General features: G+C 39.4%; 4 protein-coding genes across 6 annotated transcripts; 2 read left to right on the top strand and 2 right to left on the bottom strand.

Moving 5' to 3' along the window:
* Nucleotides 1-83,680: 83,680 nt before the first annotated feature.
* On the top strand, nt 83,681-93,064 carry cbx1a (chromobox homolog 1a (HP1 beta homolog Drosophila)). The gene is made up of 5 exons (XM_085403069.1): nt 83,681-83,926; nt 85,957-86,191; nt 86,544-86,715; nt 88,465-88,559; nt 90,305-93,064. The coding sequence occupies exons 3-5, from the start codon at nt 86,605-86,607 to the stop codon at nt 90,453-90,455; spliced, it is 357 nt and encodes a 118-aa protein (XP_085259195.1). The 5' UTR covers nt 83,681-83,926; nt 85,957-86,191; nt 86,544-86,604; the 3' UTR covers nt 90,456-93,064.
* Nucleotides 92,899-107,301, bottom strand: nfe2l1a (nfe2 like bZIP transcription factor 1a). Of its 2 annotated transcripts, none has more exons than XM_085403067.1 (8): nt 107,209-107,301; nt 105,155-105,524; nt 104,457-104,639; nt 100,031-100,093; nt 99,795-99,932; nt 99,530-99,674; nt 98,498-99,130; nt 92,899-98,349 (listed from the first exon to the last, which is right to left on the bottom strand). In XM_085403067.1, the coding sequence occupies exons 2-8, from the start codon at nt 105,428-105,430 to the stop codon at nt 97,406-97,408; spliced, it is 2,382 nt and encodes a 793-aa protein (XP_085259193.1). In that variant the 5' UTR covers nt 105,431-105,524; nt 107,209-107,301; the 3' UTR covers nt 92,899-97,405. The 2 variants fall into 2 exon arrangements, with proteins under 2 accessions (XP_085259193.1, XP_085259194.1); XM_085403068.1 differs by having other exon boundaries at nt 98,498-98,818.
* A 1,098-nt stretch (nt 107,302-108,399) lies between these two features.
* On the bottom strand, nt 108,400-114,222 carry praf2 (PRA1 domain family, member 2). Its single transcript, XM_085403066.1, has 3 exons — nt 114,009-114,222; nt 112,175-112,392; nt 108,400-110,897 (listed from the first exon to the last, which is right to left on the bottom strand). Exons 1-3 carry the CDS (start codon nt 114,185-114,187, stop codon nt 110,758-110,760), a joined length of 537 nt encoding a protein of 178 aa, XP_085259192.1. The 5' UTR covers nt 114,188-114,222; the 3' UTR covers nt 108,400-110,757.
* Nucleotides 114,223-117,750: 3,528 nt separating this feature from the next.
* Nucleotides 117,751-133,387, top strand: copz2 (COPI coat complex subunit zeta 2). 2 transcript variants are annotated; one of them, XR_014911389.1, is made up of 10 exons: nt 117,751-117,883; nt 125,149-125,217; nt 126,171-126,255; nt 126,974-127,065; nt 128,817-128,872; nt 129,484-129,561; nt 129,771-129,822; nt 130,071-130,179; nt 130,740-130,778; nt 132,439-133,387. XR_014911389.1 is itself a non-coding variant. In XM_085403065.1 (9 exons), the coding sequence occupies exons 1-9, from the start codon at nt 117,866-117,868 to the stop codon at nt 132,484-132,486; spliced, it is 537 nt and encodes a 178-aa protein (XP_085259191.1). In that variant the 5' UTR covers nt 117,751-117,865; the 3' UTR covers nt 132,487-133,387. The 2 variants fall into 2 exon arrangements, 1 of the variants encoding a protein (XP_085259191.1); XM_085403065.1 differs by lacking the exon at nt 130,071-130,179.
* Nucleotides 133,388-144,179: the final 10,792 nt, after the last annotated feature.

The raw sequence follows: 144,179 nt of genomic DNA, 5'->3' as shown, positions 1-144,179 counted from the left end.
TCAATGCGAGAGGTCTATTAACACACAGTGAGTGAGAAAGGTGACTGGAAAGGAAAAACTCAATGCATCATGGGAATCCCTGGCAGCCAACGTCAGGGACCCTAACCCCTAACCCTAACCCTAACCCCTAAGCAGAAGAAAAAAAAAGAGCAACATAATAAACAACATCACGATGATCTATGGGAATATAACAGTAAATACTAAATATTAAACATTATTGTGCAGCACGTAAGATCGACAGCGCACAGTGTGCTTTGAGGTAGCAGCCAAAAAGGGTGTAGTTTGTGTGTGTGAGCATGAGCGCTTGTATTAAAAGGTTCCTTCATGTAATGATCTGCTAGAGGGTGTGGGGAGCCACAGCCCCATCCTCCAGGGCATGAAGCAGGTATGGAGGAGATCAAAACTCCAGACATCCAGAGGCCCTCAGAACACAAGAGACCAAGGAAGACCAACAGAGGGGCAGCCGTGCCACCATCCCAGAAAGAGCTGAGGAGAGTCCCAGATGAGGGGTCACTCAGCAGCCGCGGAGCAGAAGCCGGGGGGGTTGCAGTGACGTGCCTGTGAGCTCCGCCGGCAGCCAGCTGTGCCAGAGTGACCGAGCCCCAGGCCAAGAGGCTGAGGGCATCCCACCCCCGAAGTGGCCCGAGAGAGCCCCATGCTCCAGGCCCTGACAAGCAGCCACCAAGGAGTGAGCCAGTGTGTGCCTGGACGCCCATCCCCGGACACAAAGAACCACCAACGCACCGATGTCTGAGGGCGTCTGCCACTGGCAGGGGAAGTGGTGGGGGAGATAGGCCTCCATACCTGAGGTAGGCCTGAGATGTCCCTAGAGAGGTGACGTCTGATACCCAACCTGGCATATAGACACAGACAAACAGGCACACACAGATACAGACATCCATTCCCACCCTCATGCTTTCATATGAAAGCATGAATTATTTATTTTGTATTATTTATAACTTAATTTATTTGTAGTATTCTTCCTAGATTATGCATTGCGTTCTGCACAAACAACCTTTGTGATAATTTGTCAAATGCAGCATTTCATCTTTATGCAGATGATACAATTATTTATTGTTCATCCCCTTCAGTAGCACAAACCCTGCAATTTCTGCAGTCTGCCTTTGATGTCGTTCAGTCCCATTTAACTCAACTTAAGTTGGTGTTAAATCCAGAGAAATCCAAGTTCATGTTATTCTCAAATGGCAAAGAGTTGTTACGTCTCCTAAGATTAAAACAATTCAAGGATCTGAAATTGAAACGGTCACATCTTACAAGTATCTAGGGATCATTATATAGATCAGAATTTGTCATTTAAGACTCACATTCAAAGGCTTGTGTCGAAGTTAAAACTAAAACTAGGTTACTTTTTAGAAACCAATCCTGTTTCTCCCTCCAAGTGAGAAAACATTTGATTCGTGCAACCTTTTTACCTTTATTGGATTATGGTGACCTGCTTTTTATGAATGCACCTGCCCACTACCTAAAGAGGTTGGATACTGTGTACCATTGTGCTTTACGTTTTATTACTGGCTATGGAAATCATGTACATCATTGTTCTTTGTATGCTGCTGCTAAATGTCCATCTTTGCATATTCGCAGACTCTCCCATTGGTTGATCTTTATCTATAAATCTCTCCTTGGGCTGGTTCCATCTTATTTATGTGTTTATATGTGTAAAAACCACAACCAATACAACCTTCGTTCGAACAAAATCATACAATTGATTGTCCCAAAAATCAGAACAGAATTGGGGAAAAGCACTTTTAAATACGCTGCCCCTGCTTCCTGGAATAATCTGCAGAAGGAACTGAAATTATTAGAATTGGTTACCTTGGGAGAGTTTAGGTCTGTCTTAAAGGAACAAGAGAACAGCTCTTTTATTCAGTGTGATTGTTTTTAATGTACTCTTAATTTGATCTGTTATTGTATATTTTACACGTTTGTATGGGATATTGTATTTGTTTTAAATGTTATATACCTATGTGGTATGTGACTTTTGTTGCCATGATGCCAGGTCTCTGTTGGAAATGAGATTTTTAATCTCAATGAGATTTTTTACCTGGATAAATAAAGGATTAATAATAAAAATATGCAATTACTCAACACTCACCCAACGCCGAGACAGACATAAAGAGACACTGTACACACAATCACACTCCCTAAGTTTACTCTATACCCCAGGTCTAGGTACCCTTGCCCCTGGAGGGGGAAACTGCACCCAGACCCACGTAGTGTTACCCTTTTCCCTGGGGTGGAGAGAAGCAGGCTGGCCCGACTTGGCAGCAGCAGGGAGGCCACACATTCCAGACCCCAATCGGACGGCCAACTCCTCCTCCCAGCCCCCCCCCCCCCCCCCCCCCAACAGAGAATGGGGGTGTGTGAAGACTCCAAACCTCCCTCCGCCCACTCATATGTAGTGTTGATGCATGTGTGTTCTAAGGTGCAGGAGGGCATGGAGCTACCTGCCAGAGAGCAGCAGGTAAGCGCATAGCCCCTCCTAATAGCTGTCAATGTCTACGTGTATTTAAAATTGAGAGGTGGGCAACGACGCCAGGGGTGAGGTGTACACCCTGATGGTCTTTTGAATTCCGTGTAGCGTGCCCACCCCCAAGGTTATGTGTTATGAGAGTGTGAGTAATGTGAATGTCTAAGTTGTGGGATAAAATTGAGGCACAAGAAGCCAGAAGGGGACAGAGGGGGGGATGCCTCCCCTGCACCCTGGTGACACAATTTTACCCGAAGGCCCTGCATGTGTGGGTGATTGTGGTGGAGCGGGAAGAGGGAGGCAGCTGGAGATGGGGAGGGAAGGAAGGGAAGGGCAAGTGACCCCTCCCTGGGGCCAGCTCCCCCGCTGACCCCAGTAGGCACCCCCATACTCTGCAACCTGCCAGGGAAAGGGGGCCCAGGCCCATCTGGACCAGGGCCCAGTTCGGCAGCCCCGCCTGGTGATGGTGGTGGTAGTGACATTATCTAAGCTGCCCAACAAACACACTAAAGGGGAAGTTGGAATGTTACATTTTAGACACTTCGATAAGTCTTCACATATCTCACGCCAAACGCCAGAACCAAAGAGCGTGGATATATTTGTCCGGTGAATTGGTTTGGCAGTGTGAGCAGTTGTTGGTAGATGTAAAGCTCATCTTGAACATCCGATGACCTGTATAGTGCACTCTATGTAGTATTTTGTATTGAATTAATTGAAGACTGGGATTTCTAATTAAATGAAAGGTTTTTAAGCATATCTGAGACCAGAAGTTTTGGTCTAAGTTAACTGATAAATCCGCTTCCCATTTTGCAATAGGAAGTGATATTGATTCATCTGTTTTAGAAAGCATTCTGTATATTTTGGAAAGTAATTTTGGGGTTTTAAGAGTAAGAAATTGAACCACACTTGGTGGTGTTTGTAGTTCAACTTGACCCGGTTTAAATTTCTTTTTTACTATGGATTTAATTTGTTGATATTCTAAAAATCTTTTCTTGTTGATCCTTTATTGTGTAACTAGTCTGTCAAATGGAATATATTCTGTTCCTTCTAATATATGTTCTAAGTATATGATTCCTTTACCACTCCAATCTGGAAAGTTTATCATATTATTGTTTTGTAATATGTCAGGGTTGTTCCAGATAGGTGTACGTTTGCATGGGATTAATGAAGACTCCGTCAATTTTAGAAACTCCCACCATGCTGTCAGAGAAGAGCTGATGTTGATGCTTTGGAAATTATGGAAGGAGCAATTAATCGGGAGGACTGTAGATTTTGACCAGTTAATTGAGTAATCTGATATTCTGGCAAAAGAGTTTATCAATTCAATCACCCCAGAGATATTGGTTTGTGAGTTTTGGAGAAAAAGTAGCACATCATCCGCATAGAGGCTGATTTTATGTTCCACATTCTTGCATTTTATGCCCTTAGCTACTGAATTCTGTCTAATTGCTGCTGCTAGTGGTTCAATAAAAATTGCAAACAGTGAAGGGGAGAGTGGGCATCCCTGCCTGGTGCACCTCAGGAGAGAGAAGCTGGAGGATGTTTGGTCATTTGTTTTGACACAAGCTGTTGGGGAATTATATAATATTTTTAACCAGTTAATGAAAGAGGTTCCAAAACCAAATTTGTGTAAAGTTGGAGACAGAAATTTCCACTTAACTCTGTCAAATGCTTTTTCTGCGTCTAAAGAAAATATTGTAGTTTTCAAGGTTTGTACTGTATGAGTAGTCTATCAAATTAAGTAATCTACGTGTATTTGTTGATGAGTGCCTACCTTTTATGAAACCAGTTTGGTCAGGATGAATTAAGAGGAGGGTTATTTTCTCTAATCTCTTTGAAAGAGCTTTGCAGATATTTTAAGGTCTACATTTATAAGGGATATTGGATGATAGCTTGAGGGATATACAGGGTCTTTGCCTGGTTTTAGCAGGAGATTAATGTTTGCAGAATTCATATTTGATGGAAGTCTGCCCTTTTATTTGATTTTCAACAACGTTCTGTAAAAAACTGGTGCTAGAATCGTCCAGAATTCTTTGTAGAATTCTGCAGGAAAGCCGTCTGGACCTGGAGCCTTATTATTGGGCATGCTTATCAGGGCTTCCTGGAACTCACCTGGTGTCAGTGGGGAATCCAGTGCCATTGCTTGAGTGTCTGATAATTTTGGAAGAGTAATGTTGTCCAAAAACTGATCAATTTCGTTTTTAGATGGGTTTATTTGTGGTGAATACAACGTTTTATAGAAATCCCTGAAAATGTTGTTTATTTGTTTTGGGTCATATATTGTGTTCCCAGATGAATCTTGAACAGCACATATAGTTGTTTTTTTCTTTATTTATTTTTAGCTGGTTTGCTAGAAATTGACCGGATTTATTACCATGTTCATAATTTCGTAAGCGTAGTCTTTATACTAAGAATTCTGTTTTTTTTTTTATCAATTATCTAGTTTTGTTTTGCGTATTTTGTTCAATGTTTCCTGATCTTGGTGGGACACATAGGCTTCTTCTAGGGATTTGATGTTTTTTTCTAATTCCTGAATATTTTTGTTTTCTTCTTTCTTTTTATGTGATGAGAAAGAAATTATTTTACCTCTCATCACAGCTCTCCCTGCTTCCCGTAGAACAGAAGCTGATGTTCCGGGAGCATCATTATAGTCTAAATATAGACTTCATCTTTAGGCAGTGATGTATTAAATCTCCAGTTTTTACTTGGCATAGTATTATTCTTGTGCATTAGTGTTAGAGATACAGGAGCATGATCGCTGACATCTATAGGGTGAATCTCAGTGTCTGAAATGTCGCTCAGCAGTGAGCTGCTGACCAAAAAATAATCCAGACGAGAGTAGGAGTGATGAACATGTGAGAAAAAAGTATATTCCTGACTGTTGGGGTGAAGGGAGCGCCATGCATCGCAAAGACCAAAGTCGCTCATATACTGTTTGATTATATTTGTGGACTGCCAATTACGCTGAGTTCCTGCTGTATTGAGCCTATCCATGTCTTCATTTAGTCCAAGGTTGAGGTCGCCTCCAAGAACAAGTGTGCCATCTAAGTGTTCAGAGAGTGCACTGAAAAAACCGTGAAAGAATGAGGGATCACCAACATTTGGACCATATACACTTACAATACATAGCTTTTTATCAAGTATAGATAGTTTAATGATTAAGAATCTGCCCTCTGGATCTATAACTGTATCGAGTACTGTGGAATTAATATTTTTACGTATTAAAATTGCTACTCCCCTTTGTCTAGAATTCTAACAGGCTGAGAACACATTAGGAAACTCAGGTGTTTTAAGTTCATTCAAACCTCTAAGAGGTCTGTGGGTCTCTTGTAAAAGGACAACATCTGCCTGTAGTTTTTTGAGTTGGTTAAATATTTTTAACCTCTTTTTTCTGGAGCCAGCTCCATTTATATTCCATGTAACAAACCTTAGTGCGCCCATAGATGTCTGTGTATAACTAGGGATGTATGCTGTGTGTGTCGCTTAGACAGGTGGAGAGAATACATCACTTGTTCGTAAATAAAGAGAAGGAGAGAGAGAAAAAAAATGTGTGGCGAGATGCTCCCTGAGTTTGACTATGTGTGTGCATATTTACTAATATGAGTATGCTTGGCTTAAGTGTGTGTATCCTGTACGTCTGTGTGCGTTGTCTGACTGATGTAAAGTGCTGCCGTTGAGTGCATGATTGTGCATGATCGTGCTGTGCATATAATGTCGAAATAAAGGATGTTGTTTGTGGATGAGTCTGGAAGCAGGTGATCGAAGCAGTGAAAGAAAGTAAAAAAGAAAGAAACCAAGGACAAGGGTGTGTCAGGGCTCGTGTGCGGAGGCGAGGAAGGGATGACCCACATGCAGGACTCGTGGTGCAGAACGAGGTTTATTGAATATGTAGACAACAGATGATAGGATGGATGGCTGGCTGGCTGGACTTAGCGGACTGGTAGACTGGTAGACTGGCTGGCTAACTGACTGACTGACTGGACTGAACACACGACAGAAACAACATCATCAATGACCCGACACTGAATGGGTAGAACAGAGGGCTTAAATACACAGACTGGTGATAATGATGATAATGAGAGACCGGTGAGTACACAGCTGAACATAATGAACTAATGATAATGGGAAGAGGACTGAACATAATACACACAGACCAAGGCTAACACAATAAAACAGGAAGTGGAACAGGCAGTAGGTAAACAGTGAATGTGAACTGAAAACACTGGGTCACCGACCCAGGAACCCTTACAGGGTGAGCAGCATAAAAACAAGAGGGGGGCGAGAAGAAAAAAAAACAGAAACATTCCAATTAAATCACTGACGGAGAGTGACGGTGTTAATTCTGCTATGAAATCACACTTAAGATGCGATTTGATACTGGTAAGTTAAACAGATGTGAATGCAAGTTAGTGTGAGTGGATAGTGAAAGGGTGTAGCGGATTCTTATCTGGTCTGAAGTTAATACAGCCATGGAGTGATGTCGGGGTCGTGGTGAAGCTGTCCATCCACGTACAGCCGGTCCACAGAGGACCGGGAAGAGGACCCTGCATCGTTCCAGGATCTCTTTGGGGAACTGGTCGTTTACGTTGAAGTCCGTTCCTTTTAATTCCCTGCCGCGACTTTTCACCTGTTCCTTTTGTTTGAAGTGGCCGAATTTGGCCACAATAGGACGTGGTCTCCCGGTCGCAGCCCGCATGGGGCTGATGCGATGCACTGTATCAACGGCGATGTTCTTCACCGTGTCCTCCAGCAGCTTCAGGTGGGTTTTGATGAAGCTTTTCACCGTCTCCGCGTCTTCTCCAGCGGCTTCTGGAATACCAGAAAATACAAGATTATCACGCATGCCACGAGCTTGTAGATCAATAACTGTCTTTTATTTTTTTTATTTTCTCTATTTAGCTGGGTAACATTGTCTGTGAGACATTTCACTGACTCCCTTAGCGTGGCATTTTCAGCAGCGAGCGTTTCCACCTGCTGCTGGGTGAACTCCAGGGATTCTCGGAAGGATTTAAATTCCCGGTGAAGAATCTCCACCAAGGACAGCCTTGCATCGAAACTGGACAATCGTTTGTCGATTGACTCCAGTATGTTGGCAATATCTTTGCCGGCTGCCGATGTTGTGCCGGGGGAATCTGCCTGGTGACATCTTTTCGACGACGGCGTCTCAGATTTGGCCGGGGAAGATGCACTCTGAGCCTTTTTCATTACGAGATCCTGGAAGCACTGATCAATGCAATCTTGGAGAGCCTCTAAACCAGGGGTCGGCAGCCCTAGGAACGCGTGCCACAGTTGGCACGCGAAGGGTTAACTGATGGCACGGCCATATAGCTGGACTGGCCATCGGGCATACCAGGCATTTGCTCGGTGGCCCGATGATTTTTATTTTTTTTGTAATGGTATAAACAATGAAAGGTGTTGGATTGGCCAGATGCTGGCCGGTGTGTAAAAATAACTCAGTTGTTTGGTGGTGGCATCGCGGAGCTTCCACAGATTCAGTAAAATTAACAATTGGTGGAGGCCAGCACGTTGATGAGGGAGATCGGAGGCAGGACGAAGAGAGACCCGAGGCGGCCGCCGGTCTGAGCATCAGGTGAACTGAACTTCAGGTAAGAAGTTATAACCTGCAGTCTTTCTGGGTCAGATATAAACCAAGTTTAGGTGGAGTTTATTTTCGTTGTGCTGACTTTTTACAGTCAGTTACAATAACTCGTACTGCTACTAGCTAGCATGAGGGAGTTTCTATACAGCTGGGTGGGTGCTTTGATGTTACTGATGTTGAACTTTATTTAATTCATAAGGTTAGTTAGTAGAGTTGCCAACCGTCCTGTAAAAAGACGGAATCCTCCCGCATTCAGAGAAATTATTACACGTTTTGTGTTGAGCTGAGAGGGGACACAGTTTGTCCCGGACTTCAGCTAGAATGAAAAAGACACAAAGGTGGAGTTATTCTTTTTCTTTGCGGCACAGCTGCCTCTTCTTCTCTCATTCTCTCCCCTCCCTCTCCTGTTGCTACTTTAATCGTAAAACTGATCAATGATCAGCTGATCGGCTTTTCTCTCTTGTTTGTTTATCGCCCACTTTTTTGCGCGAGAAAGAGGAAACCGCACTAAACAACAGCAGCATGTTTAAGTTTGATCAGCTGTTGTTAGAATTTATTTAATATTAATTTCTAGTATCAGCTGAGGTTTGCTGGAGCCACAGCTGTAAAAGCTGCTGGTCATGATGTCGGTTTGGATATGTGGTGAGAAGGAAACATGAAGATGAAACCAGGAGATGTCCTTACTGAATCATCAGAGCTGAACAGGTGATGGTGAAACAGGTTTACCCTTTAGGTGACATGAATGAGTTGAAGGGAAGTTATGAACTGTTTCTGAGAGACTAATATCACCAATATCATTTTCTGGTGGATCTAGCAAAGTTTTGCCAGGGGGGCCAGGTGGGGCATTAACAGGGAAAGGGGGGCACAAAGAAATACTTTCTTATTTGCATTTAAAATGTCTTGTTATTATTAAATAATTATCTGAAGCTTGCAACCAAAGTTTTTATGTGATGTAAAATGTATAGAAATCATACATATACCAACAAGACTGTACATCACTGTCACAACAGCGTTTGTTTTCATTCAAAGGCTTTATGGCTTTAATACCTGGTCGGCCAGTCTTATGCCCAGGCTGTTTTTTTGTCCCAGTCCAGCCCTGGGCACAACACACAGTGAATTAATCTGAGAAGGTGCATCAAAAAATAAATGGCCACGCCAGCGGTGCGCATCGCAAATCAGCTCGCATAGACACATTAGTTGTGCCTCTTCTTAATGATGGTATCTTAACTAACAACCCCAACTACCAGATTCAACTTGTAATTGGCTAAAAATAACTTAGCCTACTGGTGAGAGGGACGTTGTTAGCTTTCCACATTCCGACACTTCAAAAGCTTCAGTCCGCTCAGCACAGCATCAGCACCACGGAGATACATGGATACATCCGTAGACTCGAGACACAATGCATTTTTGGACTTTCAGGTGTATGGAACAATGTTTTATTTTCTGATCAAACCAGAAATCTTTAATGAGCAGCTAGATTTGTCTGGCATTAACTGGCTGAGTTAATGCCAGTTAATGCAACATCGAAGCAGCTGGAATCCACAGCTGTGCGTTTTCATGGAGCTTGCATTTTCACCTGCTGGACATCACTACCTGACAAGTTTAACTGTCTTCAGAACATTGCAGAGGCCTTATTGACAGTATTTGACTCTACATATCTGTGTGAGCAGATTTTCTCTCACATGAGTGTCCTCATTTTCTGTTGTACAGTCCATTTGCCGTTATGGAGTTCTTGTTATGGATAAAAAGTGTATTTTTTTGTTTCAAAATAGCTGATAACTATTCGCTGATAGCTGCCAACATCTGCGAACAAATATAATTCTAGAAAGTGGTTCTATATAGTGTGTAACTGTTAATATAGAGCGTTATAAAATTTATTGCTAATGCAATCATATGGCACACTGACCTCTGAGGAAATTTTAATTGGCACTCGCCATCAGAAAGGTTGCCTACCCCTGCTCTAAACTCTCCCCGTTGTTCTCCAGGGTGTTGGAGATGATTTAAACAAATATTGTTAGTTATAAGACAATTGATAAGTGTATTTGGTAATACTGAAGCTTAAAGGAATTTGTTCAATTCTAAACTACCATTCGCTTTAATTTTCCGCCAAAATCTCCGGGGTCTGACATCAGTTACAACATGAGTCACTTACCTTGTCCGTCACTTCCCATTTTACAGCTTTTCCTAATGATAAAGGCAGTCACAATGGCCATTACCACACCAAAGTAATTAAGTAATAGATAAAAAATTGAATGACAGAAAAGTTTCCTCTATTTACTATAGAAATGTTTGTTTTTACAATGGGTCCACAATTTAAAAAAAAAACTATTATTTTCTTTGAATTATTTAAAGTCTTCTACTTTATAATTACAGAAGAGCCTGGCATTGAGCTACCAGAATCTTTCACGTTATTAAGCACATTTATTTGTTAGAATTTACGCCAAAAGAGTTGTGCTGACAGATATCTTTTTTTTTTTAATATAGCTGCATTTCTTTATCAGATAGAAAAACAATGTAAAATAAATTTGACATCTCTGCACTAAGACATCTGCTCTTCAGTTTCTCTGGTAATTATATTTATTTTAAACCCATTTTTTGTTTAACTAAAATAAAAACCCATTTTTGTCTAACTGAAATAACTAAAATTACCATCTCACTTAGCAAAGTGGTGCAGGATTGCTTGGGAAATATAAGGTGCCTTACCCATTACTATGAACGTTCATTCCCTGTACAACCATGGCAATTTCTTGCCAATATGAAGCTTAGAATTAGCTTAGGAGAAGTTGCTGCTCCAAGTGGAGGAATTTAAGTATCTCGGGGTCTTGTTCATGAGAGATGGAAGCGGGGAACAGAATGACTGATGGATTAGTACCAGGACTGCAGTGATGTGGACACTGCACCAGTCTGTTGTTGTGAAGAGCTCTGGGTAGTTACTGAGATTGCAGATACAACCAAATTGAGTTTTCACTGAAAGGTTGTTGGCCTCTACTTTAGAGATGAGGATGAAGAGTTCAGTCATTTCAAAGGAGCTCAGAGTGAAAGGCATCTGACAAAGATGAATCCTGGGTGCCTCTTGGGTTCCAGGTGGGCATGGATGACTGTAGCTCAGGAGGTAGAGTAGGTCATCTGATAATTAGAAGGTTAGTGGTTTGATCCCAGGCTGCATGCCAAATATCCTTGGGCAAATATCCTCACTTAGTTGCTCTGACACATTCATTCCAGTTTGAATGAGTGTGAATCTTCGGCTACGTCTACACTAGCCCGGATAGATTTGAAAACGGCGTTTTCGTCTAAAAATGCTCCGCATCCACACAAGCGTTTTGAAAGAGTTGCGCGTCCACACTAAAACGGCCAAAAACACTGACGTTGCAGTTCCGCATATGCGTGAAACGCAAAACGACTCGACCTGTGTCATTTCCCTCTGTCGTTTATTTACATTATGAATCTTTGAAACGTGGCAGCGAAATGGCAAGACCAAGCACCGAATTCTTGGTTTAAGTGGTCACATGACTGCATCATATGACCAATACGCGTCATAGTTTTTGAGTGTCCACACTGCGACGGGACAGCTCCGTTTTGAAATGTATGCGTTTTCGAGAGCGTCTTCAAAACGCTGCGTTTTTCCTTGAGGAAAACGCCGTCTCAGTGTGGACGGGAGGCCAAAACGGAGAGAAAACGATGCGTTTTCAAACGAAAATTACAGTGGGGCAAAAAAGTATTTAGTCAGCCACCGATTGTGCAAGTTCCCCCACCTAAAATGATGACAGAGGTCAGTAATTTGCACCAGAGGTACACTTCAACTGTGAGAGACAGAATGTGAAAAAAAAATCCATGAATTCACATGGTAGGATTTGTAAAGAATTTATTCGTAAATTAGGGTGGAAAATAAGTATTTGGTTAATAACAAAAATACAACTCAATACTTTGTAACATAACCTTTGTTGGCAATAACAGAGGTCAAACGTTTACTATAGGTCTTTACCAGGTTTGCACACACAGTAGCTGGTATTTTGGCCCATTCCTCCATGCAGATCTTCTCGAGAGCAGTGATGTTTTGGGGCTGTCGCCGAGCAACACGGACTTTCAACTCCCACCACAGATTTTCTATGGGGTTGAGGTCTGGAGACTGGCTAGGCCACTCCAGGACTTTCAAATGCTTCTTACGGAGCCACTCCTTTGTTGCCCGGGCGGTGTGTTTTGGATCATTGTCATGTTGGAAGACCCAGCCTCGTTTCATCTTCAAAGTTCTCACTGATGGAAGGAGGTTTTGGCTCAAAATCTCACGATACATGGCCCCATTCATTCTGTCCTTAACACAGATCAGTCGTCCTGTCCCTTTGGCAGAAAAACAGCCCCATAGCATGATGTTTCCACCCCCATGCTTCACAGTAGGTATGGTGTTCTTGGAATGCAACTCAGTATTCGTCTTCCTCCAAACACGACGAGTTGAGTTTATACCAAAAAGTTCTACTTTGGTTTCATCTGACCATATGACATTCTCCCAATCCTCTGCTGTATCATCCATGTGCTCTCTGGCAAATTTCAGACGGGCCTGGACATGCACTGGCTTCAGCAGCGGAACACATCTGGCACTGCGGGATTTGATTCCCTGCCGTTGTAGTGTGTTACTGATGGTGACCTTTGTTACTTTGGTCCCAGCTCTCTGCAGGTCATTCACCAGGTCCCCCCGTGTGGTTCTGGGATCTTTGCTCACCGTTCTCATGATCATTTTGACCCCACGGGATGAGATCTTGCGTGGAGCCCCAGATCGAGGGAGATTATCAGTGGTCTTGTATGTCTTCCATTTTCTGATGATTGCTCCCACAGTTGATTTTTTCACACCAAGCTGCTTGCCTATTGTAGATTCACTCTTCCCAGTCTGGTGCAGGTCTACAATACTTTTCCTGGTGTCCTTCGAAAGCTCTTTGGTCTTGGCCATGGCGGAGTTTGGAGTCTGACTGTTTGAGGCTGTGGACAGGTGTCTTTTGTACAGATGACAGGTGCCATTCATACAGGTAACGAGTGGGGGACAGAAAAGCTTCTTACGGAAGACGTTACAGGTCTGTGAGAGCCAGAGATTTTCCTTGTTTGAGGTGACCAAATACTTATTTTCCACCCTGATTTACGAATAAATTCTTTACAAATCCTACCATGTGAATTCATGGATTTTTTTTTCACATTCTGTCTCTCACAGTTGAAGTGTACCTCTGGTGCAAATTACTGACCTCTGTCATCATTTTAAGTGGGGGAACTTGCACAATCGGTGGCTGACTAAATACTTTTATGCCCCACTGTAGTGTGGATGCAGCCTTAGAAAAATATTTAAAAAGTGCTAGTATGAACAGGTGAATGAGCCATGTTTTTTAAAGGCTTTGAGTGCTCATGTAGTGTTGAAAACTGTTATATAGGAACCAGTTCATTAACCATTTAAAGTGTCATGGAGGAGGAGGCCCCATAACAAACACAAGACTTGTTGGAGAGAGGTAGGTCTGTGCTTCTCTGGTTAGCCTGCTGCACTTGCGACCAGATGAGTAGAAGAAAATGGATGGATAGAGTTACAAATCTAACAAATGTTTAAATTTAACAAAGCTAACAAAGTTAGCTAGCCAGTGTTTACTCATAACAGGGCCACCCAATTGTCTAAATATGGTTAGGTTTGTTTAAAAAAGATTACCAAACATCTACAAACCAATCAGTGACAATCTATGTGGTTGACATGAAAACGGTTTGGCTGTTTCCCTTAAGTTAAAAACATCTATACATGTTTATATGTATCTGCTAGTTTTAAGATTGCACTTATACTTCACCATTACTTATTCAGCTGTTTTACCTGCATTAATTATTCAACTCAACTTCATTAATTATTGGATTGTTAAATGTCGTGTTTTTTAATGTCTCCTATTCCCAAGTTATTCCAGGGTCATCACATCAATTTAAAACAGTGTTATAAACCTCTTTGTCTCAAATTGTTAAGCTTTAATTACATAAAAACATCCTAAAACATTTTTAAAATTGATTATTATGACTGATTAGTTTGAAAATGAATAATTGATCTTGTTCACATTAACAGAGGTTGACCTTGCAAAATAACTGTAATATAGGTAGCATACTTTATAATGAGGTAAAACTTCAAAGAACACAAAATAGTACAATAGAACTGCACATTTCACTGCAATTAAAGACGTTGTGCAGGTGACCTCATTGTGAACTTAAGCTGCACACTGATGGAGTGATAGAAGGAGTAAAAGAGAGGGAAACCGACTTAGACTGCAGGACGCCAGTGTCTCCATTCTTCTCACACACTCTGTCTACTGTGTGTGCATCTGTGAGAGTGTGTAGCCGGGTAGATTAAGAGGGTCAGAGGTCAGACATTATCAGACACACTCCTCCTATGTACAGTATATAACTCCTCACCTCCTGAGATTTTTACTTGTCCTCTTTTCCCTTATAACTTTGAATGGCTTCTTTCCATATCTGTATCATCGCCCTTTTATCCAAAGGTAATCATCTGCAGAGAAATGGTTTATTTGAAGAGTTTCAGTCAGGTATCAGAGCTCATCACAGTACAGAAGCAGTTTTAGTGAAGGATACAAATTATCTTCTTATGGCCTCTGACATGGGACTCATCTCTGCACTTGTCTTCCTAGACCTCAGTGCAGTGTTTTATACTGTTGACCATAATATTTTATTACAGCAATTAGAGCATTCTGCAGGTATTAAAGGTCCTACATGGCAGTGGTTTGAATCATATCTTCCAATAGACTCCAGTTTGCTCATATAAATAGAGAGTCCTCTTAATGCACTGAGGTTATTTATGGAGTTCCACAGGGTTCTGTACTAGGACCAGTTCTGTTATACATGCTTCCCTTAGACAGTATCAGTATCCCTTAGACCCTCGAGCTGTGGGTGGACAATAAACTGGACTGGTCATGCAACACAGAGCACCTGTATAAAAAAGCCCTGAGCCGACTGTACTTCCTCAGGAGGCTGAGGTCTTTTAACATCTGCAGGAAGCTCCTGAGGATGTTTTACCAGTCAGTGGTTGCTGGAGTACTTTTCTATGCTGTGGTGTGCTGGGGGAGCAGCATAGCAAAGAAGGACTCATCCAGGCTGGAGAAACTGATCAGGAAGGCTAGCTCTGTGGTCGGCATGAAGCTGGACACTCTGGTGACAGTGGCAGAGAAAAGGACACTAAAAAATCTGCTGGACATTATGAACAATGCTGGGCATCCTCTGCACACGGCCATTAACAACCAGAAGAGTCTGTTCAGTGACAGGTTGCTTCTCCCCAAGACAAGAACCAACAGACTTAAAAACTCCTTTGTCCCACACGCCATCAAACTGTTTAACTCCTCTCTGGAGGAGAGGGAGGGGAAACAGGTGGACAAAGGAGGGGGGAACAACTAAGCTGTAGTGCCTCTTCACTTCACTGTGCAATACCTTTTGTGCAATACTTTTGTTAATAGTCAACGGTGCAATAGACTCCATACTTGAAATGTGCAATTCACTTGTATTTTTATTTTTATTCCTATTTATTCTATTTATCCCCTTCGTATATTTTATTTATATATGTCTCTGCATTTATGTGTGTGTGTGTGTGTGTGTGTGTGTGTGTGTGTGTGTGTGTGTGTGTGTGTGTGTGTGTGTGTGTGTGTGTATAATATTCTGTAACTGTAACTTCTGTCGGTGCTGTGCTTTTGGAAACCGAATTTCCCAGAGGAACCCACCTGAGGGATTAATAAAGTTTTATCTTATCTTATCTTATCTTATCATTAGAAGGTTTAGCATACATTGTCAGCTGATTTCCAACTTTATCTATACATGAAGCCAAATGACACAAACCCATTTGGGTTTTCTTTTGTGCTTTTCTGCTTCTAAGGTTCATATAAAACTGAGGTTTTTGTTCTCGGCACTAAAAATCATGGAAATGTGGAGTCTAACCAGACGCTTACTTTGGATGTTGTGAGGGGCCTGACAGCAGTGACAGGAGAACTGTGTCATCAGCATATTTAACCAGGTGACAGTTGGGCTGTGTGGATCTGCAGTCATCAGTGTAGAGGATGAAGAGCAGGGGGGAGAGCACACAGCCCTGGGGGTAGCCAGTGGAGGTGGAACGGAGACCGGAAAGAGTATACTTATAGTACTTATAGTACTGTATCGCCCAATTAGAGCCAACATGTTCTCATCCCAAAACGTAACATACCCACCCTATGTGACAAATCGTCAGTATGTTAAGCTTTCAAAAACATGAAAACCATTTGGAATGAATCTAGTCATCTACATTTATTTTATTTTCTCATCTCATCATCATTGCTTTGGAAAACACTATCTAAATACGGCTGTGGTTAAGGTTAAGGTTATGGTTATGGTTAGCATTAAGGTTAGGGTTAGGACTGGAATACACAGCTGGAATGTGTGTTACCGCCAGGAGTGTCATTCTATTGGATTATATCCACAATCCAGCGAGTATCATAGGGACATGGAAGGCTACCTTTTGCTTTACTATGAGACACCTCAGGACGTGACAAATCTTTGGTATGTTACGTGTTGGGAATTAGAATGGTCTGATTAGAGCACTTCACTCTGAGATTGCAGGCTTACATTTGGTTACAGCTTCAAGGGCCCTCTTCTGTGGAACCAGCTCCCAGTTTGGATTTGGAAGACAGACACTATCTCTACTTTTAAGATTATTCTCAAAACCTTCTTTGTTGATAAAACATATAGTTGGGGCTGGATCAGGTTTCCCTGAATCCTCCCTTAGTTACTCTGCACTAGGTCTAGGCTGATGGTACTTCCTAAGATGCACGATTGTCTCTTTTTCACTCACTGTGTTTATATGCAACTCCGCAATTAATCATTATTTATTATTCATCTCTGGCTCTCTCATCGCAAGCAACCAGCATATGTCACAAATCAGCTAATGTGATTGTGTTCGTCACGGGGTATGGCACTAATAAGCTGATGCCACAAGTTTTCAATGGGGTTGAGGTCAGAACTACAGTCAGCCCATTTCATCCTCTCCACTGACAAATTCTGAAGGTAGTCTCTGATAAACACTACTCTGTGGGGGTGAGCGTTGTCGTCTTGGAAGATACAGTTCGGTCCCAGAATATGCAGATATAGGATTGCCACTGGTTGCAGAATCATATCGATATTTCTCCATTGAGATTGCCTCCAACGATGGCAACCATTGGCTGTGTGAAGTCTGTTTCGGATTGCCTGGGTAGAGAGCCATCAGCCATGTTGTCTTGCAAACCTTGACTTCAAATCTGTAAATGATAGTTTTTTCTGGTGTTGTCTTCTTGGGATGCCCACTTTGCAGCCCCTTTATATTTGGGGTGGCTGTAGCTCAGGTGGCAGAGCAGGTCAGCCACTAATCAGAAGGTCGGTGGTTCGATCCCAGGCTGCCTCCTGGCTGCATGCCAAATATCCTTGGGCAAGATACTAACCCCATGTTTGCCTACTGGTGGTGGTCAGAGGGCCCGGTGGCGCCAGTGTCCGGCAGCCTCGCCTCTGTCAGTGCGCCCCAGGGCAGCTGTGGCTACAATGTAGCTTGCCATTGCCAGTGTGTGAATGTGTGTGTGAATGGGTGAATGACTGAATGTAGTGTAAAGCGCTTTGGGGTCCTTAGGGACTAGAAAAGCGCTATAAAAATGCAGGCCATTTACCATTTATATGGAACTTGGCCTTCAGTTTAGAGGTGATACCTGGGCATAATGCTGCAACATGGTTTTACAAAACACCTGCTTGAAGTTGTCCTGTGAAACTTTTCTTCACTCAAAATAATTTTCTCCTCAAAATGCAACATTTGCACTTGCAATTTTTTTATTTGTGCTCAGAATAGAGACACAAAAATAATGCCATATGAAACAGGCTCAGATCAGTCAAATGTGGCATGCTTAGAACAGACACCAACTGACCACTGTAACAGGCTTCATGCTCACAGGTGCTGCTAATCAGGCACCAGTCAGGCACCTGATTGTGAGCAGCGAGGATACAAGAATTAGCTGAAAAAGAGTTTACCATTGGCAGAGAAGATTTTCATTTTTCACTGAAGTGCCAACATGCAGAGTTAGGTTTTTCATTATGTATGTGGGCACAACTCTCATACTCCACTCTGCTGCTCAACCCCAAAATCTGTGACCATTTAAGAGGTAATAAATAGGCTTTTAAACTGCATGACATTTACTGACAACAAAGAAATAATCAACACAAAAAATGCCTTAATTTTTTGTGCTAAGTTTACATAACATAATGGGTACTAAGTATTTGCCAACCCAAGACATCCTGTTTAGTAAGCGTCTTGTATAACTGTACATGTGTAATGTACAGACCTACCTATGTGCTAATAAGTAGCAGACAAATCAAATGCTATAATTTTACTCATCATTTGTTAACGCCAGTATTGGGCAAGTTACTTTGAAAAAGTAATTAATTATAGTTCCTGGTTACTTCTTCAAAAAAGTAACTGAGTTAGTAACTGAGTTACCAGATTCTAAAAGTAATTACTTTGCATTAAATAAAATGATTAACCCTCTGGGGTCCAGAGTATAATTGGCCATTTTTAACTACTTTTGATTTTACCTCTACGTTTCACCTTTAAAAACTATTTAATTTGCCTTGTATCATCCTTTCCTGCACAACCTCACCAGTCTGAATTTACAGTTATGTTTTCATTTTGACATACTGTATTAACACAATTGATTTAAAATCAGACAAAAAACATAAAATCAGAGTAGAAAAAGTTATATTTTTTACTGTAACAACCACAAACATGTTTATTGAATCATATTTCATAACTTTAAATGCAAATATAAATTGTCAATTTTAAAATCATATGCACAAGTTTTGCAAACAACAGAGTTATTTGGAGCCATTTACCTTTTACCCTTTTACCAGATCCCTCAGGTCATCTGGATCCGGTCTTTTATCAGTTCCCAGAGTCAGAACCAGACACGGAGAAGCTGCATTCAGCTTTTATGCTCCTTATATCTGGAACAAACTCCCAGAAAGCCTCAGATCAGCTGAAACGCTCAGTTTATTTAGATCCAGGTTGAAGACTCACCTGTTCTCAGCTGCATTTGAATAAAGCACCAAATCCACACTTTTAAGCTTAAATTTCAAAACTTACATTTAACTACTGATTTTATCTATTGTTCTGATTTTATCTGTTTTGATTTTATATACTGTTTTGTTTGTTTGTTTGTTTGTTAATTAGTTAGTTTGTTTGTTTGCTTGTTTTAAATCGGGCTTTTTATTTGTTTTTGTTTCTAATGTCTCTGTAAAGCACTTTGAATCACCTTGTTGTTGAATTGTGCTATACAAATAAACTTGCCTTGCCTTGCCTTGCCTTTAAAAAAAAAAACAACATTTCAAACTATTTACATAACAATCCGGTGTTCTGCATTGAACACTCAAAAAGTAATTTCTGTCCGGTATAAAGGAGAACATCACAAGCCTGATACCTGCAGGTCTGACAGCAGGAGGTGTATCATTTTTCCACCAACACGAAAGGGGTGTTTTTTGTTTTGTTTTTTCATTTCTTGGTCATAAGCAGAGAGTGCTTGCTAGCGCTATCCTTAGACAATAAACGTGACGAAACTATTCAGGAAAAAAAAACGCCTGTTTGCTGAAAAATAGTAACGCGACCGCACTGCATTTTATTGTTAGTAACGGTAACGGCGTTGTAACGATAGAAATAGTAATTAGTTAGATTACTCGTTACTGAAAAAAGTAACGCCATTAGTAACGCCGTTATTCCCATCACTGGTTAGCACAAACATTGTCACAATGTAAAGCTACCAAAGGTACGAAATATTATGTTCCAAATGCATAAACACGGTCATGAAATCCAAATAAGAGAGAGACCCATCAGACAGGTGTCCAAAACTGCCAGTCAGCAAACCTTTTGACAACAGTGGCCACATCCCACTAACACTATGCAAACAGATTATTTTGTTTGTTTGTGTGTTTGTTATTTAGTTGTTATAATAAATTGAAACGGTCAATATAAATCTTTCCTCTTCTCTCTTTAAACTTGTTCTAAAATATCTTAGCTTTTTTCATCTTGAAACAGGTAAAATTCTGACATAAATATTACAACAAAATGCTTAAAACTATTACAGTTTCTACAGCATATGATTTCTAAATTAAAAATATAAGTCAAAGTCCTCAGTCCTGCAAATGAAGACAGGATCTAACACTGGAGCACCTCAAATATTTACAAAAATATCTACAAGAATCAAGTGTCAATTGCAAGACAATAAACTGCTTTAATCCAGGATTTAAAAAAGGAAAGGACCAGTGAGCTTTTAAAATGAACTACAAAAAAAGTATCAGGAATTTACTGTTATGAGCCCATATCAGTGAATTCCTTCTAGCTGTTATTTATTTAATCACATTCTATAATAGCTTGTTATTGTAAAAGAATGCATTTGTGTGCCTGTGCATGTGCATGTGTGTGTGTGTGTGCATGTGTGTGTGTGCTAATGCTCAGCCATATTCACATTATAAACACATACAATTTTACATCTCTTCAAATATTTTGGGATCCCTTAAAGGTCCCTAAGATGCAGGCTGCCAGGGACATCCAGAAATACACCCGCTTGAAACACCCTAAAATATTGAGGCTTAGTTTTTAATGGAGCGTACAGCACTGTATATGATAGAGAGAGAGTGGAGGGATGAATCTGGTGATTTTACGATGGAGGACTATAAATGTGTCAGCTGTAAATTGTTTTGGAGATGCTCCCGATCTCAAAGGCAGCTACAGAAGAGATAAATCTACACACACACACACACACACACACACACACACACACACACACACACACACACACACCACACACACACATACACACACACACAAATGTACACCCAAATACAAACAGAAACTATTATGACCTTTTACCTTCCTTGGAAATACTGATATTTTTCCATGACTTTTTCAAGAGCATGCTTCTCTCAAGCACTTTCTTTCTAGTTTACATGAACATTTCCTCTGTTGTTAAATAACTGGCTTGTCAGTCAGAGTGAGATCAGTTTCTCCTCTGCCCTGCTTACGGTTGTAGGTATCTATCTTTACTTACCACCCATTCTTAATTTTGATTAGGTAACTAGAGATAAGTGACATATACTGTATGAAGGCAGTGAAAAAAAATAGTGAAAAAAAAATAGTTTTTACTTTTAGAGGTGGAATGCTATATCCATGTACAAAGCACGTGTACCTTTGTAGTTTGTACCTTACAGAAACGTAAGCCCCTCATGACGAATTTGCACCTTAGTTTTATAGTATTAAAGTTCATATTTTATCTCACTTCTTTTTGTATTCTTCTGAACATAGTGTACTGAGTTTTGTTGCTTAAACTCTAGACGAAACAGTCTGGATATGAACCATTCACTCATTAGTAAGATATTAAGCTTTTTAATCTTTTCAAGGGCGCACTATCTTGAGATCCAATAATTAGCCCTAAGAGACAGATTTGTGTCGACTGTAGCTGGTACAGGTATGGACCTTTAGTGTACGCCTGTGTGTGTGATATTGAATATCCACAGAAATAATCTGAAGCAATTACCTGATTTTAACTGACTGCTGTTGAATAAGACATTCTAAAAATTCCCGCAGACATTATTTCTTATATTTATATCGTGGTATATGCAGACATGGATGCTCCAAAATTAGCAGTACTTTCCTTTTCTCCACTGCTATTCATCAGTGCAAGCAATATAATGGTGGTTGGCTGGTGTAATTGTCCCTGGGTAAAAAGTGACAAGTATACATTTATTCAAAATTGCTCAAATGTCTGTCAACTCTCATCAACCTTGAAAAGAAATGCCAAGAACTGAATAGATTCGCTTTTATGCTGAAATTTAAAGCTGTGTTACTGGAACTTTGGCTGTAGCTGGGACTTAAAACAAAATGCATACATCATTTATAAAGATAAAAAATATACACATTCTTTTTATACCACATGGCTCAGATTATTCAAACTATGTTTGAATAACAAATTAAAGTTTAAAATTTAAAAATACTATGAAAGGAGATATTTTTTTCTGTTATTTTCCTGCACAAGTAACAAAATGCTAATTGTTTTTGTTTACAACTGGGGTCTTCTACAGTTGAAGACCCCAGTTGTAGAGAATGTCTCTTACTTGGGTAAACCTCAGTTTCCTCTCTTAGGAGCTGAAAATAGTGATCAACCTCACACATGTCAACGTGTAGATGAATATGCAGGATGATTAGGTCAGGTTTCAAGTTAATCCACCTTAAGTGCCATTCCAGGTGGTTATTGTGCTTGTCTTCAGCAAACATATAATGTGCAATCGTCACCAGGTTTGCAACAAGCCTGTCATGCTACAAAAAATGGCCTATACAGCTAGATTTTTAAAGTTAAGCGACATCTAGTGGTCATATAAATGTGTGTGTACAAAAGTGTGACGAAATCTGTTCTGTCATAATGGAAAAATACCGTCTCATGGTAGTTAGTGAAATACAACATTTTAGGAAGAAAGGGAATATCTTTTGGAAGAAAGGTGTTTATCCCTTCAAAATTTAGAACTGGAGAAATGAAACAAAGGACAATGGAAGCTGTTGTTTTGGCCGGACATATTAATTTCACTCTTCATGATGGTAAATTAGACTGACAGACACTCTGTAATGACAGAGACTGAGTTTCATTACATGAAGGTATAACAAGAATACAGCTCACGTGTAACAAATGAGATTCAAGCTGGTGGGTGTAGACCCAAAGTCGGTAAGGTTTGATGACCACGGGAAAAATATAAAATTAAATTAAGCTAATTGAAAATGAGGTTTCATGGAAACTTAACAATAGTTTACTGATCCTTCTGTGCTGATCTTTCTTAAACAGAAGTTCAGCTTTGATAAATTTGGTTATGACTGTGGGGTGTGGGACATGAATTTCTTATGGCTTCCGAAGTGAGGCATAGCAAAAAAGACTGAGAAAGAATCACTAATGGCAGTTTTAAGGGATTGATAGTAGTTAATTTGGTAAATACGACTGCTTTGAAAGTTGCTTGTGTTCTCCATATGCTATTGTACCAGATCAGGTGTTTGTTGTTCATTTGCCTATACTGAATGCCAATTATAGTTGTTTCTTTTCTGATCCTATATTTGCAACCTAAATTAGATCCTATTCTCCTAAAATTAAAATGATGCTAAGCATTTCTAATGTATTATAGGTTCAAAAAACCCCTACCAATTTTACCCAATTGGTAGGGGGTTGCTAGGCGATATGATGATGCCATAATATCTGAAATAGATAAAAACCTATAAGGACCTAATGTGCACCTATGTGCCCGCTTTTTGTTTTTGTTTTTTTGTTGTTGTTTTTTTTTTTTTGGGGGGGGGGGGGGGTGCTTGTGTTTTGTTGACAGAAATTTCCATTATAGCCACATTACAAATGCTCTACAATATACTTGTAAATGATATGAGATACAAATAATTTTATAAAAATTACTGAATATTACTGCAGATGCAGAAGACAGTATTTCACTACTGGTAGCTATATTTACAACTAGAATTTGAAAATGAATTTGTTCTGAAAGCACACATTAGTTTTGATGTATTTACTGCACTGTTTGCTGCACAAGGCAACAAATTGCCCATAGAAAAACATATTTTTTCTCCTGTATGGAGTCAAATGTAGGAAATGGAGTCAAATTTTGGAGATTGTTGTACTGTAAGTGTGACCGAAAAGCTCTTAGAGTGCTTCAGCTGATCTACAATAATCCCAAGAACTCATTGCTGCACTGCTGATTTAATCACCGCTATTGTCACCATAGAATTAGCAGTGGACAACAACATGGGATGGTAGGATGACATAATGCTTCTCCTGACCTGTTCTGTAACATATCTAGCACTCCTGAATTTGTTTTGTCTCTTTGGATAAACGAGTATAATAGATAGATAGATAGATAGATAGATAGATAGATAGATAGATAGATAGATAGATAGATAGATAGATAGATAGATAGATAGATAGATAGATAGATAGATATTGCAGGTAAAAGGGGTAGGATCGTGTGTGAGTGAAAGCAACCATGATGGCCATAGTGTACATGGGTGATGTCAGAGTGCCTCCAAGTGGCCATACAGGAGGCTGTATGAGTGTTGGCCTTCTACCCTTTACATCACAGGATGTTTGTCTTTTTTTGTTTTTGTCCCTAATAGTTTTCTTTACTATATTACTACCACTTCTAATACTTTTATACTGCACTAATAATAATAATAATATCAAGAATCATAATAATAGTGAATCTGTATGATATTTAATGAATTTACTAGACACACTGATCATTTTGTCTTTTTTGTCTTGATGAGAAATATTTTATCCAGATTTATGTTACATTAACTTTTTATCTGGTTAATGTTATTGATATAACAATTTTAGGGAAAAATTTTACTGTTGCTATTATAAGTTATCCAACTCAGTTTTCTGTGTGTAACATGCATTTCTATTGTGCACATTTGTTTACATTTGATAGTGGTATTACACATTATGATCTACACACATATTATCATATATATAGCTTTACATTTTGTGCTAATATGTAGCGATCTATATTTATTATAAAATGAGAAAAAAATTTGTTACATGGTAATATTCAGTGATATAAGGGGTTTTTTCACAGGTTCATTAAAGGTAATATGTGTAGTGGAGTGGCAAATTATTATTATTTCTGAAAGAGTAGAGGAGGAAAAAGTAAAGCATAAGAAAAAAAAAGTCAAATTACCTACATAAATATATTATTTCATATTATTTAGAGTAATGGCAATTGCTAATGGTACTTTTAATTGTTTTTAACATTTTTATTTCCTTAACGCACTTAATTGCAATACAGTTCCACTTTTTATCACATTTCTGTAAAATTATTATGCATTTCAAGCATGAAATAATGCAAAATTACAAAAATGCTTTATAATAATTACCAATTGAAATAGCAAGGTACCTACTGTTATTTTAGCTTCATTTATTTGGATATTTAAACATTAAACTTTTAGGAATATAATTACAACACTATTAATATATGTAATATTTCTGTAATTACAATATTGAGTCCCTTGAGATTATGAATTTAGGCCCCTATGATTTGTTTTAATATATAAATGGTACTTTTTCATTTTAGATTATATATATTTTATATTATATGTTTATTCTATAATGTATTAGTATGAATCAGTGTAAATCATGAAAAAAAGAAAAAAGTCCTGTCCTAAAAAGAAATACTTCTTATGAAGAACTCATGTTGGAAAAAACTATATGTGACATACAGAAATATAATGTCACAAAAAATGTATAAATATAATAAGTAATACTGTCATGATCCTGGGTCCTTTTGACCCAGCGTTTTGTGTTTTCTCTTCGCGATTTTGGTTCTGTTCTTCCTCTGGTTAGTGTTTACTCTGTTCTGCCCGTGTGTTCCTGTATCTAGTCCGCGTTTCTTAGTTTGTGTCCTTTCATGTGTAAGTTCCTGTTTTATTGTGAAGGTCGGTGTCTTATGTGAGTGTTTTCAGTTTGCCTCCCTAGTCTCGTCATGTTAATTACTCCCAGCTGTGTTCCCACCTGTATGTAATCCCCCTGTGTTCTCTGAGTGTATTTAAGTTGTGTCTTCTGTCATAGTAGTTGCTGGTTCGTCTGTGTTGTTTCCCCTCGGTCTCCCTGTATGTATTTCCCCGGACCTCCCTGCACCGTCATTCCTGGTTTGTGTTGTTAGTTTACCCAGTTTAGGTTTCGGTTTCATGTTCACACCCCGTTGCTGTTTGTACCCACTGCTGTAAATAAACACTCACCTGCACCAGAGCTGCCGCCTTTTGGGTCCTTACTACAAATCCACACGGCTTGCCCCGCAGACCGTGACAGAACGAACCAGCCACCATGGACCCAGCGGCAGTCAATCCGTCCGAGGAGCTCCAGGATGACATCGGCTACAATGTGGAGATGCTCCTCGGGCTGTGGCTGGAGAATCCTCCGTACGAGCTTCGCCGCGCCGTGGAAGGTCGGCTACAACGTCTCTTTTCCGGCCTGCCATGGCTACTGAATTCACTTCCTCCGACCATACAGGCTTTTCTCCGGCACACACCTCACCTTCTCTCAGCCACTCCTGCCTCGCTGCCCGACTCGCCGGATGTGATCTTGCCCGGCCCGTCGGAGCCGTCTGCGGGGAGGAAACGCCGATCGCGCCGCAAGCGCGCCACCCCACAGCCGGACGTTCGGGCTTCTAAATCGCCGGCTGTGGTGAGTGAGGACTCTTTTTCATTTTCAGACTGCATGACTGTTCATTCAGGGGCTGCGTTTTGTGTGGCGGATGTCAACGCGAGCTGCTTATCGCCTGTGCAGCTACCGGCAGCCCGGTTAGCTCCCCCGCAGCCATTCTCAGCTCAGTTAGCTCCCCCGCAGCCAGTGCTCCTCTCAGCTCAGTCTCCTGTGCCTCCTTCAGCTCAGTCTCCTGTGCCTCCTTCAGCTCAGTCTCCTGTGCCTCCTTCAGCTCAGTCTCCTGTGCCTCCTTCAGCTCAGTCTCCTGTGCCTCCTTCAGCTCAGTCTCCTGTGCCTCCTTCAGCTCAGTCTCCTGTGCCTCCTTCAGCTCAGTCTCCTGTGCCTCCTTCAGCTCAGTCTCCTGTGCCTCCTTCAGCTCAGTCTCCTGTGCCTCCTTCAGCTCAGTCTCCTGTGCCTCCTTCAGTTCAGTCTCCTGTGCCGCCTTCAGTTCAGTCTCCAGTGCCGCCTGTAGCGCAGGCCCCAGTAGCTCCAGTGCCGCCTGTAGCGCAGGCCCCAGTAGCTCCAGTGCCGCCTGTAGCGCAGGCCCCAGTAGCTCCAGTGCCGCCTGTAGCGCAGGCCCCAGTAGCTCCAGTGCCCCCGCTACCCGTAGCTCTGGCTCCAGCAGTACCGGTTCCACTCATTCACTCCATGCAGGGAGAAAATTTAAGGTCCAGTCAGGGAGTTTCTCGCGCTTTAGCTGCTTCAGGCACCGTTCTGCACTCCAGGGCTTCCCCAGAGGCTAGGTCTCAGTCCCCAGCTGATTCTGGACCCCTGAAGATTAAGCAGCCCTCAGAGAACAACTCCGTGTCAGTGCTGTCTGAGCAGGGCCAGTGCTCAGCACAGCACCCATTGCCTTCATGTCTGCCAGAGGACTCCATGCCTGTTGGCTTTGTGATGGCTTCTGCTGGAGGGTCCAAGGGGCCCGTCCAGCCTTCGTCTCGTGTCTCCGCTGGAGGGTCCGAGGGACCGCTCCGGCCTTCGTCCCGTGTCTCTGCTGGAGGGTCCGAGGGACCGCTCCGGCCTTTGTTTCCTGTTTCCGCTGGAGGGTCCGAGGGACCGCTCCGGCCTTTGTTTCCTGTTTCCGCTGGAGAGTCCGAGGGACCGCTCCGGCCGTTGTCTCCAGTCTCCGCTGGGGGGCCCGAGGAGCCCGTTCAGCCACCTGTCTCAGCTGGAGGGCCCGAGGAGCCCGTCCAGCCACCTGCTGCAGCTTCATCATCATCCTCGCCAGCTGCAGCATCATCATCATCCTCACCGGCTGCAGCAGCATCATCATCCTCGCCGGCTGCAGCATCATCATCAGCCTCGTCTGGTCCAGCCTCAGAGCCTTCAGCCTCGTCTGGTCCAGCCTCAGAGCCTTCAGCCTCGTCTGGTCCAGCCTCAGAGCCTTCATCCTCGCCTGGTCCAGCTTCATCCGAGTCTTCATCCTCGCCTGGTCCAGCCTCATCCGAGTCTTCATCCTCGCCTGGTCCAGCCTCATCCGAGTCTTCATCCTCGCCTGGTCCAGCCTCATCCGAGTCTTCATCCTCGCCTGGTCCAGCCTCATCCGAGTCTTCATCCTCGCCTGGTCCAGCCTCATCCGAGTCTTCATCCTCGCCTGGTCCAGCCTCATCCGAGTCTTCATCCTCGCCTGGTCCAGCCTCATCCGAGTCTTCATCCTCGCCTGGTCCAGCCTCTGCAACCTCGCCTGGTCCGGATCACCATCGCCTGAGTGGCCGCCGTTGCCTTCCGCACGGCCGGCCCCCGGACCGCCATCGCCTGAGTGGCCGCCGTTGCCTTCCGCACGGCCGGCCCCCCGGACCGCCATCGCCTGAGTGGCCGCCGTTGCCTTCCGCACGGCCGGCCCCCCGGACCGCCATCGCCTGAGTGGCCGCCGTTGCCTTCCGCACGGCCGGCCCCCCGAACTGTGTCCACGTCGCCGCCGTTGCCGTCCGCACGGTCGGCCCCCTGAACTGTTTGGACTCCTGTGCTGTCGGCCCCCTGGCCGGCCCCCTGAACTGTTTTGGACTCCTGTGCTGTCGGCCCCCTGAACTCTTCTGTTTTGGACTCTGTTTTTTCCTGTGTTCTGGTGTGCTTCGTTTCTTTTGGTTTTGGGCTCGTTTTTTGTTTTTGTCTTTTGGCCTTCTGGTGCTCCGGTTTTGTTTTGCTTCGTGCCCTCCTTCCTGGGCCCCCGCCGCCCGCCCTGGTCGGGTTGTTTTCTGTTTTTTCTGGCTGTTTTGTTTCTTGTTGGGCTGTCTGGGGCCAGCCTTTGAGGGGGGGGTACTGTCATGATCCTGGGTCCTTTTGACCCAGCGTTTTGTATTTTCTCTTCGCGATTTTGGTTCTGTTCTTCCTCTGGTTAGTGTTTACTCTGTTCTGCCCGTGTGTTCCTGTATCTAGTCCGCGTTTCTTAGTTTGTGTCCTTTCATGTGTAAGTTCCTGTTTTATTGTGAAGGTCGGTGTCTTATGTGAGTGTTTTCAGTTTGCCTCCCTAGTCTCGTCATGTTAATTACTCCCAGCTGTGTTCCCACCTGTATGTAATCCCCCTGTGTTCTCTGAGTGTATTTAAGTTGTGTCTTCTGTCATAGTAGTTGCTGGTTCGTCTGTGTTGTTTCCCCTCGGTCTCCCTGTATGTATTTCCCTGGACCTCCCTGCACCGTCATTCCTGGTTTGTGTTGTTAGTTTACCCAGTTTCGGTTTCATGTTCACACCCCGTTGCTGTTTGTACCCACTGCTGTAAATAAACACTCACCTGCACCAGAGCTGCCGCCTTTTGGGTCCTTACTACAAATCCACACGGCTTGCCCCGCAGACCGTGACAAATACAATGACACAGTCAAAGAGAAACTGCATTGAAAGCGCATGCTAAGGTGGTTTTCCACACTGGAATCTCCACGGTGCTGCTGGAACTCAGCTTTATCTTGTCTCTTTTTTTTAAAGATTTTGAACCTTGCCTTATTTTTCATTCTTGTATTTATTCACCTACATCTACTAACACCATTTTGAAAGCCTACAGTCAGAGGTTCTTCTCTTCAGTACAGCATATTAGTAATAAGACCTGGACGTAATATTGCACTGACAGCGGTGGCAAGCAGTATGAATAAGAGATTCTTGTGAATTTAATATGCACACCATATTATTATTGATGTTGTTCTTGTCTGCACTATATTTCTTCCTTTCTGTATTTTAACTGGTGGAGGTTACAAGCATTACTTTGACTTTAGCTCCATACAAAACATGTGTTTGACATGTGTATATTTGTAAGATTTTTTTGTGTGTTGTCATACTTCTACTGTGGTTTCTTGTATGTTTTACATAACTTTTCAGCTCCTGATTTGGTCAAATGACAAACATAACAAGCAACAAAATAACTCGTAAGTTGAGGCTGTAGTTCAGTGGTTTGAGATGTTACAAACCTCACACATTAAAATACTGCAATCAGTAGATACCTTGAGTCTTTGGTAAGAACCCACAAGATGGACGCAAATTTGGTACATGTAAAAACGTTTTGAGACCTTTTGATCACATATAGAACCCAAAACCTATATATAGGCCCCGATAGATTTGACACATTTCTCATATAATGAACTGATATAATAAATATATTTATATTTTGTACTGAAGCTCAATTAATGTCATATTTATAACTTGTCTCAAAACTAAAGATAGTCAGATAGTCAATAACAAAGACAGTCAGTTATTTAAAGAACAGGGATTCTCAGACAAGTTCCAGACACTCAGTCAGTGTAAGTCACTCAGCCTTAATACAGGTTAAACTCTTTGTCAAACATTTCCTCTGTAGAACATCTCTGCAAAGGCTTAAAGCTTTCATTTTCTCACCACATAGTGTTTCCTTTTTTCACATTTCCATATCTATCCCATCAGAAAAGAGGAGGAAAGCCATCCATTAGTGGACAAGTTGTAATTGTCATGAGGCTTACTGTACAGAGAGATGGGCCTTTTGGAAATAAAATAAAATCCTGCTTAATTAATGGTGACATTAATCATGGTTTAGCCCAACTGGCTAAGAGGTGCTTCATTCCCTGTCTGATTTATGGGCAGGACATGAGAGAGGGACGGAAGTTAAAGTGATGACACAGTAAGAGAAGGAGACTAAGAGAAAGTAATAAGAGATATTAATAGGAATTACAGTTGTTGCCTTTAGAAGGTTATATTTTGCTATGCCTTGTTTTTGTTTTGGGGCTTTTGAATCAATAAAAACAAAAAATTATGTCATGGTTTATCAAATAGATTTGCCAATTTTTAAACATCCCTTGGCTGTCAAGTTACCATGTAATAATTTATGTTTAGGGAGGCTTTATCACACTGGGGCTTGTGTTTTTAATATGAAGACCTAAAAATGGCTTATTGCTGCATAACTAAGGGAGGATTCAGGGTCACCAGATCCAGTCCTAACTATATGCTTTATTGAAAAGGAAAGTTTGAGGTCTAATCTTAAAAGTAGAGAACGTGTCTGTCTTCCAATTCCAAACTTGACTTAGAAGCCAGTATGGGAGAAATATGCTCTTTCTTATTAGTCCCTGTTAGCACTCTTACTGTAGCATTTTTCAAGGAGTTTTGAGGAAATCCTGATAGTAATGAATTACAAAAGTCCAGCCTAGAAGTAAGGCAAGGCAAGGCAAGGCAAGGCAAATTTATTTGTATAGCACAATTCAACAACAAGGTGATTCAAAGTGCTTTACAGAGACATTAGAAACAAAAACATATAAAAAGCATGATTTAAAATTGATTAATTCAAGCAAACAAACAAACTAACTAAACACACACATTTCACACCTGTTCGCGCGATCTGAACCCTTATCGTAAGGGGAGCTACCAGTCCTTCTGTGGACGAGCTACTTTCTATTTTAAATTCCCTGAATTTAAAATAGAGTAATAAAGTATACTCTATTTAACTCTATAATAATAAGTAATAAATACATGAACTAGTTCTTCAGCATCACTCTGAGACAGGAGGTTTCTAATTATAGAAAAAAATGGAAGAAAGCAATACAACATTTTTTTTGCACATTGAAGGATATATCCTTTTCAAAAACAACTCCAAAATTCCTCACAGTGTTACTAGCAGCCAAGGTATGCCATTCAGAGTAAGCATCTGGTTAGACACCATAATTCTAAGAATTTTAAGACTGCAAGATTTTGAAGTTTTATTTGAATTTAGAAGCAGAAAATTAGTGGTCATCCAGGTCTTTTCACTTTAAGAGATTCCTGCAACTAAAGTGTGTTATCTGGCTTCATGGATATATAAAGTTGGGTATCATCCGTATAGCAGTGAAAATGTGCTCAGGCCTTCTAATGATACTACCAAAGGAAAGCATGTATAATGTAAACAGAATTGGTCCTAGCACGCAACCCTGTGGAACTCCATAATTAACCTTAGTGCTCCATTAGTCTCCTTAAACTCTCTATTTACATAAAAAAGTTGGAGTCTATTGGACAAATATGATTCAAGCTGCTGCACAGCAGTACCTTTAAGACTTATTGCATGCTCTAATTGCTGTAATAAAATATTATGGTCAACAGTATAAAATGCTGCACTGAGGTCTAGGAGGACAAGCACAGAGATGAGTCCACTGTCAGAGGCCATAAGAAGATCATTTGTAACCTTCACTAAAGCTGTACTAGTGTAGTGAGTTCTGAAACCTGACTCTTCAAATAAAGCATCCTATAATTAATTGATTCATAACCACAACATAATTCATCTCATCTCTTTTATTGGTGAAGAAATTCATGAAGTCATTATTGGTTAAGGTTAAGGGAAGGCTTGTTTTTTTTTGTCAGCTTGGAGTGCTGTTCAGCAACTTAGAGTTGTTTTTATTTTCTACAGTCAGTGGTGAATATTAAGATGTTCTATGTTTTGGGGGCGGGGGGGGGTTCAAGCAACAAACTGTTTTTCCAGGCTAAGTGAAGATCTTCTAAATTAGTGAGACACCATTTCCTCTCCAGCTTACGAGTTACCTGCTTTAGAGTGCGTGTTTGAGAATTTTACCAGTGAGTCAAGTACATCTGATTTAAGGCTTTCTTTTTCAAAGGAGCCACAGTAACCACGTAGTCATACGCAGTGAAGATGTAATAATATTAACAAGATAATTGATGTATGTGGGAGTAGAGTTAAGGCAGCTGCTCTGCTCTGCAGTGGACCAGTGCCAATGTCAGTTCAATTTTGACTTTGTTAAAAACAAAATGTTGCCATCACACAGCAGCAGTAATTCTCAACTTGTCATTTTGATCTTACATCAGCTTAGACCCATCAATGCTTAGTGTGTCTGTGTCTCCCCAACAAGTTCAAATGGCAATCATGTGTGTGTGTGTGTGTGTGTGTGTGTGTGTGTGTGTGTGTGTGTGTGTGTGTGTGTGTGTGTGTGTTGTTTTTGTATAAAAGCTTTACTGCATAGACACTGTGATCACAATATGCAGTAGTGGCATTGGGAAAACATACGAAAAACATACGATTGCACATAGCCAATTAAATAGAAATAAAGCAACAGAGGCAAAAAAAAATGAAATAGAATTTACTAAATTTAGCACACAAGTTATTAGACACAATAAAATCGGTAACGCAGATTTATGAAAGATAATTTTCTTGTCACTGCAATGTGTTTTGATATAGGTCAACATCTTCTGGACCAGAACTTCAGAGTCTTTTTTTTTATTTATTTATTTAGGACAGTGCATGTTAATGAACATAAATGTAAAAAAAAAAATGACATGAATGTAAACATGCCAGATTATAGCCAAAGGCTAATTTCCATCTGTTGTCCTTAAACATAACGTCTTCTGTATTGTTTTACTTTACACTGAGAGAGAAAGAGCAGGACAGAGCCAAGTCTGGACATGACATTCCCATTCCTCATGTACATATTGTGTAATATCTAATTTTTAAAATTCCACAGCACACAGGAGAATTGGTTAAGTGTATTTATCTCATTAGTAAACTCATTAAACTCATTAAAACTTTTTTAAACACTTTTTTAAGACTTCAAGACTTCTTTTCTGTACAAACTTTTCTGTGTATTGCGAAAACACAGTAGCCTTGATCAAGTTAATTTGAAGCTATAAATGTTATCTGTTGTTTCTTTAATAATATTGAAACATGAAATATAACTTTGTGTTTACAATTGTAAAGAAATAGCAGCAGCCACAGCTGCATGTCCTTTGAAGCCAGAGTGTCTATGATTGTCCTTTTCTGGAAGACAGCAAAGGTCAGAGGTTACACGTCTATAAGGAAAGACTAGGTTTTTTTTTTCACTTTAAGAGACTAAAAGACTTAATGTAACTTAAAATGCTGCTTAACATGATTTAATCTGCTGGGATGCTCTGTAAATACTAAATAAAAACAGAAAAAAATGATGAACAAATCTCATAAACCTACATATTATACACAATAGACCATGATTATGTTATTGGCAGCATAATGTGACAAATAATGAGCCTGCCAACCACAAAAAAAATGACATGATGCATTTTTGGCGATTGTGTCTCAAGAGTTGGCAGTTTGTCTTGTAATCAGAAGGTTGCTGGTTCGAGCCCCGGCTCGGACAGTCTCGGTCACTGTGTCCTTGGGCAAGACACTTCACCCGTTGCCTACTGGTGGTGGTCAGAGGGCCTGGTGGCGCCAGTGTCCGGCAGCCTCGCTTCTGTCAGTGCGCCCCAGGGTGGCTGTGGCTACAATGTAGCTTGCCATCACCAGTGTGTGAATGTGTGTGTGAATTGGTGGATGACTGAATGCAGTGTAAAGCGCTTTGGGGTCCTTAGGGACTAAGTAAAGCGCTATACAAATACAGGCCATTTTTACCATTTTGTAAGTACATGGATTTTAACATCAAATGAAACACTGCTCCATCAAAATCAAAGTGTTATTATTATTATTATTATTATTATTATTATTATTATATTAAAATAAACGTTTTGATGTATGCTCAATCATCCAGGTAAGTAAATCCCCAAAGTTTGATTATGTTCTGCGTTTTCAGTGGGAGAAACGTTTCGTCACTCATCCAAGTGACTTCTTCAGTCTCAGCTGACTGCAGGTTTCCCCAATCTTATAAACAGTACATTTGCATAATGACTGAAACTAGCACCACTGAAGGAACAATGGGCTGGGAGGTCAGTTCCTTGATCATTAATATGCAAATTCTCATGACCATTGATCAACAACCACTGATCAAAGCTCACTGGTTTCACTTTACAGGTGTGCCTGTCAGGGTTCATTTGTGGAACTTCTTGCCTTCTTAATGGGGTTGAGACCATCAGTTGTGTTGTGCAGAAGTCAGGTTAGTGCACAGCTAACAGACCTATTTGACAACTGTTAGAATTCATATTATGGCAAAAACCATTAGCTAAAGAGAAACAACAGTCCATCACTACGACTGAAGGTCAGTCAGTCCGGAACATCGCTAACTTTGATTGTGTCCCCAAAAACCATGAAGCGCTACGATGAAAATGGCTCACATGAGGACCGCCCCAGGAAAGTAAGACCAGGAGTCAACTCTGTTGCTGAGGATAAATTCATCCGAGTCACCAGCCTCAGAAATCTCAAGTTAACAGATTAGAGCCCAGATAAATGGCACACAGAGTTCCAGCAGCAGTTACATCTCTACATCAACTGATCAGAGGACACTGTGTGAATCAGGCCTTTATGGTTGAATAGCTGCTAAGAAACCACGACTAAGGAAAAGCAACAAGCAGAAGAGATTTGTTTAGGCTGAGAAACACAAGGAATGGACATTAGACCAGTGGAAATCTGTGCTTTGGTCTGATGAGTCCAAATTTGAGATTTTTGGTTCTACCCACCATTGTCTTCATGTCATGCCTTAAGGAAACATTGCAGACACTGAGGACAGCTAAAAGTACCTGGGAATTCCACAGGCAAATGAAGAGGCTACCCACTATCAGCAAATATGGGAAAAACAAGATCCGGGAAATCAGTATCTTCACCCTGCTGGTGATCAGGTACCTTGCTTGGATAATAAGCTGGCAAAAGGAGAAGATAGAAGCCATAGACATCAAGAAATAAAAGCTCCTTACCATGCATGGGGGGTTTCACCAGTCAAGCACCCTGAGAATGTACATTAAGCAGAAGGAAGAAGGCCAAAGACTAATGAGTGTCAGAACCACTATCCAGGAATAAACAATAAATATCCACGAATAAGATTGCCATCAGGTAGATAGCTACAACTGGTCATTTGCTCAGTGAATACCTCAGGCAGCACAAACCTAAGAAAGAAGAGTAGCAAGAAAAGGAACCATTATCGAAGGACAGGCCACTGCATGGCGTCTGCCACCAGAAAAGAGAAGTGGCTGACACTGAGAAATCCTGCCAGTGGTTGGACAAAGCTGGACTGAAATACAGCACAAAAGTGCTAATCATGGCAGCACAGGAATAAGTGGCTCCAGCAGATCCCAGGACAATATCAGAGATCTCTGTCCAGAAGAACGTAATCCAAGGAACAGGACCTCAAATCTCACTACCATTTTGGGGTAGAGAGTTTAGAGATTTAGAGATTTAAAAGGTGACATCATCAAAATTTGAATTAAGTTATATAGTATCTTGTACTATTGTATTTTATACTCAGATTTGGCCTGGAAGTACTTAAAAGACTCATTAAGTCATATGAAGATGAAAGCAAAGACTTGTGATCTTCTTCTAATAAAATTCATTATATGACCTTTTTATATGTGAGTGGTTCAGGTGCAGTCTGTAGTCTGAACTGATGTGTATTTGAAAGAGAGGTACACAGAGACAGACATGTTTGTGGTAGGAAGAAAATCAAATTACATAAAGACGTTTACACACATACACACACACACACACACACACACACACACACACACACACACATGCAGACTTAGCAGATGTCAGTTGTATCTCCCATCCCGCAGGCAGAGATGAAGTGCTGTTTCTGTGGATGCATGAATGTGTATGATCATTTGTCTCCCTCCAGCTAGTGAGCAAGCCGTCCAAAACACAACCTGCTGTTTGGACAATACACCCTGATGGCTGGCTGTAAAAGTGTGTGTGTGTGTGTGTGTGCGTGCGTGCGTGCGTGCGTGCGTGCGTGCGTGCGTGCGTGCGTGCGTGCGTGTGTGTGTGTGTGTGTGTGTGTGTTTAATTGTCTCTGAGTTTGAGGTTTACAAAACCATAGCTCTTCTTGTTTCATCTGTCCAAACAGTCATTTTTGCCATAGATTGCTGATAGTGTGTTTTCTTGAATTTCAGAGTTTCTGATTCACATAAATTCATGTTTGTATGAGGAGAGAGGTTTGAATATTGTGTTAGATGTGTTGTGTACATGAAAAAAATGCACTTTTTGGTGAATTCTGGGCTGGCACACAACAGCAAACACACCACAGTTCCAACTGTTTCTGCTGAACAGAAGAACAGACCAGAACCGGTCGCAGTGCAGAACTGTATTAACAGTTTTGCACTGAGGAATTAACTTTTTGGTACATAACCCTCTGATTGTTGAAAAATGGTTAGCATGTTCCTGGTCTTGGTCCTCACCTGACCTGCTACCTTTGGGTCACCGAAAAAGAAGACAAGCATTTTTGTTTTCTGCAATTTTGAGGTTTATGGAGAAATCATAGAGCACACAATTGGATTAGTGTATGATATCAAAGACATATCATACACTTTATACTTTAAACAGTTCAGACTACTTCATACTAAAAAGCATGCATAAGGTATTAAATAATATTTCATATCTCAAGCATTTTTTTATTTGATTGACTTTTTCCAACTAACTTATGGCATCAAGCACAAAACCAAAGTTAAGAAATTTAGAAGCTGCTGATGATTAATTGCATCATTTACAAAGTCTAAGTAAATGATTAACATGTCTTTAGATACATATTTATGCATATACAGAATAAGAGATTATTTTTGTGAGTGTGTTAACAGGTCTTATAATTCATGTTTAATTCTGGCAGTGACTAGTTTTTAATTAAGTACTTCATCTATACCTTAAAAAGTATTTATAATTGACAGATGTGTAGACATGATTCAGCTTAGACCTTGGCAGATTAGTGTCTTTGTGGTGCAGGTTCTCTTCAGGTACTCTTTCTTCCTCCCACATTTAAAAGATATGCCGTTAGTGGGCTAACAGGTTAATTGGTGATTCTAAATTCTCCATAGGTATAAAAGTGAGTGTGAATGGTTGTTTGTCTCTGTGTTAAGCTGTCAATATACCAGTCATTTAAACCTCAGCTTTAGCTGCTGCAGTATTCTCCTGAGCAATAGATGTCGCCATTCAGACAATAACACATGAAACACGCTGAGGAGAATGAGGAGAAGAAGCCAAACCAGAAGCCAAAACTTTGTCAAGGGTTTTTTGTTTTTGTTTTGTTTTTTTGCAAAATTCTTTCCACAAACTTGAATTTTCAAAAATAAAAGAAACTGGTGTTTAGGGACTGGTGTCTTTAACCCAGCCACGGTGGCCACAGACTCTAAGGAGCCACTAATCGAAATCTGAATCTCTGATGATTTTAAAAATAAGCTTAAGCTTTAACAAATACACAGTTATGAGGAGAAAAAACTGAGAAAAAAGTATTGCTATGTAATTGAGTTAAAAAGAGATCATGATGGAATCATAAATAGTCACATTTATGTGATTGAGCTAATGATAAATCCTGTAGAAGTAAAATAGCACAAACTGAATGAAACATGAAGGAAAATATACTGATATTTAACTGAATATTCATATGTGATGGAGTTTGTGATAAATCCTATTAAAATACAAAATAGAAAAGAAGTTTGAATTTAGTTTTAAATCATGTTGAAATAAGGGAGAGAGAGAAATGATGAGAACCTGGGTGACTGGGTGTCAAAATAGGTGAGGCCAAATGTCATCTCAAAAGATGTGAAATCAAGAAAGATAAAAAGAGGAACCAGATGTAAAGATTTTGTGCAAACGAGATAAGTTGTTCATGCCTTTTTCGCCTGCGAGTACAGAGAATTGGATCTAAGCTGGGCTGCAGCAATCTATTATTTTAGTAATAGAGTAATCTAATCTATCTAACTCAAAGAATACCATCCCTGCAGTCAAGCACGGAGGAAGAAACATTATTCTATGTGTTGTTTTTCTGCTAAAGGTACAGGATGACCTGACTGCATTGAGAGGTCAATTGACAGGGCCATGTATGTTAAAATCTTGTGTGAGAACCCTCTTCACTGAGCCAGAGCTCTGAAGATGGGTTCTCTATGGGTGTTTCATCATGACTATAATCAAAAACATACAGACAAGGCATTATAGGAGTGGCTAAAGAAGAGTCAGACTAAGGTCATGGAGAATCCTAGCCACTATCAAGACCTCAATACTATTTTTCTAAAGAGCTTTCTTTCTAATGCTGATATTCCAATAAATGGATCAGAGAGCAACTTGGGGTTCAGTATGTTGCCCAAAGATACTGTAGCAGCCAGTAACTGAGCCACAAACCCAAACAAAAGCATAAATGAGTACAAGTATGTAAAATTAGTATGTTTATGTAAAATAAGTATGTAAAAACAAAGATACAGTAAATAAACAATCTTTCATAACTTTATATTGGATTATATATTGTAATTTCTGCTGTCACACAGTCTCCCAAAACACATGGCACTGACTCAAGGCATAGCATTTGAGATCCACTGTTCTAGTCACATTTACAGGATTACAAAATCTAACTTTCCTTGAGCACCATATATATTCTATATTGAGTTTACTCGCAAACTGATAAAATGGCAATTTTATCTATTTAGAAAGGCATTTATGACAGGTGGAATGATGAATCACTTATGAAGTAACTGTATTTTTTTCTAACAATTGTTAATTATTGCACACTCATCTTTCAGCGCTACCTGGATATACTTAATATTCCTCTACCATTGCTACTGTTTAACATACATTTTAATTCTTTTATTAATTTCTGATTGGACAAAACAGAACCAGCCGATGTTTTGGATGACAACTTTTCTTTTTTTTACATTTGTCCTTGTTTTTTTCTGCCTCTCCTTCTTTCTGGTAATAAATAGTCTCTGCTGGTACCTTTGTCACTGTTATCTCTCCACTTCATCCACTACTCAGTGGGACCTCAGTCACTCGTTGCTCTCTCTCTCTCACTTTGTTTCCCTTCCGTGTAGTTTTGTTTGTTCATGCAGTCCTCCTCAGACTTAACCTCAGTTTTAACCTTTTGCTATCATCTGTATTATTTTTTTGGCATTCTTTTAGTTTTTTCTTTTGCTTCCATGTTTTAATCTCCTTTAAACTTACAATTTTTGACCACTGATTTTTTATTTGTATGTGTGCCTTACTTTCCTATTACCCTTTCTGTATTTCTTACTCATTTGTCAATTCTCTGCTTTTCTACCCATCCTTTCCCTGCCCATGTTAATGTCAGCTCAGAGGCGCAGTCTGGAACAGATAGCATCTCTATTGAATCTCCCTCCAAAGTGGCCTTGTCACACTTTTCTCTTTTATTCTCTCCTTTAATTGCATTTTTGTGTGTTTTCTTTGGCTTATGTTCTGTCTCCTGTACCCCCATCTTGTCTGAGTTCCACACCCTGTCACTATAAAACTGTCATGATGCTCATAGGGTGGCAGGGTGGGCCTCTCTTATTTCCTTTACCCCCTAAAAAACACACACTCAAATGACTAGAAAAATACTTTAGCCAACAGAAAACTAAACCAAGCATCAGGCCACCCAGAAAAGTTCAGCTTCACATTTAAATGTTTCTGTAATGTTCACAAGCAGCAAAACGGACTGCCTGTAGCGTAGTGTAACAGCAGCTTCGTGGAAAGTTCGAAGAAGCATTTTTCAAGGTATTAATATAAAATGGATATTACAAGCAAAGCAGTAGTCAAGACTGTTGCCTCACACCATGAAGTTCCTGGGGCCATCTGGCCAGGGCCTTTCTGTGGAGAGTTTACATTTCCAAGCTTTAAAGGTTTTTAATGGCATCCTCCAGGCTACAGATTCAGAGGCCTATTTGATCCTTTTTTTCTTAGACTTAACTGGTGTCTTTTCACACAGAGGACCATAATATTTTCTGTACATGGCTACACATGAAATGGTTCAGATCCTACTTGGCTTAGAGAACTATTTATGTTGGTGTCAATGATTTCAGATCTTTCTCAGCTCCAGTTTTTATTGTGGAGTTCTGCAGAGCTCAATACTTGGGCCTCTGCTATTTTTGTTGTATATGCTGCCCCTCAGTTCCATTCTTAGAAATCACAAACTTGCTTTTCATTGTTATGCAGATAATACTCACGTTTATGTGCCACTAAAACAGAAGAGGCTCAGGCTCATTTATTTTTATTCCTATATTCCACTGGTCAGTGGTTGCCGTTTTTAGAGTACTTTATAAATAAAGTTGGCACCCTTGGCTTGGCTTCTTATTTAAATCATAAGTCTTATTTAGATCTGCACACACACAGATAAGTGTTCTTTTCTATGCCATAGCATTTGTAACATAATATTCATACACATTGTTTTGTTTTGGGTTTTTGTTGTTGTTGATGTTTGTCATACAGTCACTCAATGAATCCCATCCCATGCAAAGAATCTACATAATGTGATCTATAGGGAATATCATTTTTGTGCTCTATATTCTACAAATATATGAAGTTAATAATAAGTTTTGTGGTCTGTTGAGACACTACGTAAATGATATTGTTAAATGTCTGTCTTTCTATATCTTTCTTTGCTACTGTGCTCAAAACCTCCATTTTCCCTAATCCCTTTGAGATTAAATCAGTCTGTCAATAAAGCAGATTTGAACAGAGCAGTTTAAAAAAGAGCAAAGAAAAAAAGCAATACTCAATCACTCAATGACCTAAGGTACCTGAAAGAGTCTCTTCCATTTCCTGCACACACATTGCATTGCACAGTTCCCAGAAAAGAGGTCACTCCTCAGTTAACACACTTCTTGACACATACAAACACAGACAACCTTTTGTGGCATCTTAACAAAACAGTTGTTGACTTTGTCTCACCTATTCTGAAAACACACATGAAAACAGATACACACACGCACACTGTTGAAGGAAATATAGCGAGCCCATGACAGAGAGAAAGAGAAAGATTTTTTTTCTTCCAGGAAATATAGATGTGTTTTCAATCTGATTGCTCATTCCTCCTGTCTCCTTTTCTCCCACCTTCACTCTACTTATCTCCTTGTCTCCTGCTCTCTGACAATATTTACTGATTTACTGCTTGTTTGCTCGGGTGTGTGCGTTTGTCGACCTGTGTGCATACCTCAATGAATTTGCAGTGTTGTGCACAATGAATAAAAATGTTTGGCAACAGAATGTAATAACTATGCACAAACACACTTCTGGACATGTTTGTGCGTGTGTGAATGTTCACTAGAGCAGTGCTGTTGCCCAGAGGTGCACCGTCACCTCTTAGATAGCCAACCAAGAAATTCATTTGCGTTTGTGTGTTAGCTTTGGGGTTAGTCATTAGCATTACATTGCCAAAGAGGAGGCACTGAAGCAAAGTAGCACACCTATATACGCATACACAAACACACACTTACACAAAGGTTTGCCCCCACCCTGCTTGATTTTCAACCCTGTCTTATTCCATTGTTGGTAAGACATTATGTAGCACAGACACCAAAACACAGATTAACCAAGGAGAGGCAGGTAGATATGGGTTTGGTTTAAGTTTATGTTACTATAATGATCACTCTATATTAAATACATAGTTGATATATTTTTATTTTACATTTTGATCGTACATTGTTAAAAGTGCATGCGGTATAGTTGTTTTACAGGTAAAACAATCTGATTAATGCATTCAAACAGAGAACTAAACCTTTTCATGATATCACAGTTTTAGTACATTACTATTATGACTTCTGCTGTTACTTTGTGCTTTGTAATGTTTTATACCACTTATTGTCTTTGTGGTCAGACTAGATTCCTCTGACTGTTTTGGGTTTTTTGTTTGTAAACAGGCAGACTGATAGCCATATTAATATAAAGTGATGCTCAATTGGCTGAAGTAATGTTGCATGGACAGCAACACTTTAAGTGATTGGACAATCAGTCATCCACTTCCAGCCTGGGGGGTGACAGTCTGTCTCCTCCCTCACACTGAAGGAAACGGGATTACATCATATTCTGTCCATCTGTCTGTTACTGTCCACTTATACATTCTGCTGACCTGACTCTAACTCTCAAGGTCAGTATGCACACAGAAAGGAGATGAAATTCCAGTACAGGTAAGCACAGATCACCAATCACATACCATCTACTGCTGGGTGTATTATGCACCCAAAAGTGTTGGTTTCACTAATCAGAGAAGAGAAAACTAAGTCAGAGAGGAATGTCAAGTCGTGTGTGTGTGTGTGTGTGTGTGTGTGTGTGTGTGTGTGTGTGTGTGTGTGTGTGTGTGTGTGTGTGTGTGTGTGTGTGTGCGCGCGTTGGGGGGGGGCATTTCTGTAATGACCCAAGATTCACTTGGTTTTTATCATAACCCAGAAAAAGACATCGTTTGGTGTACACTACAAATGTTATGGATAGTGATTCATGACTGATGCCTGATGTTGGAATATTACTTTAAAATTTCCTGTCACTTTGTACAGTGTACATTTCTAAAATTCTGGCTTCAGCCTTGACTGCCTTTGTAGTAGAGACCAGTACAACTAAATAAAGTTCTCTTTGCATCATTCCACACTACTTCACCATTGCCACATCAAACTCTAACAAGTTAATTAATGAATTTGTCACTCATCATTACTGTAATGACTTTGCACTTGAAGAACTAAAGTGATGTGTGAATGTCCATGACAGGGTTACTTTTGGGATCAAGTTTCATGTCAGGATGCATGTATAAGCAAACACATAGGTCTAATATACATGAAAAAACACATAAATAGACATAAGACATAATCTTTATCCAAATAAACACACCAAGTAAATCCTTATACAAACAAAGTTGTGTCATGCAAATTAATTTGCCAGCTATCTCATATCAGACTGTTGGAGAGAGAGGGGGCGAGAGTGATGGCTGGAAAGCCCAAGGGAAGAAAACACACCATTTTCCAGCTGATTAATTTTTCCAATTTCATCGAGATACGGCCATAACCTGCTTCAATTAAAACACCACTCTGGAGACAGACACTGTGTGTGTGTGTGTGTGTGTGTGTGTGTGTGTGTGTGTGTGTGTGTGTGTGTGTGTGTGTGTGTGTGTGTGTGTGTGTGTGTGTGTGTGTGTGTGTAGAGCTGATGGTTGTATTTTATTGAGTGGAAAATTGAATCAAATTGTTTCTTTCAAACAGTCTGTTATCCTCTTCTCAGTCTTTTCTCCTTCCCATCTTCTATTCCTCTTTCTGTTCCTCCTTCCTTCCTACTTTCCTGTATGACTTTATATTGTTCCATGTTTTTGTATCTTCATTTCTGGCTCTGATTGGTTCTTTCTTTCTGCAGAATAAAAACAATTTCTAAACAATAAATGCTGGAAGGCTGCGTCAGGTTAGCACAGCACAGATTTTTAGAGTATATCTCCAAAATGACTGTCAGTAATTTTAAATGTGAAAGAACCAACTGATTTTATTTTTTAATCAGTCAGTTCACGAAGAAGAATCCTGTTGCATGGTTTTCAGGTATTTGGAAAAAATGTGAATGATCCATATAATTAGAATATTATATCCATTCTAGGAGTGTGAAAACTATTGGTTTCCCCACATCTAAAACCACCTGGCTTCTGCACTGTCCTTTCAAACAGTTTGGCCAGAGTGCAGTTGTTTTGTTTTCATTTGTTTGTTTGTTATTAAACAGGCATCTGTGGATATCTGTACCAAATATTGTGGCAATCCAGCCATGTCTGTACAAATTTCACAGTAGCTGAGCAGCAGAGATATCAAACACAGATTTACTAAGGACCACACTGTACATGAGATTCGCTGTGGCATGACATATATGTGTATAAGTATATCACTATCACATAGTATTCTCCAATAAAGGATATACTGTAAATCTGTAATGTTGTTCTCTTCTACTAGATATATTTCACAGACTACAGTAAGATATTTTTTCTATATAATTTGTGAAGTGCTAAGTTATCCAGGTTATCTATGTTTCAAGGGACAAGAAATCGTTCCAGTTGTTGTTGGACCAGACGACCCACCATGATCGGTCAAAACAGCACAGATGGCCCACTTAAATATGTGCACATATGCATGCATTTAAAACAATGGCAATTCTGAATAGTACATGCAAAAAAAGAAGAGGAAAAAGAAGAATTACTCACATTATTTTCTGTTTAAAAATGCATTTCTAAGATTAATTATTTTTGTTGTTGGTGTTTTTGTTGGAATGGTATTTTTTTAAAAGCATGTATGCGAGCAGGACTTACAGGTGAGTAAGTAAGTTTTCTATGTCTTTCTCCTCTAATTCTACCCAAACAATCTGGCCCAACTAGCAGAAGTTTATAAAAAATGTTATACAACATCATCTTTGTAGGACATCTTAGTTGTGCAGCATGTGCAGAACATGATTAGGAGTAGCTAAGTACCATTAGCTTGGTTCAAAGCTGCATTTACAAACGCTACAGGTGCAACACACAGACACAGACATTTATCTGCTAATTAGTACTAAGTAGAAAACTGATAAACTAGAATTTCATTCACTAAAACTAAAGCTCTATATAAGTAAAATCCATTTAACAGTAAACACAGTATCTTGCGTTTATAATGCCTGCATCCAAGCAAGACACAGTCCTCAGTCTCCTCTCTCTCTCTCTCTCTCTCTCTCTCTCTCTCTCTCTCTCTCTCTCTCTCTTTCTCTCTCATACCTCCTCACTGACAGCATCGTGAATCTTCATTAGGATATGAATAAAGGCATTCACACATTCATCCATACACCAAAGTAACTTTGAAGAAAGAGTAGTAGGACAGAAGGGAACTGAGGAACAGGAGAAGAAGGAAAAGAAGCAGGAAAGCTTAAACATGTTCCACAGATTAGGAATGAAGAGAAGATGGGGAAAGGAAGAATGAGAAAGGAGAGAGAGGAGGACTGTGGTTATGGAAGTTCATCATTTCCAGCACAGTAACATGTGTTTTCTACTTAAAAGACATTTTAACATTTAAACTGTTTCCTAAATTTAAAGTAATTTTACATCCAAAATATTTGTCATAATTGCTATATTGGACTTTTTTCTTAATTTTATTTGAAATAACATGTGAAACTAGACTTTTAAAAATATCTGAGTTGGTTGATCAAATCTCTTTCCCATATCCACTTCCCTCTCCCATGCTGAATTCCTGACTCCAATAAGAGAAAGTCCAGAAATATGGGAATTATTCTAATGTTATAAGTGGGTTTGGTTTCTTTATGGGATTTTGTTCTTTTCCCTGTGTCTTTTATTCCCTCAGTTTTTCTGCATTGTACAAGAACAAAATAATGGGACAAAAACAAGAATGGCAATATTGCACTACAAGATAAAAGATGTGACTTTTTCATTTTTGGAGGCCCAAAATTCTTGGCCTTCAGTTTTGATAACTGAAAAGCACGTTCTACTGTGTTGAGATCAAGTGACTGATTTGGCAATAAATTAAGACCGATAAATTTTCTTTCTAAAATTGAGCAGGGAGTATATCCCTGTAAATTTTAGAATTCACTCTGGTCTTGCTAGCAGCAGTCACTTTATCAATAAAAACTAGTGACCCAATTCCATTGGTAGTAACATGGCCTGCACTGTGTTTATGGTGGAGCCAATATCATCAACAAATGATGATCACAAGCTGTTTCTCACCACTAAATTCAGTTGGTTTAATTTGTCCACAGATTGTTTTCTTTACCAGAATTGAATGTTTTTTTGTGGTAAAATCTAATCTGACTTTCCTGTTCTTGAGCATGCCAATGGCTTGTACCTGGTTGTAAATCTTCAGTATTTGCATTCAATTACGTGTCTCTTGATTATAGACTTAGACAATGGCGCACCTACATCCTCAAGAGTGTACTTCATCCACTTTAGTTGTCTTCTAGGTCTTTTTCTCTTTGTCTTTATTTGAGTTTTCAGCGTAATGATTGTCTTTTTCATTTGTATCAACATCTCTGAACCTCATGTTGAGAGTGCAAGTGAACAACTACCAAATATTACTTCAACACTTAGAATAATCCATCCATCCATCCATCCATCCATCCATCCATTTTCTTCCGCTTATCCGGGTCCGGGTTGCGGGGGCAGCAGCCGAAGCAGAGAAGCCCAGACCTCCCTCTCCCCAGCCACCTCCTCCAGCTTATCCGGGGGAACACCAAGGCGTTCCCAAGCCAGCCGAGAGACATAATCTCTCCAGCGTGTCCTGGGTCTGCCCTGGGGCCTCCTCCCGGTGGAACATGCCCAGAAAACCTCACCCAGGAGGCGCCCAGGGGGCATCCTTGTCAGATGCCCGAACCACCTCAACTGGCTCCTTTCGATGTGGAGAAGCATCGAACTCCACTCTGAACCCCTCCCAAATGGCCGAACTTCTCACCCTATCTCAGAAGACCCCTATGAAAAGACCATAGAGGAAACAGTTCACCCTGCCCGGGATAGGGTTATCAGGGCCCCACCCTGGAGCCAGGTCCGGGGAGGGTGCCCGAGGGCGAGCATCTGGTGGTTGGGCCTTAATTCATGGGGCCCAGCGGGGCACAGACAAAAAAGGGACATGGGCCCATCTTCCTGCAGGCCCACCACCCACAGGAGGCACTGTAGGGGTTGGGTGCAATGTGAGTTGGGCAGTGGCCAGGAGCGGAGGCCCTGGCGTACCAATCCCTGACTACCAAAACTGAAAATTGGGGCATGGAATGTCACCTCTCTGGTGGGGAAGGAGCCTGAGCTAGTGCATGAGGTTGAGAGATACCGGCTAGATATAGTCGTGGCTCACCTCAACGCATGGCCTGTGCTCTGGAACCAGTCTCCTGGAGAGGGGCTGGACTCTGTCTCAGTCTGGAATTGCCCCTGGTGAGAGACGTCGGGCTGGGGTGGGTATCTTGGTATCCCCTCGGCTTGCTGCTGGTATGTTGGGGTTTCTCCAAGTGGACGAGAGGGTTTGTTCCCTTCGCCTTCGGGTCAGGGAACAGGTCCTGACTGTCATCTGTGCTTATGTGCCGAGTGGCAGTTCAGAGTACCCAGCCTTCTTTGAGTCCCTGAGTGGGGCACTGGAGGGTGCTCCTCCTGGGGACTCTGTTGTCCTACTGGGAGACTTCAATGCTCATATGGGCAACGACAGTGAGACCTGGAAGGGCGTGATTGGGAGGAACGGCCTCCTGGATCTGAACCCGAGCGGTGTTTTGTTATTGGACTTCTGTGCAAACCACAGTTTGGCTATAACGAACACCATGTTCAAACACAAGAGTGTCCATAATGCCACTTGCATGTGGCACCAGGACACTCTAGGCCACAGGTCGATGATCGATGTTGTAATTGTATCACCAGACCTGAGGCCATATGTTTTGGACACTCGGGTAAAGAGAGGGGTTGAGCTGTCAACTGATCACCACCTGGTGTTGAGTTGGATCAGGTGGCGAGGGAGGACGCTGGACACCCAAATGTACAGTGAGGGCGTGCTGGAAATGTCTAGCAGAGGCCCCGGTCCGCGAGTTCTTCAACGCACAGCTCCGGCAGAGCTTCAATAGCATTCTGGGGACTGGGGACATTGGACCATGTTCAGCACCTCCATTGCCGAAGCCGCTGCACGGAGCCGCGCCTCAAGGTAGTTGGTGCCTGTCATGGTGGTAACCCCCGAACCAAATTGTGGACACCTGAGGTGAGGGGAGCCACCAAGCTGAAGAAGGAGTCCCACCCGGCTTGGTTAGCCTGTGGGACTCCGGAGGCAGCTGATAGATGCCGACAGTCCAAGCACAATGCGCCGCGGGCGGTGGCTGAAGCAAAAACTTGGGTGTGGGAGGAGTTGGAGAGGCCATGGAAAAAGACTTTCGGACTGCCTCAAAGAGATTCTGGCAAACCGTCAGGCGACTCAGAGGGGAAAGCGGTAGAGCAGCACTCTACCTGCACTATACACAGTGCAGGTAGAGTGCTGCTGACTTCGACTGAGAAAATTGTCGGGCAGTGGAAGGAATACTTCGAGGACCTCCTCAATCCCACTGGCACGTCTTCCGTGGCGGAAGCAGAGTCTGGGGACGAAGGGGTTGACCCGCCAATCTCTGGGGGCAAGGTCACTGAGGCAGTTAAACACCTCGTCCGAGGTCCAAGAGAACAACTGGTCCCTGAATGCTATTGACACCCTTTTCTCAACGAGAAGTCTGGGCTCAGGTGAGCCTGAGTGTCCAGGTGGTACTTTCCCTGCCGGATACACGATGGACGGGTGGCAGAAATGGAGAATTGTGTGCCTGGCAGGGCTGTTGATCGAAGACGCTGAAGATATCTACCTATTCGGAACCTATCTACCTATTCAGAACCAATATAACAGGGTTCTTGCTGATCGGAGCTGGCTTGGCCCTGGCTTATCAAAGAATTAAGAAAGCGGAACTGGCTGTTCAAACCCCCACAAGGCTGCCCGCTGGGATTGAAATGATGGGACGAGGCATGAGTTCTCAGAATGGGCTTATTGAGTGCAGCATGGATAAGATCTTGGAGAAGCTCACGGCTGCCGTGAATACTCAGAATAAGACCTCTGAGCGCAAATTGGATTACATCTTGGAGAAGTTCACTCAGAATAACACCTCTGAGCGCAAGTTGGATCACATCTTGGAGCAGCTCACTGCGGTCGTGAGTTCTCAGAATCTGCTCTTTGGGTACAAGAATGACAAGACCACAGAGCGCAAGTTTGATAACATCATGGTTCGCGGCTCTCCAACGGGAGATTGAGAGACCAGTGTCGGACTGTTAAGAACAGCTTTGAAATTCTCATCAGTGGTTCGCACTAAAGAAAAAACCACCATTATAATGCGGCTATCCCTTCGGCGCCAGCTGCGGGCTCAAGGCTGGAGCTTAACTAAAACACCCTGATAACGACTGTGTTTAGACTGTTCTTCCCATTCTATGCAAGGTCACCTGGGTTGGCTGTAAGACTGTTTACTTAGCCTGACAGGGCGAAGGACTCTGTCTCAGCTGAACTCTGGACATGCACACACATACACATACAGACATATATATATGCACATGCTGATGTACACTCATCCCCCCCTCCCCCTCCAAACGCCTTTGACGCTTATTCCCTTCCGATGCTGACGGTGGATCAAGGAAACCAGCGCATAGGCTGCAGGCCCGGATGTACTGTCTCTCACCCTTTACCCATCCCTGTTGCTTGTCGTGTGTTTCTCTGGTGTATTAAGATTTTTTTTTTTCATGTGCTATGTGCAGAGGTGTTTTTTTTTTTCTGTTCTCAAACTGATCCCCCTATTGGAGCTCAGTCTGGGGGGAGGTTTTTTTTTCTCCTTATCTTTCATCATGTGGTGCATTTTCCATTGTTATACCTCTCTGACCTGTCTTCCCCATTTGATGTTTTTGTGTAATGTATGTATGGTCGAGGGTAAGATGGCGCCGCCATTGCGTGCAATAGGTCGGCAGCCTTAACATGAAATTTCCCCTTGTGGGACTAATAAAGGTATCTTATCTTATCTTATCTTATCCCTGGTGAAAACTTAAGGATAATCTTTGACTAAAATTTGAAATATGACAAACAAACCCATGTTGTAGTCAAGAGCAGGTTATCCCAACTGAGAACAATCTCCAAACTAAAACATTTGTTTAAATCTATCAGATCCAGAAGGTGTTGTGCTTGTTTTTGGTACATCTAGACTGCACTACTATAATGCACTGTAGACTGAAGTTATTAAATCTTGTCTTGCTCATTTACAGTTAGTCTAAATTGCTGCAACCTGATTACTGAATGGGACAAAACAGAAAAGACAGTTTGTGTTACTACAGCTGTGCACTGGCTCCCTATGCATTACAGTATCCAGTATAAAGTGAAGCTATTTGTATTTAAACCACAAATGGCCTTGCACCTGCATATAGACACGCTGCATCCACACACTATCATTAAGGTCTGCTTCCCAATCACTCTTGATCGTACCTGAAAGAGTGTCATGCTTTTGTTGTCACTCTGGAATGATCTCTCAACTGACTAAAGAGTGGTGATTGTCTTTAAATCTAAATACTCATACCATTTTGTCAGGCTTTTTGAGGTAGCTGATCCCTGGAACTGTGGCTTGTTGTGTGTGAATAGTGTAAATATGTTTAGTATGAACTGCTGTGAATTGTGATTTTTTTATTATTATTATTAATTCATTTTTAATGCGCTATATAAATAAAATTTATTTAGTTACTCACCTTGCTAAAAAAAACTCAATCGTTGTTGCATGGAAATCAGGGGAGATCAGGGGCATCAATCGTGCAATTATTTTCATCCTCTGAAAATAGGATATGTATAAAAATGGTCATAATTTCTGAAAACATTAAAGGAATACTTTTGTTAAACTCCTTGAATTAAAGCTGAGCATCGGTACCTCAATTGCATCTTGATTGGTTGACCTTACTTGGTTGTGTCACTATCCAAGCAATCCAGACATCTTCTCCTTCTTATGGCTACTTTCTCCAGCTTTAATATTTGAAGCAGCCCTAATCATTACTGTTATAGACCGTATTGCTCTGAGGCTAGGCTATTTTAACAACAAACACACAGTAAGGCAGCAAAGGGAAATAAGTCAATTTTTCATTTTTGTTCCTGCAGCAGTTCCCAGGATTGTTGATACTGTAAAAAAAAATACTATGTGTTTTCATATGGACTATGTATCTGTATTTATGCTCACAAAGCTATTTAATGGTATTTTCCTTGTGTGTGTGTGTGAGAGAGAGAGAGAGAGAGAGAGAGAGAGAGAGAGAGAGAGAGAGTATTTTTGCCTCCTGCTGTGCTGTAACTGTCTTTCTGGGAACAGGCTTATCCGGCATAGTCCCCCCTCTCAGGGTTCACAGCAGAGGTCAAAGGTGAAGTGTCAGAAAGGTCATTTCCTTCGTGATAATTCTCCGATTCAGACACAAGGGACATTTTTCACACTGTGAGAATCATGCAAAATCGTACACACCAGTGACTTGGCACAGTATGGGGGCAAGTAAGTATACATATCTATCTGTCTCCAGATACATATTTTCTTTGCTTTTGCTGCAGCAAGAACACTGACAGAGACTAGAAAGAGAGAGCATATGTCTACTGACTTCTCTTCATTGGATTCCTGTTAAATCCAGAATCAAATTTAAAATACATTTTGTCACATACGATCACTTAAATAACTGATTTCATAGCACAAAATCCACCCATTACTCACTCACTATGTATATATGTACCACTCTGCATTTATTCATTTGTTTTTTATTTAATCATTATTTAATAATAATAATACATATACATAAACATACACGTATACATTTATACATAATCAGGCTCTCTTCCAGCACATCTTTGTCCAGTCTTGCTTCCCTCACCCACAACCAATTGTGGTAGATGGCTGGCCCTCCTTGATCCTGGTTTTGCTCCTTGAGAGGTTTCTTCCTGTTAAAAGGGAGTTTTTCCTTCCCACTTATTTACATTATTTAATACCTTAATTAAGATTTAGTGTCTCTAATCACTTCTTCAAAATATCTTGATAAAGAAAATGCAAGCTGTCCTTCAAGTATGTTTTAAGTAAGTTTTAGTAGTTATAGTTTCATAGTTGTTGTTATTTTGTACTTTTGTTTTTGTTTTATTGTTCCTTTGTGAAACTTATTAGTGGTAGCCAACCATTGGAACCACAGTGACATTCGCTGGCTAAAAAAACAACAGTGGACGAGAGTGAGCAGGATATTCTACGAGCATAAATAGCAAAAAAAAACTTAAGGGAGGGAAAAAAATTAATCAACATACTAAGTTGGGACTAGATGCATTTTTATTTGAAATCTTTGAGGGTGATAGTGTCCAATTTTCAGCCTTTGCAGATAAAATATGTTTTGCTCGACTAAAATGAGGATTTGGTGAGTCAAATTGTTTTTTGTTGCTGTTAGATAGCATGCTATTCCCTTGTGTTCTTTACTAAATAAGCTGTTGAACACACTAATAGCTAAGATGACAGTAAGTGTATTTTATATTGGGTCATTTATTTTAGTCGACTCATGTTGATCAGAGATAGAGAACAGCAGCTATAATAAATCCAGGTTAACCCCTTAAGGAACTAATATAGGTTAACTTGTAGTTTAAACAAATCAGAATTTCAAACCTAAACTGGAAAGTGAGAGATTTTGTTTTATTTTCTTTTGTGTGTTTGTCTTCGTGTTTAATTTATTTCCTTCTGGGTTCTGGATACAACAACTAAGGTCCACTCAAAATTGTGTATTTCTGTGTCTTCCATTTTCCTTTCCATTGAATACAGCTTTAGCAGTGAATTTCATAGTGTCTGCCAACAACCTTCTGTTAGAGTTTTCGGTTTTACATTATTATTGAACTTTGTTTTTTTATATTATTTATCATTTCTAGTCTTTTGGTTTCTTTGTTAGAGTTCTCGGTCTATTGGTTTATGTCTCTGTGTTCCATAGTTGCTCTGTCTCCCCTGTCAGCTGTATCTCCTTGTGAAGTCCGCGTCTCTGTGTTATGTTTCCTGTTTTACTTTGAAAGTCCGTGTCTCATGTTAATGTATCTGGTTTTGCTTCCTTTCTCTCGTTAGCCCTGATTTGTCCCAGCTGTGTTTCCTTCCTGTCTCCCATTCCCTGATTGCTCCCTCTGTTTATTTAAGGCCTGTGTTTTCCTTTGTCAGTGTTGTGATTTCCCTCAGCCTATGCTGTGTGTTCTGTCTGGCTGCATGTGTAAGTTTATTTTGGTATTCTCAGTTTAGGTATGTTTGAGTTCACGTTTTTGCTTCTGCACATGGGGTCCACCATTCCTGCCTGCACACAGCTCATGACACCTTCAGCAAGCACTCAGATGGTTGACAGCTGGTTGTCAAATGGACATTAACTAGCCAAGGAATGTGTGGCCTGGGGTTATCAAGATTAATTATTTGATCCTTTGCTGAATTTGTAAGTTTTCGCACTTACAAAGAAATAAACAACCTCTAATATTATGGTAGTTTCATATTAATGGAAAGAGACAATAAAATCAGCTAAAAATTCTCCCACAGCAGCCTAGACTTATTGTAGAACAAGTAAACAAGGATTCATATGCTTTATCAAAGGGGAAACTTTTAACCCTTATCTTAAAAGTAGAGAGGGTTTCTGTCTCCCAAATCCAAACTGGAAGCTGGTTCCACAGAAGAGAAGCCTAAAAACTGAAAGGTCTGCCTCTCGTTCCACTTTGAAATACTCTAACAACCACAAGTAAGCCTGCAGTGTGAGAGCGAAGTGCTATATTTGGGTGATATGGTACTATGAGGCCTGTAAGATAAGATGGGCCTGATAATGTGTTTTGGTTGTTGTTGTTTTTTGGTTTGTTTGTTTTGCCAGTTAAGCATCCAATTTAGATTTGTCTGACCACAGAACAGGTTTCCACCTTTCCTCAGTCCTTTTTATGAGCTTGTTTCACCTTCACATACAGCTGCTTCTTTGTGCCTGGTTACAACTCATTCAGTGCTGATGGCACAATGACTTGCACTCACAGGCATGATTTCTGGAAGCATTTCTGACCTATGCAGTGAATTTTTTTTTTTTTTTTTTTTTTTTTTTTTTTTAACTACATACACAGCAATTTCTCCACATTCTCATAGTCTTTTGATGGTATTAAATACTGCAGATAATGAACTATTCAGTCTCCACAGCTGCTTCACAAATATTATAGAATAGTTAACTGTTCACTGGTAATTTTGAGACGATCCACAAAATCTAAACAAAAACAGATATTTATGAGACAGAGCTCTAAGGTAGCCACAGTATACATTTTAGAAAAGAGAACTTGTTTAAGAAAAGAGCTACACATGTGACTTTTCTATTCATTTGAGTACATAAGTAAATTTAGGCTTTGTGTTTTTGTCATATCTTGTTAAATGTGTTCCCAAGTTCCTAAACATTCATGCACACACACACAGAGCGCGAGACGGGCAGAAACGGACACACTCACACAGGGTCTGATTTATTCCTCATCTTGTTCCTATATTCCTTCACCTCCTTCCACTTTTCCTCCCTTTCAACCTTCTCTCCATGTGATCCACCCATCGATCCTCCTCCACAAAAATTCCTCCTCCACTGCCCCAACATCTTCTACCCATTCCTTCTGTGTGACCCTTTGACCAGAACCACACAGACAAGCATTTATGCAGCAAAAGCAACATTCATATTCTGATGATTAAGCTAAAGCTAGACTCCAACTGTACCTTATTTCCTTCCACAGAACAGAATTTAGTACTTGAGCTTGAATGTAATGTTTTAACATGATTTAATGGTCTTCATTTGTACATGAGTCTGTTTAATGTGGATGTGAAATTGGGGACTCTCCTCAGGGTGAGGGATGGACTCCTGGAGCTGGTTACATTGAATTACACTGAAACTATGCACTATATTGTTGTACTTTTTGTGCAAACACTAAAAAGGTTTAAGTGTTTACATTTTAAAAGTTCAAGCAATTACATGGCCACTTATATTGTGCAAAAAGTGATAATACTACAAAATGGGTAATGTTATTAAACTAATATTATTAATTACACTTCTTTACACTAAAAAGGAGCAGCATTGCCAGTAGCAGCATTCTGGTTAATCTAAGTCTACAGGAAGTGAAAGTAAGTCTATATGATGTCCTCTGAACTAATGGAAACATTACTATGTGTAGTGTTAATAGGCTCGCTGTTTGAGGTCTCATGGTGTTAGTGATATTAAGAGGCATAATTGAGTTGCTCAACAGACCGAGGACCAATCGGCATTCTGTGTGTCACCCTGCAGAGAGACAGGGAGACTGAGCGCCACACACAACGCACTCACACACACTAAGCCAATACATCAGGGTTAAACTGGCCTAACTCATTTTTCTGAAAAGGTCGTTGTTAAACCCTCAAGTCTCACCGAGATATTACTCTTATCATTTCTACTTGTCACATTTCTCTCTGCATGCAAGGCCTTTTATTTATTTTTTTTTTTTTTTTTTTTGTCCTCATTGTTTTTCTTTTGCAAAATATCTGTAATGTCAGTAACTGTGTGTGTGTGTGTGTGTGTGTGTGTGTGTTTATAAAAGTTGGTTACCAGTGCTGTGTGTTACACAAAATACATACCATGATAAATGTATTTAAATCTAAAGGGTTTAAATGAGTGAAATGAATGCCAGAATGATTTAAAAAAAGAAACACACAGGGGAGAGAGGAAAAGGGGGTTGAGCAGACAGGGATGGAGTAAAAGCAGGGGGGATGAGCTCAGCTGTGTTCTCATCTCATTTTCAATCTCAAACCAATTAATTGGGCTGAATTACTCTCACAGCGGACACACACACTACGTTCAGATTTTGTAACCTAAGGATAACGCGTGTGCTCGCTCTCCCACATGCACATGTACCATTTCCCATTTGAAGCACAAGATAAGCAAGTACACATGCACACACCCTGCTGTGAGCGCAGCAGCAGTCAGCACAGTCGGACATGAAATACTGTCCAGTAGCATCATCCATCTGCTGTGCTTACACCTCCTTCACCCTTTCTTCTTTTTCCCTCTCCCCTTCTCTATTTTTCTCTTCTCCATCATTACTCTCTTCTTCCTCTCATCACCACTGCTGTCAGTAAATTACATATTCCCTTTAAAAAATTGTCTTTGTAAAGTGGTGAACACAGATGGAAAAGACAAGAATAAAATTACACCATTACACTGAGCTCACATGTGAATTTTTCTCATTTTGAGGGAGGGAAATGTGACAGCAAAACAAAGTCTATCATCTTGTTTCCATAACAACACACTTAATTTGCCAAACTTGTTGGCTTTTTGTTGCCGAGTTTAAAACAAAAAAAAAAAAAGAAAAGAAAAGAAAAAGGGGTGCCTGTGGTCCCTCATAGCTATTACAGTTAAATTTGATTTGGATTTGCAGTCGGTATTTATTTTAAAAACAATCTTGAAGCAACTGTTGTCATTTGGCACTATATAAATAAAGTACAGGTAATATGTAGGTAACGCCATATTATCAGAAGAACATAATGAAAACCTTAATGGTTAGAAACCTTCTGTTAGTTATGTTGTGAAATCCTGAAATGTAATTTAAAAACAACGCATCTAATTCTTGTTCAAAAAAGAATAGCGCAACAAGATTTGCTGGAAATCCAAAAACTTGTTAGCCACAAAATATATTTTTTGTTTTCAGTATATGCAGTAATAATCTTAAATATCTAATAATGAATACATTAAATGTGCTTTTTATCATAACTTATTGTCATGTAGTTGCAACAACAACCTCTTTATAGTGTGTCATGGATTAAGTCAACCAGTGAGACAACCAACCAGATATTAGCTTGTTTCCTTTCTGTCAGAGGTGCAAGAATTCATCTTATTCATTGTACTTTTTTGAACCACCACAAATGGTTCTTATGAGGCATTGTGCTGCTAACAGAACTTCAGCTCTTTGCAAGCACCTGCACTAATAGCAATAACTAATAGCTAATGCAAAACTAGCCAAAACCCCAGAATACTACATGATATTGATATTATGATATTTTACTACCACTCACAAAAAAGAAAATACATCTGTAACACACGTCAGTGTTAATTCGCCAAGTAACATGTGGACACAGCTGTTAAATGTTCTACAGTGCGTATATTTCCATGTTGCCTTTTCAGGCTAGCTCACAACATTTCTTTATCACAACTGATCTTTGCACAGCTGTCTGCTCTCTCTAATAATAAATCCATAAACAACATAAGTGAACAAACAAGAAATGCTCAGTTCCTAATGGAAAGCTCCCAGCAGTCTCGGCCCATTCAAGCATAACTAAAAGTTTTAAACCTCATCTTAAAAGTACAGAGAGTGTCTGAATCCAACCTGAGAGCTGGTTCCACAAAAGAGGGGTCTGAAAGCTAAACCTCTACCTCCTGTTCTACTTTTAAATACCCTCTGACCCACAAATATAAGCCTGCAGTCTAAAAGCGAAGTGCTCTATTGTGGTGATATGGTACTATGAGGAGCTAGCTGGAGTCAGTCCCAGCTGTCACAGAAAGTTGGTAGCCAGAACAGTTTAATGGTCTATTACAAGGCCAACTTAGAGACACCATCATTCACACTCACATTCACCACTTTGAAAAATTTAGAATCACCAATTAACCTACTATGGTGGATGTCCTTGGAAGGAGGCCAGATTCTGCCAACCTGTCCAAAATCTGGCAGGTTATGAGCCAAACCTGCCTGCCTGCTGGGAGGTTTAGCACCAGCTGGGGCAGTTGTGGCTCAGGTGGTAAAGCGGGTCATCTGTAAATCGGAAGGTCCTTGGTTCCTCTTGTCGATGTGTCAAAGAATTGTTGGTCTGCTCAAAGCTGCCACAATGTATCCATCAGCATGTGAATGTCTGGAAATGTTGGATAAAAGTGCTTAGGTATAGCTAAAAGCACTCTGTGAATTTGAGAGTGTAAATGGGAACCCCCTTAACGCCTGGTGTGTCATATTTCATACACAAAATTTTTGTGGGGTTGTTTTTAGACTTTTACATCAGCATTGTGACTTTCCCCCTATAAAAACTAAATAAATTGCACAATACATTGTAAAATTGCACAGAAATATGCTAAATGTAGCGAATATGACACAATTCAAATATATATACATATTTTAGATTGTCAGAAGATTCAAAAAACATTTCATTTTCAAAAAAATTTAATTTTCAGGCAATTGTTTTAGGCTTTAAAGGGTTCGATGTTAAAATTGAATAAAAATGCACAATGTAGGTACCAGTCCATTTTACCAGCCAGCCCCTGCTGGTTTCTGGAATCAGAAGTCTCAGCATTAGTGTTTTGAAAACTGCCACTTGGTTCCTCTGAGTCAGAAGTGACCATATTTAGACTAAATAATGTTGTTAAGCTTTCCAGTAGTGCTAGCACACTTAAATAAAACTGTGCCCATATAATGCATGGGTGCAATGCACAGACACTTACATGCATCAGCTATTGAGAAAACAAATGAAGTTAAACTGAAGATACTTGAACGTGTTTGTGTTATTTCCTGATCCCATCTGGTGACAGAATAACTGACTAATCATTTAGTTTAGTTTTTTTTATTCAAAATTCATCAGCAACAGTGGGAAAGACATATAGAGTCACTGACCAAGTCCATATTGACTCAATGTGTATTTAGTCACTCTCTCTATTAGAGAGAGAAGTCCAGAGGGCAAAGGTGCCAGGCCACACTCCTCCTTAACATATATACACATAAAGAGGCTCTTCTCTGACCTCTGACCTGCTGACTTCCCGTTTGTCTCACTATCTCTGTTTGACCTTCTCTGTTCATTTTGCTCCCACACTTCCCACACTTCCACATCCTACAGTTCCACTTTTTATATCAAGACATGCTTCCACAAAGACAACGAAATAGGATCAGTCTTTTTATCTTGAAGCAAGCTGCCTGTTTCCTTAACATTCATATACTGAAAAAGTTAAATGGCTCCTGCTGTGGTTGTGCTGTTGCTTTAGAGATTGAATTTAAGTCTCTTGATCCTATAGAGTGAGCCTATGGATACTTCTACTCCGCTTAACAGAGCAGACATCTTGGCAACAACAAATAGGTGGAAATGACAAATAATCTGTATTTGAAGGCACTGATTTAATCTCCGTGTATTCAAGCTTTTACTGCATCAGTGGTACTTGTTTCCTTATCTGTTCCCTCACATACACACATTGACCAGCAAAATGGTAGTTACCGGTGGACATCTGACACACACGCGCACACACACTCTCTCTCTCTCTTCTGGCCCTGAGAAAAGTAACAGCAGCTACAGTGACCAGTCCAAGGGTCAGTCTGGGGTCACTATGTTACCAAGGTAACAGAGACAAGAGTTTCTCAGCAGTCAAACATCAGCAAGGTCAGTAAATGGTCAAATACCAAGACTGGATTAAATGTATGCACACACACAATATTAAAATATACTATTATCACAATATGAAACCTTAAACAAAAAAGTCTAACAAGTGTTAATTCATATAAAACCAGCCGGACAAATGGATGGATGATGGCTGAGCTCATTAACTCTAATGATTGTACCAAAATAAAATGTTAAAAGATTTGTAGAACTGGGACCTGGACGTGAGGTGTTCCAGACATGGCCCAATGGATGGACACCCCAGACCAAGAACACGCTGGATAAGTTACACAGAGGAGTCAAAAACAGGATGGATGGATGGTCTTAACTTCAAAGCAGAAACTCAAAACAGCAAAGACATGCTGTAAATAACTAAAGAAATGACTGCTGCTCAACAAAATGACTTCCAGTCTGAAACTAGTCCAGATTAACTAAAGTAAAATTTGGGATTTTTATGGGCAGCGTCTATAATTGCAAAACTTTAACTTGAAAAATAAATAAGTAAATGTACATAACGAAAAAAGTTTTACATTTTTAAATTACCTTTATTTAACAGATCAAACCCAGACCTATCTAACACCCAGTGGTATTGTATTTTTTTACATCCCATTACAATTTTCCTTAACCCTGTGAAGCCTGAACCATAAATTTTTGCTAGAAAATTTGGAACATTTCTTCTTTTTTAAATTTAATTGTGCAATTTATTCAGGTTTTTCAAGAAAACAAATATTCCACTGCTGATATGGAGGTCTTAAAAGCTCAAAGTATATTTGTATTAAATACACTTGGTGTTAATCAACAAGCACATACCAGTTCTACAGTCAGCCTGCTGATGTTGATATTAAAATCAGTTGCTCTAAAACAAAAATTACCCATATTGAGTTTCTACATATAACCAATGAAAGAACAGTAAATCCTGGAATAAGCCACAATTCTAGTGTTTTTAATGTATTTATTTATTTATCTGTATAATTCTATTGATTGATATATATTTTTAATTGTATTTCTTTCTTATTTCCAAAAATTGTTTGTTGTAATTACAAATACAACCAGGTGGTAAAACAAATTACCACCTGGTAAACAGCATTACCAATAATTTTACTATGCAGCCATGGGGGTCTTTTCTTTTTTCCTTGTTCCTCCCAACAAATCCCATCCTGATTGCAAAGATAATTTTTTTTAACAATATATTTAATGATATAGTCGTCAGGTAGTAACAGTAAAAATATTTGTAAGCATATATTTGGAGATTTAGAATATACTAAAATCACTTGTTCTTTTGAATCAAATTCTAAGCAATATTTTGCTCAATAAAGATAATAATAAACATTATAACCAGATATGATTACAGACTAACAGAAGTAAAGAATGTTGCAGTCATTTTTGTCCAGCAGGAGGCTCTGCCCACACATATAATGAATACTCAACAGTGACCTGGCCTTCAACTCTATGCCTCTGCAGAGGCATAGAGGGACCTGGCATTCAACCCTGACCTTTGCTCCTACCCCCTACCAACTAGTTCAGCCTGGGGTCAGCTTTCCTACACAAAACAGGTTCAGAGAGTGGGCAGTGGGCAGGTACTGTTGATCAGCTGCTGCTCTTGTTACAACTACTTTAGGCACTGGCAATTTATTTCCATCACATTAAGCCTAACACTTTAATAAGATAAAATACTGTTAAAGAGCACTACTACTGTATCTACCAAATACAGTAAAACTTCTTCTGACTGTCACTGTATAAATAGGAGAAACATTTAAAGATGAAGATGATGTCGGCCAAAAAGTCCCATCTCATTGATCTCATTTTTTTTGTGTAAATAAAGTTTGCATTTCCGAAGTCTATCACAGCTAGTCACTAGCTTCCAGTGAATATCAATTAGTAATTTTGTCAGGAACATTAGCCGTCATTTGGAGCTCTGTTTTTGGCCACTTTGCAAGTAAGCCATTCACTCATTTTAAGCCTGTTTTAGTTTTTACCCGACTGCTGATAAAAATATAATTTTAAGCATCACAGAAGAAAAAATAAATAAATATCAGATGTACTCTTCTGATGCCTAACCTTACAAACCATACTTTTAATCTTAAATAGCTGCAAAAATAGATTTTTTTTGTGTCCTTTTTTCCACATTTATGTGTGCATCTGCAGACTGCAAGTTTTCAGTTTCTGCTGCAAGAGTTTTAAAGCAGCCAAAATAAAACACTGCTGAAATATCACAATTCTACTTAATGAAAGTGAATTTATATAAAGACACTTTCTGTATCCCTTCTGTTATATAGAATATCTTAGGCCCAATTATTGTATTGGTCTCTATAACTATGGAAACTGGTGTGTGTGTGTGTGTGTGTGTGTGTGTGTGTGTGTGTGTGTGTGTGTGTGTGTGTGTGTGTGTGTGTGTGTGTGTGTGTGTGTGTGTGTGTGTGTGTGTGTGTGTGTATAATTGAAAGTAAACTAAATCAAATTTTATCTTTTGGTTCACTGTTGAAAAACAAAAATGTAAATAAAAGCAAATGTTTGGTTACTCAGTAATAGCAGAAATAAAGCTGAATTTTAAGGAGGCTATTATTGGGATTCTGTGTGTATATCTCAATCTGCATATGTGTATTTCAGCCTGAGTGGAGGGTTGTTGTGAAAATTGGTCAATAGATTTGTGAATCTATACAGAGATTTGTGAATTTGTAGAGGAATCTGCAAATGTGTAGCCAAAGTTTCTGATCAGATTTGTGACTGTGTAAATAAATGTGTAAGCATGCATAGATAATAATGGCTGAAAAGTCTTTTTGCATGTGTGATTTTTGCTAAAAAAAAAAAAAAAAAAAAAAAAAAAAACAGTACAATGCTTTGAATCCACTCTGAAATACGTTTTAAATTTCCATCTGAATATATACAATGATGGTATGATGTTTGTGGCATTACCTTTGATTATATAGAGTCATATAATGTCATAATGGCTCTGTGGAAATAAAGTTTTCATAATTTTCCCCTAAACATTTCTTTAACTTCTTCAAAAGTTAATTCTATTCACCTGAACGTTTTCAGTGGAAGAAACATTTCATCACTCATCCAAGTGACTTCTTTAGTCTCAGCTGACTGCAGGTTTCACCAACCTTATAAACAATACATTTTTATAATGACTGAAACCAGCCCACTGAAGGAACAATGGGCTGGGAGGTCAGTTCCTTCATCATAATTATGCAAATTCTCATGACCACTGATCAACAACCACTGATCAGAGACCACTGATCAATGGTCATGAGTACCATTCACAGAAATTTTGGGAATGGCTGCAATCACAGCATTGTAAGATGGCGAAAGGGTACATCTTTCTTTCACTTATGTGAGCATACATTTTTCATTTTGCATGGTAGGATACAGTTTATGAAGGACACTATATGGGGATCCAGAGATGTGCAGGCTCAATGCTAATCCAAATTACCTTTAATATCCGGGATTAGTTAGATATCAAATTCTCCAGTAGCTCCTATATAGTGAGGGGTTTTTTTGTTTGGTTTTGTTTGTTTGTTTGTTTTTTGTAGCTAACTACTTCAGCTAGCTCCTTTCTGGTAGTGGGTGCTGCTAGGTGAATCATGAACTATTCCCAGTTTCACATAACATTTTGTTTGGATTTTTATTTTCGGCGGGGGGGGGGGGTTTGTTTGTTTGTTTATTACAAAGCTTTAATATAAGGTACTTATAGCTATAGTTCTTATAGGCCTGAGTACTTCAAGCATAATTACTGGTGGCATGTACTGAGCTTAAAGGACAGTATGAACCTGTGAGTGTGAGCTCATAGTTAATGAACCCTTGACTTACAGACAACTCTCCACACACATGGTGGCATACATTTACAGATCAATGCACTGAAGAAGGAATTAACTGAAAGCGTGGCTTTATTTGCAGCAGAGAAAAATATAAACAAAAGCAGAAAGCAATAAAGATTAAACTAACCAAACCTAAACTGGGAAGCAACTAAAAAACAAGTACAAAGAAACTAAAGACCTGAATACCTGAAACATGAAACCTAGAAGATGGAAACCTGGACCACGGAACCACAAGTGGAGATACGCAGATGATCCAACGACAGGCAAAGAAAGACAGAGGATTAAATACACCAAGGATAACAAGGGACAGCTGGAATTACTCAAACACAATGAGACAGGGAGGAAGTAAAACTAAACACACTGAACACTAGGGGAGGGACTATCAAAATAAAAGAAGAAACATGAGACATTCACAAAGATGCAGACTTGGCACTGTGACATGGAGACATGACTGACTATAAAGAGAGGGAATACGAAATACAGAGACAAGAGTAACTAAACGTGGAACACGGGGAAGGCACAGTGACAGAAAACTAAAGAACTATAAATATAACACGAACAGACAACAATAAAGATATCCAACAAATCCAAGAATATAACTTAAACAGAATTATACATACTGGGTCACAGACACAGTACCGTGACAAATACATGATTGAGACACACACGCACACACGCACGGACAAATGGTTTTGCTGCAATTATAGCCTCATAAATTTCAAGCTTTGAACATTGGGAGGGTCTGAATGGCTTCTAAATGGGGTCAAACTGAGTTCAAAAGGTTGCATTTTTATGTACATAGACATATAAGTGAAGTGTGCATGTAAAAACAAAAATTGTCCTTTTTCTTTCTATCATGTGAGATGGTTGTGTGTTTCTGTCTGTTTGCTTTTTTGTTTTGTTTTTTTGTTGTTGCTTTTTTTAAAGAGAGAAAAAGCACTGCTTTAAAAATTTTATTGATATGTAATGACATTTGGAGTATGAACTGACATGATGAAAACTGATACCATAGTGATAACATATATGTTATGGTTAAAACTGTGGAAAGTTTGTAGTCCCGAGTGTTAAAAACATGCATTTACATTTTCATATTTAATCAAATACCCATTTCTCTAATGAGATTCAGCTAAAAGCACTGTGCTAAACAATCTTGTTTATATCACATTTTGTCAGATGAATCCACTTTACTTTTGGTAGATATTTTTAGTTGGTGATAGTCTTGTTAAATAAAATTTACATTGTTGTATGCTTCCTATGAGTAGTTAAACTGTCAAAAAATATTGCCAGCATTTTGCTCTCATCTTTGTTTGTTTCCATCTCTGTTTTTTCTTCTTTCACTGATCTTAAATAGTTCATTTTCTATGTTAATAATTTGAAGCATTATAGATTGGTTTTGTATTATTTTTGTTTTCAAAATATGTTATAGAGTCATTTATTGGTACAGAATGTAATTTAAATGTAGGTTTATGTCTCACCATTTTGAACAAAGGTTGTCTGTGAGTATTTGGGTACACACAAACAAATGTGCAGTTGCCCCAATTTTTCCTCATATAATTAATTCCAAACTTCATAGTGGGTAAAATTTCTGACCTTCATGATTAAAGATCTGTACTATAAACAGCAAAGTACCACAATTCCACACTCAAAGGACTGGGAAATTTTCCTGTTTATCATAATACAAGGAATAATTAAATGTCACTAAAGTAAAGGGGGTATTAAAGTGGAGTAACCCCTGCAAGTTGAACTTGTTTGTTCACAGAAATATGCTAACTGGTTTCTATTGTGTAGTGTAACGCAGGTCAACAACGGTTCAAATCTAGGTCAGATTGAGTCATAAAAGCCATACAAAGTTCATCTGCTGATTAGTCTGGTCAACTATATCACCACAATTGAATTTGTCTGCTTCCTAATTTTTTGTGCTCTTATAGTATGCTTGTTTTTTCCACTGAGAACAAGTTCATTCTCATCCAGAAGTGTATATAAAAATTAATAAATACACATTTCACAACTGTATTCTTGTTCAAATTATTGATGGTTACAGTGGATATTTGTGATACAAGGTATTCTATCCACAATTGTTATTATTCATCTCTAGCTCTCTACTACAGCTTGTCTCTTGTCCTGTCTCGGTCGCAGCAGATGGCCGCCCCTCCCTGAGCCTGGTTCTGCTGGAGGTTTCTTCCTGTTAAAAGAGAGTTTATCCTTTCCACTGTTGCCAAAGTGCTTGTTCATAAGGGGTCATCTGATTGTTCGGGTTTCTCTGTATTATTGTCGGGTCTTTACTTTACAATATCAAGCGCCTTGATGTGACTGTTGTTGTGATTTAGCACTATGAATGAAACTGAAAATAACTTCCTGGTGTGATTGCCCTGAGTGGCATATTGGCAGTGGTTACATACTGAAAGATCCTAGATAGATGCATGGATTTCCCAATGGGATTCTGGCTTCCTCCTGTGGTCCTAACATACATGGTAGGTTATTTGGGTGAGTGAACATCTTACCCAATGTAGCTAATGAGAAAATCAAAAGTGCTTGTAGGTTCTGTGTGTCACTTCTATAGAGCCTCATCCAATAGTTGGTTTAAGTCTGAAAAGTGGTTTCTATAGAAACCACTTTCCAGACTGAACATACTAACAACTATATAATAACCATATAATAACTATATAATAACTATATAATAATAATAACTATAACTACATAATTAATAACTATACACTGAACATACTAGCAACAGTATGTTACTGTTGTTAAACACAGAGTTACTGAAATACCAACTATAGTTGGTATTTCAGTAACTCTGTGTTTGCATGCATTTAGCTTCTCATAAGTAGTGTGTTTAATTGCTAGCCAGGTTTAAACCTATGAGGTCATCAGTGATGACCCCAAGGTGTGGGGGTGTGTGTGGGTGCGTGGGGGTGGGGGTGTGTGAGTGTGCATGTGCACTTCCTACAAGGTGTTTAATTCATTAATTCTGTAAATTCCTTTAGTTTGTTCTGTTGCTTTGGAAATGAAGATGGACAGGAACGGTTTCAGGCTTGCTATCATTGCACTGCATATGTCACACATGGGAAGGTGATGGAAGAGAAGAGAACCATAGTGGGTTCATCAGTAGGGCAATGACTTTCTTCCTATTCTCCATCACACACATACACCCTGGGGACATGCGACACAGCATGCTGCCATGCATTAAGGAGTGTGTATGTGTGCTTGTGAGTGTGCAGATATACCAAATGAGCACCTTCTGGTTGCTCCGGCTCAATGAGTGACTGTGAAGGGAAAGGTGTAAATAATAGAAAGAGAAGGAGACAGTAGAGTGGCTCCACTTACAATCCACAGACCAAATAGGTTCTTTTGAGATTAACCTCTTAACCAGGTCACTAGCGAAGACATAAAATTATGATTTGTAATTTAGCCACATGCTAAACAGGCATGCTTAGTTTTTTCTGGTTTGAGAAACTAGCAGATTTAACATTTCTAATTAACTGTCGTTCAACCATTTTGCCCATATGCATCTTCTATCAAGATATCACTTCATTCAATTCACTATGCCTTAACTACTTTACAGTTTCTTCAGTTAACTGAGGTTTGTGAGAATTATTTATGCATATGTGTCGTTTGGAGCCTGCCAAGGCATTTAAAAAATATTGAGCATCTTGAGCTTTTACATTTTCAGCCATTCTGTTGTTTGCTGGTGCACTTGACATTATTGTCCTGTTGCATGACCCAATTTTTGGTCTGGTTTTAGCAGTTACATGACCTCACATTGACTCTAAAATATTTTACTATACTGAGGAATTTATAGTCAGCTCAGTGACTGCAAAGGGCTCAGGTCCTGTTTACAAGACAAGCCCAAATTATTACCCCTAAACCACCATTATTGACAGTGGTATGAGTATGATGTGTATGGTTACATTCCCTAACTGTCAAAACTTGAGGGACTTGAGGCTAATAAAAAATGACTTTGAAAAAACAGATGCTTAGAGCAAACACTTGCAAACTTTTAAGGACTCCAATTTTTCAAAGTTTTTTTTTTTTTTTTTTTGCTGGCATCATCCCATTTTGATTAGAGGAGCTTTAATCAGAGTTTTCCATTCCAACATTACTGAAGTCAACAGTATTTCTTCTGTCTGGTTCATCTCAGTAAAGGAAGGTAAAGTGGTGAAGAACTAACTAACTGCTCTCCCTGTGCAGAGATTAGTAGGTTGGCAGGATATGATGACAGTTAGGATGTAGTGTGGAGGGACGTATGTAGTTGGTAGGCTGACATCAGTCACCAAAATTGAAAATTACAACCACAAGAAACAAGCTAAACTAAGGACTTCCAGTGAAGATGTTCCCAGGACTGCTTTAGATAGACAAAACTAATTTGTCTGCTGTTGAATAACTGTTATTTAAAGCCTTAACATATTTACCCTTATTTACAAAATATTTTTTCACAATTTTTTACTTTTACGATCTACATTTTAACAAATATTACTACTTCCTTCTTACTTACATATTCTAAGCAGGCTCATTACTTCGAAAATATTTCAACATTTAGAGGGAGAAAACATAACAGACAGGCAAATCCTATTGCAGTCAGAGATTATTCATAGCACTGTGCTCAGATTCAAATCACCTGCATCAATGTCCACAGTTTGTGGAAGCAACTGTAAATATGGGGAAGTTCACAGTAATGCACTGTGTTTGACTGAAAGCGGTTGTGGCATTCATTGTAATTAATATTAATTAATAGCTTGTCTATAGTGTTTGGCATCAGCAAAGGTGGCAGGACAACACAAGAGGCTTGGTCAGAGGCCAACAGGAGTGACACAGACCCTGTGGTGGGACCCAATGCAGACTTTTGTAGCAACCTGGATAAACAAAAGATCAGACTTTATTCTGGTGGAATACGGAGTCCTTGAAAAAGTCCAAAAGTCTCCAAAACACACACTCACAAAGCTGAACAAAACAGGGAGAACTGAACAGACTGAAATCACTGAATATTACAGATGATCTGACAATAAAGAAAGGAAGACAGTGTGATTGGGGCAGAGCGAAAACACTAATTTGTCTGCTGTTGAATAACTGTTAGTTTTCAGTTTGCAGTTTTCAGTTTTATTTGTCATATGCAAGTTAGCACAGGGTCAACATTGCAATGAAATGTGTTTGACGAGCAGCAGTCACTCAGCAGCATGATACAGTAGGAGAAAATATAATAAAAGAAAAGAAAATATTAAAGAAAATAGAAAAATAGTAAGGAGCCAAATATTAGAGAGACATGGTAAAAGAGAAAAGATGACTAAATATATATGTATCTATAAATATAAATATATGTACACTAGTGATTAAATAAGAAAATCTTGAAAAGAAATATGACGGGAGGGCAGATGGGATATTGCACAGGAATGAGCAGCAGAAAATTACAGTATTGCACTTTTTTAAATATAAATATCAATGACAATAAAGTGGAGTGACCAGTGCAGATTAAACAGAGTACTTGTGAAGCTGCAGGGTAGCTTCTGAGTGCTGTGTTGTGTGTGTTTAAGTGTTGTGGTTGAGGTGTTCTATGGCTTGGTGGTAAAAACTGTTTTTAAGTCTTGTAGTCCAAGCAGACAGGCTACTGTAACGTCTGCCAGATGGTAACAAGGAGAAGAGCTGATGTGCTGGGTGGCTGTGGTCCTTGATGATGCTGTGTGCTTTACGGAGGCATCGCTGGAGATAAATGTCCTGAATGGCAGGAAGCCTCGTGCCAGTGATGTGCTCTGCTGCCTTCACCACCCTCTGTAGTGATTTACGGCTGCTGGCAGAGCAGCGTCCGTACCAAACTGTGATGCAGCTCGTCAGCAAGCTCTCAATTGCACATCTGTAAAAATTTGAGGTGATGTTGGCATTCATGCTAAACTTCCTCAGCCTCCTCAGGAAGTAAAGCCGCTGGCGAGCTTTCCTGATAGCAGTGTCTGTGTGAAGGGTCCAGGAGAAGTCCTCAGTGATGTTGACTCCAAGGAATTTGAAGCTGCTGACCCTTTCGACCTTGACACCGTTGATGTGGATGGGCTGGTGTTCTCTGACTGGTCGTTTCCGGTAGTCCACTATCATCTCTCTAGTTTTGCTGATGTTGAGAGTCAGGTTATTTTCCAGGCACCACTCGTACAGCGCCATCACCTCCTCTCTATAGGCCGTCTCATCGTTGTCTGTGATGAGGCCTATGATGGTTGTGTCATCCGCAAACTTGATGATGATGTTGGACTCTTGTTTAGCAACACAGTCGTGTGTGAACAGGGAATATAGGAGGGGGCTAAGCACACAACCCTGTGGCGTACCTGTGTTTAGGATGAGTGATGATCCTAAACACAGGACCAGGTGTGCTTACCAACTCTCACCACTTGGGGCCTGTTTGTGAGGAAGTTTAGAATCCATCTGCAGATCGGTGTTCCCAGCCCAAGGTTGACAAGCTTCGTGGCAAGTTTTGAGGGGATGATGGTGTTAAATGCCGAGCTGTAGTCGATGAAGAGCATCCTTGCATATGTATTCCCTTTCTCCAGGTGAGTGAGGGTGGTGTGCGTTGCCAGGGCGATGGCATCCTCTGTGGCTCTGTTTGTCCGATAGGCAAACTGAAGAGGGTCCAGTGTGTCAGGGAGGGAGGAGCAGATACGACCTTTGACCAGCCGCTCCAGGCACTTCATGATGACGGATGTCAGTGCAACAGGACGGTAGTCATTCAGACAGGAGACCACTGATTTTTTGGGAACGGGAATGATGGTGGATGCTTTGAGGGACGTGGGGACCACTGACTGCCTCAGGGAGAGGTTGAAGATGTTGGTGAACACCTCTGCCAGCTCGTCTGCACACACTCTGAGTAGCCGGCCTGGGATGCCGTCTGGTCCTGGAGCTTTGTGAGGATTTACCTTTTTAAAGGTCCATCTCACAGCTTCTGTTTTCAGAGTTAGAGTTGCAGCCTCACTGTCCTCCTGAGGGTAGAGGATCTGCTATTATTATTATTTAAAGCCTTAACATATTTACCCTTATTTACAAAATATTTTTTCACAATTTTTTACTTTTACAATCTACATTTTAACAAATATTACTACTTCCTTCTTACTTACATATTCTAACCAGGCTCATTATTTTTAAAATATTTCAACATTTAGAGGGAGAAAACATAACAGACAGGCAGATCCTATTGCAGTCAGAGATTATTTATAGCACTGTGCTCAGATTCAAATCACCTGCATCAATGTCCACAGTTTGTGGAAGCAACTGTAAATATGGGGAAGTATAAGTCTTCTATGTAGAGAAGATGGAGTGGGAAAAGTTTGTTAATAACTCCTTTAGTACATCAGCAAGAAAACTTGGGATTGTCTTTGTTTGCCTTTCTGTATAAGTCACTGCTTGAGCCTAACATCTTAATCTTATTAATATTAGCATATAACCAGCTGTTGTTGTTTACCTGGGTTCTTGTCAGCTGTCTGGAGATGGGATGGGAATCTGCTGACAATAAGTAATTATAATTATATCTGTAATAATCAATGTTTTAATGTGTTAAGGTTAGGGTCGTCACCTTTGATGACTTAGACCTCGGAAGGTTTGTTGTCGTATATATGTGACTTTGGTTGGTTTGACTTCTTTTTTATTTAATGTCTAGAACTACCATGCACCATGCAAAAAAAAAGCTTTTGCTTTCCAAAACCTTTCAATGACCTCACTACCCTTTCTGCAAGAATTTGAGTAAGTCACACTCAAACAAAAATACCTTCTCCTAAAGCTAAACACATGGTGGCAAGCGTTTTGTCATGGTAATTTGAAAGACAGACACACACTTGGTTTCTTCTTTTCTCTGCCATTCTGAAAGCAATGAATGTCTTCACTAGATTGGAATCGGTGTGTGTGAGTATGTTCATTTTCTCTCTCTCTACAATTCCATTAGCTACTCTCTACTTATCTGTTTTTTTCCTGTATCTCCATCCATCCACTCTCAGGTCATTTTAAGGTTGGAAGGAAAACTGAGCTGCCTGCTTGCCACTGATGAAAATCTCTCATCCTCCCATCACTTGCTGTGTTTTCATCTTCACATGTATTTCCTGTGTTTCCTCTCCTCTTTGATCTCTGCACTTGTCAAAGCTTGATAAATGCATATGTACTGAATCTTCTCTTGCAGAGCTTACGCCATTCCAAAAGAGCTGCATTCAATATTTTTACTGGATTTTGCAAGTACAAATGTAAAAATAAAGACTGGTCTAGAAACACAGGCCCCAGAGAAAGCCTAAAAGCAAAACTGTTACGTTTATATATACATGGATCAAGCTTTTCCACTTATGAGCATTACAAAATATCAGATTCTTTGATTAAAAAGTCAGAGGCGCAAAATTATGTGCAAGGACAGGAAATCAGTTTAGTACAAAACTGAAGCTATATTTTAAGATTGAGTCTTGGTTAAATATTTGCTTATTTTAAAGATGTAAGTATTAATGTATTTCAGAATTTATGTATCGACTGCAATAATAAAGCTCGTTGAAAGATAACTCCCATTTCAGCCTCCACCTGGATTCTTGTCCATAGAAACTAACGCTAGGTTTGAATGTTTAAGTATTTTTCCTGGGGTTTTTTTAAGTATTACTTTCCTTGTCTTTCCAAATTGTTTTCCACCCTTGTGCTTGTCACTGATTGTGTTTATATCTTTTTACTCTTGTTTATAAGATGGTCTTTGTGTTTTGTCCACATGTCACCAGTACTAGTACTAGTATTCACTGGTGTGCTCCTCATTTGGGTTTTTGCCATTGCTGCTTTTAGTTTGCTTATCTAAAAAAACTAAACTAGCAAAGGCTGCTTGTATCTGAATTATTTTTCACCCTTAAGAATTGACTTTTATATTGTCACTTTTGCTTAGCCTTTTTACATAGACCAGTATGCAGGATAAAACAAAAACTTTTCCTAATGGGAAAAGTAGTGTCGGTGTGCTCGTAAAGTGGTGCCTTACCTTTATTATGTTCTAAAGGTTGAGTGTGGCTAAGGGGTTATAACAGGTTGACCTGCATGATAGCCAATTCAATGCTGTAGTCTCTTAGGAATGATAGATAAACAAATGGTTCCTTCAGCTGCCACCTTACATCTAAAAATTATGTGCAGTCAGCTGCAGGGTCGGGGTTCAGGAATTTCACAGTGTTGATTATTGAGATTTGCTTCATATCACCACTGCACCAGTCAGTATCAACTCTCTCTATCTCATGCTCGCACAGCATGTTAAGTGTTGCGGTGAACTGATGGTGCAGCTGATGTTTAGATGTATAACTCACCATTAATATTGATCATTTCTTTAGATGGTGCATATGTTCAGCTGAGTGTGTGCGTGCGTGTGTGTGCGCGCGCGTGCGTGTGTGTGTGTGTGTGCGTGTGTGTGTGTGTGTGTGTGTGTGTGTGTGTGTGTGTGTGTGTGTGTGTGTGTGTGTGTGTGTGTGTGTAAGAATTCCAAGCGGTAGATTTGAAGAAAAGCAGCAGTGAAGTTTTGGTTTCCATGAAACTTGGGTTTATGATGTAGGCCGGTGAAGGTCAATCCTATGTCTAATTTTACTGTTATTAAATTATTAATTCTTGGTATTACTTTTTTTATCCTATTAAATAGGCTCTATGTGGGGAGTATACACAGTATCTATTCTTATCTAGTTGTATAAAGAGCTTTGAGTGCTCATGTACAGTAGAAAAGCAAGTCCATTAAGCTGTTTTCATTCTTCAACTCCCACCTCTGTCAGGATATTCAGACTAGGATACTGTCCCAAGTTTGCTCTTTCTCATGTGAAGCAAGAGCATGCAGGAGGCAGAACACAGACAGGTAACTCATTAGTTGACTACTTCTCACACCAAGAAGGTAGGTGAAAGGTCTTTTTTGTTTTGTTTTTTAATTGACAGAAACAGAAAATCTAATCTTATTTTATCAGACAAATCTGCCTACAGTCCCTTGACCTGAAATCCTGGACTGCAGCACTGCGCCCTCTGCTGCTTGAAAATAATATTTAACGGAAACTAGTCCCTTTTATTAGGTTTGGAGTGGTGCACAAGAATGTTGAATACAATTTTATTTTTTAAACATAATTACAATTATAATTACTGTTTTTGCTTTCATAACATTGTCAATAATAATAATAATAATAATAAATGTGTCCGTCTTCTAATTTTTGTATATTTGTACAGCAAAAAAATGAATTTAAAAGAACTGAAGACATACTTGCGTCAGTTGCTCTTGAATATTGTTATATTATAATGTGTACAAGCACATGTAAAAGGTGCGTGTGTGTGTGTGTGTGTGTGTGTGTGTGTGTGTGTGTGTGTGTGTGTGTGTGTGTGTGTGTGTGTGTGCATCTTATTTGTATATTTTTATATTATTTATATATATTTATATTCATTACAAGTAACCCTGAAATATTAAAAATAGCATTATTTTAATAATTAAAATAACATTCATATTCAAATGAATATCATGAATTATAAAATTAAAATACTTGTTTTTAAATATATTCTAATGAAAAGGTGTGTGCAGTAATTGCATAACATAATGGTAAATTAATAACAGAAAAACAAATAATTTAGGCAATTTATTTAGAGATGTAGGTTTTCTGGCATAGAATGAGTTGGTAACAGAAAATACAGAAAATAGTGAAAGATCGATGTTTCAGACGGAAGATTAAAATAAATAAATAAATAAATACATTCAGAATAGAAATAAATCTTTCTCCTGTAGCCAGGTTGCATATTTAAAATTATATCATATTGTGTTCACCAAATGACATTATATTTATGTATTTCCACACCATTTAGAGAGGTATTATATTACTTCATTTGGGTTCTTTTATGGTGTTGAAATCCCCTGCTGATGCTCTAGTGCTCTTACACACCAGCAGTCTGTGGTGTTCAACAGTTCCTGCAGTTATTTAGTGTTCAGCATTCTCCTTGACTTTATTACCTCAGAGCAGAGCTTCCCACGCATTCACTTATGTGTCACTACAGTTTTTCACTTCTACATTCAAACACACAAAGAGTAAACAGCTGTTGTATATTTGTAATGTTAATAAGGATCACTGCGGCTTGTGATATCTAACAAAAAGTTTCGCTTTCACGCTGGAGATCATTTACGCGAAGCCTCACAATGCCGACATCTGGTTGTTAGTACTGGCACTGCAGTCATAAAACATGACGAACATTATCTTTCAGTATAATTAAAATTAAATACATATTTTTTAAAGGACATGGGGAGAAATGAAATGAAATGTGTAATGAAATTATGTCTGTCCAAACTTCATATATATTTATATTCTTCCTATTGCTACATTTTTTTTCTTTACATTTTTTCAATTTTTACTCTTCTTAGCCTGTCTGAGACTAATTTGTTTCCTAGTCCAACAGTCAATGATATTTTAAGGAAGACCTCCTCCTTTTGGTTTTCTTTTTATATGACTGTGGGGATTTGTTTTGGGGGGGTTTCTTTTTTACTTTTTTGTTTGTTTTCATGCTTACCCCATCACTGTTTTGTATTGCTATTTTTAATTTTAGATTTTAATATGTTTCTAGATGTTTATCCTGTGACAAGATGTTTCCTCTAAAAGGCTTTAAATGTTTGTTAAAATGTTCATTTTAATAATAGTAGTAGTTGTTCTTCTTCTTCAAAACAAATACTAAAAGCTGCACCTTCATTGTTTTGCCACTAGATGTGGTAATTGTATAAGTTTAGCCAAATTTTAAACGTCAGGACTTTTATAAATACTTTTTGCAGCCACCAGTTGTCGTTTTCTGATGGAACTACAGTCATTATATGGCTGTTTCCATTTTTCTTATACTCAACAGAAGAACTGTGATATAAAGATGAACAGGCTCTTTATATTATTTGTCCTTCCGCTCTCTTCCACTTATTCAATTCAGGTTCGAGGTGGGTGAAGGGTGGGTGGAGCCTATTCCGGCTGCCATAGGGAGGGAGGGTGCGTCCTTGATAGCTTGCCAGTCATTCTGTTTCTCTGTGTTAACCCTGTGACAGACTGGCAACCCATCCAGGATTCACCATGGTCTGAGTTACTGGTACAAGAGCCAAGAGAGCAGCCTCACCCTAAAATCAGCAAGCTCTTTTAACTCCGGTCCTGCTCTTTCAGACTGGATTATGGGCTAAGAACGACAAAAATGCTTCATAGGACATGAGAGCTGGAAGGCAAGTTAATTCAAGAGAAATTGTAACGCACGTTAGTGTTCATTTTTGCCCAGCGTAACACGCACATTTCAGTGCTCACAGTCCTTTTATTTATACTATAACTTATTTGTACTGTCTGCTCCAAGCTTTCAGTTCTCCTGTAGACAACATTTTAACACATAGCTTTCTATGAATTGCCATCTTATTGCAGTGGAGGAGTTTGTGTCTCCCAGTGATCCCAGGAGCTATGTTGTTCCATGGCAGATTGATCCCAGGTGAAGGGCAAGACTGCAGTCGATTTACACTAACCTCCTGATAGAGTCTCTAGGGCGAGCATCTGGTGGGCCAAAAACACGACATGGGAACGTCTTCCTGTGAGTCCACCACCCACAGAAGTGGCCGTAAGGGGTTAAGTGCTTAGTGGATTGGGTGGCACTCAGAGGTGCAGGTCCTGATCCAGTTTGCAAAACAAGCTTGTAGTACACAGAATTTAACCTCACTGGTGGGGAAGGAGCCTGAGCTGGGAATGTGCAATGTTGACTTGGAGAAGGCATTCAACCAGGTTCCTCGGGGTATCTTGTGAAAAATGCATACATTTACCTTCATCCTGAGAACCAGGGATAGAAGACTAAAGAAGAACTACTTGTACCTGTAGAATGGAAAAGCTCCTGGGTTCTTTGAAGTCTCCAATATCTGGTGCACTCTGCAGGAGAAACATGTAGCTATATAAAGAGAAAGGAAACAGTCAGAGAAACTCTCCTTTTCAAATAATAACAGGAATACAGAAGGGAACGTTATTACGTTGTGTTTACTTAGTGCAAGCCAAGTGGGAACTTCTGGAGTTGAAAAATGATGCCTGCAAAGAAATACCAGAAACTGCAGTTTCTGTAAGCGAGTCAATCTCCATACACAAGTTACTGTTACTGCCATTACTACTTATGTCCTCTAAATCTTTTGTTTGTGCTGTTGGTACCATTTTGCATTAGATCACTTTTTTTTTCTTTTTTTGTGAAAATAGCTTTATCCATCATCCATCCATCTTCTGCTGCTTTTCCGGGTCTGGATCGTGGGGCATACCCAAGCCACAAAGGAATGTAGTCCCTCCAGCCTGTCCTAGGTCTGCCCCAGGGCCTCACACCTGAATGACCAAACTCTTCACCCAAAACTCTTTACTAAGCTGCCAGAAATCTATTTACAGGCAGCTCATTATAACCACAAGGCTGGTCACATGGGATGTATTTAAACTCTGCATCGAATTCTAACCCAATTCTATTAGCCAGGTATCCAAGGAGATATGCATCACTGATGTAACTAGGCTTACCTTTGCATCCTTTACCATTAATGGAGGTTCTATTTAAACCTCATTGGACCATTTTACCATTATGTAACATGATATCCAGAAGCACTGCTTTTGCATTTCATCTCTGCCAAGAGCATGGCCAGGGATTGTTTGTTTTAGATAATCTCCAGAGTCAGCATCCTGAAAGAAACTGGTTTTGACCAGGGTTAACATTATGTCTTTGTCTTATGGCATCTGTCTATTATACACTGAGTAGCTGTACAAAAGAATGATAAATAATCAAAGTAGTCAACAAATAATTAATAAATATGTATGACTTATCACGTATAGGTATGGTTCTTAATGGTATGGCAAATGTTTTCCTAAAGTGAGGAGTGCTAACTAAGGGTAAATGTGCCCAGAAAAGCATCCATTGTTACCTAAAACAAAGAATTCAATTACTCTCAGCAAGCAAGGAAACACCTTCATTACAACATAGAACAGGATAAAGGACATAATAAATAAAACTGAACTGAATTAATGGTGGGACACACTACAATAAAACAGAGGAAAACCCCAACAATCAGACAACCCCCCATGAGCAAGCATTTGGTGACAGTGGGAAGGGAAAACTCCCTTTTAACAGGAGGAAACCTCCAGCAGAGCCAGGCACAGGGAGAGGCGGCCATTTGCCTCGACCGGTTGGGGGTGAGAGGAGGGAGACAGAAAAAAAGACACCAGGGTCACCTGATACAGCCCTAAGCTGTAACAAAAGGAAAAGTCTTAAGCCTAATATTCAAAGTAGAGAGGGTGTCTGTCTCCCAAATCCAAACTGCAGAAGAGCTTCCTGAAAGCTGAAAGCTCTGCCTCCCTTTATACTTTTAAACACCCAAGAAACTAAAAATAAGTCTGTAATCTGAAAGAAAAGTGCTCTGTTGGGGTCATATGGTGCGCATTAGATCTTTAAGTTAGGACAGGGCCTGATTATTCAAAATCTTGCATGTAAGAACAAGGATTTTGAATTCAATTCTTGATTTATAAGGCAGTCCTACATATTTGTTTAATATGCCAACGTGTTGAATGTGCACATTGAAGGACATAAGGTGGTCAAAAAGGACTCCAGGATTTCTCACAGTGTCATAGGTGAAAATTTCTCCATATTACTGTAAGCAAAAATAATACCATTCAGCATAAGTATGTATTTAGAAAGTGTCTGTTTCCTTATTTAACATCTTGCATTTATGCACCATGCATCAATAATACCTAGTGATGACCAGATGACACCACAGGAAGTCGTGAAGTTTCCTGTGTAATTGGTTCAGAAAAAGTGTAATTTCATGAGGCTTCAGACCCCCCCCCCCCCGGTCATAATCTTTGCTGTCATTTCAGCTGTTTATAGTGGCCTCTTGGGTGTCTTATAACAGTAACACTTGAACCACCTTCTATAACAGCGAGGCCTCAGACATGATCAGTGACATCACTCACCCTGAAAGAAACAGGCCACGATATGTGCTTTATAAAAACTTCCTGGATTTCTTGATACATGCTCCAAAGCTTCGGCACAGTACATCCCATCACTAATGATATCTAGTGATGGGTTAGAGGACACCTCACGGAGTGTGTGACACAGTTTCCCTTAATATTTTGACATTGTAGTGACATTGTTTTGATGTGTTTCTCGTAGCTAGATTTAAGAATCATTGTAGCAACCCAGATAAAGAGTGTGGAGAGGGTCAGAACTTCGTTCATTCATTCTGGCATCTGCACACCAAATGAGTGATGAATGATCCTGTTTACATAATCAGCTGATGATGAAGTGCTAACTGAATAAAAGAGAAAAATATTTATTTCAGATAATTTGATTATAACAAAAAAATAATAGGATTAAAAAATACAGTGTCCAATGCAAAATTTACAAAAATATGTTTTGCAAGCAAGTATAAGTGAAAAATTGAGATCAAAGTCAAAGTTTTGTTCAGGAAATGGGTGCTTGTGACGGTGGGAGTGCTTGTGTACTTGTGTGTGAGGGGAGAAAGTACGGTTTACACATTTTATTAATAATGAGAATTTTTTTGTAGCGTATTGTCACTGAGGCAATTTCAACTCTTAAAAAAAATTAAAGCCAATTTGTAGAAGTGTAGTAAGTGTGTTTTTGATTCTGTCAGTATTCTAAGGTATCCTGCCCTGTGACGGATATCACTGGATTCAATTATCGCAGTTGTATTAGAATTCATTCTGTTTTCCAAAACTTCCATATATACCTGCTGCCATAGATTAACTAAGAAAGAAGATGTCTGAAATGGGTGCTAATGGTAAATGTTGTGATGAAGGTCCAGGTTGTGCTTTTTCCAATCTTCTCCCAATAGCAATTGATGGGGTCAGCTCAGGGCTAACACATTTTATTGCTTCATTGACTTTAGATGAACTTAGAAAGAAAAGACTCTTGTATCTGGGGTCCAGCCAGGGCTGGACTGGGACAAAAAATTGGCCCGGGCATTTTGACTAGAGACCTGCCCACCAGGTATTATAGGAAAAACCATAAAGCCTTTGAATGAAAACAAACGCTGTTATCACAGTGATGTACACTGTCTTGTTGGTACATATGTATCAATCTAATAAACTTAAACCTACACCATCCTCCCTATTCTGGTATTCTAAACAGTACCCGAAAGTAGACTGCTTGGTCGAGTTAACCTCCTGAACTATCTACAACACATGGTGAAAACCTGAAATTAAGACAGAGAAGACTAGAGGTGAGACATGATAATTACTGATTACTGATGACAGATTGAGATATATTTTGATAAACCATTCATTTGCCACATCAATATGGCAGGGCAAAATATTTTTTCTAACATGGCAACCTTTAAAAAGTGAAAGGAGATAGAAAGACAGCTGAGAAAGAATAAAACTTAATTGACTTTTTGATGGCATTGTACACACAGTACTGGTACAGTATCTAGAAAATGTGGGAAAATACTGGCATCATATACAGTACTTACTTCTGAAGAAATTATGATGGGACCCTAAAAAAAATTACTATGTACAATAATGGATTTCTATATATTTTCGATCAGATGAAATCGTTTGTTGTAAGATTCAGATAATTATTTATTAAAAGTGAGACATTTCAAATGAGAATAAGAAAGAAAAGTATTTTATTTGTGCCCCCCTTTCTGTGTTAATGCCCTACCTGGGCCCCTGGCAAAACTTTGCTAGACCCGCCCCTGCACAGTTACCAGCTGTCAGCTACTTAGAAAAGGATCCTGGTGTTATTTCTCAGAAACAGTTCATAACTTCTCCATCACCTGTTCAGCTCTGATGATTCAGTAAGGACATCTCCTGGTTTCATCTTCATGTTTCCTTCTCACCAGATAACCAAACCGATATCATGACCAGCAGCTTTTACAGCTGTGGCTCCAGCAAACATCAGCTGATACTAGAAATTAATATTAAATAAATTCTAACAACAGCTGATCAAGCTTAAACATGCTGCTGCTGTTTAGCGCGACATCCACTGGTTTCTGGGCGATAAACAAACAAGAGAGAGAAACACTGATCAGCTGATCATTGATCAGTTTCATGATTGAAGAAGAAACAGGAGAGGGGGGGGGGGGGGGTGAGAATGAGAGGAGAAGAGGCAGCTGTGCAACAAAGACACAGAATAACTCCAGCTTTGTGTCTTTTTCATTGTAGCTGAAGTCTGGGACAAACTGTGTTCCTTTTCACCTCAATACGAAATGCACAATATTTTCTCTGAATACGAGACGATTCCGTTTTTTACGGGACGGTTGGCAACTCTAATAACTAACCTTATAAATAAAATAAGATAAAAACAAGTTCAACATCAATAATATCATAGCACCCGCCCAGCAGTATATAAACTCCGTCATGCTAGCTAGTACGCAGTACGAGTTATTGTAACTGACTGTAAAAAGTCAGCATAACGAAAATAAACTACACCTAAACTTGGTTTATATCTGACCCAGATAGACTGCAGGTCATAACTTCTTACCTGAAGTTCAGTTCACCGCCTCGGGTCTCTGCTCCTCCTGCCATTCCGTCATCCACCTGCCAGTGTGTTGCATCTGCAGGCTTCCACCACTTGCTAATGTTACTGAATCTGTGGAAGCTCCGCCATAGCCACTACCAAACAACTGAGTTATTTTTACACATCTCCCTTCATCTGGCCAATCCACCACCTTTCAGTGTTTATACCGTTACGGAAAAAAACGAAAGAAAAAGACCATCAGCCCATAAAAATGAAAAATCAACAAATGCCCGGTGGGCCGATGGCCAGTCCAGCTATGGGTCCAGCAGTGTTTCAAGTCCCGTCAAGCTGAATGGTTCCAGACTGCACAGTGTATCTGTGACTCTTCTATGAGTTTGTCATTGAGCTGTGTTGCAGTTTGTGTGAATACAGGTGAGGCATTTCGCTGAAATGCATTGTCCAGCATTTGTAGTATGGGAATGATCCATGAATCCTAAGGGTTTTTTTTTCTTAAGAGAACTCCACTGTAGCTTGATTTATAGGAGTGAGTATGCTGAGTGTTTTCCTCTAGGCAGTTCTGCAGGATTTTTTTTTTTTTTTTTACCATAGCTGCATCTCTCACAAACCTGCTCACAAACCTGCTCAACTCTAAGGATAAATTCTAGTAGACTCGCAGGTGTCAAAAGGCCCAAAAGCAATGATGAAATTATCAAATCAATTCAACTACTCGATTATTGAGAAAGAAAAAACACACACACACACACACACACACATATATATAAATTAGTGATGTGCGAATCATGAACGAATCATTCAATTTGAAAATCACTTTACTGACTCGTGAATCATGATTCACAAGCCCAACTGACTCACTGACTCATCCCTGTTGCTGTTAGCAAACTAATTTCATTAGTAGAAATATATCTAGCTGCTCTGAACTGGAAGAAAAACCCTGAGTAGAAAGCTCACATCAATATAATAGCTCCTCGGTTCACAGTAGCATCGCTCTGCAAACATGCTAACAGCACATTTGAGTTACTCACCCGCTCCCTTCCTGTGCTGAATCGTAGCCAGTGTTGGGGAGTAACGGAATACATGTACCGGCGTTACGTATTTAAAATACAAAATATGAGTAACTGTATTCTGTTACAGTTATCGTTTAAAAAGGTGATATTCAGAATACATTTACTTGTCGAATTAAAAAAGGATTACATGGCGGTCTTTTCCTGCTTCATATGTTAGGCTATGCCCTCTTTATTTTTGGTAATTCCACGCCAGTGGAAACCCAAACAAAACATGCAATAACAGGCTCTAATGCCTGGGTCTCAATCTTGCGGCCCAAGTCACCCCTACTTGTGGCCTGCATAAATGATGTGAAGAAATATTTTTTTTAATTATTATTAAAAAAATTATTTTAATGGGAAGGCAATAGGCAGAGTGTTGGCCCTAAGGAATGTAGCCTCATGGGCAGTGTAGTTTGTGGGGAGAATGGACTGCCATACCCGTTTATGTGTCTGTGAGAGTGAGGGAGGGAGAAAAAGGAGAGCCAAACAGTACGAGTTGTCACCAACCAGAAACGGGAGATGGAATCATGTAGATATAATAATAACCAGTGCAGCCAAAAAGAGTGCCTGACGAGCCCATTTGTAAGTAAGCTATTGAGACTCGACTGTACACTGTGTTCGTGTTTTCCTCCGAAACAATAAGTTCAGTTGGAGCAGCCTTTCAATGCCTCTCTCTGTCTCTCGTTAGCAAAGTTGACCAAGACAACAAAGTAAAGCTATTTTTTGGCTACGAGCCCAACACGAACCCGACGTATTAGCCAGAGGTCCCTTTACTACGTTTTGGAGCCGCGGACCTGTTTTATATACGCGCGCAATAGTTTTCTATATGAGATGACTGCAAAAAGTTCAATCTTTACCTAATGTCCATCCTATTGTTACTCATTTTATATTAAGATTTAAAAATCTTGTTGATATTTGTATGGCGAGTAACCTTCAATAATAGTAATAAATCACACAGCAATAGTACATCCATGTACTTGTAAAAAGCATGATAACATATTAAGTAATGAAAAGTATTCAGAATATGTTACTCTCATTGAGTAACGTAACAGAATAATTTACAAAATACATTTTGGGGCATGTATTCTGTAATCTGTAGTGGAATACATTTCAAAAGTAACCTTCCCAACACTGATCGTAGCATAAGCAAATCACTCACTCACTCCCCCCCCCCCTCACAGCTTCTTCTTCTTCTTGGTTGGCAACCAATGTTAAGGAGCATTACCGCCCCCCTGGCACACAGCTCAGTGGACATTTAGATGAGAAAATATATATTTGACACATTTAAGGAAAATACTAATAAAATTAAATAAAGATAAATAAAATAAATGTTCCCTTTAGAAATATTTTTTTGCTCTTTTATGCTCTATAAAAATAGTTGTTTTTTCTTTTTCAATCACTCATCTTAGCAGTAGGATTTACATGAAAAGAGAAATAAATTAAGTTTGAGGGAAAATGTAAATTTTTTGCACTCTCTGGTCAACTGACTCAGTGACTCAAATGACTCAAAAAAACGATTCACTTTGGTGAGTGACTCATTCAAAGTCAGTAAAAATTTACCATCACTAATATATATACAGAGATGTGAAGAAGATAGATAGATAGATAGATAGATAGATAGATAGATAGATAGATAGATAGATAGATAGATAGATAGATAGATAGATAGATAGATAGATAGATAGATAGATAGATAGATAGATAGATAGATAGATAGATAGATTCTTCACATCTCTGTAATAAATAACTTTACTGTGTCACCGATTACTCTGCAAAGGAAAGTTAGTCAACATCCAACGACACGTGTTATAAACGGGGAAGCTATCCATAGAAGCAAAAACATTTTTGTATGCTCTGCAAAGTCCAAGGGCATTGGCTCATTTTCGAAGCCTGTCTGAAGCGGATATGAGAGGAAATGCAGGTTTTAGCGTCACCACATTACATTCATTTTTATCTCCTTTGGGTTGCTTGGGTTGGTTATCGATAGTTTAGGCTGCATCAAAATGTTACTTAATCCACTGTGGTACTGTTCTGAACAAACGGTTTAAAAGAAGGCCAAGCTCTTATTTCAACTCCCATGCCTTGCTTGTAACGTTACCTACTGACGTAACATCCGGTGGTGCTGTTGGCGGGCAGAAGGTGGTCGTGCGGATTGTTAGCATCGAGGCAGAGGCTATTGTGTGACTCAGTAAGAAAGCACGTTGCAAATATCGTTCTCGAGCACGCTGCAAAGCCAGCTCATATTCTTGTGTTGCCACTGCCGTGCATCCAGTTTCTTTACTCGTCTGTTGGATACGGCTAAATCTCCCTCGGGCCTGCCATTAAGCCATACAACCGCCGCGAAGCTTTCTTTTCAAAGGTAAGGCTCGTGTTCGTTAGCATTTTGAGGCAAAACGTGCCCGCGATCTGCCTCCTGCCCTTCGCTTGCAGGAGGCAGATCGTCTGGCTAGTCTCCGTGCTCATGTTGTGAACTTTACATTTCTGGCGAGTCCAGTTCAAGTAAACCCAACTAGTCTGGAAATTATATTAGCATTCGTCCATTATTAAGCTAGTGCTGCGCAAGGAGCTCACGTCATGTGCATGCATAAGGGACAAACTGCGAGCCACACTCGTTGTCTTTGGCACTTGAAAATAGATTGGAAACACTGGTATTGTTGTATGTGTGATTACAAATTCATCATTGAATTTGTGTGTACAGGTTGTCGCAGTTTGCGTTTGCAGGTGGTGGCATGCTGCAAACTGCATTCATGGTGATACAGGCAACATGGAGGCGGGCGCTTTTCTTCGCTACCAAACCACCAGACTCGAGAAATTTAAACGGCGTATCATTTAGGATTTCGCGCTAGAAATTTGCTGCCGACTGAGGCTCATCTCATATCATTAGTCTTTTAAAGAGTGAATAGGAAAAACGTATTAGTTGACACGTATGTAGGCAGTGTGGTCATCGGCGTTTTACCGCCTCGGTGCATTCATCTTTGATGCTCGAAATCGCAGGGAAAGTTTAGCCTGCAGTATAGGCGAACAACCATTTGTTGCTTCAGCTGGAACCCCTGCATGCCATTAAACAGTGATTTGGTCAAGCCATTAAGCCATCAGCACCGTCCTCTCTTCCTGGCTAGTATTTACTGTATTATCCTATTTAGTATTTTCCTATTTGCCTATGTTGATTCCACAAAATTGGCCAACTAACACTCTCCAAACTTTATACCGTTTTCATAATTTGCATAATTCTTACGATCCCCCACTTTCTGTGTGCACATTGTGGAAGCAAGAATACTGGCAAAGTTCTGAGAACCCAGTTTTTAGTTTTATTTTGTTTTGGGAGTTTTTGTTTGTTTGTTTTTGCTCCAATGCATGCATTAAGAGCAGAACAATCCTTAAATGATCATGAACTAGGGTTAGGGAAGCTATACTTTAAACAGAAACATGTCAATGCACAAACAGGGCTAAGTAACATTTGAAAAGCTGGATGGAAACCTGCAGATGCAGTTAGTAGTGTTCCAGCTTATGGTACTGTCTAAGAATGCTGTCAATGTAGAAAAAAAACAGACTGAGTGATTGTCTGCAGTTTGGAAATGGACCAGTTCCGAAAAGTCCTGTAGCTGGTCATGTTTTAATGACCTGGGTGCTTGGAGGAATTTGTTTCTTGAGGGGGCTGGGATGAGAAGAAAAGAGAGGGGATCACATTCTTAACAAAGACTGTTTTCACCATTTGAGTTCACCTGTGACGCAAACTGGCTGAAAGAGACCTTGACTTTTTTTTTTTTTTTCCTTTACCGTCAGTAAGGTTTAAATGAGAATGATCTAAATGTATTTTAGATAAGACATTTAGATGCAGGTAACCCCAACCTTTTAAACAGTACATTTGAATAATGAATGAAACTAGCACCACTGACCAGCAATGGGTCATATGTTTAATTTTTATGATTGTTAATGTGCAACTTGTTTAAGGTTGGAGAAACCTGCAGAATCAACTTCTTGGGATTTCCTTGCCTGGATGATTGAGCATGCATCAAGACAGTATGCAACATATAAGTGTAATCTATTGACCTGTAGAACGAGTTGTGGGGAAAAATAATTTGGTAGTGTAGAAGCATCATGCATTTTAACTGAGAATCATCTGCATGAACATTTGTTTTACCTGGAGACGGCCCTCTCACGCAAATTCTAGATGTTCAGTCTCTGCTAAACACATAGACCCACTTTTGTCATCTACAGGCTGACCAATTGCTGCTGATCAGATATGCGCTGTCAACATTTCATAGTTTTTGATCAAGGAGATAATGCAGACCACAAAGTAATATTTTGATGTCTTTTAATTGCAATGATACTTTTAACTTTCTAACCAGTTCATTATAACCTGTGCACTTTTCCTCCTGGGACCTTCAGAGGTTATCTTATCAGACGTCAAGCTGGCGACCCAAGCAGGAAAGAAGCCCAAGAAGGCAGAGGAGGAGGAGCAGCCTGCAGCAGCTCCACCACCAGCTGCAGGAGCAACAGCAGCCCCTGTAGCAGGAGTAGCTGAGGAGGAGGAAGAAGAGGAGTATGTGGTGGAAAAGGTTTTGGACCGCCGAGTGGTGAAGGGCAAAGTGGAGTTTCTGCTCAAATGGAAGGGCTTCTCAGAGTGAGTGCAAATGTATCTTTCATATTTTAGTTAGATTCTTTATTCTGACACATCTTTATCAAATGTAGTGACTAGTTGTGTTTAACTGTGTTCAATTGAAAAGTGAACTTTACAAAACTTTAACTTTTTAAAATTAAATGTCTGAGGTTTTGTTTTTTTAGCTTAACCAAATTTCAGCTTTTTTTTGTAGCTTTTATATTTGTCATGGTGACGTGCTCATTGAACAAGGCAATGGACTGAAAAATGTAAAAGAACTAGGGAATACAATTAGGAATTTTAGATTAAAGATTGATTTAATTTGAGCTAGAATATCTGCAAATCACATCTTTCCATCTGCACTCATGTTATCTAGTGAGGACAATACATGGGAGCCAGAAGAAAACTTGGACTGCCCCGACCTTATTGCTGAGTACATGCAGAAACACAAAGAGAAGGAAGAGAAAAAGAAGGAGAGCAAACGGAAAGCAGCCAGTGAAACCTCGGGAGATGGAGAAGAGCGAGGAAGCAAAAGAAAGAAGGAGGAGGTGAGAACCTCAGTAAAGAATCTGAGCAGTCAAGCTCCCCCCGCAAAAGTTGTTTGTGTTGTAAATCTCCCCACAGTTGCTTTAACCCTCCTGTTATGTCTGGGTCAAACTGACCCATTTTTAAAATCTTTAAAAAAATAGTTAAAAGGGTTTTTTGAGTATGGAACTTCTTGTACTTGGCTTAATGAGGGTAATCAACAAATAAAATAAAAATGGTTCATTTACGTATGTGCACCCCGAAGGCCCATTAGGCCCTAATGTCACAGTGGATGAAAGACTAGTGGCATTTCGAGCTCGCTGCCCATTCAGGCAATATATGCCTACCAAACCAGCCAAATATGGCATAAAAATCTGGGCAGCATGTGATGCAAACACTAGCTATGCATTGAACATGCATGCTGAAAAGCTGGGTGGAGGAGTCCCAGAGAAGAATCGGGGCACAAGGTCTCAGGGAGCACAGCATAACATGTGACAGTTTTTTCACAAGCTACAACTTGGGTCAGGAGCTTCTAAAGAGAAAGACTACAGTGCCACCTAAGGGGGGGTGGACAACTTGGACAAAGTCACAGTGTCCTACAGGACCAAGCGAATGACTGCACGCTGGCCACTGGTCATCTTTTACAACATGATTGATTGTCCGCCTATGACGCATTTGTCCTTTGGACGGAGATCTTTCCTGAGTGGTACATGTCAAAGCTGTACAAGAGGCGCATCTTTCTTGAGGAGCTGGGGAAGGCACTTGTGGTACCGCATATACAATGGAGGCAGCACATGCCAAGGACCCCACCTGCTGCAGCTACAGTGAGGGAGAGGGCTTCACCCATTACACCAGTGCTTGAGGTAAGTGTGTGTCTCTGTGAGAGTATGTTGTGTGTGTCTTGAGATCAGCAAAAAACATAGTAATCATCATCCTCTTCTTTCTAGATTGCTGCTGGTGGGAAGAAGCAGAGATGCCAGTTCTGCAAGCCATCTGATGATGTCAAGACAAGCATGACCTCTGTAAAAAGTGCAAAATTCATTTGCACAAAACATTCAGTGATGACATGTCCCTCATGTGCTGTGTAGACACATGCACCTGTTTCAGTTCCACCTATTAATTTTTGTGTATTTCTAGTTCTAAACATTGCATAGTGTTGCTGTCACAACATTGATGGTCTGTCACTAGTGTACTGTGGCGACTCAGACACACACACTGTCTTCATATTGCTAATCTCGTATTTTGATCCTTTCTGGATCTAAAACAGTGCTTAAATAAAGTTTACTTTCACTACAAATCCTTTTGAGTCATTAGTTTTGATTTTAAGTCAGCGGGTCAATTTAACCCAGAAGACATGTCACATGTTACTTTTTCTGCATCACTGCATAAAAAAGAGAAAAATAGAAATTGTAAAATAACTTTAAAATAATCAATTTCATGTAAAACTATTGATATATGTTGATCTTTCCAACATACATTAAGTTTTAAAATGTTTTTTATGAAAAACGAGTGAATTATCCTAATTGAACCGTGATCTGTGAGGGGTATACACCATTACACCAAATATTGATTGAAATGGTTAGTAATGGAGTTTATAATGAGATATAATCAATGTTTATTGGGAATTTTTTGTTTTCTGAGACTTTTGGATAAGTAAACATGCCCCAAACATCATTGGTAATCCTGAGAAACGGTTGCTTTAATGTCTATGGAGTGATGTCCCCTGCCTGCTTGTTTTCCTTACCTTTTGTCAAATGCCTTCCTGTGTCTAGGGTGAGAAGGCCAGAGGTTTTGGCAGAGGACTGCAGCCTGAGAGGATTATTGGAGCGACAGACTCGAGTGGAGAGCTGATGTTCCTTATGAAGTGGTAAGTTTTCATTGTCACAAACGTATCATAATGAATCCGTTATTTCTCCGCTCTGTCATTTGGAAGTTAGAAGTTATCCAAATTCAGCGAAAGGTCTTATAAATTCATAGATGCAAGTTATTTTTTCCTCTCACTCTGGATTCCAGAGTTTATTGTACTGTGTAACTGAGCACTTTATTAGGGAAACTGTGAGTTTTAATCAATTTAACTCAAAGAGCTTTTGGTAAAGCTCTTTTATGGGTTTTTTGTTACTCAAGGTTATTCATTTTACATTTTTGTTAATGATTAGAAAAGTGATTACCGTATTTCCCGGACTACAAAGCGCACCTAAATATTAGCCGCACAAGCTAAAATCAGGGGAAAATCCTGTTTTGTACATACATTAGCCGCACCTGACCAAAAGCCGCAGGTGTTTCAATGTTGACTTATCATATGTAAGAGAATATGCACAAAGGGAATTGTCAGGAAAGAGATGGCTGTTTGGAGACATCACTTTTATTAATATTTTGAAAAACAAGTTATGGGTACATATTTGCACATGTAGTACATAACAGTAGCCTACAGCACACCAGAAAAATAGATTCGGACTACCTTTTAGGCTCAGGTGCAGTGACACAGCTTTAACAAGAAGAAAAGTCAGTCATTCACCACCATCTTTCTCTTCTTCCTGCGCACTAAAACCACCAAAGTCCTCTTCTCCAGTGTCGGATACAAACAGGCTCAGGATGGCTTCGTCATCCACTCTTCTTCTCTCCTTCGTTGTCACTTTCAAAACCAAAGAAATCCTCATTGTCAGTGTCAGAGTCGAACACCCTCAGAAGGGCCGTGGCGGTGTCCTCCTCTCCATCATGCAGCAGTCCAGCCCTTCAAAATCCGTTGGTGATCGTGGATGTTTTCACACTTTTCCACGCTGTCAGAATCCACCGGTGGAGTTGGGCATAACTTGCTTTTTGGGCATAACTTGCAAGTTTATCGCCGCTCATCATCCACGCCTCCCGCTGAATGCGTAGCGCTACTTTGAAGTTTGTTTTTCGCGCTACTTCGTACGGCACTACGTTGCCTGGCGGACGGACATGTGACTAACATACCACTCTTGAACCCCGATCCTTCCGCCAGGCAACGTAGTGCCGTACAACAGCGGAACACACAAAACAAATCGTCTTACGATATGACAAAAATCATGGACAATCCATAGAAAAGCCGCACCTGACTAAAAGCCGCAGGGTTCAAAGCTTGTGCAAAAAGTAGCGGCTTATAGCCCGACATTTACGGTATTTGTTTGGAAATTCCAGGAAGTACAAATAAGCCTGCAGACTGAGAGGGAAGTGTTGTGAGGTCTAAGATATATTGGGTCCTGATCATTCAGGGCTGTTGAATGATTTTAGATTAAGAGAAGGATTTTAAGTGACAATATCCCATCTAGGTTATCTGTGTCTGGTGTGACTGGGTTGTTCCTGAGATTTTACAGCCAAATAAAATCATTTTGTTTTGCATGGATATGGACATTTACAAGAAAAGATCTGGCATTTTTGTCAATATTTAAGAAGTGTCTGTAGTGTAACCACATCTACAGAATAATATACAATGTATTTTCAGCACAGCATGCATGTACGCACCAGCTGTCAGAATATAGCTGAACAGGTGGGCCTATTAAAAAGGCCAGTGAGTCCATTGGCTATGGCTTCAAAATAAGAAGTTTGGTTCTTGACATTAATGAGATTTCTCTCTTCAATAAAACTCAACAGGAAAAACTCAGATGAGGCTGACCTTGTCCCAGCTAAGGAAGCAAACGTCAAATGTCCACAAGTGGTCATCTCTTTCTATGAGGAACGCCTCACATGGCACTCCTACCCCACAGAAGAAGAGGAGAAGAAAGAGGAAGACAAAAAAGACTAGATTTTTTGGGGGGTGCAAAGAAAAAAGGGAGGTGCAGGGCAGGAAATCAACTGTGCCCTGGTGAGGTGTCATCCAGGTTGGTCAGCTCTACCAGCAACTTTGGCAGCAAAAGCAATGAAAAATATCTGCCAATGTGGCTGACAGAGGGGGAATAAGAATTGTTTTCCTGCCCTGCAAGGAATTCTCAAAAGATGGTCCCACCTGTATCTTGGCTGAAAAATTTTTAATTATTTATTTTTACCATCTTTTTTTTTTTTTTTTTTTTTTAAACAAGTATGCTGATACTTAACTTCCTCCCTTAACCCCCCCACTATGTTTACCAATATTCAACTGAAAACAGTGGAAATTATGAAATTTTCTCCTACACTTAGTGAAAAGTGGCAGCCAGCTGTCAGCTTACCTCTTTGCCTTGAAGCAAGCTCAAAATTTGGCTGTGATTTGTAAGTTTTTCTCCTCCAGTCACTGTTCCTTATTTCAGATATCTGTTTGAAGAGGGGGGAGGAGGGGAAAAAGAAGAGGGGGGGAGGTTGTAAAAGAAGATCACAAATTGTGACAGACAGGACAAAGTTTACTTCCTGCTTTGTCAGGATACAAAGGTGGGAAATTCTTTTGAATGGGGATGAAGTGAGGAGTGAAAGAATGGACAAACAATGTCCTTTCAGTGTCTGTTCTTTGTGCCACCCATTTTCTCATTATTGTTGATGTGGTCATTTTAATCTCATGCATCATTGACTGTTCATAGTGATAGGTTAGACTACATGAGGGGCCTTAATCATCCTACCAGCCAGCGTGGCAGCTACGGATGTCACAGTACAAGTGGACCAGGGAATTTCCACTATTCTGAGATGTGGATTTAATACCAGTCAATGTATTTTCACCAAAAAAAATGCAGTATAGTTGGACATTTTGACACTCAACTACTATGACAGTAGCTTCATGTTATAAGCTATGTGTTGGGATAAACAGGCTCTTGTTAGCCGCTAGTTTACAGACATTTCAAGTGGTAAAGGTTGTGTTAAATGTGAAGAGTGGAGTATGTTACCTGCTGTTAGTCGCTGGTTTTGAGTCCCAAACTGCAGCCAGTATTACCATGTTATACTTGGTTGTTTGGTTACCTAGTACTGTCTGGTGTGGTTATTATTTTAAACGAGCTGCTTGTGAACATTGTATGCAGTGTTTCCTGAAAGTTACTCTCTCCACTCTGTCTGTACTCAAAACTATTTTAGTGATACTAAAGCCCCTTTCAGATACATTCTGTCAAAGTTGTTACATTGTTACTAAAACATGGGTCACTGATACATACAGTTTCCAAGAGCCTTGTGTCTTGTATGCTAAGACTTCATGTTTTTTGACAATGTGCATAGACTTGAAGTGCTGCCAGGGTTGGAACATGTAACCTCTGCTGCGCACACTTGGTGAGTCGGATCTTTCTTCTGAATTTGTAAAAGGCGAAAGAGACTGAGACATGGGGGGACATTTTGGTCCCATCTATTCATGTGATCTTCAGACCTGTGCCCTGTTAGTCTCAGTCTGGTAATAGATAGGATTTTTTTTTTTTTTTTCAGGAAAAAAGTGCATGTCTGGAAGGGGCCTAAGTTGAAAAAACTCACATCTTGAGCTCTCCTAAGAAGCTGTTCTGATTGGGCAAAACATTTAAGTGAACTAAGTCCACTGAAGGTCAGCTGCTTCTGTAGTCTTGGAAAGAACAGGAAAACGGCCATATGAACTGCTGAACTATAAAGGCAGCTTGTTAAGTTTGCTGCCACTTTGGCTGGTAGGTGGCGGTGTCTTCTGACTTGATAACAAACAAGTGGGTTTCACTGCTGTGGCAGATGGCTGAAAGTTTGTCAGATGATCTTTATTTCCACTAATTTGTTTTTATATCTTCACACACATTTACCTGTGTTTTGTAGGCTGTATTATTTGAGCTTGCACTGCCCGGGCAACACTTAACATACAGTATTCTTTCACATTCTTTGCTTGACACTTATTTTGGTGAATAAATTAGGATGTATCTTTAAAACTTTAGCATGCTGAGCAGAATCAGTTTAAAAATACTTGTCAAGTGTTCTGTGTTGAATGTAGCCCGGTTGTGTACATGTATGTATACTGTATTAAAGTTAGAACAGTAGCTGGCATATCTGGGTAAGCTGGTTCAAAACGGTTCATACTTCAGGTGGCGTTTTGCTGTGCCTGTTTTGTTTTTCGCTCCTTTTATTAGCCTTAGCCCTGACTGTCACATATGGAAGCCGTACAAGAGTACTTCATGCATACACAGACTGGGTAAAGGTTGCAACAGTTTCTTGCCTTTTAAATCAAACACAAGAGGCTAAACTAGTCTGGTTTAAGTTTTTACTGTGAAGTCCTGACACGTCCTGCATCCTGACTACTTCACCACTGACTGGAAGGAACTGAACTATTTGCACCCAGGTCTGCTACTTAGGTTTTCTCATCTTGTGTCAAACTTTTGTTGTTGTGTTTTTGTTTGTTTTTAGTGGATTAGCTTGTGTTGTCTTGTTGCATGTTCATTTTCCTTTGCTATGTTGGCATCATGGCTGATCTACTTTTAGCTGTTTTGAAAAAAATAAAAGGTTTTTGTTTTCTAATTATTTTGGGCTTTGGACTCTCAATTACTTTTTAAAGGTGCACACAAAGATGTATTACTCTGACCAGAAAAACTGCAAAAGCAGAATCTCCATACAGTTACCAACCAAGACACTTAAAATGTGTTCTTTTCTAGTAGCCACTTTTCTCAGTATTAGCAGATGCAGAATAAGAAAAGTAGTGGAGATGCTGAAATAAATATCCTGAGTTGTTAAGTGCAGATTAAGATTCTAGATTCTGTATAATCTAAGATAGGGATGTGTCTGTCTGCCATAACAAAACAAAAAGGTTTAAAAAAAAAAAAAAAAAAAGCCTTTCAGGCAGGGTGTAGGCCAAAGCAACAGCTTATCTGCACCTAGCCTTCAACGCCTAAATACAGAGTTTAACCAACCACATTTGTTGAACTACTTCTAATGGCCGAATACTCAGGGGTTGCCACAATAGATCTTCTACCTCCATCTCACCCTAGCCGTAGCATCCTATGTCGATGTAGCATCTGCATGTCCTTCAACACATATTAAATCTTCTGTGTGGTTTTCCTCTGTCTGGCAGCTTCATATTCAACATAATTTGTTGAATATATTCACTATTCCTTTTCTACATGTGTCCAAGCCACTCAACCCTCTGACATACTCAATTCTAATCCTGTCCATCCGGGTATCTAACAATGAAAACCCTAGCATCCACTCTCCAGCTCTGCTTCCTGTCTTTTTATTTTGACCGGCACCAAACGATACCTTATAGCAAGTTTCACAACTGTCTTGTAAAGCTTCTTTTTCACGCTTGTTGTTGAAATAATTGAGATGAATGACATTAGATCATCAGAATTTTATCATCTGTTTATAATGTCTTAGAGGTCACATGCATGGAACAAAGAGCAGACAGATTAAAATTATTCCAGACATGTACTTAATGCATTGTGACGAAAGGAACAATATTTCACTTTTGGGAAAAAAGATTCTTTAAAAATTAATTCCATCCATCCATCTTCTTCCGCTTCATCCGGGGCCGGTCGTGGGGGCAGCAGCCTAAGCAGAGAAGCCCAGACCACATCCTCCCCAGCTACCTCCTCTAGCTTATCCAGGCGTTCCCAGGCCAGTCGAGAGATATAATCTCTCCAGCGTGTCCTGGGTCTGCCCCAGGGCCTCCTCCCGGTGGGACGTGCCCGGAACACCTCACCCAGGAGGCATCCTTGTGAAATGCCTGAACCACCTCAGCTGGCTCCTTTCGATGTGGAGGAGCAGCGACTCTACTCTGAGCCCCTCCCGGATGGCTGAACTTCTCACCCTATCTCTAAGGGAGAGGCCAGCCACCCTTCGGAGGAAGCTCATTTCCGCTGCTTGTATCCGCGATCTCGTTCTTTCGGTCACTACCCACAGCTCTTGGCCATAGGTAAGGGTAGGGATGTAGATCGACCAGTAAATTGAGAGCTTCGCTTTTACACTCAGCTCTCTCTTCACCACAACGGACCCGTGCAGCGTCGGCATCACTGCAACTCCAGCACCAATCCGTCTGTCGCTCTCCAGCTCCCTTCTCCCATCACTTGCAAACAAGACCCCGAGATACTCCCCACTTGGGGCAGGAACTCATCCCCGACCCGGAGTGGGCACTCCACCCTTTTCCGGCTGAGAACCATGGCCTCAGATTTGGAGGTGCTGATCCTCATTCCCGCTGCGAACCGTTCCAGTGAGAGCTGGAGGCCATCACCCGATGAAGCCAGCAGAACCACATCATCTGCGAAAAGCAGAGATGAGATTCTGAGGCCACCAAAGTGAAATTGAAAGCCCTTCGTCACCATTAATTCCACTATGCTTAAAGATATTTTTTTTTTATTTAAATCAGAAAACAGTAACAGTACATGTACACCGATTAGCTTGAAGTTCAAGTGTTCTAAAAGTCACACTGTTTCTCTGATAAACAGTTTACATTTGCCCATTCACAGTGTCTGAGTCCAGCAATGTTAGATCCACAAGTTTCACTAAGGATTGCCACTGCTTACTGATGGAAAACATCAGGATATCATGTAGTATTTAGATTTTACACTGTGTTTCTAAGTTTGAATTTGGAATAAAACCTGTTCTATACCTTTGTGCTACTAATTGTTTAGGGTCAATACACATTTCTTACAAACTCTATCCTTATTGTTACATATCATTGTGAATATACTATTAATATACCGGTACTAGAACCAAAAAGGATACATCTGGCAAAGGCTATATTTTCAGCATAACCAATAAATCAGTCCACTTCCTATATATTCATTTGGCGCAATTTGTGTAAATTTAGCAGTAGCCAGCTGTCTGCCTTTTCAAATTATGACTGCTCTAACACTCAACATTTTTAAAACATGTTTACTCCCTAGCTTTTAATTGTGACTGAGCTGTTTGGCTTTTGAGTCTTGTTTTCTATTTTTCTATATTCATTTATAGTTTTTTGTTTTTTGTTTTTTTTTTAGTTTGTACAGCACTTTAGTCAACTTGTGTTGTTGTTCAAATGTGCTCATAAATAAATTGATAAACAACTGTTTATCAGCAAGAAACTTTGGTTTGAACGGTGTGGTGATCTGGAGCCTTTCTGTGTGGAGCATTTTCTCTATCATATCAAGACTATCTCTCCACTCTATTACATATTCCATATGCACGGAGTGGAGAGATAGTCTCTCACTCAGAGAACCTTAAACTCAAAACTAGAAAAATGTAGAAGGACAAGTTATAACAGCAGATGATGCCACCTCTGAGAGTGCACGGATTCTTTAGTCTGCTTGGATAAAATTCAGTAGTGATAACATGACATTGCATTGTTCTGCAGAATTTAAAAGATAGTTTCCACTAAGAGCTTTCAATGAAATGGTGTTTATTAATATTGCTAGCATAATGTCAGCCATCCTCACCATTATTGCATTATCCTTCCATTTTAAGTGTTTGATTTTGGGGCGCACTAGCTGTAATGCAAGATTGCATCCTCTCAGCAATTTTTTTTCCTTAATAGTTGCCTGACATATATAACTGTAACAGCAGGGGAAAAAATACAGAATGAAACGTATACAGGTTATATATTCCAAATTCAATATTTCAGCATCAATGGCCAGAAACACAACACTGCTAGGCGCAAAGTAAAACTTTTATTTTTATTTTTTCATGTTTTTTATATTACAAAAAGTTAAGTTCCCATGTCCTTGAATACCAGCAAGCACATTGGGAATTAATAGAATACAAACAAGGCTTGTATGCAGGTTGGAAATTTCACCCTTTTTTTAAAATCAATTTCAAAAACAGGATTCTGATTATGTAGTTGTCTTACTGCATTTCTTTGACTTACAGGGATCACAGACAATGATTCTTTACATTGTGTGAAGCACTGAACGCCTGCCATGATAGTTGTATTTCCCAGTGTTTTAGACAATAGTATCAGCCAGCATGTCCATCTGGTTGCGTTAACAACTGAGCAAATCTCTGTTCATTTTCCTGGTTGTTTACATAGCAGTCCATCCGAATTGACACACATTCTGAACCAACAGTCCTGAAACATCAACAATATACAGTGCTGCTACCAGAATTTGTTCTCACATATAATTCTAAATCATGACACATGATGTTGCTAATATTTAATCTTTTTTTTGTTGGATATGTCCTATGAAATGCTACAACCTACTGATATAGCTTATTTAGCCAAAAAAAAAAGGTATATGCAATACCACAAAGCTTCCAATGTGCCTAGATCTGAAAATATACATCTGAATATTCTACCCTATGTCTTCAAGTTTTGGGAAATTAACTATGTTGTCCTGAGGGTACTGTGTGGGTACAGTGCAGTCTAGGAACTGAATATACCCAGGTTTGAGCCCCACAAATCCAAGTCTTCCCTGTGCAGGTTTCCTGTATCACTATAAACAACTCGTGTACGCTGGCTCATAGTCAGTGTAGTGTCAACGACTTTTGGGGTCTATTAGCTGATAGCAAGGATCAGGCCTTCTATCCGTTTTCTATACACTGGCTGTTGAACACAATATTTTTAAGCATAAGAAATTCTTAGGCATTAAACTAGCATTCTAGAATGCTGGTCCCGGGTTCGCTACCCACTTAAATAAAAACTCAAATTGCCCTGAAGCTTAACACAAGCCAGAATCAAGTCTTTTTCCATTTACTGCTCAACTTCCATTTTCCCAATCCATCAATCATGCCAACAAGTAAGGACCCTTAGGGAAACATGCTTGGTTCTTTGAGGTTTTGGACACTCAGGACTATTTGTTTAAAAATGACCCTGGGTTCCTTCCTCACCAACCTACCACCTTCATTTTTGTGGTCACACTTCCTTTTAAAGAACCTCTTTACATTTTTGATATCTCTTCACTTCTTCTTGTCCCTTTGACTCTGTTTTTTACTGTTTCTTCCATTAGGTTTAAAATGAAGCATGTACTCTGTAGCATCCATGGGACTCCCTTCCTCCCTTGTCAACCTGGAAAATACTTCCTTGTATAGCCTTTCCATATGGCGTCTAATTTCCTGCAGATTCCTTAGGGTTTCCCGTTTTTCTCTTAGTAGACGTGAACGGTGCCGCCTTAAAGAGGACACATCGTCCTCCAGGCCCAACAGCACATCTTGTTTCCTCTTCCTGCAGTTCTGGGCAGCTATCTTGTTCTTACCACGACGTCGTATGTCCTTGATAAGGGTAAGTTGCTCCTCACTGAGCTGGTAATTGGACAGTAGGCTATTAAACTCCTCCACTGGCAGATTAACAATTAGCTCATTGGAGAAAGGGATCTTCAGGGTTCGTGCACGGCACTCATCCTGACTCCAAATTTTGTTCTCTGAGATGGATCTAGAAAAGGACTGTGGGTAAGGTTTGACACTATCGTGTTGTCGAGTCGATTTAGCGTGTTTGGTAGGCATCTTGCCGAGGGGGATAGAACAGGCGGAGGACGAGGGCATGTTATACGTGTGATCATGGCCAATATGCTCCAGCCAGGAAAACCCATGAAACAGACTATGATCAGAATAGTCGACAGGAACAAGCTTATTTTCATGATTCTCTCCTCCTACTGCCCCCATGTCTTCCTCTTCAAGCTCTTCCTGCTTTATCATCATTACTGCTTCCACATCTGAACCAGCTAAGTCTTCCTCAGAATCTTCATCATCATCTTTGGAGAAGGAACTTCCCGTAGCTGAGACATAAAATGAAGAGGACGTTGACGAAGAGGAACAAGAGGAGGCCTCAGAAGTACATGGAGAAGCAAGGCTGTGGCTGAAGTCCAAGGATAGACCGGAGTCTGAATCTAGCTCACCCTCACAATCTAGGAAGATTAAGATAAAAGTAAGATCAAAGTAAGTTTCACAGTTTCATTATCTGCACTTTTTTTTATTTATCATGCTCTTCAAAGAACTGTACTGAACTGTAAGTGTTACAGATTTTGTAAATAAAATAGTTATGGTATTGCCTACCTGTGGAATTGCCATGATGATGTGTTGATGGTCGACCATGAGTTTCTATGACTGCAATCTTAGAGCCTAAGTGGTCATCATCACTGCCAATTTCCTGTTCTGCTAGTTCATGGTTGAAGCAGCTTTCATCTTCCAATCTGGCTGCCATCTCAGGACTGAATCCTTCCTCCAGAGCCTGGTCCAACAATCTAATTTCATCCAAAATGGCAGCATCCTCTAAAAGATCACTAAGTGGAACAGGAAGATCATCTTCATTGTCTTCATACCCCAGTAGGTGACTGGAAGGAGACCCCACAAGGTCTTGGGTCATAACATTTCCATCTAAAGGTAGGGTGGAATTGGAAGATTGAAAGTTAACATCAATGCCAGGACGATGTTCTGGTTCCATCCTACCCACATCAACTTGTGATAAAAAACTGATAATGTTATCTTCTTCCATTAGTTCCATGCTGAAGTCTTCTATAGGTTCTTCTGCAAGCAGATCTGTTTGGTCTGGAGGACTATTCAAGGGATGTCCATTAATGTTATTCATAGTGTCCCGTGTGTTTAATGCTGAGTTGTGGTCATCCAATTCTGCAGTAGGGGTTAATGGAAGCAGGACTGGCACAGACTCAGATTGAGGCTCTAATAAACCTGGAAAGATGGTGTGGGCATGGTGGCAAAAATATACATATATTATTTACAACAGGTTGTGGGTTTGGAACAAACATTCACAGAATTGTCTGTAAACAAGAAAAGCAAATTATGCCATATATTTAGAAAATGTCCGGATCTTATATAGTTTCTCTAGAGTTTTCTTAAGGGTTTTCCAAAGTTATTAGAACTTACAAATTCCTATCTGTAATCTTGACTATGAAAGTGATCAGTGTTTTGTATTATTTTTAAAAACCCAGACAAAATTTTGTTAAGTTGGGCTCAGTGTCCTAATTATTTTTTCTAAGCATCTACTGAAAAAGGTCCCAAGATATTTTTAAAAGCTGTGGAAACATAGACATAACATAAACAGCTATGGTTTATTATGAAATTAATTACCATGTTGCAAATGAGTCTCCTGATCAGCTTCTGTAACAGGATTGTCACAGCAGTTAGACATTGTTCCAGACACATTTCCTCGAAAGGTTCCAGATGGTCCTGAACTTAGATTGTGGTCTGATGATGCCATGTCCATGTCTGTGTTCTGGAGGGCAGAAATGAGAATTGTATCTAAATTTACTGTATCTTGATTTTTTAATTTTATCCCATAATTTTATCTCACTCTATTTAGTAAATATATTTTCATTTTTTTTCTCCTAGTCACCTCAGGTTCCATGATATTTAGCAAATCCTGCCAATGGAGCTCAAAATCCATGGAGGGATTATCAGTGGGGAACAGTAGAGAGTCTCTGTCTGAGGGCTGCCTCTCCAGGTCCCCCATTCCACCAACAACATCATTTAGCTGAGGTCAAAGCAACCAAAAGAAATTCTGAGCACTGTTAAACGTAAGGAAAGGATTAAAAACAAATGAGAAGAGAACAGACTATGGTGGCAACCTACCCATTGTTCCTCTGTGGAGGGGAAGGTCTCCTCCAATAACCTGAAACACTCCTGGAGGGAAGTCTAAAAAAAAAAAAAAAAAAAAGTGAGTTTAACCTATCGTTAATCTTTGCTGGATGACTAAGAAATCAGATACATCTTTATCTATAAATCTCTTCTTGGGCTGATTCCTGCTTATTTATGTGTTTATATGCGTAAAAACCACAACCAATACAGCCTTCATTTTCACAATATCATACAATTGATTGTCCCAAAAATCAGAGCAGAATTGGGGAAAAGGCTTTTAAATATGCTGCCCCTGCTTCCTGGAATAATCTGCAGAAGGAACTGAAATTATCAGAACTGGTTACCTTGGGGGAGTTTAAGTCCATCTTGAAGAACGAGAGAATAACTCTTTTACTCAATGTGATTGTTTTTAATATCGCTCTTAATTTGATCTGTTATTGTATATTTTTCACATGTTCGTACAGGATATTGTATTTGTTTTAATGTTATATACATATGTAGTACATGTATTTTGACATTTGTTACCATGATGCCAGGTCTCTCTTGGAAATGAGATTTTTAATCTCAATGAGATTTTACCTGGATAAATAAAGGACTAATAAAAAATAACCACATGGGTGCTTATTTTAGCTGACCTTCAGGGGTGGTCTGGATAGTGGTGTCTGTAGTTTATTAATCATGGTTAGCAAGAGATTGTGCACTTTCTGGATTGGTTACAAGATGCCCCACACCTGGATCCAGGAAAGCCTAGAACTGTACATCAGGACCTTCAGTTGTTTCATCAGGAACTCATGTGGCGAACCAACTTCAAGTCACTATCATGTGAGATCTACCAAGGAGATGCTCTGCATAGGCCTCAACCCCCTCAGTGAGATAAAGACTGGCTATGGATACTGACTACAGAATGGAGCAATTGTCAGCAGCCTCCTCTACATGGATGACATCAATCTGTATGCCAAGAGCAAACAAGACATTGATTCACTGACATACAGCCGTGACATTGGAATATCGTTCAGATGGTAAAGAGGAGAGGAAAGGCTGAGGGGATATATATATAAAACAAGATTTATTTTCACAGTCAAACCAGCAGTTTAGCAAACAATGTACATTAAACCAGGGGTGGGGAACTCCAGGCCTCAAGGGCCAGAAGTCTTGCAGGTTTTAGATGTCACCCGGGGTCAACACACCTGAATCAAATGATTAGTTCATCACCAGTCCTCTGGAGAACTTCAAGACATGTTGAGGAGGTAATTTAGCCATTTAAATCCGCAGTGCTGGATCAAGGATACATCTCAAACTTGCAGGACATCGGCCCTTGAAGCCTGAAGTTCCGCACCCCTGCATTAAATGAATATCTATCTCCCTGGTTGCCCACTTATATTCATTTCCAAAGATGGTAAACATTTTGTAAGAATTTACCACAAAAGTCAAACAGTAACATTTAATAAAAGATACATTATTTAATTACAATTACAAATCCAGCAACTACTGCTCACCAAAGGTTTCACACGTGTGCCAGTTATACTGGGTAATTTCCATACTGAAATCTGTCAGATGCATTTTCTGTTTTACCAGGCAACAAACAGACAGACTGGCTCAAAATATCTTCGACCTTCCTGACCTGGTTGGGGACTTTCGAGACAAACACAAGACCCCCAGCAGCTGGTCAGCTGAGACAAATATGTGGCTTTCAACATACAGAATATAAATCAAAGCTAGATTGCTGCTGCATGACAGGAGTTCAGCTTAGTGTCTCATTTTGCGCCCATATCATTCCATTCATCATAACTGCTAAATTGTTTTAGTTGTGACTATAGCAATGTAACTGATTTATTTACTTATTTATATGATCAGTTTCATCACTGCTCGCTACTCCTGTTTACTTCCTACCACAAGTGCAAGTTAAAACCTCATGCAATAATGTGCGTTTGTTTACAAGCATGACGGCTCATTGCTTGTGAATGTCTGAACTGCTGCTGTAAACAGGAGGGATTGCAAAACGGAGTAATGCCGATGTGTGTCAGTAAGCAATAAGTTAGTGATCAGGTTTCAAAACAAGCCAGACAGTCACAAGGCTGAAGGACACTAATAAGGCTTTCATTCTGTATGAGTGTGACTGTGTTTGTGTGTACGCTGGCTAGTTGATTCTGATAGCTGACATTATATTTGTTTTCATTTTGATGACGAGGGGATAGCTGTGTGTGTGTGTGTGTGTGTGTGTGTGTGTGTGTGTGTGTGTGTGTGTGTGTGTGTGTGTGTGTGTGTGTGTGTGTGTGTGTGTGTGTTTGTCCTGACTGGACATGCTGGCCAGCATGTGGGTTATTTTTATACTGTACATTCTGTTTGTTGGCATCGGTCACAGTGTTTTGTTTAGTCATAATTTAGTGTGTGTAACCCCGTCTATAGTGATGATTATTTAATCATACACTCATGGTGATCTTTCTATGTATTTTTCAAGAAACCCTTAACACTGTAAGCTGAGAGAGATGTGGTTGCCCTTTTACTGTTACAGTACTCAGATACTAAGACAGGTTATGTGAGTGTTTAATTCTGGTCAAAGCTTGACCAGGCATGTGAGAGCTGTTGCCATTATTAAATGGAACTAGCAGCAAGCAGTAACATGGAGTGAACTGTTCATCAGCACATTCGCTTACCTAAAATTAAAGTTAACATTTTGACACTACTACTATTATTTATGGCTCTGTTTCAATGTGGGATATTCATCCTTAGTTCACCTGCCTTGTTTCCCCAGTGGATTTGTAGATATGAACTGGAAGTAAACTATCAACATGGATTCAACAAGTCACACTGTGGAGCACCACACAGACCTATAGAGCCGCTTGTTTGTTTTTTCTTTTTTAAGATGTGACTATATTTGAACTACTAAATTATCCGTTAACGCTAGTAAGCTTAGTTAGCAAGCTTCATCCATAAATTGTAGGGGTGCAAAGCACAGACTCAGATCCCTCCATTTAGTCCTCAGTAACTGAGTCTATATCACACAACAAGTTATATTGTTTGCCATTAGCAAAAGGTACCAAAACAACAGAGACACTGGAGAAGTCCAATCAGCAGCTGCCTGGGTCTACACACCTGTCAATGAGGCCAGGCCCTAACTTCAAGCTTCAACAAATTCTCAAGGGGGAAATTCACTAGGAAAATATCTGAATAAATTAAGATTAAAATATAAATAAAACTCAAACTGTACAACTTGCAGTTATTCAGTATCTAGTACCATTAGTTGAACCAGTCGGTGGGCATTAAAAGAGTAGTGAGCAGTGTGCGTGACCCCAAAGACTCAAACAGTGTACTACAAGAAAAGAAGAAAAGCTACAGCTAACAGCAGGCTCTTGCTTTTATTCTTTCATGTGTTGCAACTGTACTGATTTTATTACTTCAGCTTCCTAGTGAGGTCATGTGCGGTGAGGTGAGGTTTCCTAGTGACTCATCAATCTCTGACTCATTCTCTCTCATGACATCAAGCTCAGTTTGGGTGACAGTCAACAAACAAAAACAGCTCTTTAGTCGACATCACTCGTTCATATAGTATATATGTAAATAATGGCCAGCGGTTTCTATTCATTCCAACATATCTACACTGATACTTCAGTGATAATATGGGTGGACCTACAGACTTGTAAAAATCTGTTGATATTTGACAAGAAGCAGCATTTTTATTTTCAGTGCAACCTAATGATTTGGTGGTCCCCTGTGGTTTGACATTTGTGGTTTTAAATCAAACTATTGAATGGATTGGACATATAAGCACGCTCACTCCGTTCTTCCTCCGCCTCAGTGCATATTGAGGTGTAAGACAGTGGTTATCGGGCATATGGTATCCTTTCACTTTCATGAACCAAAAATGGAACTTTCAGGGCCGTTTAACACAGCAGCTTGGCAGGTGTTATACACAGATGTTCTCTTGGTCTGCTCTCTTTCTTCACAAGAAAAAATTATTGACTCATCATCTCCACTCAGTTCACATCTATTTCTCCCTACTCCCAGCCCTATGAGTGCCAATATACCAATTAGAAAAGGCTTTAAACAGACAGAGCCAATTGTCAAGAAACAATTTCACAAACAGCTGTAAAAGCTGCATGTGAACAGGATTTTATCCTCTAGATAACACATTGTTATCTCAAGGATAAAGGTCAACCCTTGTAACTTAATTCTCTTTGGCCTAGTGTTAACTATTACAGCATAGACATCCCTGTATAAAGGCTGTGTGTTCTCTTATGGGACTGTTTATTGATGATTTTATCAGAGAACATGTAATAAACCTTTGCACACACTTGCACTTAACCTAGTTCAGACATAAGTCAAAATGGTTTTAGAGGAGCATGGCACATGAAGATGAAAATAAACAGAAGAAAAACCTATATTTGAATGTTGCAAATCACTCCATATAAAACTGCTGTACCTCTGTATCCTCTTTCTCCTCTTCATCCTCAAGTTCAGCTTGTGGCTCCGCAGGCAGAGCAGTCAACTCTCTCTCTATTTCAGCAGGAGTTCTTTCCAGCAAGGATGCCTGGTCTGGAGATCTTATGGGGAGGGGTTCTGGCTCCCGCTGGACCAGCCATGTCTCTAGTTCTGCATGTGGAACCTGTGGAGAAAGGTTCACAATTATATGAACTTTTCTCACAAGATCACAGGAGTCTTACCAAAAGCATTCATTTTGCTGTCCTACAATAAGCTGTATAGGATTAGAGTTAGGTGCACCGCTACTACTTTATGTAGAATTCTTTATATAGCATGCCCAAACAGAAATCTTACAATAGAAGATCAGATATGTGTAAAACACTCTGATTTGATCTGATCTTGTAGTTTCTGAAACTATGTTTGTTTAACGTGTGGGTAAAAATACACTTAAGCCTACTCCTGTGGTGACCTGGTGGATTTTAAGAGGTAAATGTTTCAGGTTTTTGTGCTAAGTCAGCGAAATCTGCTGCCCGCTGTAACTTGTTACTGAACAAACTCACATGACAGTTCTATCTATAATCATATCTAAGCATACTTTTAAACTGCTCCTTTAATCCTTAAAATTGCATGAACTTATAATTGGAATGCAAAGTATTGATGACTAAAGAGATAACGATTAAAACGAAAAACTTTTTTTACGTGTAGTCTGTCCAAAGAGCGCACCCAGCCCAGCAGCCTTTGTGCTGTGGAGAACCCATCTAGTTCTACATTTTTGGGGTGCAAGCCTTCCTCCAGGTGATTGCGGAGGTTGTGGAACTGTGTTTGGGTGAGGGCTGAGGTTGGACCCAGGATCATGTCATGCAAAGAGGAAGGCAGGTAGGGCTCCAGTTCCACGTCCACCCTCACGCCACAGAGACTCAGCAGGATGGCCATCTGGATAAGGCCTTCTGTAAAGTATTTCTTGAGGTGCAGCATTGTTTTGGCAGATGACAGTAGTTTTAGAAAAGCAGACTATAAAGCTTGATGTTGGTCACCACCGCTGTGGTGTCTCTTCTTTTGCGTGGTTCTCCTGCAAGAAGCAAAAAGAAGCTCTTTTAGGTTCTATTCTATATCGTGGCTCAATGGGAAAGTAAAGAAGATAGGAAAATACACCAATTCTCCATTGATCAGGGCCTAATCCGAAAAAGGCAATCTGGCAAATTTTAGATGTTGTTTCTTATTTAATCATTGCAAATAAATATATTAAATATATTTTAGTCCCTTCCATATGAAAATGTGTTGTAATTTGAGTGCAAAGCCCTGCAAAACTGTGATGCCCAGACAGTTTCTGTCCCATTTACAACTTCACAAAGTCTGATTCATTTTAACAGCTGTAACAAAGTTAGAACTTTCTTACTGCTACGCTCTAACCACTAGAATTACCCTTCGATTAGCCTATAATTGATGCTAGTACTACACCCCCCACCATTATGATGTTGATATTAACTCCAGCTATCAAATGTAATCTTCCACTGTCAGTGTAGCCTGCTTTAGAGCAGTTGAGCTCTGACAGTTAGTATGAGGAGATAAGGCAGGCACAGGGCAGGGCTGGCCTGTATCACTGCTCTCAGTAACTTTGACCTACTTCTAGAAAGTCTTTGGTAACCACCTGCCTGGCACACAACGCCTGTGTTACTCACTGCAGCCACATGATGTAACTACCAATGTTTGCCTGGAAAACCCCTCTCCATGTACTCCATCCAAGAATTGAGTTTACTTTTACTTCTGTGGTGATCTGTTTAGAGAAGGTGGTGTAGAACTCCTGACTGAGACAGTCATCTGGCATTGTACTTGGTACCTGGCAAACTAATACAGCCCTGCAAACTTCTCATTGTGGGAAGTATGATTAATAAACTCAGGGTTTCCTACGGAAAAGTTGTTAGCGCCCACAACTGTGAAAAAAGTGTGAACGCAAAGGAATTCAGTACTCTCTCTTACACACAGAAGAGCAGTAGCTAACTTTGATTTGTGGTCATAAGTGAGTGGATTTTAAATGAACAGGTAAAACAATATTAAATCATAACATTTTAGCCCCTTCTCAGTTTATCAAACAATTCTGTGTAATGTAAAAAGCAATTAGCGGAAAAAGAATGAAAAGCTAGAATTGAGGAATGTTGTTGTTATCTGATCAGTCTTCTCATCTTATGATCATAACCATAAGAATCAATTAAAGCGTATTAGGCTATTACCAAGTATCAAGTAATCATAATTCAGAAAAATGTTTCTCTGCTACTGGATTAATGTGTGTCTTTACTGGTCCGGCTGGCTCTTGTATATGTCAAATGTTAAATCTTACTTTGTAAAATACGATTGCATTTTACATGTATTATGTAACATTGCCTCTTGAAATTAGGCTTGGTTATAAATATGACGGGAATCTAGTCGGAGAGCCTGAGCAGCAGGTTGCACAGTGTTTTTATCCCCGATCATCCAGAACATCCTGATAACTGTGTTATCGCGGAGAAGCCGTTTATACATACACATGCATTTTATTTGTACCCTACAAAAAGAAACATAACACAACGAGAGCCTAACAGTGTAAGCACGTTAGTAGCGTACATTATACAGCATTACCGGGATACTGCTGTGACTCCACTGGCGACTCCCAAACACACCCTCACACAGAAGTATACAGACACAAAATAATATACAAAAGCACATCAAAGTAATTAATATATCGATAATAAGTGTGGGCATAAAAGATGCTGTCTTACCAGTCAGGTTTAGTGTGTGCTCAGGGTGTTTGTTGATCTCTCCTACACTACCGCAGCTTATGTTTCTGTTCACTAGAACTGCCCTGGAGGGTGGGACCTTTTTAAAGTAGCACCCTCGTGGTGACGTGTAATAAGCCCTCCCTAGGAAAAAAAAAACCCACTGGCGTGTGTGTTAGCATTTCCCTACTTAAGCTGGGGACTTCTTTTAAAAGAAATAAACAAAATATTGCTCACCAAGTAATGCCTGCGACAACAATAATACAGGCCGTGAAGTTTCCTCTCCGTTCACGCAAAGCTGACGGCAGATTTTGAAGACGTGTTACTTCGGTCTGTCGCAAACAGTTTACTATAATTTATTAGTGAATGTGAAATATAAGAACAGGCTGCTGGTCTCGTGATTTGTGTCTTTCTCCCAGCAATCAAAATAAGAATACAGGGACTAATAAGTAATTTTACTAACATATTTCTAAATATGATATTTTGAATATCACCAGCAGAGCATATCATATGGCTACATCCCTAACACCGAAAAATTTCCACTGTGTTTGTCTAGAATTAACACTGTAAAGTTAACAAGCGCAAAGAAACAGACCTGAAACTGAGCATTCAGGTTGTGCTCACTCTCTCGAGAAGGGTCACCAGAAATGCACAAAGAAATAAGAATTACATAAGTAAGAAAATATATAGATCATAAATCTCTGTCTGTTCTAAGGTGAATCACATTGTTTTCCATCATCTTGCAGCAAACAAGGAGTTTCCCCTGACCTATACAATGTCAAAGTGCCTCATAGTAGAGGCTCCCTACCTTCAGATGCTGCTCACAGGCCAAAAACACACAACTGCTACAGTGATTTCCCTGGGTGTCATGTCAGCTCTATAACCACAGCCGAGCACATTAAAGCCACAGATACAATGTAAGGACAGACCTAGGTTAAAATCTGCCTCTTTTTATAACATTTGGTGAAGTAAGATAGATTGATATAATTTCTTCTGTATTCTAACCTGCCAACTAGTTGACTGTGACCTCTGTCTGGCGTTCGCTGTCATACTTTTACTGTAAGATATTTACTTGGTACATCATTCTGACAAACCAAAGGTTCTTTGAAAATCTCTATATCATGTTTTTTTGCACATTAATTTAGTTGAATTTATTCCATTTTTGGCATTGCTTACTAGAAAATCAGCACAAACTGCAGTTTGACATTCTTTTTTATTTATAAAAAAATGCTATAAACATTCCAGGACATTGTTCAAGAAACACAATTCAAACATTAAGCTGATTTGAAGGCAACACTTCAGGATTTGTTACATTTTTATCGTCATTCAACAAACTTCTTTCAATTTACATTCTTGCAGCTCGGATTTAAGTGTCCAAAGTTATGTTGTGAAGCAGGGTCAGACCAACCATTAAGAGGTTTGGCTGATGGTTAAAAAAAAAGATTAGCAGAAGCATGACTTGTTCAGGATCTATAAGAATCACGATTGCTGTGTTTACCTGTACTAACAGAGATTTTCAAATCTGTAATGGCACATATACAACAGGGTAACAAGTTCTTTAAACATTAAAAAGTGCACACATAAACAAAATCTTATATTGTTTACTTCATAATGACTGGTTTAAAGAGAACAGTACTGGAGGAACCTTTTTGAAGCATTATTTGCAAACTTGCATTGAAATGAACAGAAGAAAAGTCACAAATAGGATTAAAATAATATATTCAGTCACAAGCGAGATCACTAAAGTCTATCAACATTTTCTCTACAGTCCAGAAAAATAGTGAAGAAGATTTTCAGACAGTCTGTGCTGAGACACATCAGTGTGGCTAGGAGAAAAGTGTACTGTTACCACAAATGCTCTTAAAGCAGGCAATGCATTTTATTTATGGTAACAAAACTTTATTAAGAAATTCTAAGAAAATTTTACTTTACTGATCTCCTCCTGAAATGGTTTAATCAGCTGTCAGCACTGAGAGACTGGGCAATCCCAGTGATAAGAAGATGTGGAATGTAATGGGGAGCTATGTGAGTAAAGCTTATTCTTCTTGAGAAAATAGATATAATAATTATTTTTAAATATTAATTTGTTTCTTTCATACACCTATTCTGCACTTACTGGTCCTCAAAGATTTCTACAATCAATCAGATTTATCCTGACCTCATTCTTCATATCACACCAAGATTTTCTTGTAGCACAACCCCATTTTTAGCACCAAAAACAGGAAACTGACTTATAAAAAATTTGGTTAATACAGGTTGGGTTACTACAATACCAAGGGTGTTTCAAGATTTTGGCTCTGCTTGTTGTATTAATACAAAATATCCATCTTATAAAGTCAATTTCTGTTGCTGCTTCCACAAAACCATATTAGCTTAAATGCTATAATGTTTATAGGTTACACTACATTTATTGCCTTGTTACAAATGGATTGATAGATAGTTTGTAATTTTGACTTCTAATGTCCCGTATTGGCAGGACAGTCAGATTTATTTGGACGTTACACTTCAGCTCTACCAAAGAATTGACATAAAATATGGAAGTAGCCACTCTAAAGTCGCTGATTGAATACACAAGTTCCACTGCGAAGCCTTAAGTTGAGGTTTTTGCCTGTGCAACCTAGATGTTTTAGTTTTTAGTACTAATAATACTATTATGTCAACGGGGAAAAGAAATAACTGAAAACAGTAGAGTACTAAAAATCAGGGAAAAATATATTTGAAGACATTTTTGAAGTTAACATTATACAATTGATTTGTAATTGTATGAGGAAAACATGGTTGGATTGATACTTGGGCGGTTAGATTCATTATTCAAAGTAAACAGGCTGGGCTGGTTTAACATGAATTCTGCTAATAATCTCATATGACAGCTTTTAGGAATAAGCTTTGTCATACTTTAGGATATGGAAATAAAAAGGATTACTTGGTATTCAGTGTGAGACAGGATGCAGCACAGTTTTTGTTCTGGTTCAGACGGTTGATTTGAAGAGTGCAGAGGACAAAATTAAATTGTGGCATCAGATCTCACAACAGAATAAAACCCACAAATCATGGTTTTGTTTCTTTCTTTTTTTTCTTTTCAAAATACATATTTTGATGTAAAAATAAATTTTCTAGATATTACACACTGGACGGATATAAATAAGCCACTTTGAGAGTGTATGTGTTTTTCTTTTTAAGTAATTTCCAGAAATATTTAGAGTTTATCAAGCTCTATGGAAATATCATCCACAGAAAGCTAAATACATGGTTACATCACTTCACATGTAGTGAATTGACAGACTTTGCAAAACAATGTGCTTAAAGTGCAAAGACAGACCAGAAATGACTTCATATCTGTTGACTTCTGAGACTATCACCTGTCAGTCATGCTGTTACTTCTGATTTTGATCAGTTAACAAACCAAATCACAACTTGACATTTTTTGGCTGACTCCCCCTCTCTCGCTATGGTAATGTTGTGATGCTCTGTTTTCTCTCCCTGCTATCGCCCACCTACATCTTCACCTTCATCTCTCCCCCCAATTGTCCACCATCATCTTCTTCATTCTGTTTAGGATCCTGCCTCCTGCTCCTGTCCCAAGGCCTCTAAAAGAATTCCCATTGGAGTCCTCTTCAAACCAATGCTTTCGAGTTTGTTTTCCAGCTTGTTCTTCAGACTGCGGAGCCTCACTGATGCATGGATGAGAACCACTGGAAAGAAGAGAGACAAGACTTTCTGTACAACAGAACTTTTCTGCTTCTTGTTTGAATAAGACCCACACACACTGCATTCAGACACACAATAAGTCCTCAACAAGTTCTGCAAACTATTTGCTTTCCTTCTTCTAGCTTCTGCTCAAATTCAGCAGCTGTCCATATTGACACCAAAAAACAATCATGTTATCTTTGGATGACCAGGCAGCTATTTTCTTATCTGTAACACATTACCTAATAATAAAGGCCTTTATTTTATAATAATATTTATAATTTTTCATGCTTCGATTTATGTTTGAACCTTATCTGTGTTTTCCCCAAACAAGCTGCTTTTTTGCAAATTTGTGCAAAAAAAGTTGATAACTTTGTGGTTCTGGCTAGAATTTTAAGTCTTTTTCTAGAGCGACAACCCAAAAATATGATGGCTCTACCCACAGCATAATTTCATAAGTTTGATTTTAGAACTTAAACTAACTTCCTAACAAACAAACCTATGGCCTGAGTTATAATTGCTATGAAAACCCAAGGACAAAGCAATAAGTGGTTCAGGAGAATCCAACAGAAACGTGAGGCTGTCATCTGCAAGAAGCCTTTACACGTCATACTATTTCCCTTTAATGCAATGAGAGAATTGTACAACCCAATAATGAATAACCATTAATTTACAACGTGTCCTTTTAATGTCTCATCTCTCTTTTTTTTTTATCCAGAATGCTCACCTGCAACTCCTCATTTATCCTATTTTGTATCAAAGCACAGGTACAAAAACTCAGTATATGTATAACTTCTCTCAATTTAAATATGAGCAAGAGACAGAGTCAAAACATCAACGTTTTTTACATTGCAACACCAAGACTGATCGGCAAACACCATATACAGAAGTAAAGATGGGGCTGTTATGCAGGCTATGATGCTATCTGCTCTACCACCTAGCTGTGGCTCAGTAGGTAGAGCTGGTCATCATGCATCAGGACTTTAATGCCTGGCTACTCCAGAAATGTCTTTTAAAAAGCAACTTGATAAACAACAATGAAGACAAATTTACTGATCGGTCAGACTAACTCACAAGTGTTGACTCCAGTGCTAATAAAGCAAACCAATGTATCACATGGCAGTGGTTTGGAAAGTCTTTAGAGATGTTGATTTATCAAAACCAAGCCCATGCACTTGTGAAAAGAATGCCTGCTTCACAGGTTCCCAAAACAGCCAAACTTTGTTTTCATAATCTGGTCAAATTTGCAGCATACGATTTAGTGTGTATTTTTCTGTCTTACTGAATATAGGGAAGGCTATCCCAAACAGAAATACGGCCACTCCTCCCAGCACTGATATGAAGAGGTAGCTAGCCACAAGAATGGCCAACATAGAGACTGTTGGGTGGTTTCTACGGAAACGGCGAATAGGAGCTTGGTTCTCTGCAGCCCAGACAAAGCCAGTGAACAACAAGGTGACCACCGTCATGCCAGTGAAAAGCTGGAAGGGCTCGAAATACCTGAGAGGAGACAGGAATAACTGTAAGTAATGGATATACATAATGAGACTAGCATCTTGACCTCCAAAGACCCGAACTCTTTCATGTCATGCATTTTCAATTTCTCTTTGCTATTTGGGCTGATTGGGACCTGATGACTGTAAAAATAAAGAATTACGTGATTTTTTTTTTTACCTGATTTTTGGTTCTGAAAAAAATGACATCCACATATGAAGAAATTAGTTTTAAATTTCGATAGAACAGTGGCAGTATAATATCCTCGTAAGTGGATATCAGGTCCTTGTAGAGCAAAATTTAGTATTTTGGTCCAGACAACCCAAAATGTGATGTCCACATATGTGGACGCCAGGTCCTAGGAGCTTAATGCTTAATAAGGAAAAAACAAGTATTACTGAGAGATTCTCTGTTGGTTCTGCCAGTCACTGAGAAATCAGCTGCTTAAACCCCGTTCACTCAGACCAAGAAACTGGTCAGTGATCCTGCTTTCTGGTACAGACCCCTGATCTGTCGTCTGCCTTTGTTATTTGGACTAACTGTAATGAACGTTGTCCTGATTCACTCTCTATGTTATTGTCATATACAGACTTTGGATATTACTAAGTGTACTATATAAAGTAACTCTACATGAATTCATTGAATATGTTAGCAGTCCTGTTGGAAACTAAATTCAAAGTTCAACAAAAACGTGGGTCTGAAAAACTGTCTACAGCAGATGAACAGTGTGTGCATTCAATGTCCTAAAGAAAGTAATTTGAGTTTCTTGAGGAAAAAAAAACAAAAACACAAACAGTGCTTTTCTTACATTCAGTGTAAATAATCTAAATTGTGGTGCATACCAGCAAGCCATATTGTGCCAGAAGAGAAACTACTACAAACTTCTTTCATCACCTTATGTACTTGTCACATAAGAAGATGATCTTGATTAGTCAAATTGAAACTGGATGATATGCCTCCAAGTCATCTGCTCCACTCCTTAAAGTTACAACTTGCATTTGAATCTTTTGGTTCAGTGTGGTCCAGAAGATTCTCCTAGTGCACGTTTATGGAGGCAGGAGGTCTGTCCACAATTAAAGTAATTAAACTTGAACCAATGTGGAGGTTGTTTGGTTTGATGTTTATTTCTAATACGCTTTTCATCCTTCCTATGAGCTCACTGTCCGGTCTCTAAAACTTGTTTGTTCCCAATTTGCTACTCTATAAAAACAAACAAAACAACACACACTCTTGGTGCACAACCTCAAATTTTGGGTTTAAGGATAGAACTGGAAGGAAATATGTTAGTTCTCGGACTGTGTGGCATTTCCTTTAACGTGCTGTAACAGATCGTTGAGATCAGCTGCCTTCTTCCATTCCCACGAGAAATGGAGGTTGGCAGATCTGACTAAGATGTTCATTACTCCAAATCTGTGTCTCGCTCTCGTGTGTGAAACTGTATGGCCAAGAGACGATGTCATGATCATGGAGCCTGTTCGTTTTGGCTGTTGCTGAAATGCAAGTCACTAAAAGGAGTTCAGCACAACCCTGCAAATTCATAAACTTTGCTGCTTACTAGAATGAGAGAGAGAATGGTCAGTGTGAGATGGGGGTGCTGACCACGTCAGAACAACGAAACCTACCCCACTATGAGCAGGAAGCCAAGCACGCACAGGAAATAATTGCTCTGGTAGTAAAGCAGGTTGTTAATGATGCGGTTATTCCAGCGGTCCAAGTTACGCACATCTGGCGTGGCGAACCGGGTCGAACACAGGAGGAAATCATCCAGACTCCGGAGGGGTGGCGGCTGCACGCCTGCCATCTTTTCTAAGCGATAAATACACGAGCTTTCCCAGAGTGCAACGGGGGACGAAGAAATGGGGAAGAACGCTCCAGAGCCGAACTGGCTCGAGCGCGCAATCCCTAATAGCGAGAATGCGCGCTCGTCCACGCAGTAGTTTGGGAACACTGAAGTATCCTTACTAATACCTCTTATTACCACTCACTTGTAGCCCGTTGTGTTTTGTACTCAGTCAATAAGTGGAGCATATTTTAGGATGTTAAAATGTTTTACATTAGTTAAACTGCCACGTTTGCCATTTTTATCAATTAGCACCTAGTTTCGACTGTATTCAGTAAAATCGATTATATTACACAGAGTCCACGCGTGGCACAGGAAAAAAAGTTTTTGTTTTTTTTTTGAAAGGCACCCATAGTTGCTTTGTGATTTAATCTATTTAATATTTTTATTTTGTTTTCTCAATTTTATATAGTTACTGAAACTATAAAAATAAATTTGAGTATTCAGAAGAAGGGAATGGTTTTGGGGTTACCTATTCATGTTTTCAATCTTAATTTGTAAAACTAAACTTATGAAATAGATGTACCGTAAAATAAAATGTTTCTGTCCCTCCAGGTGTTGTCTTCAAAAATACTAACAAGTGATAATTATTTGACTTCAAGGTACAAACCTCTGGATACGTCCTATGATTTCTTTGAATGATACCTTTTGGACAGAGGATTTAGATAGTTCCACATATCAACAATAATATGGTAAATGGTAAATGGACTGGTTCTTATACAGCGCTTTTCTATATCTGAGCCCTCAAAGCGCTTTATGGTTCTGCCTCATCATTAATCTGAAAACACTATTTTCTCTCTTCCATTAATGCCGTTACAATTAATTTTATACTAGTGTTTCATCTCTCAACCAGCATCTAATTCTTTCAAACCTTTCCAAATAAATAGTCCCACTGGATCAAACCAAATTTGATCCAGTACAAATTAACCACAACAATTTTACAGATATTCTATTCTTTGTTGTTTTAAATTTCCAGGAGAGACCTTTGTCAGACCTTTGTCATTGATAGTGAGATTTGCTGGCTGAGGCAGCTGAAAAACTGACCACAAGCTATGACATTTTACAAAGTGAGACCTCTGTGGGAGGTGGATATGAAACAGTATACTTACATACCTTGCTCATACATACTGATCACTCTAGACCAGAAATGAATTTGAGATATGGTTGGAGTAATTCATATCTTTGCATTTATCACTCTTTACAAAGCGTGATAAATGCAGAGGAGGAGAGCATAATCTTTATTCTTTTCATGGCATTCTGAAGGAAGCATTGTGCTGCAAGCCATCACGAAAAAAGCTCGTAATTCTTCAAAGCCAGTCATAACAGACAAAGTGCTGTGCCAGTAATCGCCTTTTATTTAAAACATTCATGTATCAATGTGCAAAAACTAAGACATAACTGTTGAAATGGCTCTTTGGGTTGTTCTTCCTTTGTTTTGTATGTTCATCAAATGTGATTGTTTTTGTGTCAAATTTGGACTTTTTTTATATATCTATTTATTTATTTTAGTGTGTTGTGCGGTGCCGTTAATTGTACAGCTTGCTTAACCTCTTCACATCTACCAGGTCACCAGTGACCGATTTAGGTCTAAGATTACATCCTGCTGTGAGTATTCTGCGACCCTCTTATGGTCCTCCGTCCATCCTGCTTAGCTCCTTCCAGCTGTCTCAGGATCTCCTTAGGGTTGCAGTGGAGGGCTACAGAATGTGTGACCACTACTTCAAATGATGGGTCTGCCTTCATCACCTCAGGGTTGCTGCTTCACCATCTTCAGTTAGATACAGTCACATTCCCCACCATGTTCTCTACCAGTGAAAATTTCCTTTACTGGACAGCACCCAGACCTTGTCCACAGTGACATTGCCACCCCCACTACCCAATGCAGTTGAATGAGAACATGGATAGGACTAGTGGTAGTAACTTTTCCAAAAAGTACTTTATTGAAGTACAGTTTCAGTGTGCTTTTTCTATATATTTTTTCTGTATCTTACTCTACTTCTGTATCACTATATTCTTGATTCAAATGCTATACTTTGTGCTCCATACCATTATTTCTTTTAGTTAGTAATTTTTTATTTTGCTTGGTTATGAAGAATAATGCACAGATTAATTGAATCTTAAACAAATAAATAAATAAAACAACAAAACTTTCCTGCAGCAGACTGGAAGCCAGTCCAGAGTGAACAACGTCAGCTGGGATAGATTTGGGAAGTTAAAGTTGCATAAAATGTCATGTACAGGACATTTGTCTTCTACAGAACATAAAATAGATATTTGGGGCAAGCACAGAAGCAGCCAATATCAGGTCAACTGACAATCTGTGTGGATATTCATTCTTCACGCTCTGTATTTATTTTTATTCTAATGTGCAGATAAGTGTCAGGAATGAAAATCATGCATATTTTGAGCATTTAGAGGTTGAATCCTCGAATCTCTGCAATACAGGTATTGATAGCAACATTAGCACAGCTACTAGACATAATAGCTACTTTTATGGAGAAATACAGCAGGTTACAAAGTACCAGATTTCTGTAAAAATCAGTCCTTACATAATCCACAATAACAAACACTTGTTGCATTTTTATGTCATTGACAAAAAAAGAAATGTAGAACCTACATGGGGTTATTTGACCAAATCTGCAAAAGTATGGGGGATCAAACAAGAGACAGCAACACAGTGGTGACAACAAAGGCATGAGCTTGTGAACAGTATAGGCTGGTGGGATGCAAATGAAGTGACTATGGCTATATGCACTGCAGGATCCTAAGGTTGAGATGTCTCTGCAGGTAAGATCTGGGTACATAGCACTATATGAGAGAGGTTTGACTACCGTATAGATTTGACAGTATTTAATATAATCACCTACCCCCACTTAACATGATCAGTGCACTTCACATTTCAGCTGAATCATTCAAACAAAGAATTTGATTTTAGTAATGAATACGTTTTTCTAATAGAACACAAAAGAATAACCAATTACCTCTATAAAAGGTTTACAGTGTTTTTATTTGTGATCTTTCTCATTTTACAGGGAGAGCGGAACATGTAAAGCCTTGACTGTGATTTTCTTACACTGTAAAAATACAATGTTTGCTTTTCCAAATTCACCAGTCAGCTGTCATTATATTTCTACATCATAGCAGAAATGCACAAAGAACAGTTTCCACATCTAACTTGTTAAGATCTAAAAATACTTTCCACCAATCCCCCCCCCCCCGTGGAATATTCGTGACATCACCACACTAGGATTAGGAAAAGTATTGCAGTAAATAACTGGATCAAGGAATGATTTTACTGTAGATGTGGATCGAACTAGCATGTGCGGGGTGGTGTGTTTGACTGCCGCCTGCTACATGTGGCACATGAACTGCTCTTATCCAGAGTAGACTCCTTAAGAGCATCTCGACTTTTATCGTGAAAGGCTCAGACAGACAAGAAGTGGGAGGAGGGCGAAGCGTCGGGATCGCGCTTCACTCCTATGGTTCTATCCGGTTGGCTGCTGCGAGCGCGTGAGCGCGCCCGGGCGGCTCCGTAAAGAAGAGAAAGAAAAAAAATAAAAGCGCTGATCTCGGCGTGACAGCTCAGAGCTGTCCACGTCAACACACCGAGCAAGCGGAGCGACGGCAGCAGCAGCAGCAATGGATTCCACGTCTCCGGTGAGCCTCTCCGCCGTTTCACCAACTAGAACGGGAACCAGTGTGCTTTCATTTCCAGGTGGATGGGATATTAATGTGCTCGGCGGTTTATATATTTTGGTTAGCAGTGTGCGGGACATTTGTTGCACTATAGCAGTTAAGGTGTTCGGCAAGAAGGGGGGTGGTAGACAGGCGGGAGGGAGGCTGGGAGGGGGGCTTGGGTGCAGATTGTCCATAAAGCAGAAACAGCTTTTATTTTTAAGTTAATGCTAGTGGACTCGGACTGGAGCTGACTGTGGACACGCAGGCCTGGTAACTGTTTGTCACGAAGCTAAAGTCACACTTTTTCTTTCTATGTGTATGTCATATGTACAAATATTATTGCTGATGGTGCTGACAGCGCGACAACTTCTTACGTTGTGAAGTAAATTCCATTACCGTGGAGCGGCTGACCCACAGCTGTTACACACTTATCCACACAGAGTCCAGCGTGGAGCGCAACAGGATGGCGCTACACGGTAATCAAGCAAAGCTTCGGTTCCTGCACGGATCACGCGTGTAAAGCGGACACTGTAGTGTTTAATGGAACAAGCGGTATGGTTAAAGCCGGTCTGCGTATTTAAATGCCTGCGTGTGTTGAGCATATGTGGACTGACGTGTAGACCAGAGCAGGTGCCACGTCCACTGTTCTCTCTCTCGCTCGCTCGCTCCTCTTTTGCCCTGCGCACCATTTATTCACTCCCTCTCGCCCTCTCTCTCTCTCTGCGTGTGTGAGTGTAAGTTTCTCTTTCTCTCTCATCCGTGCTTCTCCAGAATACCTCTATCTGTCCTAATTCTTTCTTCTTGGTTTACTCTTTCTCGGCTCTTAAAAGTATGATCTTAGCCTGCTTATCATCGTTTTCCTTATAAAGGACCGTAAATTGCATCATTTTGCATACAAAACTAGTGATACTCCTACACAATGTTTTGCTTTGTTATATATTGTTGAACAATATGCAGCAAAGGCAAAAAGTAGCTTTCTTATGTAATTTTACTAAAGTATTTTAAAGAAACTTTGCATTTTACTGCATGTTACTGTAGAACTTTGGCATTTTTTACATACAAAATCCTTTATTGTCCCAACAGCCCCAACTCGAATATCTATAACAGGAGAAATCTACTTGATAATGAATGAATATCATATAATATAAGGGCTGTTACTTTCAATATACTTATCTATTTACACTTTTCTAGTCAGTAGTTTCTGTGTAAGTAGTCTGTGAGTGTTGAGTATTTTTACATTGTGGCTTTGCTACTCAAGTAATCACCATGTGTACTACAACAAAGTAACTTAATCTAAGTGAAAGATTCACATTTTCCATTCCTTTCTTTCAGCTCTAAATTGGCTGGAACAGCCACAGCACCAAATTGCTGCTTACATGTTTATAAGAGGAATACATTCATATATAGGACAGAAAGCAGGGATAATGTGTTTATTGATATCAGTGTACTATTTTTAGTTGTGTTACAACCATTTTCCACTGGCTAAATGTTCAGAGATCGTGGTTTATATTGATATTGATGTTTAAAGTAAGAATCTTCTACAATTAACTGGCTGATTTACAACTAAAAGTGAGCAATGGAAAAGTAATAGCAAAAGTCAAATATAAAAACATGTATCTCATGTATAAGGTAGGTCATGTAAAAATGCAACTCTTTAAAATACTACAGATGCCACTGGTTACTGCCCAAATGTTACTGGTATAGATGTTGGCCTACTGCATCCCCATCCATGCACTGATGGATATTTATCCAAATACTTTTGGATAAATGTAACTGTAACTACAATTCTAAATTGACATCCTAAATAAAGTAATATAAGTACATTATTCTGATAATACTCAGAACTGCATCGTCAGCGTATGATTCTTACAATGCCAGCTGTATAATTTGATTTACGTCTAGCTAATGTAAATTATCTGAGTAATTCTTTTACTTTTCTCTTACTTCTTCTCACCATCTTGCTCTTTCACTTCCGTTGAGATTTTTGATTATGCGTCTTTCTCAGACTCATTCTTTCTTTTTCCTGCCTCCCTGGTTTCATCTCTGCCCCTTCTTTCTTGTATGTGTCTTGCTCCTTTCTCATGCATTTGCATCTTAATAATAGGGTTACACCCCCTATTTACTATTGCATGTCTGTGAAATTAAAGTTACATTTACATGATCTGTTTTTAATCTGGCCTTTTCTGGTTCTTTTCTTTTGGATCACTGTTATTAAGTGGAGTCATTTAAAACAACTGATCCTTCAGAAAAAAAACCCCCACTATAAGTTGCACATTTAAAACACTGGGGGACATGGTTAACTCTCAATATCTACACAGGGGATTAAAAATATTAATTAAAAAAAAGGTCAAGTGAAATATTCAGCCAACAAATTCATTTCACATAGATGCTAAACCAGCTAAGTCTGTACTTGGTTAGCTAGCCCAATTTACTGGCCCAGACATGGTGAGAGCTGCTGTTGCTTCTCCATCTCCATCATCATTAGAGCTTTGCTTGTCAATGTACTAAAGGAGTTATTAATAACTCATGTTATCTTCTCAACATGTTGGCCAAGGTGGTTAGCAAGAGGAGACTAATCTATTACAATGATAAATCACTAAACCCCGTTTATTTGTTCATGCTAACTGTGCTTCCACACAAAGCGCAAGTTTTGCAGCTCAAAACTGATCTCAGAGATTTGAGACTGACATTGTAGTCCAAAAGGTGTAGATGAGCCACAAAATATTTTCAAAAGTTTAACATTATAACAGTGTACCAGAACAATTAAATTAAGAGGACAATAAAAGTATCAGCCACAGGGGTAAAATTTATAATCAGTATTGAACATCCGACAACCCTTCAGCAAAAAAGAAACATAATAGATCACCAAACTACGGAGCCCCTCTGATGACATGGTCCAAAAAATAAATAAATTGTGGCCACAAAATACTATTTCGTGGGCACAAAATGGGTATAACGTGCGCACGAAATGCTAATTTGTGGGCACAAAACACTTGACCGATAACCGTGATCCTTCCCAGGCCCTTGCAGTTGGTTGGCAATAAAATCTATCCCGGCGTCCAGGTCGTACTTACGTCTGTAAAGCAACTGGGCTCTCAATAATAATAATTGCTATATAACTTTTGCACTGTCCACTTCCTGCTGTGACAAAACAAATTTCCCACGTGTGGGACTAATAAAGGTTATCTTATCTTAATATCCTGTTTAAATGTCTCTCCGTAATAATGGTTCCTTGCAATGCCAGGATTTTCAAAATGCATTTGTAGCTCATTCCCAGCCTAAAATAAAACTCAATCATACTGTCTCTGTCCATGGTGTATAGGTTTAGCCTACTCTTATGCTTATGTCTCTACACAGCTGTCCAGGAATTGTATCAATATGATGTGCGCACGTTATCTATTTTGTTGCCACAAACGCATAATTCGTTGCCACGTTATACTCAATTCGTGCCCACAAATTAGCATTTCGTGCGTGCGTTATACCTATTTCGTGCCCTCGAAATAGTATTTTGTGGCCACAATTTATTTATATTTTGGACCATGTCATCAGAGGGGCTCCGTACCAAACAGCAAAGAGGTCATTGATAAAGTACAGTTCATTTTTTTTTATTAAAATCAATGTTTGACTTTAAAATGAGCCACATTTAGCATTTCCTTTATTACAGCATCAGCTAAAAATATCCTTTATTTTGCAAATTGTGTTCCTACCATGCAATCGCATGGCAAGATGCTGTAAATGGACCAAACTTCAGTCAGGAGAACTGAGATAACCCATCCACAATACGAGGTTAGTCATTAATTTACTGTTGCATGGGCTGGGCTGTAGTTACATCATAAGGTTTTAAAAACTGAGCTTTAAAATGTATAGTGGTAATAAAAACAGAGGCTGACAGTGATCACTGCCTTTTTTTAGGGGCTTGTTCAGATTAAATAGAACAAGATACAAAACATTAAAACATGTTAAAAACACAACAGCCTTAATAAACGCAGAGTAGTTTGGACCCAGAAGCAGGGTTGATACGTCATCACTTAAAGACCGGATACTTAGGGAGACAGTATTTGTCAAAGTAACATCCACATGAATGGCAGAACCCAATAGAACATTGAACAAAGCATCACACTGCCTTTGCCAGCTTGTCTTCTTCCCATAGTGCATCTTGGTTCCAGGTGTTCTTCAGGTAAGTGACATACATGCCATCCACTTGATGTGAAAAAAATTCAAAGATTTGGCAGACCAAGCTACCTTCATCCATCGCTCAAAGGTCCAATTCTGATATTCACATTCCAATTGTTGCCACATTCCACGGTGAATAGGGGTCAGCATGGCATCCTGAGTGTTCTGCGGCCATGATGCTCCAACTGTGTATTCTGAAACCTTTCTATCGGAATCTGCATTACATTTTTCAGCAGTTTGAGCTACAACAGCTTGTCTCTTGAATCCGACCACACAGACCAGCCTTCATTCCCCATGTGCATCAATGAGCCTTGGCCACCCATGACGTTGGTTCACCACTGTTCCTTCCTTGGACCACTTTTGATTAGGGATGGGTATTGATAAGATTTTCACGATTCCGATTCCATTTTCGATTCTGTTTAACGATTCGATTCTTTATCAATTCTCTTATTGATTCTTTTTTAAAAAAGGAGAACACTAAAGTCAATTAGCTTAGAACTTTGTTTTATATCTTCCCTTTGAACAAGATAGAAATTTAGGAGTAGCATGGCCTTACAAACCCAACAGTGAGATCTTAAGAGATCCAGCCTATGGCTCTTCAATGGGGTGTCACAGGGTCCCCGGGGGAAAAAAAACTGTAAAATAATAAAATAAATATTCTTCTGTAGGAATAACAAAGTATAACATAAATTATTCTGTAGCAATTACACAAGAATATCCAGTAATGTCCCTGCCTACAATTAAATACATTCACTTACCGAAAATCGGGGCATCTGCTGTGGCAAATGGGTGCAAGCCTTTTACCACAAACTTAGTCACTGCTCAAACTTAGTCACATTCGTCTATCCTGGCCTGAAAGGAGACGCTACCGGTAGACTGCAGCGAGAACTGCCAGCATCTGAGCCAGCCAGACTCTGTCTCATCATGGTCACTAAATGCACAGTAATAGCAGGTTTTGTAATAAGGCGGATCGCGCTAACATAATATGCACTGTTAGTTGATTATTTACCTGCCGCATTAACGGGAGAAGACGTGCAAACGTTACCGCTGCTGCTGGGTTGAGATTCACGAGTCCGGAGCGGAATTAAAATCACGACATTCATTTAAGGTCATCGCGTGTTTTGTGAGCAAATGCTTTTGCATATTCGCAGTGTTTCCTCCCTCAAATGAAATATCTACTTTGCAAGTATTGCAAGTTGCCCTGTTGTCATCCGTTCTCATAAAGTATAACCAAACTTTTGAGCGTTTAAGCCGCTTAGGCGCCGTTTCCTGCCAGGTAAATGACGCTCCACAACGTGGTGACGTCATTCGGGGCGACTGGAATCGATAAGGGAATCGTTTGCAAAAATGGCAAACAATTCCAAGGAATTGAAACAGTGGGAACCGGTTCTCAACAAGAACCGGTTTTCGATACCCATCCCTACTTTTGATACATATTGAAAACTATACACTGGGAACATCCAAGAAAGAGCTGCAGTATTGGAGATGCTCTGACAGTCATCTAGCCACCACAATTTGGCCCTTGCCAGACTCTCTGGTGGAACAGAGGCCATGATGAAGAGTTAATCAGTGTTATTCATATCACCAGTCAGTGATCATAATGTTATGCAATGTGGATATGAAAGACAGGGTCAGAGGCAGATTGCACCAGAAGTTTCAGTATTCAAATCTCTTTCCAAAATATGATTCTTCAGCTTGATATCTGTTAATGAGTTTAAGTTTGCTGTTTATCTAAACATAGACTGCACAATACTTAATAATGGCTGACATATTGCACCTGGACCCTTCAGCACTTAATAAAACTTACTAACTAGGTGACTGCTGAATGTACTCGTGCTTGTAGCCATTAGCAAACTAGCTAAGAACAGAGACATAAGCATATAGGATCTGTTCTCATGCCTGAAACTCATATTTGTTTAATTGGACAGTGGTACATTTGTCTCCTAGTAACTAATTCATAATTCAGTGGCATCTTTACCGGCTAAAACATGTTCTGAAGACCCAATGAAAACTATTTGATGTAACATTTTTTTATATAATATGTATTGGGCTATAGGTTGACATAACCTACACTCCATGATCAAAGATATTCTTTTTATACTTTAGAGTTTCTGGTTTCCTGGAAAAATATTGAGAACTCCTTCTGCACTTGGTAGCAAATAATAGTCTTTATTTTTGTGGCCTTGCCTTGTGACTTGAGCTAGCTGCTAGCTTTCCTTCAGTCAGTTGTCAGCATACACCTCACGTGCACTTTGCTAATCAGAATGTTGTTAAGAGTAGGTATTTCTGCTGCATCTTCACCTGCTTCCAGGGTGTATGGAGAAAGGAAAAGAAAGGAGTAAAAAATAGTATTAAGAATGACCTCGTTACATGACAAATTAAAGTAAAAGACTTGCAGTACTTGTCATTGGTTATGTAGTGTTTACCTACAAATGCTATATGCTATAACTACAGTATGTTGGAGTATGTCCGTGTATGTTTACTCATCACTTAAAGTTCAGTCAGCATCAACATAACAAGAAACACGTTTGATCAAATGAAGGATAGACTGAGCCATCTACAGCTTTAGGACTCTGGTTATGTGAGCCTGGAATACTGGACTTTGGATGAGCTAAGTGTCTGGTCTAAGTTCTGTGATACACTCTGACTGTGAATCTGTGCTAGTCAGTGCATAACAGAACTTTGTCCCGGGTCTGAAAAATCATCGCAGGGATGGACAGATAGCTGTCTAGATGTGGATGCAGGAGAATGGAAAATGTATTAAGTAGAAATATGTGATAATTCCCAGAACTGGAAAACTGTAAAACAAACCAGGATAAACAACAAAGATTAAAACACTGAATAAACTGCAGCATAAATTGTAGAAACTGGTTGGACTGGGCAGCTTCAGTGTGTGTAAGTAGATGAGAGAGTATTTAAAAGAGGCTGCTGCTGCAATGCTCTTTTAAGTGTTATCCAGGTATGAGAGGAACAGATGTGACTGAAGCTATGCTATTATGTTCAAGATGTTTCCCCAAGATGACTCAGCGAAGCTAAAATATTTTCAATGTTCTTTCTGTTTATCGCTGCAGGAACCGTCCCTCTACACAGTTAAAGCAGTTTTTATTCTCGACAATGATGGAAACAGACTTTTGTCAAAGGTGAGTTCAATGTGGTCTTTACACAAGGGAAAAAATGGAAGCGCTTTAATATAAACTTTGTTTTGTATGACAAAAATATGAAAGGGAGTACTTTCATGAATAAGTCACAATATGGGACATAAGTTTTATATGACTTAAACATGAAATTTACATTGCACAATAAACAATAACCATTTACTACTGAGGGTAATTTAAATTTACTTCAAAGCCCTGTATCTGAATTTTTTGTACTTTTTTCTTGTAGAAAATGTAAACAGTATTTTGAGGAACACATTAATATATTTGTTAAGATGTGCCTTGATCAGCCTTATTGTTGTCTTATACATCTGCAATGTTTATTTCCGAACTGTTCCAAATAATTATTGCTGTACAATATTAGAAAGAGACCTCTGATGACTAAGAGCAGCACTTAGTGAGAGTAGGGTAGAAGAACGTCCTTTCTTCAAAGCACCTCAATCAGGACCACGATCAGTGAGAGACAGTCACCTGCTGTGTGTGTGTGTGTGGGGGGGGGGAATGAAAAGCGAAGACAGAAAATAGGACAAGCGATGTCTGTAGAGTAAATATGAAACCAGTCAGTTAGCTTACCAACTAGCTTGGAAATTTCCAAACAAAACAAAATCTGAGTTTTCAGTGACTGATTCACAAATAACGACTGCCCTGATTATCACCAGCTGAGTTGTCTACCTACAGTCAGAAATAATAAGTGGCTATGGCCGAAGTAGATAAACCTGAGAAAAGATTTCTCAGCTTCAACTTGATTAAAGTAACTAACAGTGAGTGCAAAGGATGCCGCTGATATGTTTGTGTGGGTTAGGGGTGCATTTGATTGAGTTGATTTCATTGTTTGTAACAGTAAATACTAACTGGTAAAGTTTAACTATCAAGTTTAGAATTTATTAGCAACGCACTATGTAAGTAAACTGAGTCACTCATAAAAGTTCCTGTTTTAGTACTATGACCCAGAACTTTACCCCTCCATGAAGGAGCAGAAAACCTTTGAAAGGAATGTTTTTAACAAGACACACAAAGCAGACAGTAAGTTCCACTCTCTTCTGTTTTATGTAGATCTGTTCTGGTGTGTGATGCATGCGCCCCCACCCCCACCCGTCGCTCCCTCCCTTTGTATTGTGCTGAATGTTCACAGACGTCTCCAGTGTCCAGACTGTTACACACTCTCTTGTCACTTGTAACCTAAATCACTTTTTACATTGACCTGGTTTCCACCCGCCAAACCATGCTAGACCATTATTTGTGGCAGAACGCTGTAGTTGGTATTACCCTTGTAAAACTTTTGGGTTTTCATTCATTTGGATGAAAAACCTGACCTACCCATAAGCTTTTTTGTAGGATTCCAAGTTTCACCCAACTGATACCTGAGTCTCTACCCCTGGCCTCTTTAACACGTTGCCATTATCTCTCCTTTTGTCCTAATCTTCATTCCTTATTTTCTCCACTTCTGCTTTGTCTTTCTTCTCCCCTTTTATGTTTTATCTATCAGTTCCACTCCTTCCCAACATTCATTTGTATCATTTGTTTCTCCGACTCATCTCCTTCCTCTCTTTATATCAAGTTTCTGTCTAATTGCTTTTCTGTCACTCGTCTCTGCCTTCTTTCCCTCTCACCCCTTTGCTTGCCTGTCACTATATATTTGGCAGTTGTGTCACTGAATAAACTTTATTTTACACTTCTATATAGAAGCAAATTAATAAAGTCATGCTTATGCTAACCCTGTCACGTCTCATTCTCTATCTAGATGAAATAGCTTTTCTGGAAGGCATGACCATCGTGTACAAGAGCAGTATAGATCTTTTCTTCTACGTTGTGGGAAGTGCTCAGGAAAATGAGGTGAATTAAATTTTGTCTGCCAATAAAGTACATCTGCAGTAATAAAATTAAAATTCATTGTGAATATGTTACGTCAAGTTTATCTGCATATGTTTTAAAAGGAGCTCAGTCATTTTTGTTCAAATGTTTACTCACATAAGCGTGCTTTTATTTTTTTATTTATTTTTTTAAATTTTATTCTGCTTTGTATTCTGAAGGCAGAATGGCATGTGTTCCATGTCACCTGACGGTTTCTTGTTTCTTCTCAGCTCTTAAACAACAAATTCATCCAATATTATTTTTCACACAAATCACATAAGTTACAGTAGTAACCTCTTAACAAGAGTTAGGCTCATATCAATATTTTTTTATGGAATTCTCAGCTGTAGGCACACAAGACAGTTTAAAGGTAATTACTTGTTGTTTCTAAATTCAGTTGCCTGCTCTGGTGTCACAGAAAGGTTGCATTTCTTATGCAGCATTCTCAGAGTCAGATTAATGTTTCACTGACATTAAGACAAACAGGCAAAGAAAGCAAAAAGCAAAAAACCTTGAATAGGTCAGCATGTCCACTGGACACTGAGCCAAAGTAAGAATGAACATTTTAGGAATATAAGAAACAAAGACAGTGCTGGGGTTTTCTTTGCTCTGTTAGAACGTTGTTGGGGGTTATTTGAACTTTAATAATTCAGTGTTAGAAGTAAAATACTCCTTAAAGTTAATCAAATGAAGTCAATTGTCCAAATTTCTAGAAGACTATAAAATATTATATTATATTATACATATTATAATATTACATATATATTAATATTATATTATATATTATATTATATATTATATTATATTAATATTATATTATATTAATATTACTATATAATATAAAATAAGACTATAAAATATATTGTATTTTGTCTACAATATATTGTAGACAAAATACAATATATTTTATTGTATTATGTATTATAGAAATACATAAATATAATATCTATGTGTTTCTATAAATACTCTTTGGTGCAATGCAAAAAAAAAAAGTAAAGACGGAAAAAACTTGGAAAAAGTTGTGTGTTTATACACTACAATTGAAAACTTGGCGATACCTTCACATAATAATGATTTCTATTGTAAAATGCTAAAGATTATTTTCAAGGAAAAATAAGATACTCCATGAAATCTACTTAATTAGTCTAGTAATTGCTCTTCAAATTGAGGTGCTTCAGGGCAGTAACATTTACCATAAAGGTTCAGTTAGCTACAGTCTCTTTCATTTGTACAGCCTGTGGGATTTATGGATTTTTTTAAGCTATTTTCAGGGATTGTTCTATATGTTGCAGTTGTGTGGAGATTATTTTGGGTTACAGCTTGGTTGGAAAGTTTTAAACCTATAATGATTAATAAAAGAACACTTCTCATGAGCAGCATATTCACCGATATCACAGGTGTCGAAATCCAGGGCTCGAGGGCCGGTATCCTGCAGGTTAAATGGCTAAATGACCTCCTCAACATGTCTTGAAGTTCTCCAGAAGCCTGATAATGAACTAATCATTTGATTCAGGTGTGTTGACCCAGATTGAGATCTAAAACCTGCAGGACACCGGCCCTCGAGGCCTGGAGTTCGACACCTCTGACCTATATACTTTGCTAAGCTGGTATATGTTGAATGTGCAGTATTTAGCTTATTTAGGCCATGAAATCTAATTGATTCTGCTTTAACATCAATTTGCATTGATTTATATCTTTGTATCTCATATACTGACTTTTCTTTTTCTTGGTAGCTCATGCTGATGTCAGTACTTAACTGCCTGTTTGATTCCACCAGTCACATCCTCAGGTACCGTCTTCAAAAAAAAGTTTTTTGTTTTCAAGAAAAAACAAAAACTGCATAAGTGAGTGGTTTCATTGATATTTTGTAATGATGTTTAGAACAATACAGAGGTAATCAGAGCCCAAATAGAGAAATTCACAATCTTCTTTTTCAGACTTTTCTTCATGCAAATGAATTAGAGCTTTTGTCCTCCATGTAGCCTCAGTAGCATCAAAGTGTTATAATAAATAATGTGAAATATAAATAATTATATTTAATAAATAAATTAAACTAAATGACAAATAGTACTCCTTTTTCATTTTAACCTGTTAAAGCTCATATCAGAGTCCCTCACTGTTTATTGCAACATTAGTCAAACAATGATGGGTATGGTTACTATGGGAACCAATGCAATAGTAATGCAGTGTGTGAGTAACTGAGACTAAGGAGAGATTGAGCTATTGTGAGGGCAAAAAATAAAAATAAAGCAATAATGGGTTTTTAAAAAGCCAGAAATGTGAATACTTTAAGTTACTTAAGTTAGAGGAATAAAAACTTTAACTTAAAATGATGATGATCATATGAGATCCTAAGTAACGTGTCTAATGACGCGTGTAATTTTTTTATTTATCCTGCAGGAAAAATGTGGAGCGGAGGTGTTTATTGGAAAACATGGAAGGAGTGTTTCTTGTTGTGGATGAAATCATTGATGGGGGGTGAGAGAAAGAAAAGTTTATCCAACTAGAATAGTCAATATGAGTTCCTTTTGATCATTTTGCCTGATATTTATAGGCAAAATGATGATAGGTATTTCTATTATTAAAATAAAAAAATGTTTAGTATGTAAAATGCCATGATCCCATAAGCAATCCCAGTCCTGCTTATACAGAACTCTACCCTTATTGGTTGTTTTTCCTGTTGCCAGGGTGATTCTGGAGAGTGATCCACAGCAGGTCCTACAGAAAGTCAACTACAGGGTAAGATTTCTGTCAGTTATTCCCCAAAACCTATTGTATCAGTATAACCATTGGAAATTCAAACAGAAAACAAGTGTGTTAGATTGTAGAAATACAAATCAATGCAGGTGTTTGGTCTGATTAGAACAGCTACATCAAGATTTGCTGTAGCTCCCTTTAGCTTTTTTGACTTGCTTCTTGCCTTCTCTTCCCTGTTTTACTTTTCTTCCTGTCCTTCTCCCTCTCTCTCTTCTTCTGATTGGTGTCAGCTAATGTCAGAGCCAGCCTATGGCTTCGTCCTCTTTGATTACATCACCGGTAACCTAGAGGCACAAACAGACAGGAGCCAGCTGCTGTAGACAGACAGACAGACCGAGGGTGAGAGAGGAAGAAGGCCAATGTGAAAGATAGTGACGTGGAGAGAGAGAAAGAGTGAGTGAGTGAGAGAGTAAGAATGAATGGATGAGAAGGAGTAAGACTCAGTGAAGGGAGGAAGGAGGAATGGGCAAAACAGAAAAGGTAAATGCATGGTGGGAGAGCATGTGGACTAACATGTTATTTTTCTATACTTGATAACTATGACCTGCTGGTGGCGCTAGAGTAACACTGAAGACGTCATCCAAGTGAAAAGAGTTATTCTCTGGGAACTGTGTCAGTCAGATAATTAAAGTGAATGATTGCATACCAGATGGTGCTTGCCTTGAAGCTACACCACAAGCATGGCTACAAGCTCCACTATGAATTGTGACTGGTTGAACTGTTAACTAGCACTGTTTGAATGTCACTGGGTTATAGTGTGCTATTCTTTGTTCCACAGATCTAATGCACTGTGCGTGTGTGTGTGTGTGTGTGTGTGTGTGTGTGTGTGTGTGTGTGTGTGTGTGTGTGTGTGTGTGTGTGTGTGTATTTGACTTTTTTTCATGTCATTTTGATTACAGGCGGATGAGAACCCATTAACTGAACAAAGCGTGGCTCAGGTAATACACAAGCAAACAGACTCTGTGAATATCATTGCCAAAGCTATACACACAAACATGAAGGCATCACATGCATACACAAATGCAGTTCAATTCAGTTCAGTTTTATTTATATAGCACCAATTTGCAACAACAGTCTTTTCAAGGCAGTTTTAATTGTAAAGTCAATCCTTCAGTGGGTCGGAGCTGTTTTAGAGGCACTGGAAGGACATAAAGGCATTTAATAATGTCACCCCCAAAAAAGCTAATGCTCTATAACTGACACACCACAATGAAGAAAAGGAGGATAACCATTAGTGGCAGAAGAGGAGATTCTCTAGTTGACGTATCAATTGCTTACTGAGCAATTACAATTATGTTTTGAGCTATAACAGACAATGCCTGACCTCACATATTTCCAAAGTTTTAGTCACATGGTAAATGGACTGGTTCTTATATAGTGCTTTTCTGCAACTTGCCTCATTCACCCATTCATACAAGCATTTTAATGCTTTTTCTGCTAAAGTGCTTTATATCTGACATTCATTCATGCGCCGATTGATGCATCGGAGAGCAACTTGCGGTTAGTTTTTTGGCCGAGAATATTTGGCATGCACATTTATTATTTATCTTGATTGATGGACAGATGGAGGAGAGCTGAATACTAAACTCAGAGATCATGTCCACTCGTGTGTTTTCCCCATTTACTCAAATTAAAAGAGTTTTTGAAAAGATTATAAGCTATGAACGTTCATACCTTGGTTGACATTCTCATCTCATTTCCATTAGTTTCTAATTATGCTGCCTGTACATGATGATAGAAATTTGACAGCTTGTAGATCTTGACCAATGCAATGCTACTGACTAAACACAACTTGCGGTATATCTTGACTCTAACGTGCATCTAACGTTTTTACGTGATCAACACAATAGACGCGCTGCACATTAGGCTGCCTTTAAATGCCATACTGAATCAAGGGCCTTTAAATTTGAGCTTAGTGCGCCACCTGCTGGCCGATTTCTCACTGCTGTAATTTAACCTCTTCTAAGGACTGAAAAACAGTTAAAAGATAAACCAGTAAAGAACATACAAGAACAAGCTGTTGAAACATGTAGATTTTGAAAACATTAACCCACTGTATTTATTTAGTGGCAGTAGAACAAAGATGTGTTTTGTATTACGATTTTGTTGCGCTTTAACATGGTGGCATGACTTCACATGGTTGTGAGCATAAGCTCAGCCTGCCCTCTAGTGTTTAAACAGTCGTACTGTAGCACCATGCTTTACTGTGCAGGAGTTCTCAGTTATGTAAAGCATTAGAACCACTCTACCTTTACTAAACAGACTTGTATTCTACGGTAAGATACTTTTTGACATTATATTGTAATGTAAAGGGTAATACTGGACTGTGCTAAGGTTTCAAAAACTTCTGTAACACATATATGAGAGCAACAGAACGAGCAGTGTTATAACTAAGTTACTATAGTCTAAACCCAATCTTTTCCTAAAACGAACTATTTCTGATGCCTAAACCAAATACATATCAGAAGTTAGAATAAACACATTAAATGATATATGTGCATACTACACAAAGGTTGCATTTTCTGTTTGTTTATAAAGCAGTTGTCATTCATGTTTTGTTATTATATAACTTTCTTTCATTTTTTTTTACTTTTGCAGGTTTTGCAGTCAGCCAAGGAGCAGATCAAATGGTCTATACTGAAATGACTGAAAACAAATCTGATTTTCCAAAAAGAATGTTTCCAGTCCCAAAGCTATTTTACAGGGCCAAACTGAAGGGATGGATGTTACATTTTTTTTCTATTGTGTGTGACAAGTATTTAATTCATTTGGGAGTAAACATAGCCCATATGTGGAGGTGCCATTTAGCAAGCCAAATGACACTTCTTATTTTATTATCATAAGTAATATGCAGGCAGCTATCCAGTACCTGAATTATCAAAAGAAGTGCAAGAGATTGGTGGAACAACATTGTTCTCAGTCCCACCGAACTGATCGTGGCTTCTGGGTTTCTTTGAAGAGTTATGCTCCCCCCCCCCCCCCCCCCCCTTTCACAGTGTGTGTGTGTGTGTGTGTGTGTGTGTGTGTGTGTGTGTGTGTGTGTGTGTGTGTGTGTTTGACTGTGTCAACAATATTACAAAGCCAAATTAATTTCTATTACAACACTACAAGAATACAGAAGGTAATACTAAAAGTTTGTTGTATTGAGTTTCAATTGACTCGTTACACTCATGATTTCCATAATGCTTCTTTGAAGCCCAAAAGCAAATGCAGTTATGTTTTATGACACTAAGAAGGCACTGTGGTACAGATGCAGGAAATCTAATTTAAGGAAAGTCTGCACATGTGAATGAATTTTAGAACCAATGGGAGCTTAAAAAAGATAAAAATAAATAAATAAAAAAGTGCACAGGATCCTGTGGCCAGAGTTACAAAGAATATTGTCTATTCTACTGTTGTGATGATAATTAAAGATTTTAAAAGACATTACATGTTTTGTTAGTGGAGAGAAATATGGCCAAAGAGAAACTAATTATTATTTTTACATATGAATGTTGTTTTCTCTGTCTGCAAGAGAGATAATAAAACTATATTTGTCCTGGTTTCAGATGGTCTGCTTAGCCATTATATATTCTTGTACTTTTATTTTTACTTTCAATTAGTTCATCCCCGTGGATGCCGCATTTATTTGCGTTCAAAAGTGTCTAACATAATGAATATTAATAAGCACTCTAAAGGACTTTGTTTGTGTGGGCGTGGTCTGGAAAATTATTTGCAGAAATCAGGTGACGTCAGTTGGCACGTGGTTAAACTCACCGAGCCAATGGTTCGTTATGGGTTTATTTTCCGATATTATTGGCTGGCTGCCGCACACGCCTGCAACTCATTGGAGGGCACAAGAAATCAGACGAAAGCCTTAAATTTAAGGTACAAAGAGAAAATTAATGTTTTTATGTTATTACCAGATTATTTATTATTTTGGCTGAAATTGAATTATTATTGATATCCTGAAATAAAACTGAATAATACTTTTGAAATGAAGGTTGTCTTTTCTTGATTTTCACCAGTGTTTAATCGTAATATTTGATCGTAGACCTATTTGATGTATTACTTCATAGTTAATTATATTTAATGGTTTAAAGAGTAACAATGTATTTAAATAAGTCATGAAAAATATATTTCCATGCATTGTATTGTTATTTTTTGATTATTTATTAATTTAGTCGAAGAAAGAGGTAAATCCTTTATAACAGCATCAGTAAGATTCAGCGTGATAGCAGCTACTCTTATTTAATTGATCCTTGGTGAAGGTGCAGCCTGAAAATAGGTGGAATAAAAGTGCATGCAATCAAAAAAAATATTAGTATGGATGAAATATTAGTAGGAATTCGACCGAAAAATGTTTTCACCATATTGATCTTGGTCTGGCTGACATAGAGCGACAGAGAGCCATTGACTTTCACACCTACAGCCCATCTAGAATCGCCAAGTTACCTAATACATCTGACACGTCTGAATACTAGTTAAGAATGATTATTAATATCCATTGTACCACATGTGTAGAAACGAACATGGGGTCATAGAGATGAATTTTGGAATAGAACAGAAAAGCCCTTTATGGTTATTGTACATGTACAACGAAATTATGGGTGCTCCAGGCCAACTGTGCTTGAGTAAAAAATATGAATACTAAAGACATAAAGAATAAATAGGAAACAGAAAAATATATATACAGTCAAGAGGAATATATACAAAACAAGAGAAAGACAAAAAAAATGATAGAATGACAGCTTCTGACTCAGTTTTATTAATAATTAATTGTCCTCTCTTTATTGTCAAAATTGATGCGTTTAGCATGACATTGCTCTTCTATGGTTTGTTTCTGAAATATGGCAAAAGTGGGCATTAAAGGTCTGACTGAAATAGTGTCAGTCAAACAGATGTACATTATTGGACATATCAACAGATGTACGATAATATAGTATATATTATAACACAATATGGTACTTATTCTCTTTCACGAATGAATTTGAATGAGCCCCCATCCTTCTTTCCACAGATTGTAGTTTCTATATCACCTTGTTACATTATCCCACTTTAAATATTTTCTTTTTCTTTCTTTCTTTAACTTTCAGTGGGTCTTTCAGATCACTGTGGAGGAATTCTGGTCCATTCTTCTTTTCAGAATGTTTGTAATTCAGCCACACTGAAGGGTTTTCCAGCATCGGAAGTAAACTGTTTTTCACGCACTGTACATATATGAATAAAAATACAGTTAGAGGCATGAAAACTCACTTCTTGTCTATTTAGACAAGAAGTGAGTTTTTCATGCCAAATAACCCATTAACCATTTGGTTAATGGGTTATTTGGCATGCTGATACTCTTCTAACCTCATGAAGAATAAAAGGGGATCCGTTGAGTCATCTGCAGGTGCAAGATCAAATGGACCCATGACGCTTGCACTTCAGGCTAGGTAATTTATTATGATTAGGCAGATGACCCTGGCTAATAGTTCATTTTGTTCAAAAACTCTTTAACAATTTAGATTTCTGCTAATGTTCAAACCATGTTACACATGTCTGTGTCTCAAACAGATTTTCAGAAATCAGTTGTTGTATGAAATCATAATTCATATTTTGGAAACAGATACGTATCTCTTAACTTTGAAGCTTCAAGGATTTAAGATAGTGAAGGTAGCTAATTTTAAATACCTGAGGTCAAACATCCAAAGCAAAAGATTTTTCACAAGAGCGGTGAAGAAGAGAGTGCAGGTAGGCAGGAATGGGTGGAGACAAATGCCGGGTGAGATTGGAAATAGGCAGAGGGGAACAGGATGACATGACAATGAGCTAAGAACAACTGAGGGAGTAAATATAAATTGGGATGTGGCCAAAGTGGAAACACCTGTAAAAAACACAGAGCTGAACTAAATCTAATAATGAGACATAGGAAGTAAGTATAAACAAAGCACAAGCACAGATGACTAACAAAATAACTCATGAAGAACTAAACAAGGGGACATCACTGACAGATACTAAAGCATAGACGGGGAACACTTGGCGAGACGGTTTAAACTGAAAGAAGAAATATAATAAGCTCAATAAGTGGAACAAAAGCACAAAGCACAATTAATAAGAACGAGGACTATAACCACTTCACCAAATTCAAAAAGAAAAAGGAAATGACAAAACTCAAAACAGCAGGTCAACAACCCAGGGACCATCACGCACCATTTCCCATTCTCATACAGTTCCTGCAGCAGCTTAAGTTTGCCTGTTTGACAGAAGTGGGAAGTACAAATACTCTACAATATTACTGTACTTTAGTAGAATTTTCAGGTATTTTACTTGAGTATTTCTTTTTCTGACAACTTTTTACTTTTACTCCCTACATTTTTAAACAAATATCTGTACTTTCTACTCTTTGCATTTTCAAAACAGACTCATTAGTTTAGGTTCAGCAGTATCATCTATAGCGTTTATACACAGGAGTTAAAGTGACCGGAAGGAGTACTTCAAAACTCTAGCTAGTGCAAAAGAATAGGAGGAAGCATGAAAAGAATGACGATTTTTAAGTGTCAGGTAATTTCAAATTCAATGTCAGCTCAACAAACATCAGCAAACACACAAACTGTTTGTGTGCAGTTTGTCTCACAGTGTGTTGCAGCTAAAGATCCAGCTGTTGTATTTCACATCGAGAGAAAAGAGAGAGAGCTAACTTCACTCAGAGATGGAGAAAGATAAGAAAAACAGGAAGACGAGAGGTTAGATTTAAAGGTAAGGGCTGCTCAGGGGTGTTTGATGAACTGCAAATTTAAAGCCTACTTGTAATGTCTTAATTTTGACCACATATTGCATGTGTATATGATATGTGTCGAGGAATTATATATTTTCATGTTGTGAAGTATTCTGCAAAGCAAAGCTATACAAACTTTGTGTTATTCAGATGTTGCCTGAAAATACTGGGTAGTTTTGTTCAGGATAAACAGGTTAGTTTGCAGTACTGTGGTGAATTCACAGTAAAGTTCTGTGTTGGACTTGTGCACAGTGGCTTTGGTGCTCATGGTAAGATTTAGGTTATATTAAATGCAGAAATAAATTTGCATTTACAATGATGAATTCAGACTCAATCACTGAATTCCAGCTTTATACCAACCGCATACTGTATAGTATAAAGACTTTCAGTGCAGAGGATGGACATGAACCATCAAAGCTAGTGAAACTGCAGACATCTTGTTAAGTTTAGCTGTGCAAATCCACAAAGAGCAGCAGGTCAGTTGATCATAACGTGTACACTAAGAAAACCCACTGAAGCTCACATTAGAAATTATTGTAAGTTGTGATTCTTTTCTCCATGCTGAACCACTACACTGACCTTCGGGTTTCCCAACCTGCTGAATTCCACTTCAACGCCTGACTGATCTTATTTTACTGTTTATGTGTGGAGGTAAAGTCACCCTCTACAAATCAGGGGAAGATAAATATATATATATATAAAATATTTTTCACTGCATGTGTCCTAGACAACACACTTCAAGCTAAGTAAATTCATTAGAATTAGACTTTAAATTTGAACAATTTTTGTATTATCATGTACTAATATTATTTTATTATCATATTAACATATCCCAAGGTTCAGCTACCTTTGCACAAAAGCTGTTAGTAGAATTATCCATTAAGGAGCTACCTTTTACTTTCTTAATCTAAGTACATTTGAAAGCCTGTACTTTTTCCCTTTTACTTAAATAAAAACGTTGCTGCAGTACTTCAGCTTTTTATTGTTGAAGTACTGCAGCTATCTGTACATCTAGGTAAGTAAAGAAAGTCTGTGCTTTTGCCACCTCAGCTGCTGACAACACAAAATGAAGATGCGTTTTTCCAGAACCGAAAGCACTTTTGCATATAGGATCTGGCGACCCCTAAAGGCAGCAGTCACAAAAAAAAAAGATAGTGAAGTCTTCAAACTATTTACGCAGATGTGTTTTACAGATTGAAAAATATACTCAGAATACAGACAAATACACATATTTACAATACAAATATATGAGTATCTATAGTGTCTATACACAGAGACTGGAACTCTTAGACTTTACACAAGTGTGCTCCTTTTATCTCATGTGATTCCTAACACAGGTGGCTGCAGGAGGGGTGATTACTTACAAGGGGTCTACAAAAGGTTTTTGCTAAGTTTTTACTAAGCTGTAAAAACACTATTACTATATACATTACTATATACAGTTTCATAGATAGATTGATTGATCTATGGGGGAACAGATTGATGATAAGAGCGGTCTGTGTGGGGTGTCTGTAGCTCAGGTAGGAGAGCAGGTCGCCTACTAACCGGAAGGTTGGTGGTTTGATCCCAGTCTCCTCCAGTCTGCATACCAAGATACTAACCCCATTAATGTTGAATGTTAGATAGATGCAGGTTGGTGAATGTACAATTTGTGTGAAGTTCAGATAGAGCAGAAAAGCTATATAAAAACTGGTCTATTTATTAAAAAAAAAAAAGACAATGGAGAAGACTGTGAAAGAGTAGGTAGGGTGTTAAGGAGAGAAATGCAGAAGTATGGATGCTAACAGATTTTGCACAACACCGGGCATAAACCGGTCCGTGGCGCAAAAAAGGTTGGGGACCGCTAGATTACATCTTCTGCAGAAGGTGCAATCTGAAAGAGACAGAAGACTTCAAAGTTGCATCAGGGGAAAATATAGCTGTCTAACGTTGGATGGTAGTCTGTAATAAGACTTTAGAAATCAGAGAAAGCAAGTGAAGGCAGAGGCAAGAATTAAATAGTGAGAGTTCAACAAAGAAGAATGTTGCACAACATACAGATGCCGAAGCATGCTCTGGGAGTAGGGGGGGGACTGGAACAGTACAGATGTAGAAGGTGTTTGGTGTGTCCTCTGCACAGAGCAAAAATTCAGATGAAACTAACATTACTTTACTTGACCTTAAAAATCTTAGAAACTAGTTGTCTAACCAGATACTTACCCTGGATGGCATTACTTTTGTTCAGGATATGGCCGTCAGTGTGTATATTAAACAAATATGTATATATGTATGTAGCTGCTCTTCACACTCACATATGAGGTCTTGAATAATCAGGCCCCATCTCATCTTAAAGACCTCATAGTACCGTATCTCTACAACAGAGTGCTTTGCTCTCTTTGTTCTTTATATAGCACCAAATCAAAGCAACAGTTGCCTTAAGGTGCTTTATATGGTAATATATTTGACAAAGGATGGTGAATATGTCGCTGCCCAGCAGTTGGAAATGAGGAGCACCCCAGAGGAGATTCATGGATGTAGCGAAGGAGGACATACAGAGAGATGGTGTCACAGAACAGGATTCTAGCGATAGGATGAGATGGAGTCAAATGATATGCTGTCGTGACCCCTAAAGGGAACAGTCAAAAGACAAAGAAGACTTTTATCTAAACATAGTTGCAGTTTCAGAATGTGGAGGGATTTGTCCATCTCTTACCATCTCTTACTTACCATCTATCAATGTCTTGAGCCACTCCTTATTTCTTGATATTTTGTCAGGAAGGCAGCACGGTGGCACGGTGGTTAGCACTGTTGCCGCACAGCAAGAAGGTCCTCAGTTCAATTCCACCATCAGGCCGGGGTCTTTCTGTGTGGAGTTTGCATGTTCTCCCCGTGTTTGCGTGGGTTCTCTCCGGGTACTCCGGCTTCCTCCCACCGTCCAAAGACATGCAACTTGTGGGGATAGGTTAATTGGATAATCCAAATTGCCACTAGGTGTGAATGTGAGTGTGAATGGTTGTCTGTCCCTGTGTGTTGGCCCCGCGACAGACTGGCGACCTGTCCAGGGTGTACCCTGCCTCTCGCCCTATGACAGCTGGGATAGGCTCCAGCGCCCCCCGCGACCCTGAAAAGGATAAGCGAATGGATGGATGGATGGATGGATGGATGGATGGATTTTGTCAGGAAACTAGGAAACAGGTTTATTGAAACATGGGCTAATATACTTAAAAGAGTAAGGCAAAACAGAGTTTGTACAATTCTGACAACCTTGAAAGTCAATATTTGGTATGATCATCTTTATTCTTTAACACAGCCTAAACAGTTTTATTTAAGCTTTCTTAGAATTTCTGTCAGTAGTTTTCTGGAATAGTTTTCCAGGGTTCTTTTCCATTTTCTCTTAGGACACACTACTTCAATAATATTGAGGTCTCTGCTGTGGGGAGGCAGATAATGATAATGTTCTATTGTGTGTTTTTCTACCCGTTAGGGATCACTGTCATACTGACAAATGAAGCTGTCACCAATCAGATGCTTTCCTGATGATATCGCATTATTGATCAAAATCTGATGGCACTTTTCTACATTGATATTTCCATCAATTTTGGCATGATCACCAACACCATTCACTGATAATTTGAATAATAATTTGAGTAATAGTCCCCTTGCCTAAGAAGCCCCACATCACCGGCCTGAATGACTACAGACCGGTGGCACTCACCCCAGTGGTAATGAAATGCTTTGAGAAGCTGCCCCGCAGCCTGGATCCACACCAGTTTGCCTACAGAGCAAACCGATCCACGGAAGACGCTGTAGCCACAGCACTCCATGCTGCATTAACTCACCTGGAAGAGCATGGTAGCTATGTGCGGATGCTCTTCGTGGATTACTGCTCAGCTTTTAACACCATCCTTCCACACAAACTGGTGGCCAAGCTACAAGACCTGGGGCTTCCATACAGCACCTGCATGTGGATCAATAGCTTCCTCTCGGGCCGTAGACAGAGAGTCAGAGTTGGCCATCACACATCCTCAGCCCTGAGTCTCAGCACTGGCTCACCCCAGGGCTGTGTGCTCAGTCCACTGCTCTACTCTCTCTACACACACGACTGCACTCCTCGCCACCACAGCAACATCTTTGTGAAATTTGCAGATGACACCACAGTGGTGGGGCTCATTTCCAAGGGAGACGAGTCTACGTACAGAGACGAGGTGGAGCAGCTGACGTCATGGTGTAAGGCCAATAACCTCCTCCTCAACACTTCAAAAACCAAAGAACTCATAATAGACTTCAGAAGGAAAAAGGCAGAGATCCAACCACTATTCATAAATGGGGACTGTGTAGAAAGGGTGGCAAGCTTCCGCTTCCTGGGAGTCAATATAGAGGAGAACCTTTCCTGGAGTGTGAACACCTCCGAGCTGCTGAAAAAGGCCCAACAGAGACTGTACTTCCTGAGAATTCTCAGGAGGAATAACATCACACAGAGACTGCTGGTGTCCTTCTACAGAGCCACCATTGAGAGTGTTCTAACTTACTGCATATGCATCTGGTACACTAGCTGCACAGGGGCTCAGAGGAAAGCACTCCAAGGGATCATTAACACCGCCCAAAAGATCACTGGCTGCCCTCTCCCCACACTGGAAGTTCTACACAACGCCCACTGTTTTAAAAAGGCCCAAAACATCATAAAAGACACCTCACATCCTGGCCACTCCCTGTTCGAACTGTTGCCCTCAGGCAGACGGTACAGGGCAATCAGAGCAAGGACTAATAGACTCAAACACAGCTGTTATCCAACTGCAATAACACATCTGAATACTACAAAAAAATGTCCATCACGCCACTCTTGTGTTAATCTATGCACGGTCTGAAGCATGTGTGTGGGAATGTATGTGAATGTTTTACTGTTATATCTTATTAGTATTTTAAGTATTCTATCTATTTTATTTATTGAATTTTATTGTTTTATTTATATTTTGATATTGCTAGGGATGATGCAATGATCGGGGACCATTCTTAATTTCGTTGTTCTCATGACAATGACAATAAAGTTTCTGATTCTGATTCTGAGTAAAAAATTTCCAATTTGGATTCATCACTCCATGAGATCCATTGCCACTGATTTTCATTTCAGTTCTTGTGTAATTTGCGTAACTTTTACTTGTTTACTGTCATTTTAACTTCCACTAAGGCGATTTCTAGCAACGCTTCAGTAACCAATAAATGAATAGTAGATGGAAGGCCCTAATGCATCTCTCAGGCCCTGTGTCAGGCTATTGCTGGAGTTTTTCCTGTTTCTTAAGGACATGTCTTTCAGATACCTTTCATTTGCTGTATATATTTTTATAGGTGTGCCACTTCTTGTTTTGCCCTCCACTTTTTAAGGACACGCTACACATCATGCTGAGATATAGTTTTTAGCTAATAGCTCTTTGGGAGTCACCTTGCTGATACAAAAACACAATTTTATGCCTGTCAAACTGTGTTAACTTTGAAACCTTTTGTAGAGTCAATTGAAGAAATTAGAACAAATTAAGTGTTTTTTGACAGGTTGCTAGTAACAAAGTGGCAAAAAATACAATTTAAAATTGGTTATCTGCTGCGTTGTCTGGTATAATATGTGTAGACACCAGATCACTTCATCCTTTAGGTTACGTTACGTTTGTTTTATGTCTGAATGATTCTATATAAGCAAAAAAAAAACATTCCTCTGAAAAAGCTGAACACAAGGATTGGACCGAAAATGAGTGGAAAAGTACCCAATGTCCAAAGAAAACCTTCTGAAAGCTGGAGAACTGTTGTTCAATATCACTTTAAAAATGATAAGAAGGTCTGGCTCCTTGGAAATAAAATGCAAAGAAATAAGGGGGTGGCTCAAGGCTTTTGCACAGCACTGTGTATCCAGTATGTAGTTTTCACTGTGACATTAAAGGTTCTTTAGCTGTTGATCAGTGTGAAAAAGGCCACATTAAAGTAAATGTGAATGACCTTTTATGTGCTTATGCATGCATAAACACATAAAAGTCATTCACATTTGCTCTAGAGAGCCAGTTTTGTGACAGCTGACACTGAGATGAGATGCAGTGCACTTCAGCAATACAAAGAGATGGAAAATATACTCTACTGTTAAAGGGTGAGAAGGCTGTAATGTAATGAATGTGTTCTGAATTTATTCTAACTTGACAGGGAAAAAAAACATGATCAACATCATCATCCTGTCTCTCAGGATGGTCTGGCTCTTATTACAGCAGGTGTTTACATACAGAAGGGGAGCTGCCTTTTACTGACATAAAATTTTTAAAATTAGTCACTTTGTTTGATTTGGCACTGATGTGTGTGTCTAAGTGTGTGGTAGAGGAAAATATATGTATGTATATCTATACACACACATGCACAGAGAGAGAGAGACAGGGACTACTTGTCAAACATGGACCAGACTTTCCCACCTCCCCATATTGTTTGAGTACCTTCCTTTATTCATGAAAGCACATCATGCTGTCCTAATATGTGTACTGCATGTAAGCAGATTAGACTCTTTTTCCTTGTTTTACAACAAACCAACCGAGGCAGGCTCGCTGCGATTGGCTTGTGGAGAATTTGAATGTGGCAAATGATTGGCCAAGTGTGTGACATTGATGGACTGGCTTCCTGGTGATTGGTTAATTAAGCTCTGACATCACCAGTGAGGGTTGTTGACAGAAGGGGAGAGAGACATAGTGTGCATGAAGGGGAGAGAGAGAGCACGACAAAGAGAGAGAGAGAGTGGGAGGGATGAAAATTGATAAAGAGACCTAGTTTTAACATTGGTGAGAGAGGTGGGCGGTCAAAACTCTCTCTCTCTCTCTCTCTCTCTCTCTCTCTGTGTGTGTGTGTGTGTGTGTGTGTGTGTGTTTGTGTTTGTGTGTGTGTGTGTGTGTGTGTGTGTGTCTTCCCAGTCATCCATTTCCTTCATTTAATCATTTTCATCTTGATTAAAGCAAACTAAACAGAATAAAGTCAGCAAATAGACTTCTAGAGGAAAAGTTTACATTACATTTATTGTTAAAGTTCTGCTGCACTTCCAGTCTTATTTAGGAGCAGCGTTGGGAAGTTATTCGCTTTTTCCAAAAGAAAAAGAAAAAGAAAAAGCGAATACATTTCCACTAGTTCGTGCAAATGCAAAAATATCTTAATTACAAGCCATCTTTGCCTGACTGGTGAAAGGCGGGTGACAGTGGACGGTGAGAGATCTCAACAATTTCACTAATAGAACTTCTAACTAGGTCACTGTGAAGCTGGCTAATAGCTGAAGTTACAATTTATTGTGTGATTACAAAAGTAATGACAGTTCCATTTGATCAACTCCCCAACCCTAACTGTGCTACTTGATATACAAGGAAAACCTGAATGGTAAGTCTTTGGGAGACTGTAAGGTCAAAAGAAGCTTATATCTGTATCTTTCTGTACAGTAAATAGACAAAATATATGTATGTATAGAAACCTTTCAACTTTCCATGAATTCTTTTTCTGTCTGACTTAATTTTTTGGCTGGAGGTCCAGTGAGTCAAGGTAACTTTAGACAACATTATTTTAGACTACAAGTAGGCTGCCGGGACTGATAAATTACTTTAGGAACTCTTGTGGCCAATAG

Source organism: Rhamphochromis longiceps, linkage group LG4 (genome assembly GCF_057381845.1).
Source record: "Rhamphochromis longiceps isolate RC_006_pf linkage group LG4, R_longiceps_female_GT1.1, whole genome shotgun sequence".
NCBI lineage: Eukaryota > Metazoa > Chordata > Actinopteri > Cichliformes > Cichlidae > Rhamphochromis > Rhamphochromis longiceps.
This window is presented reverse-complemented; position numbering and strand designations above follow the sequence as displayed.

Excerpts from the sequence above, each read along its gene's own strand:
- nfe2l1a (XM_085403067.1), bottom strand. The coding sequence starts at position 105,430 with ATGCTGCACCTCAAGAAATACTTTACAGAAGGCCTTATCCAGATGGCC. Across the intron at positions 100,094-104,456 it reads AGGAGAAAGAGGATACAGAG|ACTTCCCTCCAGGAGTGTTT; the intron begins GTACAGCAGTTT and ends TTTTTTTTTTAG. Across the intron at positions 99,131-99,529 it reads GGAGACTCATTTGCAACATG|GTTTATTAGAGCCTCAATCT; the intron begins GTAATTAATTTC and ends CCATCTTTCCAG.
- praf2 (XM_085403066.1), bottom strand. The coding sequence starts at position 114,187 with ATGGCAGGCGTGCAGCCGCCACCCCTCCGGAGTCTGGATGATTTCCTC. Across the intron at positions 112,393-114,008 it reads GGCTTCCTGCTCATAGTGGG|GTATTTCGAGCCCTTCCAGC; the intron begins GTAGGTTTCGTT and ends GTCTCCTCTCAG. Across the intron at positions 110,898-112,174 it reads GATAGCCTTCCCTATATTCA|TGGTTCTCATCCATGCATCA; the intron begins GTAAGACAGAAA and ends TCTTCTTTCCAG.
- cbx1a (XM_085403069.1), top strand. The coding sequence starts at position 86,605 with ATGCAGAAACACAAAGAGAAGGAAGAGAAAAAGAAGGAGAGCAAACGG. Across the intron at positions 86,716-88,464 it reads GCAAAAGAAAGAAGGAGGAG|GGTGAGAAGGCCAGAGGTTT; the intron begins GTGAGAACCTCA and ends TCCTGTGTCTAG. Across the intron at positions 88,560-90,304 it reads CTGATGTTCCTTATGAAGTG|GAAAAACTCAGATGAGGCTG; the intron begins GTAAGTTTTCAT and ends AAAACTCAACAG.
- copz2 (XM_085403065.1), top strand. Across the intron at positions 129,562-129,770 it reads GATGAAATCATTGATGGGGG|GGTGATTCTGGAGAGTGATC; the intron begins GTGAGAGAAAGA and ends TCCTGTTGCCAG. Across the intron at positions 130,779-132,438 it reads CTGAACAAAGCGTGGCTCAG|GTTTTGCAGTCAGCCAAGGA; the intron begins GTAATACACAAG and ends TTACTTTTGCAG.